General features: G+C 41.0%; 5 protein-coding genes across 11 annotated transcripts; 2 read left to right on the top strand and 3 right to left on the bottom strand.

Annotated features, from left to right (window-relative positions):
- Positions 1–3,747: 3,747 nt before the first annotated feature.
- On the bottom strand, positions 3,748–44,508 carry phldb2b (pleckstrin homology-like domain, family B, member 2b). 2 transcript variants are annotated; one of them, XM_069151507.1, is made up of 24 exons: positions 44,260–44,508; positions 36,537–36,593; positions 36,239–36,362; positions 34,406–34,504; positions 33,940–34,023; positions 26,473–26,592; positions 23,701–23,885; positions 22,107–23,315; positions 18,744–19,121; positions 17,604–17,765; positions 17,297–17,434; positions 15,835–15,963; positions 14,726–14,881; positions 13,849–13,959; positions 13,667–13,741; positions 12,872–13,024; positions 11,896–12,039; positions 11,620–11,719; positions 10,068–10,218; positions 7,476–7,566; positions 7,049–7,195; positions 6,329–6,548; positions 6,067–6,152; positions 3,748–5,879 (listed from the first exon to the last, which is right to left on the bottom strand). In XM_069151507.1, the coding sequence occupies exons 1-24, from the start codon at positions 44,290–44,292 to the stop codon at positions 5,739–5,741; spliced, it is 4,293 nt and encodes a 1,430-aa protein (XP_069007608.1). In that variant the 5' UTR covers positions 44,293–44,508; the 3' UTR covers positions 3,748–5,738. The 2 variants fall into 2 exon arrangements, with proteins under 2 accessions (XP_069007608.1, XP_069007609.1); XM_069151508.1 differs by lacking the exons at positions 3,748–5,879; positions 6,067–6,152; positions 6,329–6,548; ... (3 more) ...; positions 11,620–11,719; positions 11,896–12,039 and adding an exon at positions 12,048–12,720.
- Positions 44,509–47,926: 3,418 nt separating this feature from the next.
- plcxd2 (phosphatidylinositol-specific phospholipase C, X domain containing 2) lies at positions 47,927–56,594 on the bottom strand. Of its 2 annotated transcripts, XM_069151512.1 has the most exons (8): positions 56,022–56,594; positions 55,450–55,586; positions 55,184–55,303; positions 54,411–54,464; positions 54,138–54,293; positions 52,980–53,090; positions 51,537–51,667; positions 47,927–50,234 (listed from the first exon to the last, which is right to left on the bottom strand). In XM_069151512.1, exons 1-8 carry the CDS (start codon positions 56,122–56,124, stop codon positions 50,075–50,077), a joined length of 972 nt encoding a protein of 323 aa, XP_069007613.1. In that variant the 5' UTR covers positions 56,125–56,594; the 3' UTR covers positions 47,927–50,074. The 2 variants fall into 2 exon arrangements, with proteins under 2 accessions (XP_069007613.1, XP_069007614.1); XM_069151513.1 differs by lacking the exon at positions 55,450–55,586.
- Positions 56,086–71,788, top strand: mak (male germ cell-associated kinase). Of its 2 annotated transcripts, XM_069151509.1 has the most exons (16): positions 56,086–56,214; positions 59,502–59,860; positions 61,161–61,215; positions 62,074–62,195; positions 62,833–62,912; positions 64,353–64,485; positions 64,620–64,791; positions 65,389–65,556; positions 66,469–66,717; positions 66,923–67,128; positions 67,367–67,506; positions 67,653–67,799; positions 69,360–69,434; positions 70,235–70,354; positions 70,651–70,749; positions 70,972–71,788. In XM_069151509.1, the coding sequence occupies exons 2-16, from the start codon at positions 59,757–59,759 to the stop codon at positions 71,130–71,132; spliced, it is 2,031 nt and encodes a 676-aa protein (XP_069007610.1). In that variant the 5' UTR covers positions 56,086–56,214; positions 59,502–59,756; the 3' UTR covers positions 71,133–71,788. The 2 variants fall into 2 exon arrangements, with proteins under 2 accessions (XP_069007610.1, XP_069007611.1); XM_069151510.1 differs by lacking the exons at positions 56,086–56,214; positions 59,502–59,860; positions 61,161–61,215; positions 62,074–62,195; positions 62,833–62,912 and adding an exon at positions 63,499–63,555.
- Positions 71,789–71,829: 41 nt separating this feature from the next.
- On the bottom strand, positions 71,830–74,459 carry tmem14ca (transmembrane protein 14Ca). Of its 2 annotated transcripts, none has more exons than XM_069151515.1 (5): positions 74,407–74,459; positions 73,786–73,870; positions 73,059–73,160; positions 72,405–72,492; positions 71,830–72,030 (listed from the first exon to the last, which is right to left on the bottom strand). In XM_069151515.1, the coding sequence occupies exons 2-5, from the start codon at positions 73,859–73,861 to the stop codon at positions 71,973–71,975; spliced, it is 324 nt and encodes a 107-aa protein (XP_069007616.1). In that variant the 5' UTR covers positions 73,862–73,870; positions 74,407–74,459; the 3' UTR covers positions 71,830–71,972. The 2 variants fall into 2 exon arrangements, with proteins under 2 accessions (XP_069007616.1, XP_069007615.1); XM_069151514.1 differs by lacking the exon at positions 74,407–74,459 and adding an exon at positions 73,980–74,351.
- Positions 74,460–77,838: 3,379 nt separating this feature from the next.
- Positions 77,839–91,877, top strand: tfap2a (transcription factor AP-2 alpha). 3 transcript variants are annotated; one of them, XM_069151505.1, is made up of 7 exons: positions 77,839–77,933; positions 82,340–82,756; positions 83,943–83,994; positions 85,681–85,906; positions 86,833–86,951; positions 88,796–88,937; positions 90,267–91,877. In XM_069151505.1, the coding sequence occupies exons 1-7, from the start codon at positions 77,901–77,903 to the stop codon at positions 90,553–90,555; spliced, it is 1,278 nt and encodes a 425-aa protein (XP_069007606.1). In that variant the 5' UTR covers positions 77,839–77,900; the 3' UTR covers positions 90,556–91,877. The 3 variants fall into 3 exon arrangements, with proteins under 3 accessions (XP_069007606.1, XP_069007605.1, XP_069007607.1); XM_069151504.1 differs by lacking the exon at positions 77,839–77,933 and adding an exon at positions 79,589–79,745; XM_069151506.1 differs by lacking the exon at positions 77,839–77,933 and adding an exon at positions 81,236–81,801.
- The last annotated feature ends 18,282 nt before the right edge of the window (positions 91,878–110,159 follow it).

Raw genomic sequence — 110,159 nt, 5'->3', positions numbered from 1 at the left:
ATTAGATGTCAGATACACAGTCCATCCCCACACACTCGTGGAAAAAATATTCAGATACTTGAATAAAAATCACAATATAAATACTCCATTACTAGTAAAAGTACAGCCTGAAAAATCCTACTTTACATAAGCAGCTAAATGTTGTTAAAGTATTAAAATATTGGCCCTGGTTTGGTCCCTCTGACTGATATATTGTTATACATGACATCATTAAATTATTAATATTGCAGCAGGAGTGTTCAAGCAGCATGTTCCTGGAGGTGGAGCTATTTTAAACTACTTTATTTCCAGTTTTATACACAGGGACAGCAGATTAAATCTGAGCTGTCGTCAGATGATTATTGTTAAAGTTTTGGTAAGATATTGGATCATTTGAACATTTATTAAATTGAAAGCATGTGAGAAGTTAAGAGGGGGGAAATAAATATCTGTGTTTTATTTAGCTGTTAACAATTCCCATCTGAAATGTGACCACGACTAACGTTGACCTCAAAGGACAAACAGGTTTGAAAGCACTGGTTTAATCTTCAACAGTGTGCTCTATTTCAAAAGCTTGTCATGTTGTCATTGTGTCAAATCTTCGTCTTAACGGTAACCAAAGCTGTCAGATAAAAGTATTGGAGTAGAAAGTACAATATGAAGTAGCATCAAATGGAAGTAATCAAGTGAAGCACAAGAACCCCAAAACTATTGAAGTACAGTGCTCGAGTAAAGGTACTTAGTTACTTTCCGCCACTGGTCACAAACAGTTACAGCAAAGTTTGTAATATAAAATGACCCAATAAGTGTCCCGGAGGGAAAGGAGGGAGGATCAGAACGGGAGTTATAGAAAACATACAACAGTACTTGTAGTAAGTCTCTCCTGTGTACTCCATGTTCATTTTATTGAACGGTCCACCTATCCTCATAACCAAAGGGCAAAGGGCAAATGACAGATTTATGACCAGTGGGTGCAATCTAAAATTACATCCCGTATTAGCTGACCAAGACGGAGAAGCGTATTTGCAGGATGTGGCTGCAGGACTAAATCTTTGTGAGCTGAACCTGCAGCTGTGCAGACTAATGGTCATTCTTACGCGCAACGTATGATGCAGCTTGGTAAAAAGATTTGTCTCTTCCTCGTCTCAGATTAACCCGGAGAACATTAAATCTTGACATGTTGTGCTTAGTTAAGCATGTGACAACAAAAGTTTCAAATTACAGCATTCCAAACAGGATTAACACAAATATGCCGGCCTGTGTGTCACGACAGAACAAACACTGCTTCTTTCAACTTCTTCTTTCGAAATCATTTGTTGGCTTTTGTTTGGAGCAGACAGGTTTGTCAGGTCTTGCGGCTTGCAGTGAGTCACCCCACTGGGGTAAACATCAGCAAGAGGCCCAAAAACATTTACCACATCATAACTAGAATAATACACAAGCTTAATTCAAATCTAACTGTGATGGAAACTTCGTCTTTTAACGTGTGAAAAACCCCCCCGATAAAATTGGTAAACTTCTCAGTGCAATCTGAAGTTGTATTTTTGGATGAGTGTTGGACAATAAGAAAAGTGCTTAAAAGGAGGACTTTTGGGTTAGTGTCTACATTTCAAAAAACTAAATATTGTCATAATAAGTTTACCAATTTAAAGTGATACAGCTCAGATTTGGTCGGTGCACTCACTGTTCTGTATAATTTGCAAGGGACACTGTGAAACTGTGATTTAATGTTCTGCTGAACCATGGAAGAACAAGATGATCGGGACACTACGGAGCAGAGGAATCATTTGAAGTCGGATGGCTGGAGTACAATTTAACACACAGGAGCTGAAGTCACACGTTTCATTGAGGGCTGTAATTTAGAGGTCCACCTGGGTTCACTGCTGGAAGATAAACCTTTTCAACCCCTCATTATGTAGCCTGCTGATCAATTAAGAAGGAGCTCTTGCCTGCATACCGCTGATGATTGTATAAGACTTCGGCTGGACAGAAAAATAATAAAGTCTGACGACACCAAAAGGTTAGTCGAGGCCGACAGTGAGGGCGAGAGAGGAGGAACAGGAAATATGTAATTCACTGAAGCGTTCAGTTTGAAGTCCCGCTGTCATCGGACCAATCGGCTGACGAAGTTGTGTCAAGATTATATAAAGGACGCTTTGGACATACAAAGTTAGATATTGGTGTTTATTTATTCCTTTGTCTCAGACTATGTATACAGGATTAAATAAGTTACATGTCAACTAAAACAGAGGGAAAACTAGAGGGGAAAGCGCCGCTGCGCCCTGTCTCTCTAATTTATTTTTTTACTCGCAAGGAATCATGTTTTTTTTTTTCCCAGAACCAGCTGAAGCTCTTGTCATGATTGGTGGTCGCCTGGTGGAAGTTACAGTTCTATTATTTGTTGGTTAATGTGCATTAAAACGAACTTGTCTCATTTTTGTTTGAGCATCTTTGTTCACAAATATTTTTTGCTTCGTATTTTGTTGTTGTTGTTGTTGTTGTTGTGTGGATGTACCCTTTTTCTATTTTTTTTTTTTTTCAAATCAACGTCTTTATTAATTAAAATCGCAAAGCATGATGGGCTATCGCTGCCACAGTACGGGTCTTTCCAATTCAAGGGAGATCAAAACATTTTCAGCGATTTGTTTATGCATTCACCGCCTCTGCATGACACTGAAGCAACGCCCATCAGCTTGAACAGGATGACATGACTGTGTGTGGACTGCCGGTCTGACAGTACCGATCTCTGCCACACGGCGGTGCTCGACTTCCATGTTACTAATCCTGGATGGGCCTGGGAGGTTTGGGGTGTCCCCGTGTTTTTATTTTTAGTTATATTTATATTTTATTTTATTTTATTTTATTTTATTTTATTTTATTTTATTTTATTTTATTTATTATTATATTATATGATATTATATATATTTATTATTTATTTATTATATTTTATTCATATTCATATCAAGGTTTAGATCTTACAAGTAGGCTACTGCATTCCATATAATTATTATATCTCTTTAATCTCTTTAATTTACTTTTTCAATATATAGCCCACCAAACGTAATGAAACACAAAAGCATTTATTTTGATAACAAAGCAAGAATAAATCTGAGCAAACAGAATTAGCTGCAACTGCAGTCAGAAACAAACGGTAAAAGTCATTCCCACATCAAATGGTGAAAAGTACCATATTCATTTAGACATTAGCACCCATTAGATTAGACATATTGTCAGAGTATTACACTGCAATATTTTCTGGTGATAATGTGCGAGATGTGGTTCAGTCTGCTGGCAGAATCAGCATCAATAGGTCAAGGAGAAGTACAGTGTGATGTAAGACATACAATGTTACAACCATACAGTCCATGGTTACAACGGGACGGGAAGCATACGGCAACTGTATTCTATATTTTGATGATGGGTTTTTTTTTTTAATACATTTGTTGGTTAGTTGCTTTTTTTTTTTCCTTTTGAGAACTTTTTAGTGAATGGTTTGATGTTACTTTGAATGTTTGTCAATCAAGAAAGTTGAATGTTTATCTGATGCCGAAGAGATGTTTGCACATCTAACACAAGTCAAAAGGCAACGCCCTCTTCAAAAGCGCAAATCTCAGGTGTCACTGTGTGGAGTGATTTAGTGCTCAATAAGTACCAAGTTAGTGTTTTGTTGTGGGAAACTTGATCTTGTCAAAGTAGTCATTGTCGTTCTTTTGGGGGTGGGAGGCAGAGTTGCCTCATAAGAACAGACTTCTCGAGACGTTGACAATATAAAAGGTAAAATATATATATTTTTTATTATTCATACGGAAATACAAAATTAAGATGCATGTATTGATAATGGCATAAATACAGTAGGATCAACATTAAAACATCATTATAAAACAAAAAAACCTATAGGATGAAATAAACTCATGGAGGCTTCCAATGTGACAGCTCCTTTAGTTGGTAAAATACTTCTGATCTTATTGTACTTGAAGAGAAGTCAAAGCAGAGATATTACATATACATCAAATCATATAAACTTATACTTTGGTCAACAAAACAATAAAAAAAAAAGAAAAAAAAAAAAGAGGGAAGATAATAAATGCACTTGTCAGTGGACTGAAATGTTCAGATGTAGTGTGAAGTATGAAACACGATACAAAAGCAACTTTACTGATCAACACGGAAGAGTCATTTCAATCAAAACATTACGTTAGTGGTAATAAATGCAAAGTGATGAAAGCTAGTGGACTAAAGCAGCATAATAATGATTCACTTTTTATGACTAGTGAATGCATGTACCATATTTCTGTCTGCTTCTTCACAAAAAAAAACCCCGGACCTCATTTCCACACTCGTGTTTTCTCACCAAACCACAGACATTTTGTAAATAGATGCATGTAGCTCTCAAAAATATAGATATTATGCATGTCAAAAATACTGTCACGTAAAATATGATATTAAAAATAAAAAAGGCACAAAATAGGAGTCTTGAGTTGATAAAGGATCATATCTGTCATAACTACTTTAAAACTCACTACAGCTTAGAAACAAAATGTACAAATATCACAACTTTGTGCCTTATATAAAGCCATTCTTCCTCGTGCTCATGTAGCTTCTGTATTCAGAATAAGCCACCTGACGCTACATTTTAAGTCGTCTAAGCTTTGTGTGAAAGTCTGCGGTGATACTATCGTAGATCCATTTGAAAATCACTGAAGAACTAACAATACGCTCGACCATGCTGAGCGTATATTTATGCTTTAGTTGAAATGTTTAATGTGAGGCTGTCATTTGGAATATCGGTGTCATCACCATGTAAAAATAGCACCCTGGAGTGACACACAGCAAATACGGGCGTGCATAGAGTAAACACAAAAACAGGCGCTTTTCTTATTAATCACATGTATGGATATACACATGATTGTATGATTTATGCATGCACATCCATGCACACAGTTAAGACCTGAGAATGCCACAGTAATGATACAAAAAAATTAAAAAAACTAAATATATATTTGCTAAACGACCTTTACTGAATTGTTATGCATTATTAATTCTGTACACGGGATCTTGTTTTAAAAATGATTAAAACACTCTTGAAATTGTCTAAAACTTATTAAACCCTCTGGAAATTTGAGCTCTTCCATGATCCATGTTCAGATTGTTTAGACGTGGTAGAAGGTGTTGGACATACTAGGACACACTATAGAGCTCCAACAGGTTAATTAAACACCGATTTAAAAAGAAAAAGAACGGAAAAAAAGAGAGCAGCTGAGTCATAGTTTCTAAAGAAAATGAGTTATACGAAGCTAATAGAAAAGTTGAGCAAACAGTTTTCTAACTTTATTGTCCTTTATTGTTTCGCAAAAACCTCGATGGGATACTTCACTTCAAGGCAGAGTGCTGCACCAGAGTACATTTCAGATCTCCTGAACTTGATTTATTCTCTTTGATTGAACTAGAATGCATACAAATGTAAAAATGATGCTCCTGTGTCACAGCCCACAACTTCACATGAATGCTCCACACAGGATTGTAAACCCTGTCGTGTTAGAAATGTTGTGAATAAAGTGTTACAAAACGGTCTTGAGTAATTCAAGACTGCCGTCTCAACACAACAGAAACAGTTATTTCTTCGGATTAGATGACAATAACGTCCATTCAGACATTTAAAAAGTCAGAGGGGAAAAAAAAAGAAAATACAATTTTTTTTGTCTTTAAAGCCACAAAGATCCATAACATGTTGGACGTACGCTGCCACCACAACCCCTTCACTACACCATGAACTGGGTGTAGCCCTCCGCACCTGTGACGATCACATCCATCCAGATCCTCATGGCCTCTGGAGACGGAGCTACCATGTAGTAGACCCGGTCGTGGGTCTTCACACTGAAGGTCAGCGACGGGTTCGGGCTCTAAAGGAGAGACGGAAAAAGAATCGGAAGGGAAGGGGGAAGGCGATGGAGGAAAGAGGAAAGAAAAGAGGGAGAGGAATTTATGAGTGAGGATATAAAAGTGGGGGGATTTACGACTCGTACTGTCCGAGGCAGAAGTTCATTTGCACGCTTCACCCGTGTGTGGCGGACGTCCACGAGGGCTCACCTTGTGCGCGTTCTTCAAGTGATCGTAATAAACTTCTTCAATAGCTTGGAAGTAGATGACTCCCTTCAGCTTGGCTTCGTGCTTGTCTGCAGAAAATGTGACAGTGCATGACGGTCTGCGCACATCCAGCAGTCTCTGTTGTCTTGTGTATTTTCATCAGTGGACTTGTGTCTTGGTGTTGCTGCAGGTGTGTGTGTGTGTGTGTGTGTGTGTGTGTGTGTGTGTGTGTGTGTGTGTGTGTGTGTGTGTGTGTGTGTCCTACCGGAGTAGTAGGAGAGCGTGCGTCGGTTGCGGTCGAAGACGAACCAGCGCTTCTTCCAGGTTTTGATCTTGCCTCCCATCTTGACCAGGTAGCCCCGGCAGGTCTTTTCAGAGATGGACAAGTGGAAGCACGTGTCTGTGCTGTGGCCCGCGGACTCAATGTGACCCCGCAGGTCGAAATCGTCCTTCCTCACCGGCAGGTAGCGAGTGAGGGGTCGGGACTGGAGGGAAAAGCCGATTTGAAAAGGACGAGGAATCGGTTAAAGTAATGACAATCATGTCTCCGTAATTTCATTTTCGTTCATATAATTCGTTTAAATCCCGCAGATGCATATCATGTGTTAGGAAAGACTAAAAGAGAATGATGTCTTTCTTTCTGCTGCCAGCAGTTGACGGATCAGGGAAAAGAACTGCCGATGACAGATGAAGCTTATAATGAGACCTGTCGGCAGGGATGTGATTGAAACCACAGAAAGAGAGAAACATGCGGGAAAAGTAACAGAAACAAAAAAAAAAAAAAAGAGAACACGCTGTCAAAGAAGAAGTGAAAAGTTCAAAATGATCATCTTAACTCTCTTGCTGGTGAGAGAAAGCTTTATTCTTTCACTTCGACATCAAAGATGGGAGTTTACAGGTGATTAAAACACACGCTGTGCCAAACAGGGATCACGTATCAAGAGGCGCTGCCGCTGGTCTTTCAACTTGTTTTTTTCTTCCTCACCTGCGCCCGCTGTTTTTCTCTCAGCTTCACCTCGCGGTCGATGAGTTTCTGGCGTCTGCTCGTCTCTTCCTGTAACCTTTTCTCCAGGTCCTCCCTTCTTCTCCTCTCCTCGTCGAAGGCCTGCTTTCGCATTTCCATTTCTCGCTCCTGAAGAACATTTGAAGTTGTCACAAAGTATTATAACGCACAAAAAAAACCTCTCACATTCTGTAGATCTAAAGCAGTGTGCAGATTCCTGAAGTTCAAGTCGTATCTTTGTGATCAATTCCCAAACTTAAGAACACAAAGGCAAATAAAGGGACATTACTTTGTGAGAAATAGAAACTGAGTACATACATACTGATACAGATATTTGTCTCTCTACTGTAAAACAGTGAGACCGAAAAGGATTCAAATCCATGTTATTATACACGTTTCTCAGAATGACCTTGTGCTCCAGGAGGTGGTTCTTCTCGGCCTGCGCCTCTCTCAGCAGGCGCTCCATCTCCTCCAGCTTGGCCACATTGGACGTACTCGCACTGCAGCACACAATAAAACACACAACACAACACACCGTCAAAGCACGACACACACACAATCATGGGGAAGCAAAACACCAAATCAAATCTCACGTTGCTGAGCACGAAATAAATTCACTAAGACGCACTTTCAGGATCACACATAAACGCATACATACTTACAGAGGAATTCTGTTTAGTGTTCCACAATCTCCTGAGAATACTCCTGTTTATTCACGGTTCATGCACGAGTGTGTGTGTGTGTGTGTGTGTGTGTGTGTGTGTGTGTGTGTGTGTGTGTGTGTGTGTGTGTGTGTGTGTGTGTGTGTGTGTGTGTGTGTGTGTGTGTGTGTGTGTGTGTGCGTGCGTGCGTTGAATCAAAGAGGAAGTCCATTAGTAAAGGAAGCCAGGAAGTCAGAGCAATCTAAGGATTGGTCCATGTCCATTCTCTGTCTGTCTCTGTAGGTCTTTCAGGACTCGTCCTGCTTCGGGTGCAGATGGTCTAACATGACATGCATTCTTGACTGAAGGGATTTGTGTGTAAATGTGTCTGTGAGAGTTTGGCACATTAAACAGCATTTATCTCTCTCTGTCATTTCAGTTCTGGTTTCTCTCCTTCTGATGTGCAAACACACACAGGCATGTTTCCATTACTCCAGAGGACATTGCATTGATTTAAACTCGTTTTATATTGTAACCCTGAACATATCCACTTCTTTCCAAACCCTGATCCTAACCTTGAACCAAGTCTGAACCCTGAAATTTAAGCATTTATGATGCGGGGACTTTTTTTTTTAGCTCCTCGAAAAGAGAGGCGAGTCTCCACAATAAGACTGTCTGAACAGATTTATGTCCCCCATAACATAAGTAATACACACACACACACACACACACACACACACACACACACTTAAAACTCTCTCTTTTTTCTGGTGCCAGAAGGAAATTGATACCCAGTGTTCATATGTGATGATGTCATAACATTGTTAAGATGAATGGTACGCATTAGACTCAAGTATAAACAAATCAGGAAGCGAGACGGGAGGGAAGTGGGGCGGGGGCGGGGGGTGTACGACAAGATGAAGGAGAAACAATAGCAAGCGGAGAAAGTAAAATGCTTTTGTTTTTCCCCCGCTCTCTTTCCATTTCATCAGTTTCCAGTTTGGCGTCAAATCCACCCTGCAGCTCTCACTCAATACCACGGCTGGAAACCAGCAAACCATACAAGCAAATTTGAAATGGGAATTGTTAATCTGTTGATTTTGAAATGTTTCACTGTGTTTATTATCATTCATTGTACAAATGAAAATACTTATTAGGAGATGAAAATCAACATAACATCCAATTTAAATATGACTTGATCAAATCAGTACCATTGGCTGCATTATGTGCTAATCAAGTACTTGTATTTGCAACTAACGATTGTTCACCTGACATTACAAAGATAAACATGAATCCATCCTCCTTCCAACCTCACTATAACACTCAGTGTTTCCCCACGTCCTCCCTTCCGCTAGCCATTTTCTTACCTTAATCGATGCGAGGGAACTGCACTCATAATCATCGTAAACTGGCCCAGTTCAGATTTATTTCTCCAAGTGTCTGGATTACTTGAGAAGAACTTTATTTATCTCGCTCCAGCACAAACTGTGCACCTCCAAAAACGGGGCACATCACTGGCAAGATGACAAATAAAATCCAGCTCTATCGTAAAACTATTTTTTGGATCCACATTCTGCAACATGTCTTCCATTTTAATCCAAGTTGGAACAACCCAATCCAGCTGCAGCCGCACTGAGGATCACATGAGCAGCCTGTTCCAGGAAAACTTACAATGCAGAAAGGTCAATCTGCAAATGGTTTCAAATCGGCTGCAAGGAGACCATACCATTCAGAGAAACAAGAGGAGGGGAGACGAACCAGAGATGCAACCACTGTATAAAAAGGAGAGAAGGAAAGCAAGCACACATGGTTTCAGTCCAGACGGGGGGCTGAACCCCCAAATGTACCTCCACGCTCATGTTGGTTCACTCAGTTCATCTGAACCTTGAGGGGGTTGACTGGCAGCGCACACACAGACGCACACACACCTCTTCATGTTTTCTGTAACCTGATTCCTACAACGCTAATCAAGAGGTGCCTCTTAACTCGCGCACAGTTCTACACATCCTATTCTCCGACGAAGGACCATGAAAGGCGGCAAACCGCTGCACACACTTTTTACATTAACTCACTTTCCACTCTTTCTCTGTTCCGTCCCACAAAATGTTTCATATTATGAACACGAAGGGACATGTTTATTTTTTTGGGAGTTTTTATTCTTTCAACTTTTTCAACCTTTCTGCTACTCTTTCTTTGTCCGTTTCCTCCCTAACCTCTTTTTAAATTATCGTTAAGGGGTAGCGACAGTAACGAGTTTGCACATGCGTGACATAGAAACACACGCCAATGACAGGCTTCGTTTTTTGTTGCTTTTACCTCTAAGGTGCACACAAAACCCAACACATGCCGGCGGCACTTACCTGGACACATTGTCAGGTGAACAGGCGGAAATGCTGGTTTCAATGGAGTCACTACTGTCCACACTCATTGTGTCAAAGGCCTGGTTGTCACGGTACCCAAAGGCATCGAGGTAGACGTTGGTCTGGGAAGCTGCTCGGGAGCTTGGCTGACCTGGACACAAACACACGGTGAGAGAAAAGAAGAAGAAGAAGAAGAAGGTTTAGTAGTGACTAATGTAACTTCTCTACTTATGCATGCATGCACCCGTGTGCTGTACCCGTCTGTGTCACTTCTTCTGGGACAGACTGCCCGGATGGCTTCAACTTTGGATCACAATGCCCCGCCACTGTGACACGCGCTCTTACACGTCCCAGGAAAAATATATCAACACCTTAATGGTAAAATTACTTGAGGAGAAATTGTTCCCAAACATGTAACAAACAAACAAGAGACAAAAAAAAAAAAAAAAAAAAAAAAAAAAAAAAAAAAGAAGTGCGCAAAACAGGTAAGTGTAGTAAAATAAAAGTCCTGAAAGTAGTTGAAGCAGTCCAAAGATGTCTGGAGAGACAATGGGATATTCTCAGAAGTCAACAGAGGAATGATGACAAAACTACAGTGTTGATACTTTGAAGACTCGGCCTCTGAGTACAGGAAGAAACACACACACAAAAAAAACTGATACCATCTGCCCCATGTAGCAGACCCACCCATATGATGAGCCAGATCAAGGGACCGAAGGGACTGAGGGACCAGATACACCGGAAAATAAAAACAGCAGTATTATTAGATCACGCGGAACAAAATACTTAAAAAAATACCATTTTGTTATTTGAATATCTGTCTAATAAAGGGGCAGTGAAAAGGATCTGTGAAAGTTCACAACTGGTTCATGCTTGTGGTGAATATGTGCAAATTACATTTACTTCAAAAGACCTAAACATGAAACCTGCTATGGAAATAAGACCGTGTCCTTGAGGTGACCCTTTGTCTTTCAGCAGCTGAATCGGAGTCATTTCAGTGCACATCCAAAGAGAGAGTAAAAAAGATTCGACTCCGTGGCGACTGAACAGAAGATTTTCTAAATGACAGGAAATGACTAGTTGACAAGGAAGTAGACGGTGGAGATACAAGATATATACACTACTTCTAAGTGTCTTTTTTTTTTTTTTTAAATGAATTGATTGTGACTGGGCATAAAGAAACTGAATAATCATAGGCATACACAATACTCTGCACCAGCTGATGGAGCAGCTGAGCCCTCCTCCACTATCTCCACTAACAGATAAACAATTTAGAAACTTGTCAAAATGAAGTGCACACCCACAAACAAAATCTCTAACACTAGACATTGTCTCCATATAAAGTGTATTTTCAAAAAGTGAGCGTGTTTGTGTGACACGAGAGAAAAAAAAAATAAAATAATTTAAGACAAGTTACATGTATTCTCTTGTACTTATGTTCCCACATGCACTCTCTTTATCGGTTTATGTGTTTCTGACTCAGTTTGTTTATGGCTGTGTGTGTGTGTGTGTGTGTGTGTGTGTGTGTGTGTGTGTGTGTGTGTGTGTGTACCTTTATGCAGACCGCGAGATTCAGTTTCCTTGTTGGATAAGGAGAGAATTCTTGGAAGAATACTGCCACAACTTGTACTCTGTGCCAGAGGCTGATGACACTGTGACGGATGAAGAAGAGGCAGATTTTTTTCCATTACATAATATATTAAGTAAAATATATATTACAACTGAATGTCAAGAGTTGAGAAAATGAGCTATGAACCAAAAAAGTATGAAATCATACGATTGGTAGAGATTTGTGTTACTATGCATACATGACCATCTATGTATGTACCTTGGTATTGAAGGTGCGTCCGAGTGTTGCGCAGGTGAACTGGGGGTTCATGTGGGGTGTAGTTTTCTTCCTGGGTAATGTGTCACTTAGATGTGTCCCACCTTCTTTCTCAGACCGCTTCCTCTCCTCCAGCAAACGGAAATGCTAATCAAGCACACACAGAGGGAAGAGATGTACACTGTTAGCGATTATTCATCATTTGATTTAATCTCGATTGAAAATTTAAATGATCTATTTCATTTTAGGTCACACAGCATTGACGGGTAATGAGTTGAAGTTATTTGAAGTGTCATACTTCAGTGCCATCTAGTGGTTGTATTAAAAAGGCACAGTGGCAACAATACATGCTGCAATGCTTTATGACATATTTACTGATTTGCCTTTTCATATTGATTAATCATAAATGCTAGTTTCTTGTCATGGCTGATCAACATTTTAAATTGTGCACCATAATTACTGTTTACCTGAACAGTCACCAACCATTTATTAAAGTCAATATCAATCAAAGCAATACTGCCAGATGCGAATCTGGTTCCTAAATAATGTGCTCGTCATACAACAACAAACACACCATTGCTGGTATGCATACACAGACACACAGACACACAGACACACACACATTACCTGCCTGTGCCATTGATGATGCTTTTTGACAGGCAGGGGAGGTGGGGGAGAGTCAGGGAGAGGGGAGGGGTCTCGATATGTCACCATGTTCTCTGGCCAATGCACAGAGGGTGTTTTGGGAATGGGGCGGGGATTAAGATGGTAGGAGGAAGAAGAGGAGGAAGAAGAGTGACAGTCGGCAGGTGAGGAAGAATGACAGAGCTTTGAAAAAAAGGAAAGGAACATCGTCAGAAGACAAAGACGGAGGCAAGTTGGGAAGGAAAACAACGGCACTCGTACAACCACACACTTTGCACCATCTGCCTGTGTGCAATAAACTACGCGAGAAAACCCTTGTCAGCACTACACACACCTCATCCTCCGTTGGTTTGGGGTAGTCGTCGTCAGGGGAAAGGTTTACTTCGGACTCGGGAGAGGCTTTGGCCAGAGTGGGAGCAGGGGCAGGTTTAGGGTCCTGCCCAAGCTGTGAGTAAATCTCATTGATTTCTCTGACTGTGACATAGCCCTGGAAGGTATCGTGTGGAGAAATGGGGGAGAGAGAAGAGGTGAGGCAAAGCATGAGGTGAGTCAGCCAAATTAAGATGTTACGTCAAACTTGAGAATTAGTTAGAACGATGCAGAATTTGGTGGCAATGTTAGAAAACACGTTACTTGCACACTATGCTGTTAACATACACAAGACAGTAGACACTCTTACAAGGTCAGTATTAATATTCAGTATGTGAGTGAAAGTTGTGGATACAATTGATGAATTAAGTCTTGACTCAGATTCCTGTAGCTCCCTCTCTTCCTGCGTTACAGGGACTGGCAGTTACAACAAGAATCCAAAAGGGGCAAGCAGAAGACAAGGAGGAGTGAAGTGCAAGACGGAAGGATGAGATGGATTTCAATAGTCTATTTGGAGCGAGAGGAAAACAAAAGGGGGATGTATTAGTACAACAAGGCAAAAGTACCTCAGCGTTCTTGAGGAAAATAGAAGAAAGGAAGGATTGACAGACATCAGCCAAACAGGCTGTATCCTAGCAAGCACAGAAGGAAATCCCATTGATTAACATGATGAGGGTCCTGCCCACTGCGGGGGTCTCGAGGAGTTCAAAGAGGAGAATTGCTCTCAGTTTCTTGTCTGTCAGCTGCCAGTCAAACCTACCTCCCGTAGAGTGAAGCTCCGGCCACCAGTGAGGTCAGCATATTTTCTTTCCAGGGAAACAAGGCTTTCTTTCTCCTGACAGACCGGGAAAAATGTGAAATTGAACTCTTGTTTATTTTCTTTTTTGTCATTCATACACAGAGGTGACATGAATACACATGCAAACATGGATATCCTCATACTCTTTGCAGCATTGATTCGAGGTTGGTCCTCTCCTTCAAGAAGCTCTCCTTCTCTCGCTGAGCCTGCTGAGTAATCTGTGCTGCCTGCTTCTTCAGAGTTAGCAGTCGCTCCTGAGGGAAGAGTAAACAAGCTCATTATGTGCTTTTAGCTCACTTATAAAGAATGACTCAGACACTGCTGCTAATCCTACGAAACAAATCAATTCAGAGAATCAACTGGTTAGAAGATCAAAGAGCGTTTGTTTAACTGTGAGACAAGTGTCTCATAGAAAATGTCAAAATGCTGCATGTGACAAGACGAGGTCAAAACCTAGTATATGGCTGTATTGTGTAAGAGGACTTCTCACTTGAAAAAAGGGATTTTTATTTCATTAAGAAACAGCAGCAGTAATGTGGTTGCTGTACTGGACTGTAGAGGTGAATAGGTAGCTGAGCCACATGCCAAAGCTGTCTATTTACCGATCATCCCAAACCTCACCCATGGTCATGAACTCGGGGTGATGACCGAAAGAATAAAATCACAGAGCAGCTTGGGAACCCACAGACTGAGCTGGTGGGAGTTTCAGGGAACAGAGATGTGCGGGCTTCTCTGCTTTCTGTATTGTCACTGCGACCCTAATCACACTTACAGGTTAAGATGATGAGATGAGTTCATTTGAAATGTACACAGTCGAGTCTTTCGGCTGACCCGTGGTAAAACCTTGCTCACTCATTTAGTTCGTTTACAGGGCTAAGAAGTGTTGTGGTCCAGCTAAAAATATCATGATTATTTTTTTTATGAATTTTAGGTCATTCTTAATTCGAGATAAAAAAAAAATAACAAAATGGTTTTGCACAGATTTGACTCAGAAAAATCACACAAAAATAGAGGCGCTACCTTGCGAGTGACCGTGCTGCGCTGGTAGTCGGCGATCTCCCGGAGAAGCTGTTGCGTATTGGTCTCCTTCTCCTCGTCCTGCCGACTCTCTCTCTCTAGCTGCTGAAACTCCAGGTCCTCAAAACGCTTCGTCTCTGTCTCAAGCACCTCACAGTCCTGATGCACACAGTGGAAAAACAATGCAGAGGTAAAAATGGGCAAGACGAAGGGATGCGCTTTGTGCAGGACAAACGTAACCACACATGCTTTTATAGTACGCATATGAGAGAAAACAACGTTTTCATGCAAGCATTCATTTATCCAACTCATAGGTTTTAGTAATAAAAAAAAAAAAGCAATAGGGTGATAGATGTATGTATTGGCATCATTTATATGTATTGGAAAACTCTGAGATATAAAAAAATAAATAAAAGAAAAACTGTGAGCAAGTGTGTATCAACAAATGTTTCTCATCCCACAACAGATGGACACAGACAAGCAAACCAGACAAAGAGATCTCAAATGTGTCATGAACACCGAGCAGTCATGCAGACACCAACAAAACCACCAATGTTTGGGTAAACATGCAACACGTTACATACCGTGAGCATCAATTCAGAAGTGCTGTCTCTTTAAGAAGTCTTTTTAAATAACATATTGTGGTGTGTCAAACACAAAACTTGAATCCTTCGACACTATGCCCAAGTGTAATTCTATAAGAAGCAAACGGGTCTTTAAGCCCAACCCTAAAGACATTTGATCCTCCCATAAAGGCTCAACCCTTCTGATGGAACAAAGAGATGTGTAACCATAGAAACCTAAAGAGTTAGACAGCAAGAAGAGAGAGCATTAACCAGGTAAAGATTGAAGGTAGCCGTGGAGCAGTGGGGAGAATGTCAGCTCAGGAAATGTGTTCATATTCACCTGCAAGTTCATCATATAAGTCTACAGGAGTCCATCATACGGACACCAGTCCACATACAGTATGTCACGTTATCTGGTTTTTCTTCTATCGATGGACGTTGGCACAGCTGTTGTGGGTCTGTTGTGTCCGTAGACTCGCACACTTGCGTATATCTTTTCCTGTGAGTGTGTGTGTCTGCAGTATGAGGGTGTGTGTGTGTACTGACCCTGGCTAGCTGCTCCTGCAGGGGCTCCTTGGTGGCTTCAGGGCAGCTGTCCAGCTGGGAGCGCTGCTCACACACAATCTGAGCCAACCTCTCTACTCTGCCCCTTTCTGCCTGCAGCAACTCACACGCCTGGCACAAACACACACACACACACACACACACACACACACACACACACATATACACATATACACACACACACACACACACACACACACACACATATATACACACACACGCAGACGTATACGTACACATTTGTTTATGTGTACATATAAATACAAAGACAAGCACGCACGCACACAGGACAGAGAGAGGATGGTTGAGTTAGTGGGGACTGGGGAACCACAGTTAGTTACTACGGCGACCAGGTCAGTAATGCTAGTCTAGAGGAAGGGGAGGACGGGAAAGCTGTAGTGAAAAAAAATCTAAAAGAGCAATGGAGGACTGATTATAACTGGAGTAGAAATGATGGCATGGAGGTGATTGAAATGGTGTCAGTACTTGCGTCTCTCGCCTTTTTTTTTACAGTTTGTTTGAATGGAAATGATTGAAGGAACAGGTGAGAAGGGAGCGCGGGGATACAATGAATGATCAGCAGAAGGTTAAACTATCACATGAATGGTCCTTTATGTAGATAACACAACATACACAAGCACCCAAAATCTGTTCAAGCACTCAACTCCTTTTTCATTTACTCCTCAACTGCAGTTTTGAGCGCCGAGGTCAACACTAGTCTGTCTGATGGTTCTCGTCTTTCTCTCCGTCAGTATCATCTCCACTACCTACCAGCTGCGGGCACGTGGACAGTTCAGAGTAATGCCAGGACTCAGCCCAACAGAGGAGAACGTCCCGAGTATCAAAATGAACATACACAACAAATTCCATCCGTTTATCCACTTACACTTCCCGCCCTGTCAATGATACCAAATTGTGGTATTAAACGCAGAAAATAAACACACACAAACTTGCTTGCAAACACCCACAGCTGCCTTGGAGTAGTGTGTGTAAGATAGGATCCCTTGGTGACCGCTGCACCCTGGGCAGTATTAGCAGATATATATTTGGACCAGAGACAGCGTGAGAAGGATTAACACCTACCAGTTAGTCACATGACCCCTAAATATATGAGGCCCTGAGTTGCCTATGTGTTTTCAACACCATATGCATACATACACCTCGGAAAAGAAAATGCATGTCGCTGGTAAAAATCCATGTCAAGTGTTCATGTTTGATTTTACAACACCTATAAGACAGTTCCAGTATGTTTCTTCCTTTTACATGACGACCAATATCACTTACCAGCATCTCAGGGATGGAACACTATCGGTGTGACATATCCAAAGTGTGCTCCCATCTTTTATCCCAACTGGGTCTTGTCCTCTTGTCAGCCATTATACATTTTTGAAAAGTATTCTCTTCACTTTCACTGTATCACAGTTAAGCGTAGCCAATGAAATACCTTGTCTTTTTCCTGCTGCGACTTGGTCTCTAGGTCAGCCATCTTGTTGTGAAGCGCTTCCAAAGCATCTTTTTCCTGCTGGAGAGCAGCTACCTCCGACTCCTGCTCAGCTTCCACCAGAGCTCGCTCAACCTCCACCTATAAGAAACACGCAAATCTTTAGTACTGATTCAGAACAGAACTCCTTTCAATCATCTGGTATATTCTCACTTTAATTAAACTTAGAAAATATCTTTATTGTTTAACAAAGACTTCCAGGCTCGACATTAATCTCAGCGAACTGTTAAGAGGGGAATCCATCATCTACCTCTCGGGCAGATTCGTCCACTTGGTTGTCCAGCTCTTTGATCTTTTGCTCCAGCTCCTCCATGTTGTTCAGCACCTGGATCCTCTCCTCTTCCACATGCCTCACTTCTTCCTCTGAACGCATCATGTCCTGTGCACGACGGCGAGCCGAGTCATCTGGAGTCTGCTAACAACATCATCAATATTGTCATTTTTTTTTTTTTTTTTTAAACCTCTGTTAAGATGCAGTTGCAGCGACAGCTTTGCATGATCCAATTCTGGGTTTCATGGTAATTAGCTACAATAAGTGACATCACAAATTCAATAATGTGGCAAAATGAACTGGAATGGGTGCACCAACACGATTGTTATGTCACTGTCGTTATTACTTGTGAATATTTACAGAACATTTTTAAATCTTGTATAACAGCTAATTAATATTTGCCTGTGGAGTGCGGAAAACAATTTTTTAGTTTCAAGTTTTGTTGTGATGAAGCGGTACTTCCTCTGGGCAATGGGACTCTTCTGCTCTACAAAGACATGTAGGCGGACACAAGCACACACATACACAGACGCACACACACACACAAACACCAGCTGCCAGTTGTGAATGGTGACACTTAGCCTGCTCTAATCTAATAAATGGACTGTAAATATCTTCCATCTGTGTATGTGCAGGATGTTTATGTCAATACTTTCCAAGTATTAAATGGATTGATCCTCGTCACTCTCATGTTTTCCAGAATATAATGGAGAGCATAAACACTTCCCATATTAATACTTGGCGGTCTTGTACCCCTTTCATGCAGGAGCCGAACAGACATCTGTCATTTTAACTACTCAAAAGAAACAGATGTTAAAGAGCAATCTTTTGTAGTCAGTCTCTACAGTGACTCCACTCTTTCAATGGGTTGCATGACGCTGATGTAGAAGGGTTAATTAATACTTGAATAAACAGGGCTCTGTATGCTAGCACATTTTTATACATTTCTGTGATCCTGAAAATAACAAATCTGTGGCTGAATGAAGTTCCTGATGCTTCATAGCAATATAAAGATGTGATATCAATACGCCGTGTGTACATGTAGACCATGTCTGTAGTTGCACAAAGTAGAGATGCACTTTCTAAAAAGGAACCAAATAATGATCCTGTGTTTTATACCTCATTTGTCCTCTGTGCGCGTGGAGAAGGTGATGGGCCGAAGCTCCTCGGACTGACAGCAGGTGATTCTGCCCTGTTGTCTCTGTGACCACTGCTGCGCCGCCGTCGTACCTGTAGATCATCATCATAGTAGCCGTTCTCTGATCCAGGGGAGGTCGTGTGCCCGTTCCCCACCATTCCATTGAGAACCGAAGAGTCCGAAAACACAGACGGCGTGTCGTCATCGTCATCATTCAGTTGGAGCTTCTCGAGCTCCTGGTTGATCTTCTGAAGGTCTGCAACAGCGGAGGTGGGACTCGTCGCCGCGCCACTTCCATCCCTTTCAGCCCGGCCCAGCTCAGAACACAGAGACAAGATGGTCTCCAGCCGCTGTCGCTCCTGAAATGACAACACGTGAGTAGGCGTTAGTGTACGTGCACATACAGCGGTGTCACATCAGCTTTATTATTATCTTATTAATGTTCTGATGTTGCTACGCAGGTTCTTTAAAAGGTACAGCTACAACCAGTCACAGTCAGTCCACTGCCTCTTGCACAGCCACAATGCACATAGAGCTACAAAAATACGGTTCAACCCTTAAATTTAAGACCTTAAATAATTTTAAGTTACAAGAGTCAGATGTTAACAATCAAAACCAAACAGTCACAACAGCTCAGCGAGAGTATTATCATAAAATCCAGTTTCCAAGGCTCAGATTACCTGTGGAAGCATCGGAGAAGTCAGTCCCTTTACGTAAAATGTCCCTGTTTAGTCCAAAACACAGCGGTATTTACTTAGCACTCAGTATCAACCTTTCTTGTAGGTGATTTACATACTCTAGTATATCATTAGCATAAATTAAAAATGAAAATCCCTGCAGCAAGAGTTTCGCTTTCCACAGTCCAGCCTGCCCGAACAGCTATATGTAGAGAACTACGGAGGCTGCAGAGAGTCAAAATGCCCCCTTCATAGGTCCAGCAGTAACTTCTCTGGAGAGGGATGTATATGAGCCACACAGAAAGCCTGTGTAAGTAATATTAGCTTCAGAGAGAGGGAAAAAAGCAACAAGAGACAGACGTGTGTGTATATATGCGTGTGTATATGTGTGTGTGTGTGTGTGTGAGAGAGAGAGAGAGAGAGAGAGAGAGAGAGAGAGAGAGAGAGAGCTAATGAGAAAGTGGACAGCTGTCAACCATGATCGGAAGTGTGCATGAGAACAAGCCACGACTCCAGGAATGCATCTGTGTGGACTGCCACTGAGGAAACAAGACACTTTCCAGGGAATTGTGCTGTAGGAAGGAATCTGAACCAGGTGAAGTTTGGACTACGACAATCTTGAGATAGTCATCTGCCCGTTTAGAAAGGCTGAAGAGAGACATCCTATTGAGGGAATCATGAAACACGACACATACCGTGCTTATTATTGAAGCAATTATTTTTAGAAAGAAAATATAAAAAAGCATTTAAATCAAATGGGATAACGCTGTGTGAATGCACAAAAATAAACAAACACCCCCCCATTTATAATATGAACCAGGAGCTGATACAAAACAAGCCAGTGTCAGTTTGTCACCTTGTTCTATTCTAATGGACACAAGCCTCTGTGGAGCCCCTTCAGCAATCAGCTGTCAATCAGGAAGAGACGGAGACAGAGAAACTGAATGAACGAGGACAGTGTGGAGTAAAGAGATGAAACCAAAGACAGGAAAAAAGGAAGAGTGAAGAAATAAAAAGAGACAAAACTGATGCTTTGGCCTGACACGCTGTGGACAAAAAAAAGCACTGGAATAAATGTATTGTCTCTCTATATCATGCTATGAGGTGAAATAAAGAATATCAAGTCTTTCATAATATTATTACTTTCCTAGCTTCTGCTCTACCTCTCTTTCTCTGACTGTCTTCCTTTATTTCTCATGGTTATTTTTTAGTGTATATTATAGGTCTGCTCTCTTTTTAATTCTGTAAATTCCAAAATAATTGTACATATGGATTGCTGGACAATAATAATAATCAGAATTTAAGCACATCTCACCAAATGCTTATGTACTATACAATCTAAATGTCACAATTGGTAATTCTGTGTGTATTGTTTGTGGGTGTGTGTGCGTGTGCGTGTGTGTGCGTTATTGCTGATAACGCACACAACCAAATAACATTGCGGCTCATAAATAATGCAGTTTCCCAAGCTATCACTAGAGGGCAGACATAGCCCTCTAGTGATAGCTTGGGAATGAGCAATGCTTTCCAAAGCTTGAGCATTAAACTGAAAAGCTATAATTGGTGTGCAGGCAATGCCCAGCCCATATCTGATCATCAATTAACTATATATTATTCAAAATATATTAACTACTTTGATAAATATAGAAACTCCAATCACTGTTAGATCAAGCCAATTTGAATGGATCATTTCATGGTCTGTTACAGGGCACAAAGTAAAAAGATGTTGTAAATCAAACCACATCAAACACAATATATAATATATATTTGATTAAATGTTACATCTTAATATTGTGCAATGGGCAAACTGGCTCTCTAACCAGAACACTGGAGGCGGGTCTATCTTGCTCATAGCTCCACTGAAAATATGTAGAGGCTGGCTAAAAGCCACTGTCAGGCATGTGAGACAGAGTTGTGTCTGTACTGTATTCAGGAGAATATTTCTCACAGTGAGAGAGACCTCTAAAGAGAGGGGGAGAGTGGGATTATGTTCAGTTATCATTATATGTTGAGCATCTGTGAGTTTATCCACCTGCTACACTAGAACTCTGTAATCTTCTTGGTTTCTCTAACCCACATGTGACTGATGTGTTCTGTGGCTCCTCAGCAGAACAAACCACACTGGGCGGACCTCCAGATGACTGACATAAACATACACCCCGCATAAACACACACAAAACTCAAGCACAGGGTTAAGAATAGTCCTGTTAGTACGGGCCGACTGCCATAAGCATCTGTCGAATGGTGAAACTCACTCGGTGTGTGTGTGTGTGTGTGTGTGTGTGTGTGTGTTAAGCTCCCTGGGAGAGTATGTTTGAGAGGCCAATAAGTAGGTTACTCTAAAGGGAAGCATTCCTACGCTCACTCTATTTCTTGTGTTTGTTTGAATGTGCAAAATAATATCACTATCTTCTGGTGCAAATAATAACCCATTATTTTTCTTTCTTTTTTGTTAACTTTGGAGAAACACACTGCTCACCTGTTAACCGTTAATTTATCCATCTGTAAGCTTCGCTGATTTACACATTAATTGTTCAGTTTACATCTGTGTAGTGTCACTTGATATGAACAAATACAGCAATGGGTAAATGCTGGAGGAGATAGTGATGAATTAAATATTACCATTTAAATACAGGAACCTAAACGTTCAAACACATTGAAACTCACCAGTCTCTCCACCTCCTGCTCACGGAGTCTCTCCTCTTTTTGGCGATGGTGGTAGTCTGTCAATTCTTCCTTCCCACTCAGTGAGCTAATACTCCCCCTTCTTTCCCTGAAACCCCCTGGTGGGGTTACCCCTGCCTTTCCAAATGACTGCCTCCTCTCCCCCAGACCAATTCCAGGTTCCAGCCCTGCCTTCCCAAATGAAGTTCTCCTCTCTCCCAGCCCCGGGGCACCAGTGAGCTCCAGGCCTACCCCTCGTCTCTCCCTCTCCCCCAGAAATGCCTCCATTCCACAGGAGACTCCATGGCTGGCCAGTCGTTCTGGTTCTGGAGAGCTAGGACTGGTGGAGCTGACAGAAACCAGTGAGCTGGTGGAGGTCAGGCTGAGTTTTTTGGCGACACGAGGGGAAGAGGAGCCCCCTGCCCTGGATGGGATTGTCACATCTGGTGGGGCGGTTGTGGAAGACATGGAGTGGGTGGTGGAGGGTGAGGTCTTAGCGGAGTAGAGGGAGATGGACACAACACCTTCACCTTGAGTTGCAGTCTTTATTTGGTTCCTGTTTAAGGCTTGCTGGCTGGAGTTACTAGAGTTGCGGTTGAGGTCTGGGCTGGCATTCTGGCTGTTGTTATAATGGTCTTTGCTAAATTTGTAACCCCCAGCGTTATCAGACCGTCGCGGAGGAAGTGTCGACAAGGTCAGCACTCCGTTGTTGCTGTCACGGGGAGATTGCGAGGGGCAGAGGCGTGGCAGCGAGCGGCTGTGCCCTCCTCCCATCATCCCACTCAGTGAGCCTGCTGAGTATTTCCTGGTTCGACTGCTGGATGAAGGTTCCTGGTTCCCGTAGGTACGGCGGCCTAGACGGGGGCTGGAGGGCATGCTGACTGCCCCCCCTGCTGATGGCGTGCGGGATGCGGAGGAGGAAGGAGGAAGAGAGAGGAGGAAGCTATCAGCAACAGAAGTGGAAGAGCCTCCACCGTTCCACATGGACAGCGAAGAAGAGGAGCCTGCGTTGTGCATCCGTCGACTCTCACTGATGCCAACAGAAGTCCGGGAGGAGAGAGAAGAGGAAGGGTCGGACCGTCGTCCAGGGGAAAGAGGGGGAGGCGATTTTAAAGACATAGGTGGACGGTCTGAGCCATAAAAACGTCGAGCCTGTTCCTGATAGGCTGATGAAGATGTGACAGGACTTGAGACAGGCGTGGTGGGGGGTGACTGAGAGAAAGAAATGAGAAAACATTTTTTAACAATTGGTTGTAAATACTGAAAAGTTCTGTGTCACTGTAATAACACATTAAACAGAAATTGCTTCAATCTGACAAAAAGAAATGAACAGGCACAAGTACCTGCAAGATAATGGTGAGGCTTTAGAAGACTAATGGTATGTTAATAAGTAAATCTTATGTTGCCAGTTAAACACTGTAGTAGTCCAGGATGATGGGTAAATCCCCATTAGCCAACAAATGTAAAAAAAAACAACAACATAGCCCTGTTTAGCCCAAGGCAGAAAACCAGGCTAACCACACAGACTTCCCAGGCCCTGTTAGAGTGTGCTGTAAAAAGATAATAAATCCTGTAGTGGAGCTAAATGATGGCTGACCTGTGTCACGCTGAAGTAGGAGGGGTTAGCATTCCCGTTGGCTCTCAGGCTGTTCTCCAGGGCAATTTTCTTGCGTTGCAGAGTGTCCATCAAGTCCCGAAGCTCAGACGCTGATCGCATCCCCCGAGCACTGCTGGTGCCCCCCACAACTGCATGGCTATAGTCACTGCTGAACTTCAGGTAGTCTGGGGGAGGGAAACGAAAGTGCAGATAAATATGAGAAACCACAGGGCAGATAGTTTGTGGAAAACTGAGAAAGAAAAAAAAATCAAAAATGGGGAGAAAAAAAAAAGGTCGTAAAAAGAGAAAGAAGAGAGAGAGAGGAGGTTGTACGTGTACCTGAAGCTGCCGCTGTTCATAAATGGTGCTTTTGGCAGAAGAACTTCAACCCAAACAATCCACAACTGGCAGTGAATCTCCCAGAAGACAACAGACACACACACACACACACACACACACACGGCAAGCAAATACACACTCATACAAAACCCTCCATTAGATCCAAGACAAACAGTTTAACTTGAGTTCAGTTCCTCAGTATAGGATTTTGATAAATGAAAAAGACCACAAAATATTCAGAAATACCCTCCAGAGGCCCCCCGCCCTTCGTAGAGCCTTTTATTTAAAGCTGTTTCAGCAGTGAGAGGGTCTTTTTCCAAACCTCAACTGAGTCTGTTTTTACTTCCTTCCTTGTTAGTTTAATTTAGAAATCTCTACCGAATACTATTATTTACTTTATGAAATATTGCTAAGATCAGCAGAGGTGCATTTGATTGATGGCTCTAGTTCTATTTTCCATGCAGAAGTTTGCAGTAAATATCCCATCATTAGACACACAGTTGAAAATACTTAGGGTAAAGCAACATGTGAGAAACCTGCCAACTTTTGAAATTCATCTGCGGCTTTATGTGGAAAAGGAACTATTACAATGTTCAAGCTTTGACCACCCAGTGTTTAACCGCCACACACACACACACACACACACACACACACACACACACACACACACACACACACACACACACAAAAGCTTTCCTACAGCTGACAACTGTGGCTCCGCTGAAGAATAATAGAAATGTGTACGATCCACGTGTACAAATGCCGAGAGGTGTGGAGATGTGTTTACAGATTTAAGCACAGCAAGTGTGAATATTCAACCACTTCAGCTTAGCTGAGGAGGTTTGTAAGAGAAACTAGAAGTTCCCGTCACAGCTGAATGTAAGCCTGTGTGAGAAAATGCCAAACCTTACATGGTGGGGAGAAATGGGGCAGAAAATGAAAGACATCATAAGATCTAGAGAGGCGTGTACTAACACACACACACACACACACACACACACACACGCATGCGCACACACACACACACACACATTAGTATTTCTATTTTTTTGAGGACACTCATTGACATACTGCATTCTCTAGCATTACACTAACTCCAACCAAAACCTAATTGTAACCTTAACGTAAAACAACGTCTTAACTCTGACGTTACCCTTTAAATTTGTGAGGACCAGCCGGAACGACCTCACATCGTGTGTTTGTCCTCTTAAAAATGTTTTTAAACCAAACATGGCCCACCTCACAATAAGAAGACATGTACACACACACACACACACACACACACACACACACACACACACACACACACACACACACACACACACAGGGTGTTTGTGTCCATACATGGGCAGATTTATACTGGAGGCCTGGTGTGCATCAGCTCTCTCATATTGGTATTATTCTTTTCTGTGGCCAGCTACTTGCTTCGTGTGGGAGTCTTCCCTTCAGGTGTCAGAATGTGAGTCTTGGCAATTTGGAGGCTAACGATAAAGAGTATGGCTGCTTGTAATAACTGTAATTTTCCTAGGTGTGTGCTTGTGTGAGGGAGATATATGATAACATCGAAGAAGCTGAGGGAGAGAGGAGTACATTCCTTGTGTCTTGGGGATTTAAAGAGCAAGAATTCCTCTGAATATAGCACACACACACACACACACACACACACACACACACACACACACACACACACACACACACACACACACACACACACACACACACACACACACCTTGCTCACAGCCCGATCAATCACTAAGGAGGCAGCAAAGTCCAGCTGTATCACCATGGCAATGAAGGAGTACCAGATGACAAAAACATTCCAATATACTTTCAATGTTGAGTTTTAGCATATGTGTGACAGGTTGGGAGTTTAGGAAAGACATATGAGAGAACTGAAAGAGATACCAGCCCCCATTTTCATGAGTTTCAATGTTTAATATGTTTCATATGCATATCCTTCTTTCCTGATCAGTCACTTGTGAACATTTTCTATTTGTCTCTCCTTCTCTTTTTTTCCAGTTAGACATGACATTTAATGTTGGTATCTGGATTTATTTCCATTCCTGATGGAAAGAAGGGTCAACTAACTCTGGTTTAACCAGCGTCGTGGTCTGAACGGGATATAATACACGCACGTCCAACAGTTGCTTAAATGGCGTCTATCCATCACCCAACCCTGACATCACAGTCAAATGATTGGAAAAAAATTATTTGTGGTGACAGATGTTACAAAAGGAGAAGAACCTGAAGTTTGAAAAGAAGTGAAAGAATCCAAGCAAGCATGAACATTGAAATGGTGAACAAGTAAATAGTGGCAAAATAAATAAAGGCACAGAGGAGGACCAAGGGAAAAAAAAGAACAAGGATCAAGTACAGTTCAGGGTCAGAGAATGTGTTTCCTCCTCCACCACCACCCCTCCTCATGTGGGTACCTGTGTTGTAGGCTAAAGCCGACACAGGGCTCTTCTGCGGAAGCATGCTCTTCATTCTGCTGGCCTCTTCAGGATGGTTGAACCGGAAGAAATAGGATTTACCCAGACACAGGGAATAACCTGGAGGAAAGTCACAAACAAACAAGGTCAAACTTGAGACACTGTTAAGCAGCGTGGACAGAGAGTAGAGCATATATGCAGGGCTGGGTCAAAGGGTACACGTTGTTAGTGTGACAAACAAGAAAACTGAATTTCACAGCACAAAACAAACTACACCACTGTGACATCGATATTACAGTACATACTACATACTGTATAATACAAGTCTTTTCACACACAGATTATAAACAGATAGTCACAAGGGCAATTTTAAATAAGTAAGAGCCTGGGATATTTATTCACAGCCAGACACACACACTCGCACATGCTTGCGCGCTGCTAGCCATCCCAGACCACAGTGTTTGCTCTGGCCATCAATTAGGCCGAGAGGGCCAGGTATTAAACAAGATGTCAGGGTCACAACCTCTGTAATACACACAGCCAGCCACAGCTGTCCAAATACTGCAGACGGCAGCAGGGAGAGACAGCAGTGCTGACACACATGCAGGAGGTCTTACGCAGCATAAAAAGTTCAAAATCTTACATTATGAAAAGTAGACAGCAAGGAGGAGAGAAACTCACAAGACATGCTGACAAACAAACTCTATTTTCTCAAAGTACATTCTTAATTCAGTCAACATCAATCGCTGCGGATAGAAGGTTCAAATAAACCGTATAGTAAAACTCCCACAAAGTGAGCATACGTGCAAAAGGCTAAAAAAGCACCTCCTTAATAGCTCCATCACAGTTACATCAGATTCCTTGGACCTGAAGTCAGGCACAAGCAGTGAGGCAAGAGGGGGGGATAACGAGAGAGGGCGAATGGAAAAAGACTGAATGGAAAAATTTCCAAATTGTTTTTCTTTCTTTTCCTTTCTTTCATTCCCATCTTGTTTTTGCCCTTTTCTTTCTCACTCTTGATCTCATGGCCAGCTTCATGAACATCTCAAGCAAAAATCTGTATTAATAGTTTAATTTAAGATCAGGGTTTCGATAAAAAAGAGGTCATGTCCGTCCGGACGTTGCCTTAGAGTGCCTCCAGAGCACATTTTTTTTCTGCCATCAAAGCTGTAATTCTCAGCACAGGGGGAGACCTGACTGCGGCGGTGAGGTGGCGCAAACACCACACACACACACACACACACACACGCACACACGCACGCACACACACGCACGCACACACACACGCACGCACGCACGCACGCACGCACGCACGCACGCACGCACGCACACACACACACACAAACGGTGTAAGAAATGTTTAGTCTATGCAGCTGGATTGTGAACTTCTCAAATCCATACTTGTGTAAACACTATCTTGCAGGTTTGGGCAAAAACTGTGAGGAAGTGTCATCATGACAGAAAGATCAAAACATGTGTGTCTGCGAAGAAAAGGAGAGGAACACACAAATCACCATGTCAACCAGTGTGAGCAAGATCTAATAATATGTGTTTCCCACTGCCAGACATGAGTAATAAAACTGTACATCTTCAACATGTTTTGCATCTGTGTGTTTGGGAACATGTCTTGTAACAGTGTCTTCCTAATGAATCACAGTACCTCTCAGTATTTAGCGCAACAGGCAGGCAGGCGCGCACACACACACACACACACACACACACACACACACACACACTTAGACAGCAGTCAACTCTTGTAAAAGTCTAATTTCCTACCCTCAATAGCCTCGCCATGTGCCACCTTTAAAGTGGAGGGTAAAGTGTGACGCCCTGATTTGTTCACAGCCCCTCCCAACTCCCCCTTTCTAATTTCCTCTTAACTCCTTAGCTAACAAATAACCGCGAGCTAATCCTCTCCTCCTTTGTACCCACAGCATAAATGAATCACAGTATGTGTGTGACGAAGGTAAAAACACAAAGATGTTGTTGTTTTTTTTAAAGTGTTTTGAACCTGATGATTTAACTAATTCCTCCCTGACAGTCACACACACCTGAAATAATCTTTGCTCAACATTTACTCCTAAATTCCATCTGTGATCCAAATACAAGGCAACAAACAGCCAATTGTAATCTTTACTGCTTACACACAAACTAAATTTAAGTCTGCTGTCCTAAATAACACCTACTCTCCTGTACGCACGCACACACACACACACACACGCACACGCACACGCGCACACACAGACAGACACTATCGACAACAAAACACATCTAATCTCATTCACGTGTTCACCATCAAATTGAGTTTGCCTCCCACGTCAAAGCGAGCAGTCCCCAGCACACACACACAAACATATGCACGGATCCAACAACAACAAAACTTCAAATTAGTCTGTGTACACATTTACAGGATAGTTTGCAGTCTACAAAGTCAGACCTCAGACTCTTTGAGGACACAGATGTAGGGAGCTGTGTTACGTATGGAGCCAATTTCTGTCCCCGTCTCAATCTACACACTCTCACCACACTGTTATGGGAGGGGAAACTCAAAACTGTTTCTTTATTTGGTTAACATAAGTGGAGGAATTGCCCAATTGAGACCATTAGGCCAGAATGAAAAATAAACCAATTCCAAAGATCTCTTCCCATGTCAAACACGTGCCTGGAGGAAACTCGGCTAACTTTTAGTTGGTCAAGTTTGACAAGCAAAATAATCAAACTCAAACGTTTTTAAAGTGTAGACTGAAAAGCGATCGACCATTTCCATCAAACGGTGCAATAATTACTTGAAAAATGACGATCACACAAAGCTGCATGTTGCGGAAGCTAAAGCTAAAACTGGATTTATTCATCCTTGGAGTGACGCATTCAGACAGGGGTCCCAGTGGGAGTGTAAATTGGCCTCAAAACCACAAATTAACCCTCTCTGAGGCTCAAGGGTCCAGCAGCAACACCAAACCAGAGTGGTATTCCTCTGGGGAGACAGATTAGTTCAGTCACTCGCAGACACATATTCACAGACATAATCTGGCTGTTCACCCTCTCAGCTTCTAAATCTGCTTTATCTCAAATCTTATCCACACCGTATCAACCCACAACACTTTCTTCCGGCAAAGAATGTAGGCCTATAAGTAAACCTATTAACAACCTCTAGTCTGCCTAATCGGAAAGAAAGAAAATCCAAACACCAGACAAACTGATAGAAGTCCCATATGTGCCGGGGGCAGAGAGAAGAAAGCCTTGTGAAGACAATCACATCCATGACAATGGAGCAGGTTTTGTTTTCAGGTGTCAGGTATCCCAACCACGGGCTAGTTCTCTTTTTCATGTGCACTCGCAGCAGCCTGTGAACTTGCCAGCTAATGTATAACCCCGAGGCATCTGCACAGGGGTTATTTCCATTAAAGGTGCAGGTAATATAACGCCAACCATGAAGTTGCTTAAGAACACTGCCAGAATTGGGCCGCAAATTAAGAATTTAACTTTCACCACAAAGTGGCTTGGTTGTATTGAGTGATTCACACCTCCGATCCTGTCATAACAATGAGTCACATGAAGCAGTGCTTTACTGTCTTTTTACAACTTTCAATAAGCCAGAGTTAAAAAAAAAAAAATGAAAAAAAAAAGGCATCAAGTAAAATAATTACATTAAGTTAAAAAAAAAAAAAAGATGATTTCAATGATTTTAGCTTTGTGCACTGATGTTTTCATTGCTTTGTAGATTAATGGGGCATAATAATTTTTCAAGTGACTTTGCTTGCAGCCAATCAGAAGGGTTTTTGATTATGATCTTAGCTGTTGAGAAAATGCTGTTTACACTGGCTGATAAAAGTATCCTGCGCTGCTTATTAAGGCTCTGTTAAGTTAAACGATACACAGGTTGACTGATGATAACGTGAATATTTAAGACCGAGAACTGTAACCAGCAGGTTCAAGGAGCATATTAGGCTAATCTGACAGAAAAGTGTGTTCATAAAAGACATACCAAAGTGACCAAAGTCCAAAGTGACTTGGTCCAAAGTGACCAAAGTCATTGGTATGATGGTGAATCAGTGTTCATATGCAAACACACACATTACATACTTTGGCACACACACTATATGATTTGTGCTTTTTAATCCTCACTTAAAAAAAAAAAAAAAAAAAAAAAGACAAGTTAAGACAGGAAAAGATACGTCATAAAAGCTCGCCATTTGATTTCATGCAAATTTATCTCCAAACAGGGATATATATATATAGCGTCTTAAAAACGAATTATTTTTCTTCTGAGAAACAGTGTAGTAGTACAAAGTATTATAAATAAATAAAGTTCGGTAAAGTAGAAGAGAGTCAAAACAGGGGATGAGTAAAATGTAACGTTACTCTGTAAAAGATCAAACAAATCCGTTACTAACCTTTAGAGTCCCATTCTGTGAGCACTTATGACGACAAGAGTAACTACTTTCTCTGTTTACCTCTGACAAACTGTCATGACAAGGCCTCAAATGAACTTATTCCGGAAAGGTAAAACAAGGAAACACAACAATATATCTATACTACTGCCGGTGTCTGTGTTGTTGTTGTTTGCCACCCTCCTCCACAAAGATACGCCTCCTCCTCTGTCCTGACTCCGTGAGGAAGAAAGTTCACAGATTTACCATCCAAGAGCCGCACTGACTGGACTGTACCAAAGTTCAGTAAAAGGGGGAGGTTGTGTTCCAGGATTAACAAAAGGAAATAATTTAACTACTGATAATATCACTGCGGAATGGGTATAATATGAACACAATCCCACTGCTCTGAAGAAAGAAAACACGCATGTATGAGTAATTTTGAAACACGTGTAAATTAACAGTCTAATACGTAATCCCCCCTATTCCTAGTTGGTAGGTTCAAAGACTGTTCAACAGAGGTATTTGGGGGACGCCCCCTTTGCTTTCTTTGTCTGCATACCTATAGTTTCCTCTTTTCTTGAACTAGTGTAAGGCTAACGTAACCCTAAGCCAACTTGTCTTTCCTTACTGACTTTTAAACCTTTAGGATTGATTCTATTATAACAAAAAACGTATTAATTGATGAAGTGATTAATTTGACAACTACAGATAAAGGTTAAAAAAAGAGATTTGGTTGTCGCCTCAGACTATAGATAAACTGTACGATCTGAAAAGCAAGTAAGAATAGATAAAAAAAAAAAAAAAAAAAAAAAATCAGGTTGGACTTTGCTCTTTAGCCTTTGAGTTGTCTCTCCAAACTGTTTTGTTCAGATGCTTTCTTATTTTTTAGGTATTTCCAAGATATCATGAATCAATGGAGAGCTTCTCTGTCTTTTATTATGTATGCAGATGGTGCATAAACAAAACCAAGAGAGAAAAAGGGGAGTGAGTGGTTATTAGAACAGCTGTGTTTTGTACAGCAGCCTTGATTTGCATTTGCTTCAGACTGGTGCGAATGCTGGGAAATTGAGTTTAATGCTCAAACTGTTCACTGAAATGTGAACTAAAAGAAAACCATTGTGGACAAATGAAACAAGATGCAACTTTTACAATGTGTAGAAAAAGAAAATGTCCTGTTAATAGGTTTGATACATTACTTTAGAATTTTTTTTTTTTTTTAAGTTAAGTTATACTGCATGTTTTACAATGTCTTTCTTGCCACATAGGCTAATCATTTTCATTGTCATCATTTCTGTTACTATGAACATATTGTACAAGTGTCCTCCAGCTGTTCCAGTGAGTTAGCAGTGAAGCTGATGTGATTCCAGGTCAAGCTCTGAATTCCCAAATACAGAACAGATCATTTCCTAAACATAGCTAATCATCTCCAGACTGCCCTACCGTGTGCATGTGTGGTTAGACTAACTCAAGCCAGAGCATCTGAGGCCAGTGGATATTCCTGAAAGATGCTTTCCCTCTCGCTCCGCGTTCTCCATAATTTTCCTCTAACCATGTCCTTCTGACTTTTTTAACCTCCTTTTCTCTTTTTTAGTCCTTTTCTCCACCCCTTGGTACTTCACAATGCCCTCGCCTTGTGTGTGTGGACACACCAAGATGATGTCAATATTTGAATCAGCCAGGCACAACGGGAAGATAAATAAGCCTGTCAATATTTAACTTAAAATGGCCAGACCACACAGGACACAATGAAAAGGAGAAAAGTGTCGACAGAAAGGACAGCCAAGTCAGTGCGGTGCATGTTCTATGAAATAAGAGAGGGAAGGAAAAGGAAGGGAAAAAGAGTGAAAAGTAGTACAGAGGGCAAAAACTGTGAAACAGGAAGAGCCTGGCGACTGAGAAAATCGGGAGGAGTGAAAAGAAGAGAGATGGTAGACAGCAACAGATAAACAGATCAAGATACGGGCAGACAGAAAACAGACGCAGGCACGTGGGCAGGGATGAACAGTGAGATAAGAAAATAAGTCCATTTGAATGTGGGCGACTATGTTTGCGTCTTTTCAGAGTTTCTGCAGTTTGCAAGAACAGACTCTGAAGGACTGTATGTGCTCTGCAGTTGCTGGAAGCTGTGACTCATTGTGGAAGCTAGCTGTTCCAAACCACTACGAATTAAACCAAACCAGAGTTGCTCTCTCTCTCCGGCTCTCTCTCACACACACACATAAGACCATAGGCTTATGTAGAATTGCACACATCCAAACATACTGTACACCCTGTCGTTTCCATGCAGTAACGTCAGCAGAACGTTAACTGAGTCCACATGACTCATACACACACAGACAGGAATGTAAGTCAACCAAACCACAACTACCCCCTCTCTCTTTTTCACATACACACACATAGGAGTTATGAAATACTGAAAGTATGTACACCCTGAGCAATAACATCAACTTTCATTCAATATCTGTACTACTATTAACCAGTAGGGGGCAGTATCTCAAAGCGTGTAAACCAGGGGTGTCAAATTCATTTTAGTTAAGGGGCCACATACGGCCCACTTTGATCTCAAGTGGGCCAGACCAGTAAAATCATAGCATAATAACGCATACATAACGACAATATTTCTCTATGTTTAAATCTTTGGTGAAGGTTTTTGGATGATAAACCCTATTTTAAGGTCTTTTTACAATAAACTGGAAACATAAAGACCAAAAACTCAGACATCAGCCCACTGTTTATCTGCCTGGGCTCTCCTCTGCAGATTCCCTAGCAGCGAGCGCTTCTGCCTCCGGAGCAGACGTCGCATTTACGCTGTTTTTGAAGCAATTACTGGATCAATTAAAAAAAATTACAAAATGTTTGTACTCATAAACCTCCATATTCTCATAGGAATGCAATTTATGTCTTTCTGTAATTTTCACACTTGGCAAAGTCATCCAGCGGGCCGAGCTGGACCCCCTGGCGGGCTGGATCCGGCCCGCGGGCCATATGTTTGACACCCATTGGTGTAAACAGTATGCTTGTATATGCAAGCAAGAGAAACACCATGTGCAGCACATGCAACTTTTCTGAAAGCAGACTGAGCTACAGATCTTACCCTGTGTGAGTGGTGTAGGCACAGTGACCTGGACTCCATCCAGACTGCAGAGGTGACCACAGGGGTGCAGGGTCACAACCCCTCCTGTTACATCAATCATGAGGAGAGGGTAAGGGTTAAGCGCACTCTTAGATCATACCATTCACCAGTCACATTTGATTCTGCTGCAGTTTTGTTATAATAGTCCTCTAAAAAAGACTTGTATTTATTACTTACTGAGCTGAGATTTAATAGATTATCTCTTTATGAGTTTGATATGAGATTTTCTTTCATAAGATTCAGTAGTTTAAACAAAAGTAATATTTTATGATTACACACTAAACTAAGATTTAAAGTTTCTTAATAATGGAGGAGTCTTTGGTGCTTTCACACGCTGCAATGTAAGAAAACACACTTGCTCGTTCAGAAAAGATGATAGAACTTCAGGGTCCTACTAATATTACGAGGCCACCCAAAATGAACAAACCTTCATTGATGATGAGACAGTGCTCTGCCTCGATGCCAGACCCCTGGATCGTGATATCTTGAGGAATTGGAGCATCTTCTCTGCCAATACGGGTCACCCCTGAAACATCAAGAGATCCACTTTGACAATCAGTAGAATACAAAATATACATCAATGTAGAATTATAACTATAGGGTTGTCAATGTGTAAATCTACATGTGTCTGTGGAGTCATCTTCGATACCGTCTGCACAAGTGAAATTAAAACTGACACCCACAACTGTTTTATACAGTACGGTGGCCTGTGAGCCACACTTTGAAGGGGTGTTATGAATTTGAACTGGTTATTCTCAAGAAGACACATTGTGGTGAAAACTAGAACCCCAGTTTTTCCCCATTCATGTCTTTTCTTACTGACATGGAAGAGCTGGAAGAGCATGGAAGAGATGGTTTAAAAGTGTGTGCAACAATGACTAAAATCACACATATCCTATTAGAATCAACATTTGATTTTAGGCCAAAATAAATATTTTCTGATCCTGACTGCAGGTTTACAATTCCAAGATATATATAAAATACAGTACTGACATTATTTTTGACTGCACTGTTCCTACGGCATAAAAGAGGCATATCAAAAAGTGTCTCTGTCTCTCATTGGGAATATAACGAGAGCTTTGTAAATCATGCAAGATATATTAATGCTGCAATTAGAGTCACCACTGTGTAAGGACAGATATTCTTTGTACTTTTAAGATTTTAAGTCTACTGTCAGTCAGTCTGTATGAGTATTCAAAGTGCTATCTGTAGGCTACTAAATAATAATCAGATGTACAAGCTTGTCTCTCACTTTATCATGTTGTAGAGCTCTCTATCTTTGGTTTGATCTCTTCAGTATGGTGTATTTGGCCACCTACCTAGAATAATAATGAAGCAAAAGCGTAAAAGCATGTGTGTGTGTGTGTGTGTGTGTGTGTGTGTGTGTGTGTGTGTGTAGTGGACTGACTGAGGAATGAGAAGAAGGAGTGCAAGACACCTGTGCATGGCTGATGATAGACAGGCTATAAATAAAAACAACAACAACACACCACTATTATGTTGGAAACTTCATGCGGTGTGTACATTTGCACACACACAGTACATGATGTGTACCAATAATTGCAGGGTGCAGCTTGTCATGAATAAAAACCAACCTGAACTGATTTAAATGGCACATTCCAAAGGAATAATGTGGATTTCAGTCATGCAGTTTTATAGAGTAGCTGCTTTTACTCTATTGTATAAAACAGGGTCATGAAACAGTGCCGTGTGTGTCATCTGTTTTATTGTTGTTTGGGTTGTAGTTTGTTAGCTGTGTATTGTTCCAATATGTGTACGGTTAACTCTGGGTTCAGGCTGTGCATTAACTAAGAAGTGGGATAATTGTCACCCTTAATGACAATAAAAAGAAACAACCAGGGATGTGGATGGAGTAACTCGTGCAAACGTGTTTTCAGTCTGAACAAACCCCATGTAAGAAATTAGTTTTGGCTCTTGACTTTACTGCAGTGCAGCATAGAGTATCACTTTCACCCTGTCCCACAAGACCCCATCTCTCCAGTAACCATAGAAATTAAGCAATTGGTGCATAAGTGAAACAGGGAAAGGCAGGCAAGCAAAGCCTGCATGCTCCAAGGTAAGGAGGGGACTGTAAAGATCTGGTTTGACTACAGGTCACAGCTTTACATGCCGTGCAAGAAATTACTTTTGAAGATGTAATGAAATGTACTTCGATGGATGGCTACTGCATGACCTGGTAATCCAGAAGTATGTGTGTTTCTATACCGTGTGTGTGTGTGTGTGTGTGTGTGTGTGTTACCTTCTTTCAGTGGCAGCAGGGTGATGGCCACACTCAGCCTCCCGCTGCCTAGACTAACCAGATGAGGCAAAGCTGTCTGGACCTTTAGCCCCTTCCCCGTGTCAATCAGGTCCAGAGGTGGAGACTATACAAGCATCAGTCAGGGGGAAAAGGTCAACACACAATTCATTACTTTAATACATTCTTCATTCTTTCATACTTTAAAAAGCATTCTGCAAAAAAAAAAAAAAATCATTTAGGTGTTTATGTTGGTTTTGATATGCAAAAACATACAAAGTGTGTGTGTATATTCTCTCACCCGGGGTTCAACTGGAGACATCTGATCCGACTCCGGCTGCAGCATCATCTCAGATTCCTGCATACACACATTTGGACATACTAAATCTACTCTTTAAATGGAAACAAAAATTAAAACTGCAAGCAGTGATATGCGGGCCCTCGCACGCTGCACGTCGGGGATCCAGCGGGTCGGGGCCGCCGGCTCCTCGACGTGCAGCACACGAGTTTGAATTTTTTTTCCTAATAAGTGGACAAGTACACAACAGTTGTAAACATCTCCCTAGAATGACTCTACGTAGATAGAGTGCTTATGTGCTTATGGCATACTGAGCTGCAACATGAGAGGAACTCTCCCTCTGAAAGTGTTCCAAAGAGAAAATACCTTTTTTTTGCAGTGGGAAGAACTGGTTGTTCCATCAAAACAGACTTCCCACAACTTGTTGGTTACACTCTGCCATCACACTGCTCGGCACATTGAATGTGTCTGTGTGTAAGAGAGGACGTATGAGGCGTATGAGGTGAAAGTGGGTTTGTGTACATAGAGAAGGCAAACCGTGTGTGATAGAGACAGGGGGAGACCAGATGAGTTACAGGATAAATATTCAGTTTTGCTTTTGATATACCTTGTGGCACAACAACAGAATGGCAATATCCATTAGTTAGATGATATTTATTCAACGCTGGTCAAAGGCAAGATATCTGGACAACTTCACATCCAGATTGCAATGGAATTAATATTTATGGTTAGCAGATGACTCCTGCTAATTTTGATGCCCTTTACATTTTTGAAGATAAATTTCCAACAATAAAATATCAGAATGTGTTTCATGAAAATATAATGTCCATTAAATTTACCAAGCATATTCTTTCATCACAGAAAAGGACTCTTTACCACTTTGGACGCCTGTTCAGCGTTATCCTTTTGCTAAAGGTCAGAGGTTAAGGTATGTCACAGTCAAGGCATGTCCTAATCTTTGGGGCAGGTTATGTTAAACAGTCATGCTCCCCAGAGAGATAAACCTTTGATTTAACCATATTTCCTCAAGCATCCGTCTCAGGACAAAACTGCAGTTGTCCACAGCATTATTAAAACTACCAGCCTGATTTTTATGAAACTTGGAGGGTATAGCATGATCCAAGAAATTACAAATTTAATTTTGTAGCGAATCGAAATCAGGATTGGGCATATATGACCTCATATCACAATCCACATTTATAGGTATCAGTAATCTTCTCGGATACGTTTACTTTTTCAAACTTAATTCAGTGTAATGAAGCACCACAGATCATGGGAATAAGGACCCAAATGCTCGACAGAGACACAAGGATATAGGCAACAAAAGAACGTTACTTATCAGTGGGATTGTAACAAAGCACAAAGGCAATTGGGAAAAACATGATGGGAAATACAGAGTCCAGGACAAGCCGAAGCAGGTACTGGTACAAGCTAGACATAGAACTGACTTTGGGGTTGCCTTTATAATCCAGCAAAAGTGTAGTGGTTGACAAGGAGTACGTTTACAGTGACTGATTGAAGAGTGGCGACAGCCACATTGGAAGAGAGGGAGCCAGTGCGGTGGACGTGGCACGCAGGAGCCTAAGGCATGCAGACAGATAGACAGACTAAAAACCTCTAGTGGCTTCTGAGAGTGACACATGCAGGGAGTGACACATGCAGGGACTGACGAAGAGAGAGAGAGAGAGAGAGAGAGAGAGAGAGAGAGAGAGAGAGAGAGAGAGAGAGAGCGAGAGAGAAAGAGAGAGACAAACACTAGAGACCACAGGTAGTTAGAGGGAATGATAACGCTAAACAAAAGGTGAAGCAGACAGACCAAAACCATAACAGTAAGCAGTTGTTATGGAACATTTTGAGGACAGAGGATTTATGGGGCAGAACTCAAATCGTACAATTGTATTTCCAGACATATATATTGGTGGTGGTTGCAGGTTTACATATCATAAAGGAGTGGACCCGTGGCATTGGCGGTGGTCTGCGCTCTCTCTAGTAGTTTTGACTTTATTATTTTGTCTGAAACAAAGACAGCATCACCTCAAAATGTTTCAGGATGGGATGGGGATGGGGGGAGGGGGGTGTAGAAAGCACTGAGAAAACTAGGATTAGGTGACAAACTATACAAAGGAATGAAAACGGACTGAAATGAGAAGAAACAAAATCAAAAATGCGTGTGTGTGTGTGTGTGTGTGAGTGTGTACGTTCTGATCTTTGTAAACACACTCAAATCCCGTACCATGGCCAACCCCTGCAGCACCCTGCAATTCAATAAAGCAAAAATAGTCTTACTATCTGTGTGTCCACACACAATCAAAGACACAAACACATGTACACACACACACAGATGGATGAGTGAAATGCTTCTCACCAAAGCAGAGATGATTACAGCACATGGGAAACCACCACAACCACATCTCATTTTCCACCTCCTGTCATTTCCTTCCTCTCTTCCTCTTCTCTTGTTATCCCAGATTTTCTACTGCAATACTCCTTTAATAGTTGAAATTAGTCACCTCACAGTTGTCACAATTACTATTTTGCTTTTAAACGCTTTTTTCTTTTCCATTCACTTGAGTTCTACTTTATATTTCCTCATTTGTTTTCAAACTCTAGCATTCTTGTCTTCCCCTCTTCCTTTTCTGCACTTGTCCTGTCCTCCTGCCTTTTTAGTCTCACTCTCCTTGTCTCTTCTCCTTTAATTCCTCCAATCACCAGCAAAGGAAACACAAATCAAACTCAGCTCTGTGCCACTTCCTATAATTCAGCACAAGTTTCCTCCCACTTCCTTTGCTGCTTCGACACCCTCATTGCCTTTGAACGACCCCCTCATACATGCACGCACGCACGCACACGCACACACACACACACACACACACACACACACACACACACACACACACACACAATTCAGCCATTATAACCCCTATCCACACGCAAACGTCCACAAATAAAGTCACCCATCAGCTTCAATGTTATCGCACAAAGATATGGACTCCACATTCCACTGATTCTTTTCCTCACTAGTGTAGACAAAGCAAACACAATGTGTATGATGGCAACATCAGCTGGAAAAATTTTACCGAGACCAGCTAAAAATGGAGGCCAATCAAATTTAAAAGTTTAAGAAGGAATGTTTTGAGTGCAATGAGAAGACTTTTGTCTCTTCTTTCTCCCCCTCAGGCATAAAACCTTTATACCTCCCTGACTCTCCCCTCTTTCTTTACTCTATTCCACTGCCTTCATTGTCTCTGTTGTTCATTTTCTGCAGCACCCGTTCACCCTCTTTCAGCTCCAGGTGAGCTCCAGCCTAGGCAGGTCAAGACAAGTCTGTGGCCCTGTTTGCTCTGGTTGAAGCAGAGCAGTGAAGTGTGTCAACCCCCGTTCATATCCAGATTGAGAAACCAAAGCCAACGCTATCAGTGCACCTGGACTAGATACCTGAAGTATGAGATTTATAGATTTATAGATATTCATAGTATAATGAACCTTTGTTGTTACTTATCTCGCCATTAAAGCTAATCTGTTTAATGACTGTGTGTAATGTGAAGGGATGTATCATCTGACTGCAATTCCCCTCAACTCCAGCTTGCTAGCTCCTTTCACCTAATTTTTGGGGTTTTAAGGCAACTCTTCTTTATGATTCAGTTTCACCACTCTCATTAAGCTCATTTTCAACAGCAGGAAGTACTCTCGATGTTTTTGCAAAATAGGTCTGATGATCTGACTTTAAGCTACCTGGCCAGCAGACAGACATGTAGCAGCTCAAGGACCAGATATTTCCTTCAGACATTGGTAGAGACCAAAACAGAGATAATAGGAGACAGAAAAGTGGACATTCATCAGGTGGTCTGAAACAGGAGTCAATTATTCTCACCCTCATCATATTTTATTTCCTCACTTGGAGAAAAAAAGTGGTGGGGCATCTCCACATCTTATATCTCTATGGAGATATATCCATATCTCTCTATGGAGATATAAGAAGGTATTTAGTGTGAAGACCAAGATGTAGTGTAGCCACAAGACATGTTAAGCTTGAAATTATATTAACCAATACAATGTCTAACTTCATGAAAAACCTCTCTTCTGTTCTGAAGCCAGGACGTCTTCTGTCAGACCACAAGATGGAAAATATTGACATTGTTGGTATTGAATTAATCATAAACCCAGGCAAGCTAATTAAAAAATGTCCAATACAGTAAACCTCAACATTTCATTAAACGTGAGTTTAAGGGAAGGGAAGGGAATAATATGAAAAGCTGGAAAGCTTTCGAAGATATTTTTTTTAAGAGAAAGTTGAGGAATGGGAAAATATCCTACACACACAGTCCTGACCTACTTTTCACTCTAATCCTAAATCAAAAAAATTCACCCAAACTAGACCGTTGAATGTTTGAAGACTGGCTGAAATAACTCCATAAATACACAATGCTCTTAAAATCACAAGGACACACGTACAAGAAAGTGCATACACACACTATCTCTCTTTGATCCCATCTGTAGAACAGCTGAATCTCCCCAAAATGGTCCGTTAGCCCCGCATCTGGAGACAGATATGATGATAGAGAGAGAGAGAAATGGGGTGATGGAAAAAATAGTCTGTGATGGAGGATAGAGAGAGGACTCATACAACCAGAAGGGAAGAACTGGCATTCCCAAACTGTTTCATTTCATCCTTTTACTTTTTTCATCCCCTTATTTCATCCCCCTGTCAAGTTCTCCTCTTTTTTTTTTATGTTTCCTTTACATTCGTTTTGTCTTCATGTGTGTTTGATTTACCTTCTGCATCAGTGTTGCTGTCTTTTTCTGCATTCTTACAACCATATGAGGACACATCCAGCCGTTGTTAATGGTTCTGATTTGGTTCAGATTTTTTGTTGGAATAGTTCAGTCTTTTTTATTTGTCTTTTTTGATTGAACAACAACAAAGTAAGCTGCAGTTTTTCTTATCAAAATTAAAATAGGAAGTATAACATTTTTTGTCTGCATAACAAATCCTTGACATAATATTCAAGATATTGTGAGCATCTTAGCGTTGTGAACTGGGTTTGGCTATTAAAGCACCGGATTCAGCAACATGCAGCAGACGAAGCACCAGGATTGTTCTTTTCTACTTTAAATGCATATATTTGATGTTGCCCATGTGTTTCCTCTGTGCATGTGGCTGCTTGATTGAGGTATATTGGTTTTAGGCTAGACGGAGGCAGCTCCTCAAGATGATGGACTGAGGAACAAACTTGGCCAACACTGGAGATGAGGGTGGAAATAATGATCAACTCTCACACCGATCTCTGTCCATAAATATTTCTTTTAATATGATTAATATCTTGTTTTAAAATGTGTCTTTCAAAGCTATGCATATCTGTGTTTCTCTCTTCTGTCTCTTTCTCTCTTTCTCCATCTCCCTCACTAACATTCCCTCCCCTTTACATTCCAGTGTTACCCTCTCCTCCTCCCACCTGACAAAGCCAGCATTGTATCACAGATGCTGTTTAATATGGAGTCCCTCTCTCAGTGTCCCTCATGAAGCAACTCATAGGGCTAAAATTGGGTTATCTTCCCCTCTTCTCTTCACTACACAAGAATGTCTTCAGCAGGATTTTAATTAGGTAATATGTCCCTCATGCATGCATACATACACATTTGACCTTTGCAGAAATAAGATACTGTGCATCTCTGTAATTTCTCCATATAAGAAACTCTTAAATGTCACTGAAAGTGCTGATACACGTGTCTTTGATTTTGTGTTTCTCTGCATGCGTGTGTTTTGGTAAAGCCTCTGCAAGCTGATTAACCCAACTTGACCTTGATCCACAGCTAAAACACAACAAATATCCACCAAACTCTCTCGCACTGCTATTTTCTATCACGAAGCAAAGTGCAGGATCCTCACAGGAAAGAAAGTCCATTGTTATTGCAGCTGACTCAAAGGTGGAGGAAATCTAACTTGAGTTTCTAGAGAGGGTGTGTGTGTCTGTGGAAAAGCCCAGATTACTTCAACTGCCATATGCAGGGGATCAACTGATGTTTGGTTTGCAAGGGGCCGGATATGACAGAGAGTCAAGGAGGGACAGTGATTTGGTATAGACATAGAATAACTCGCATTGGTAATATAGCACATGAGAAGAAAGAAAAGAGGAGATGGGCTTCTTAAGAAAAGAAACAAACTGATCATGTGGAAGAGACAAAGAGACAACAAAAAGTGATGAATAAAAACACAGCGTGAAGAATCCAGAGAAAGGAAAAGAGATTAATGTTGTACCAAAAAAAAGAAAACCTTTCCTCAAGTTCCCCCACTGGCCTCCAAAAATAATACACTACACTAATGGCAATCCAAGCAATAACCTTCATAAATCAACATTACACATAGTCTCCAAGATGTTTGCGTTTTAAGCTATTTGGTTGTGACTGCACAGGCGGCACAGTTGTGCAGTGGTCGCCTCACAGCAAAAAGGGTCTGGGTTTGAATCCGGACCTGGACTGTATGGAGTTTGCATGTTCTCCCTGTGCCTGCGTGGGTTCTCTCCGGGTGCTCCGGCTTCGTCCTACCATCCAAAAACATGCGTCTCAGGTTAATTGGTGGTTCTACAAACTGCCCTTAGGTGTGAATGAGAGCATGAATGGTCTTTGTTTCTGTCTGTCTCTACGTGTTGGCTCTGTGATAGACTGGCGACGTGTCCAGGGTGAACCCTGCCTTTGCCCAAAGTGTACTATGCACTCCAAACCATCTTTTTCTTATACCTTTTCCAACTGACATATACTTGGTAAAAAATATAAATGATTTGTGTCACAAAGTGTAAATTATAAATAAGACGTTTCAGCATGAAGTTTAAGTAAACTAGCTGATAACAGTATCTTGCTTACTCAAGCCAGGACAGCAGTGTCCTCCTGGTTTATGCACCGTGACCAGAGCCAACCTCTTACAATGTTTTTAACATTGGCTTAGCCTTCTGATGGTTGTATTGTTTTTATGAAACCACATATGGAGATGAAATAATCTGGCCCATGTCATACACCCTTACACACACCTCAGACACTCTTCATCCATATCGCTGAGCTGTTAAAGATGTGAGAGGTGGTCAAATTTCTGATGCTGTACCTCGGTGTTCCTTAAAATTGTTTGTTGATTTCCAAGTTAGACCCAGTTAGAGTAAGCATTGTGTTGTGAACCCATAAAACAAAGTTAGATTTGCCAGCCTAATCGTATTAATATAGGTGAACCAGCTTGTGCCATGGATTAAGAGGCAAATATTAAAGGACACTATCCCACTCATAATCAGCCAAAACACAACTCTGATTTGTTCTCTATGAGACATAAACTCTCCACTGACAACTGTAGTATTTTTGCAATCATTGGCAATGGTATAAAAATACATTAAAATGGTATAATATAACTTAAGAGCTGAATGAAAACTTTGAATGTCATCAGCAGTCATGCCTTTATTTTGTATCCTCAGTGGAATCACACATGATCAAACTATATTGCTGGATATTTTTTCATCTGCAGCCCTGAAATAAACAAAACCTTCCCTGTATTTGATCTGCTGAGAACAGAACTTAATTAAAGCCGGATACGGTTACAGCTCACCTCAGAAGCAAACACTGTAAAGCTCCCTGAGCTGTGGATTAGACGAGACACGATAAACGATTTAAACTTCCTATTTTAGAAACACACGTTTGCAAAATAAGAAATATGGATTTTGTAATTTCCTCCAAGTGAAAACATGCTTACCATCATTGAAGTGGGACATGCCACTTCTGTCATCGTGCAGAAAAGGACGCAATTACACAGCTGCTCCAAAATCGAAAATTACGTCTCCAGACAAAACTCCCTCAAAATGTTGTCTCACTTCTCCCTTTGCTGTGATTACAGTCTCCGTCTGGACAGCGGATACATTCCCCGTGCAGCATGGGCAACCTGTGGATGTCGAGGAAAGACTTTTAATCCCGTGTCACATTCACACACACACCATGCACACACAGGCCAAACATACACAAACGTAAAAAGCCGGCGGTCTCAGCCAATTGCGACTTGTAGAGGAATGCAGTAACAGCTGGAAGTAGAGCTGGAGAGGGGAACAAGGAGAGGGAGGGTCTCTCTCTCTCTCTCTCTCTCTCTCTCTCGCTCTCTCTCTCTCTCTCTCTCTCTCTCTCTCTCTCTCTCTCTCAAACACACACACACACACACACACACACACACACCAGCTCACAGGCCATAATGTGCAGGTGTCAACAGATCTACACTTGACCTCTCATCATAAATGGTTCAAAGGGAAGAAGAGCCTTTACACTGACAAAGCAAAGGATACAAGGGCAGAGAAGGAGGAAAGAGAGAAAGAGACATTCTTTTAGACCTACTCAGCAACCTATGATAAAAAACTGATAAGAAAACATGTTTAGTTAATGATATTACAACAGGGATGTAGTCTAGTCTCCATTCATAGGACACTATCCAGCCCTGGGTTTGATTATAATCCAGACTGGTGACCAAACAAAGTCAAATCATGTTGCAGTCATGGGAAAGTTAAAAGGTTCCTAAAATTTAGCCAACTACTTTCTCTTGCAACACAAGACTATCATCATATTTGGAGAATAACAGGTCAATTACAATAGATTAAGTCATCATGTTAGAGTTAACCAATAGCTGTTACTACAAAAGCCAGGGAGCAACACCCACCTAATGTACTTCATTATCATCTTCTATAGCAAACTTGAGTACATGAATCTCATTTTAAAAAGCTCAAAAACAATTGGCTTTATTGGGCTTTATTTAATCGGGATCTGGGAATTAATTTAAAGGGCGTTGGGGGACATATTTTTCAGCCAAGTGAAGCTGATGGGGTTATTAATTTCATCACACAAAGAGGAGCAATTTTTTTTTTTTTTTTTTTTTTTTTTTTTTTGGTGTAACCAAAACTCCTGGCACAGCTCAGGGGCGCAGGTGCAAGACCGACTTAATGTGAATGCCCACCATGACAAGAACACACCAAACAGTCCGGGAGGATGTACAGTTAATGAGTCATCAACAGTTTTTCCAAACACATATTTGATTCTTCTGTGACAACACTTTACTTTATGTAAAATCTATCTGATGAGTAATATATCTTTGATTATTTGGTCCAGGGAACTTTACCTGTGAGCAGCGGTAGGCTGCTCTTTGCATAAGTTATATGCACTTTCTGATAAAATCTCATCTGCATGTCCAGTCATGCATCGGTCTGAAGACACCGTGAGGCACGAGTAGATGCCATCAGTTCTGTATCAGGAGGTAATTTCATTTGGCAGATTTTTCTGCATTCTTTACAGTTCACAACAGCAGCTTTATAAAGCCAACAACATGGTTTATGCAGAACTATAAAAGAAGTCATATGGAATTTTGTTTGCTCTGTGCACATGAACCAACAGAAGCGTAACGCACGGAGTGTTCTAGTCAGAAAATGATAGATGCAGTCCTGAAAATGGTCCTCTGGTCATGACTGAGGTCAAGAAGGGTTTGCCTGCACACACACAAACACACACATTCATGGAAGCAGCATTATCTTATCTCCCAGGCTCCGAGCGGATCCTTTTACGGATGAACAGGAAAAGAGCTTGTGCATCCCGCCCTGCTCCACTTTCTCCACTGCTCCTCAGCACTCCCTGACACCTGGTATGTGAAGATATCTTAACTTTCCCAGAGAAAATTCAGCAAGGTTTTCACAATTTAACTCATATCCTTCAAGGTGTAAATGTTTAAATTACATGAAGTTCACAAACTCAACTGCATGTCCTGGCAGTCCGGAGGATAAACACTCAAGCTTGGCTATCAGGAGACGAGACACAACAGGGGCAGGACCCAAAGTGTAAACTATGTATTGGAAAAGATTAATGTTGTTGCAAGTTTTTATCAGGTAATACAACCAACAGGATGTCCACTGAGGGAATTCCTGAAATGTGCTTGAGAAGATACCCATGGTAGCATATAATGGGGGCTTTTTGCTCATTTATGGTCTTAACTCTATATTTACTGAGGGTTCCTTGGAAAGTCTCAAAAAGGAAACCGCTAAATGTTATCAGGATAATACGGCCTAAAAATTTTCTTGCATTTCCTTTTAACTTTCTTTCTTTTCAAATGTTTCCAGAAGGTATTAAGCGATTATGTCTCCATGGTTGCTTGAGAGCAATGAGAGTTGCTAAGCTTTCCCAGTGATATCATCAGTGATATATCAGCCCGTGGGTTAGGAAGGGCCGCTAAATGTTTGACAGCATTCCCGAATGAATTCCACAATTCCCATGTGACCCCAAGAGACTGAGCAAGAACTCTGGACCTTTGTGGAAAAGAATTCCACTATGGGCGTTTGAAGAACCTGCCTCGAGGGACCAGTTTCATTCAGATGAATTCTGTCTTATTTTCTTAATGGGTTTGTAGTACCAATGACTTGTGTGGCCAAATTCCTTTTCTTTTGAACTCATGTAATTTTTCCAGTTTACTGGATCCTGTGTAACAGAATCTACTGGACCACTAACCAGCACTACTTTAAATTGAAACCACTCCAAATGGATTATTTTGGATTATGTGACAGGCCATTTAATCTCACTGGAATGCCTGTTGTCATCACTGATGTCTGGCTTTGATGATTTGTGTGGGTAGATCTGTTCATCCCACATGCCTTTGATGACACCTTAATGACCGATAATTGTATGAAACTGACTCTGATTGTTTGTGGCTTGCGGATCATTTTGTAGTCTGCTACAGTGCCTCTACACATGTTTAGTCAAGTCTTTCTTTATGCACCCCTCATTCAGTCAGAGGTAATGTGGTCATATGATACAGTGTCACTTGTTTTTACAGATGTTTCTATACAAGTCATCGTTGCCTAAAAGAGAACACTAACAAATCTGGTCGGCTCTGGTAACTGACATCACATCACTCACGGATACAGCAGAGGTTAAACGTATTGAAACCTGGTTTACTCATTGGTTCGGTGTTAAATCCCGACTTCAGGCTGAGATAAATGGCTTTCTTAGAATAGTTGCATGTCATAACACAAACGCACAAAGGGTTACGTGTCACAATATTTCTGCCATTTAATCTTCATGAATGAAGACTGTCAACGGTACCTTATTTGGCCATGATGACTTATCTATGAGGCAACATGTTCCCTCTGGACTGTTTGTTGGAACTTGTGGTGAGGACTGAAGTGTTGAATCTGGTAAGAGAGAAACGACATGATGATGTATGCTGGGATATAAATGTCAAAGGAACCCATGTCCAGTGTTGTGTGGTTGCAGTTCTACTATGACTGTCTTGCCCAACAGGAGCAAAACTAGTTTGGTTGGTTGGTGTCAATGTTTGCACCACTTTCAGAATAACTGAATCTCAATTGGAAAAACAAATGCAAACAGAGACAAAAGCAGTTTAATTTCTTTCGGACTTCATTCACATCTGAATGATCATGCTTGAGTTGTTTCTCCTTTGAAACCTGGGAAGCCAACTGGGATACAGTGAAGTTAGGGACAAACAGAGGGAGAGAGAGAGGGAGAAAATAAAGGAGAGGACCAATCCAAACAACAGAGGAATGCTCTCAGTCCGAGCTGCTGCTCTCCCACTTGCCTGCCTTGGTATGTGTAATTACTCCACAATTAAAGTGCCTGCACTTGTGTCTGAGTGGACCTCGTGGTGCTTGGTGACCACACTCAACCGTGTCAACAATGTGGCCTGGACAGAACAGGCAATTTCACACAAGTTAGTCAGAGGGTGTAAAAAGAGGGGTAAATTGTTATGAAAACATTTTATTAGAGGATGCTGATGATGGTGGAAGAAGCAGCTGCTCTGATAAATCTCTCTTACCTCATCCACTCAATGATTCCTACTGAACTTATCTCAGTCTGCCCTTTTTGTCTTTCATTTGTTGGTCATTGACTACACAGCTGGAGTTTGTCATCTTTCTTCATTTTTTCTTTGAAGTCTGTCTTTCCCTCATTTCCTCTGTGCTATGTGAATCACTTTCCCTGCTAGGCTGTCTCGCTCTCCTCCTCTCTTTCCCGACCCAGACCACAAGAATGCAGAGCGACTGTCACTGCATGCGCACACACACCCACCCACACACCCACACACACACATACTGATGCAGATCTACACATGCAAGACACACATGCAAAACATTTCAGACTTGAACACTTGGCCATTTTTTTCATCGTGATTTCAATTCAGGTACACATGTTCTGGTGTATTCAACCAAATGCTGATGTGACATACTGTGTATGGATTTTTTTATGCATTTCAACTTACCTTTAATTACAGACTTTCTATTTCCGTGTCTCTAAATAGTGGAAGTGAAAAATTCCAAGCAAAAATACAATTAACATAAACATTTATAGCTGTGTATTTGTCTAGGTGCACAAGTTCCATACATTTTTGGCTTTCCCCTCTGCAATTCCACCTATAGGTGCCACTGTCGGAATCTCTTGTTAAGTGCCATTAGTGGTGAGACAGCGTTGGCACAGTGGGCTCCACCTTTGCAATGAATTACTTTTCTTAACATAGAAACAAAAATATCCAGAAAAACTGCAGCCTGTTCATTCGTTTCATTATTGGAAAAACACTAAGGAGACATTTAAAAAGCCAACCTTAGCTCACTTGCAAATTTTACATTGGCTGAAATACAATATAAACAATTTTCATTGCCATCTTATTGAACATTTTCTTTCATAGACTTAGTTTTATTTGAATAAAATGTTTTGGTACCCCTTAAATTTGTCCCAATCCTTTCATCCAGATACAAAATGTAAATGCAAATGCTGATGCCTAAAATACCTACATACAGCATTTAGCATGTGATTCTCGCTCTTGCAATAATTGAAAAACAGCAAAATGTGATCAGAACCTTTGAAAATAAAAAAAATAAAAAAGCAACAACTGAAATATCAAAAGCTGGAAATAAAAGTCCAAAACTGTCACTGATGCACTTTAGATGTTAAATTTGAAAAGTTGAATTCCTGAGTTATATAATCATCAAGGTAACAGATACAGTAGCTTTACATCCAGTGACCTGTGTGTCAGTCTAATCTAAAAGTAGAAATGTGATGTTTCCTGTTTTCCCCCAACTGGAAATTTTGGAAAAGGAGCTGTGGTGTGACAGGAATTGATTTATCTTAAGAAGATTGTAAAAATAAAAAAAAACCACAAAAAAAAACGCTGTGCCTGCCTAGTTTTCTCTTTTCCTCTTTTGGACTGTTCATGGAGATGAGAGTCAGCTACAACCAAAATTGTGAACAGAAGTTGGCTGATAAGTTCCCGGAAGGTTGAAAAGCTGTATGTCGGAGGGTCCTGGCTCATACAGTATCCCTGGATATGTTAATGTTAAGAGTAAGACCGTGAAGTGCTATCAGCTTAAGGAAGAGCTGTTTACGAACAATTACAAAAATATATTATTAGTGTCATTAATGAAATGTAATACATAATTATGAAGGTAACGTCATCCAAAAGAGGTGGACAAATCAGATTTCTAACCACCACCACCACACTGAGGGTCAGCACACCTTTGTCCTGTTGTGAAAAACATGTGTCATCTTGGTTTGTGGTCCTGCTCCGACAGCAGCAGGTTATTTAGTTTGATGACAATATTTGCAAAGTCAGTGAGATCCACAAAGTCTGAGGTGATGATGTTGACTCCGTCCACCCCTGGTCTCTGAGCCTCAACCCAGGATATGATGGTTGGCAGGTTTCTAGAGCCACAAAAGAAGGAAGTTTGTATGAGAAGGCAAACAGTTAGACCGATTTGAGTCACATCGAACATCCTGCCATTTGAATTTGAATATAAACTGATTGCCTGACCTTGCAATCACACTACCTAGTGTCACATTTCTGTCTCTGTGGGCTTTATAGTTATGGCCCAAACATTGCCAAAGTCCAATCAGTTGTTGGCTGAATGGTTATCTGTCTGTCCATCAAGTTTCATTAAAAACTGATGTTGTATTTTTTTTTTTTTTGATGTGTCACTATGTGGGACAGAGTAGACCTGATGGAAAAAACTAAGTTGAAGACAGTGATGCTTGTGTCTGTCTGTCAGTGAGAGATTCGGTTGCCACTATTGTCTCAGAATCACTGCTCTGCATTCAAACACGGTCTGTTGTGGTTCTTGGCATACAGACCAACACACCCACACCCATACTGTCGCTGTATCACTTCGAACACCCTTAAAGTCTCCATTCTGCTGCAGCCACCAGCAGAACAAAACCAGGAAGCCAGAATGTTTATCCAGCAGTGATAAACAATCCCATTTCCTCGGAAGTGAAAAATTAGGCCACCTCCTGTCTCGCCGGAGTGTCCGTTCAGGAGTTTTATACCATGGCATTGGTGGCATGACCTTAAGTCAGGATTTCCACTGTAATTTCCATTTAAATCTTGGGCTCACGGAGCCAGATTCAGCCCTTGCTTAGGAAAGGTAAAATCTCTAATCTGAGTTATAAAATGTGTTTCTATTTGACACTGTCAATTTGGATTGGGTTTACACCTGATCCTTAGTGAAAATAAACCATTATTGCAACAGATAAGCCAGAAATAAAGATACATGCAGAAAAAGGTTTTAAAAAGGATATTGATATACAGTATATGTTGTTTAAGTAGACAAAACACTAATACATAGTTTTGTTCTTATTACTTAACATTGTTTTATAAACTGTGGTTTAAGTTAATCATAACTGGTAATTAAAGCATTTCTTCCAGTGGTTTTGATTATTGTCCCCCCCCCCCCTTTTTTCTTTGTACAAAACCAACAATCATCTTTGCCCGATGCACTACATTACCAGCGTTTACTGTACTGCCCTCTACTGGCCTTAAACTAAATTACATAAATGAAGCTGAGCAGTAAAGAGGACGAAAAGATTTCTTAACATTTAAACGTGATCCCTGCAAACAAGAGAAGTCCTCTGTTATTTTAAAACAGGCTACACGTTATAACCAACAAATGTGTTTTAATGCTTCACAAGTCGTCACTCACTGTGGCTCACCCAAACCCAGTCACTGACCTCTCCACCAGGTACTTCCGGAGCCCCCACAGCAGGCCCTTGGCCACAGTGTTAACCCTGGGTGTGAGGATGGCCTGGGACACATGGAAGGACCCCTGCTTGGCTCTTTCCTTCAGTGTTGTTTCCAGGAACTAGACGGGGGAGAGTTAAATAGAGAAAATCTTATCTAAAGAGCTCTTTAGTGTGAGGAATGTGGTCAAATAATGCAAAGAATGCGGCATTGTTTTTTGTTGAGGTTAGTGGATAAGAAGCTTTGGGGATAAGGAGGCAAAAAAAAAAGGGAAGGAAGAAATGAAGAGGATAGGTGAACATGATGACAACTTTGGAGATGGATATGGAAAAAATAAGGGGTCGCTTCCTCTTTTTTTTTTTTTTTTTTTAGCTTGAACCTACAAAATAATGCTAAATAAACTTCGTATATTTGATTTTCCCTCGAAGAACTTGAAAAAATGCAGCCTCTATCTAGGAGCCGAATACGGAGCTGGAGTAACCATCATCCAACTGTTCACTATGTGTACACTAGGCGTCGCTGTGCTAATACCTGGAGCTCAGGTACAGATAGGAAGGGCACTATTGTTGTCATGTGCTTAAACCCGGAAGTGCTAAGGGATTTTGGCGCCAAAATTTTGTATGTCGCGCTGTAGGCTGTGTGGACTCATCGTTGGAAACGTTTATCCACTGTGCAAACAATAAAATCTTGATTGTCACTCTGCAGTCGAAGTAAAACGCCCAGTAACTATTAATTCATGGTAACAACAAACAGGAGCGGAGCTCCTCAGACAGGTCACTCCATGGATTCAATTCAAGGGTTGGAGGAAGGTTGAGCAGAGGAGCAACGCCTCACACCGGAGTCTGGACCATGTTGGGTGGACTCCCAAACTGTCCATGCATCACCAATAGACCTTTTTCACTGCAGATATTTTCACTTGTCCTTTTGTAGGAAAGGCGCATGTATATTAATGATGGCTGCATTTCGCTTAGGGGAGGTCCTGCTTAGGTGCGTGCAGGTTCACTGTCATGGCTTACTGTGGACACTTAATTGAACTGAGCCATCATTAATTCCACCTGTGTTTTCCCCACAATCACAAGTCCAAATGTCTGCTCTGAAAAAGTCCGCAGCAATCAGCAATTATCCGCCATAATCGCTGAACGCTGCTTCTGTAGACGCTAAAATGGAAGAAGATAAAAGATCTTCCAAAGGTGAGAATCCTTCCTGATCTTTTACCATTTACCAACATGGGAGGAGATTATTTGCGTCGGTCAGAGTAAGAAAGGGAAGATTAACCTTTTAAGCTCTATTTTGAGTTCTATTTACCTGTGAAGGCGAGCAGAGCTGTCCATCAGTAGTAGTCTCAGCAGCTTGAGGTAATAGATTTAGCTCCTACAATATGTATGAGGACTTGATTCTTACGCATATTAAAAGGGTAAATGTGGATTTCGGACCTGTGTAAGCTTGTTGGGTTCAGTTGTGTTTGCCCAGGGTGCAGGGATCTTGTTGCCAGGCCACATGACGGGGATGCCCCGGGCTGACGGATGATGGTAGAACACGATCACCTGTGGAGAGAAGAAAACGAAATATGGTGAGTTTGAAAGACTTGCAGGTCAATTTTGTGCTCGACTTAACAGTTGGAAATATAAAATACCCCAAAATGTACATTTAAAAACAAGGAACATGACACAATGTAACGCCTGATCCAAATTTTAAAGGACAATCACGCATAACCTAGCATTTACAGTCATATCTGCACATATTTACCCTGTTGTCTAAGTGGAAATGTTTTAGTTTTACATTATAGACACTTAATCATAAAAAAAAAAAGACTATGAGAATAGGTAGGGTTAAAGTGTCTCTAACGGTGATGAAGTGAGGAGGAAGGCTGCCCTCTGCCGCTGCTAACTGCACCTCCTCTTCTACTCTGCTCGTCTCCTCTGTCTGCTCTACACTCTCTCTCCTTCACCAACTAAGCCAGTTGCAGATTAGGGTCATGAGAACAGGAATGATAGAATCTGAATGTCCATAGTATTCACACCTAAGACGAGGAGCCCGAATACACAGATGCAGGCAGACGAGTGTGTTCCTGGTTAGCTGGTGAGCTCTCATCTTCATGTATCTGTACAGTAAAAGGAAGCCAAATGTAGGGTGAAGCACAAAATTAGATGTGTGTGTGTGTGTGTGTGAGAGGAATACAAATTATGGCAGATTTAAAGTTTGTCAGAGACAGGTGGTGTTTAGCAGGAGGTAAGTATAAGAAAGAAAAATGTATGAAAGATCAAAAGAGAAACGGAGACGGCTTAAGGCTGAATTCTCTGAACGTATTGGGTTGGATGGTGGGACAAGTGTTAATGGGATGATGCTCACAACTAATTCCTTGAGAGTCACAGATGGCAGGGATTACCTGAGCACAGAGGTTAAGTGAACCATCCGCTACTCGCACACACCTTTTGCGTGTATATGTATATATGCAGCAGACGGTATGTTCTCATGCATTCACTCGCATGCAAAGGCACAATCAATAGAGATCCTTTCATTCCTGCGACGGGAAGATTCGGGTGGTGAGAAAAATATGTTGGAAGTGTTTCACTGCTGCCTTCTGATCTCACCTGGTATTTCTTCTCCCAGAGGTAATCCAGAGTGACGCCCTCCACTGCACAGTTGTTGCACAGCTTGCTGCCAAACACTTCCTGGAGCATGTTAATGAGGTACACATGGTGCTCCGCCTCCATCGCATAGTGATGGTTGAAGTCCAGAAGTACTACCTAAATTAAATTTAACCTGTTAGTTGTCTAAATTAGCAACACATTAAAGTATTTTATATTTTGTTTGATTTAAAAAAATATATATATATATTTCATACTATTTAATATGCTTCTTACCTCATTCCTGTGTCTGCTCAGGAAAGAGTTGACTTGTAACAGGCCGTCCCTCACCTTTAGGGGAAAAAGCAGACTGGAGGGTTAAAGATCAGTTCAGGTCTCTCAGTCTTTATACAAATTCAAAAAGGACAGGGCTGGTCTTAGTCATAATTTTAGAGCTCCAAAGCTCCACTTGAATGCCTTGTGGACTAGTGAAATGGAAAGTACTGCCACATTGCATCATAAAATAAACAATAATGGAGTCAAGTACCAACTGCACAAATTTAAATAATTGCAAACTCATAATGGTGTTAAATGTTGCTGTCCCTGCCATCAGCCAAGCTGTATTTATGTTCTATTTTGTGGTCATGAGTTCATCTCATGACACAGTCAAAGCTGTGTGTCACACACGGAGCAGGCACATGTCAGAAACACCTATTTTTAGAAGAGGGATAAATCATGCTGTAACCTTTGAACCCCGTTCAAGGTCGTCTGCTGCACTAACAGCATTAAAACAGAGCACGATAGTAGATGAAGCTATTCACTTTTCATCCAAAATGAGAGGCAGACTAGCTGGCAAAATGTTTAACTCGGTTCAAATGCTATTTTAATATAGATTTACAAACCCAATAATATTCAATGCTGAGGGAAATACCCGCCTGTGACAGTTTACAAAATTAAATAAAGTAATACAGTAAATTATAAAACACAAGTAAGAAAAGGGAGACCGGCACAGTAGTCACAATGACATCTTTTTTTAAAAAATGCCAATAATTGTTTCCTCTTCCACTCACCTTGTGTCCAAAGAGGCCATGAATGAAATAGAGTTCATGTCCAGGCTCGCCTGGTTTCGCGGAAACCCTGAGATCAAAGTAGCGAATTCCTGCATCCAACTGCTCCACAAAATTCAGGTTCTGGGAACACCGATTGCAGCACATCATATATCACAGCTGGCTGAAAAAAAACCTGTTAAACAGACTTTCTAATAATCTGCCCGATATATGTCACCCGGCTCCCCACACGGCTGGCTTAGTGGACTGCAGTGATTTGAGAGCAGTACCTGTGTCATGGACCACTTCACCATGACTTTCTTGGCTAAGACGCTGAACATGGTGGCCAGATACTGGACAAAAACCTTCTGATCGGGGCCCACTGGCGCATGTACATCCACCCAGAAAGTGAAAGAATCATGAGACCCTGAAAGAAAGAGCGACAGCTGCTGCTGATGTGAAATTTAAACCGAACAGGAAAAACAGACATTCAGACAAAACCAAAGAATGGAAATGAGACTTGGGAGGAACGCCTGAAGGAAGAACCAATATTTCTGCATTTGCAGTCAACATTCAGTTCTGAAGGAGTCCACATTGTTGTTCTTATGAAGTTGGCTATGGACATTTGACCATAATGCACAATCATTATTCGTTTTGTCCTTTTTCAGGTGCACTCCGTAAGATTCACGCGTTCACCTGGAAGAGGCAAGCGAACCAACTGTTTTCTCCATTGTAAACTATTTTTAAAATCATGTACAGCTTGCTTGTATCACAATCACACCCCTATCAGGCTTGCAGCTTTGTTGTCATCCTGCCAAAGTGTTCTGGGGAAACCAAACCTCTTTATGCGCAGCTGGCTCACCTGGCACGGCGAGGTGTTTGAGGGGCATGGCACTGAGTTTGGACGGGAGCGAACCCATCCAGTCGGCGTTGACATTGCCAATCCCAGCAGGTCTCGTCTTCATGTCAAGAACTGCCGGCCAACAACCACCTCAGGAAACCGCTCTCTGGTACAAATTCAGTCCGGGTGACGGATTCCGGTGCGCTCCCAACAGGTAAAATCTACCGCGGGTCATCTTGGAATGTCACAATTATTTCAGTAAAAACAACTCTACGTAAACAAAACGCACTAACAAAGGCATCAGTTCAAGTGGGACCCGTTTCCACACCCGATTTTCGGAAGGCCATTACATGGCGTCGCGGTGCGTTGTTGGCCAATTCCAACCGGCACACCGGGCATCCTGACAAGGCCAGCGGGGAGCTAACGACCGCGATAATCCTCTTAGAGTGCAATTCCACTTGTTACCTTCTCGCCCCTTCTCTGCTTCTTGGTTTAACCTGAACCGGAGCGCTTCGTGTGTGTGTGTGTGTGTGTGTGTACAAAGATCACCCCCTTATACACACAGAGAAATGTGAGGTGCGTGCATTGGTTGGATTGTCTGTTGGTCCAGAGTCAGCAAATTCTGACGTGTTGCCTGATAAAATGAAGCCTATAAATCATTAATCAGCTCATCTGGACCATTTTATCCGAGGCCGCCAAGCTGATGGTGGATGACGTAATTAACTCAAATACTTTTACATCAAAACCTCTGTCTGTGTTCTGGTGTCGCATTCTTTATCTAATCTATTTTATTCTTAAATTAGCAGATTTTAATTGGATCGGTTGGTCATGTGATGTATTAGGAATGTCAAAGCTATTGGTCTACAAATACAAATAAGAATATTTAAATAGTTATTTAACATTTTAAGCCAATAGAAGATGTATTTGTGGCTCATCAGCTTTTCATTAGCGCCATCTGTTGGTGCATTGGACGAACTGCTACTGCTCAGAGAGGTTGGTTGAGGTAAAAGAGCGTCTCTCGTTTTCTTGTGTTGTTAATGCTCTGGAAGAGCGAAGCATGCCTACTTTGGCAGACACCTTTCCGTTTTAAGCAGCTGTGTTTGGGTCTAAAGTAGCAGGCTAAATAATTTGCGTGGCGTTTATATAAAAAACAAGAAAAAAAAAAGATCACATTTATTTATTATTAATTTTGTCATGTTTGGGGTTGTAATATTGTAGTAATACTCAAAATAGTGTCCACTGGGAACCCAAACTTCAAACTAATTACATTAATGTCGACCTTTTTTTAATTTCCGAAACGAACACTTCTCCAAGGACTACATCCCCCACAAAGCATTGCGGCAGTTGTCGCCTGGCAGCTGAACAAGCGTCGCGTTTGTGTGTACGTTTCCATGGGGAGAAGTCACGCGCACACACACACACACACACACACACACACACACACCTTACCGTAAGAGCTCAGTTTAGACGGGATACTACGACTATTTAATCTGGAGCTATCAGTACGCCCAAACAACGGACGAGGAAAGGAACAACAACTCTAAATGGTGAGTTTAAAACTGAGAGAAAGAAGAAAACAGCGCGAAATAGTCCTGTTCAAAGAAGTTGAGGAACTGAGCTGACAAAGCTGTCAACAACAAATGTCATCTCCGGTTTTGTTCTGATAAACTACTATGCTTATTTTAACGTCCATCAAAAACCTGTTATTTTTTGTAAGAGTAGGACTAATGTTTTGTTTTATTGATGGCCTGCTGTGGTTGAAAGTGTTTGACAGCTCAGTTATTTATAGTAGTTTATAGGATCAAGTAATCAGTCTTGATTAAATGTAATTTACTCTATTTCCTCTCCACTTAGTGTCCACGTGTGTTTTCAATATAATTGACCTTGAATAGCTTCCTAATGTCATGTGGCCTGGATATATCTTAATTCCCTTTAAATCCCTCCACAACAGATTGCCATCTGTGAAAGCTGAGTGCAGACCAGCAATCGGCTGGCCGGCCTCTTTACTTATCTTCTCGTCTTAGTTAGTGAGACTTGGACATCAAGTGTTGTTTATAGAAAGCATTTCTGTTTTGCAGTGGAAAAATCAAAAGATGAATGTAAATGCAGTGTGCAGAAGGCATGGCAAATCTTTAAACATTTACGTTTTGTTAATTTCTGGGGGGTTTAGAGATAAACCTGGTCTTTTTTTTCCCTGGTCCCAAAGAAATAACATCACTCTCCTTTTGTTTAGTTGCCCTTGGCTTGCCTGCAACTGCATTTCCTTTAACCTGCATACAGCAGGTCAGTACTCCGAGGCGAGTTCTGCTCGCTCACACAGCTTCGCTAAAGTTTCATTAAAATAGTTTACAGATGGAAAACAAATCCCTACTCCCTAATGCTCAAAATGATGTGGCTTATATTGCTTAAAATGTTTATTTGCATTTCATTATTATTTGCAACCAATATATCTGTTAACCATCGTTAATCCAAGAAATACAATATTTTCCTCGACACTTCTTTACTCGTATTACGTGAGATTATTTTTTTCGGTCAAATCCTTTGGTTGCACATTTGGTAAATGCTTATAAACTAGCACCACTTGTTTCTTTTTGAGCCGATAGAAACGAAAAAAAATAATTAGCAAGTAATACGTTAGTAATTCTTGCCACATTTTAGTCACAATCTTGTCTTTATAATGTAGCAATAATATCTCGTAATAGTATGAGTAAACATTCCTTGAGGAAAAGTCAAACAGACAAAGGAATTATATCCCAGTAAAATTGATTATGGAGCCCTTGTCGCATATGAATATCTGCGAAAAGCAATGTTATCCTGATTGTTTTGGCCCATAATTTATGTTTAAGTTCTGGCTCGTTTTTCACCAACGTTGTGCGCTCACCGTAGGTCTTCATTTGAAGACAATCAAACATGAGTCATCCAAGCAAACAGAGAATCTGCTTAAAAAGTTTCCGGGAAACTACTCACAAACCATATTCTCCAAGTTCTGGATATTAGAATACGTGTGTGGATATGGTCCAGTTTTTAATCAATTTTTTTCTTTCGAAATTTCATCCAAGTATGATAAGTGTTTATTTACTCGTATTTGTCGCTGTAATTGTGGAAAAACAAGGTTTATTTTGCCGAACATACAACATAACATCGTGATCAGTATTCCCTATAGCGTCATTCAAATCCTCTTGCCAGGCAGGGTGCTCGGAAAGGTAGTGGATGCCGGTAAGCATGACGGTGATGGAACATCCTATTTACATCCCTGCTGTTGGCCTAATCTGCTTTAGGGCTGTCTGTGTCATCTCCCTCAGGTGTTCACGTTGGATCCTCCTTCCGTACTACTGTGACACACACCTGAGCCTCCTCACTAAGGAACAGATAAGAAGTGGTCCGAGCATCGCTTTGTCCTCATTTCTCTTAGGAATCCTGTCTCGTGGAGATTTTTGAGATTGTACTCTATTGGCATGTCCGCTGTTGACCATATTTCATTTCTTTGTGTTTCTTGACTAGACCCGGCCTTTCTAACAATGGACCAGTCACTGCAAGATGAGCTGTGAACTCTCAGAATCGCTGGACATCGTGACACATTGGCCACCTGAAGCTCCTTCCGTCTGGGGAAGAACAAGTTCTGGAGAAGAGGCTGGTGATACAAAGACTGAGCATTACTTCGGCGGAAGAACACGGGAGAAGACATTTGATCAATGAATCAATCAACTCATCGCACACGTAAGGAAAGATAAGAAGCGGATGAAATCGTCTTGAGAGATGATGAATCGCTACACCACCCTGAGGCAGCTGGGTGATGGCACCTACGGCAGCGTGCTGATGGGGAGAAGCAACGAGTCTGGAGAACTCGTAGCTATCAAGAGGTGAGGATGTTGATCGTTTGTTAAAAGTTGAACTATCATCTCTCCTTGTTAGACTTTACAACATGTTGATATAGAACCAATATCGTGGTCTTAAACTTCTTATAATCAGCGTAATACTATGATATAGTTTGACGTTGTCATGACATGCAACCGTATTACACATTAAATAGCTTTGAGCAGTATTGAACATTAATCTCTGAAATAGCCTCACATTATCGATTGCAAGAAGTCAAATTAAAAAATATTCTGATCTTTAAATCTGACATTATTGCTCAACCTGCTCAATCTGTAAAACATAGTGCTAAATCTAATGTATATAAAGTGTTTGTGTTTCTATTTTTACATCCAAATATATTTCAGATTTTGCATGCATAAAGTCAAATTATTATATTAATACCTGAATGTAAATTTGACTATTCTCACCTCATATTCTCTCCTCCTCTTCGTGTGATCAAGATTTTCTATCAATAACTTTGAGGCACAACTTTTTTCTCACCATTATTTGCTGCCACACTAAACGGCTTTACTTGCACATGCACTTATGAAACTTATGTCTCGGATAATCTGACTCATTCAAGTTTCCTGCCATCACCAGGGCAAACAAACTAGCTTCCAGTGCTTTGTCTCAGCAACATGGCAGCAGTGCTCAATAATAGATGAGAAACCGCGGAGACTTGTCCACTGGTTGATCATTTGGTTACCATGCAAGACAATACATGTGGTGACGGTGAAAGGGAGTGAAAGTAGAGGGGGGGTGTGTCAGGTTGCTGACACTGTGAAAAGAGATGACTGAAACTGGCTGGTGCCCAGCGAGGAGAAAAAGATATCTGCACATTCTGCAACTCTTACGTAATTCCAGAGGGAGTTAGCGGTAACGTTGATTAGAGAAGATAAGCGTATACCAGCTGATGTGTTATCTTGACATACATAGGAACACACAACTACAATAAAACGGACACATTATACCATCAGCTGAGTTCAGGTGTGCTTTTATTTTGACTTAATTCAAGTAGAGAGAAATCAAACCGTTGAATCATAGTTTAAAATAACAGTTTCTATAATTTGACAATCTACGGCTTTTGCAGCTTTTCCTCCTGTACTGATATGAGCTGAAATTGGAGCCGCGTCAAAAGAGCTGAATTATTGATGGAGGCCCACGAAGGAATTTTGTGAAGACAGTAACCATATTGTGTATAGGTTATAATTTATGCAATCATGATATCTTCCATTCCTTTAACACAAACTCTATGCATATCTGACTTATTTTTTTCCTCATTGTTTTTTTCCATTTGTTTTATAGGATGAAGAGGAAGTTTTATTCATGGGAGGAATGTATGAACCTACGAGAGGTGAAGGTAAGGATACTTATTGTTTGCAGCAATACTCCCAGTAAATGGCAACATCCATGAGGGGAAAATGGTTTTGTGTGTTTGATTTAGACAATAATACTACACCTCTTTGGATGCTATTGACAGTCACAATTGTCCAAAAAACATCCTGTGTGTGCTTGCAGGTTTTCAAATATAACACACTGAAATGAGGACCAGGAAGGGAACTTCATTCATGCTCTACATGAAGGCCTTAACGTAAATTATTTGAGCATAATGTCATTATTTTGCATAATGGTCAAAATACATTGATGTGTATTGAAACATCTGGATTAAAATAAGACAAATGTCACGGTTTTTTTTGTTTTTTTTGTTTTTTTTTCATCATTTCCACATAATGTTCCACCATTTGTCGTTTAACTGATGCTCTTTTCATGGCGTCATGTTGTCTCACCTTCTTCTGCTGTGGGTTAATGTCACTTGAGTGGAGACTTGGCGCCACCCACTGTTTGTCTCCAGGTCCAATGTTCAACTGACCACTTAATGTGAATCTATTGACATAAACATTATGGATTAAATGGCAAAGCCAAAAACCAGAGCCAATAAAAGGCCCTCGTTTTTAATAAGGGGTATTATTAAACTATAATCAGGCTTAAACTACAATGGTGGCATAAAATACACCAAAGATTGTTAATTACAATCATTTGCACAACAATTCATATTTAACAAAAATGTCATAATAATGCACTTTACAATGACCCTTCTACATAACTACTTTACCAGTTCCTATATTAACTATTCTGATATCTGTATTACGTTAACATACATGTTATTGCATTACGTGAATCAAATGTTTCTTCCCTTCCCAATCACATGTCCCTCCAGTCACTGAAGAAGCTGAACCATGCCAATGTGGTGAAACTAAAAGAGGTTATCAGAGAGAACGATCACCTCTACTTTGTCTTTGAGTACATGAAAGAGAACCTCTACCAGCTTATGAAGGACAGGTAAGAAGAGAAATGCCGTAATTCATACGACCAAAGTTTGCACACGTTGTAAAACACAGTGGTGTCGTCTTATACCAGTATCATAACATGGAATTCTGAAATGCAAGTCAGCCCCCACTGGATTACATGCCCATCGTGGTCAACATGTCACCAAAAGATTTCATGAATTTTATTTTTTGCACACTAGTAAGGGTTTGTGATGCAATTTGAAAAATCTGTTGGGATCCAATTCTTTCCTCGTGGAAAATTTGGTATTTCTGTCACATCACCATGCTCTCAAAAGTTTGCACGGCCACTGCATTAGGCTTCCTTTTGCAAACAGCTGCTGCCAGACTCAACACCCTCTCTGGTGGGAGCCCCTGATGTTTTTGCTCGTTTGGAAACCCCAGGTGTGTACACGTGAAACCTACACCTGGGGTTTGGCAGCTTCCCCCACCTGTCTGCTATTTTTTTCTGTTTGACAACAATGTTTTGACGAGCGGTTAAACATAATTTTTTATTTTATATTCTACATTTTTTCAGCACATTTTTACAAGTTAGCTTATGTGTGCAAAGATGAACCGAATGCTGTTTATGTAATGCTTTTATTGTTTTTATTAGTTGGCTCATGAGAATGATATCGATTCTATGTTTACAGAAAAAAATTGTTCCCAGAATCAGTGATAAGAAACATAAGCTTTCAGATTTTACAAGGCCTGTCGTTTATTCACAAACATGGTAGGTGTCCCGTGTTTCCTTCATGACGTATGAGAGTGGTTTCATACTACAAGATTCACTGAACACTTACAGTCTCAAAGTAAATTCATTATTCAAGATCAGAATTCCACAAGCAAACTGTAAAGCCATAATGCGTGAAATATTTCAATCAAATATCAGAATGACTCAATTGGTTATGTATCAAATTCTTGTAATATGTGAACCCTCCATTACTGCCTTGTTTTAACACTTGTCTAACTCTCTGGTCTGCTTTACTACTGTTTAATGACTGGATGTATGGATGCCTTGTTATCTAAAAAGCACGCAAATTGTCTGACGCAGAGTTAATTTAATCAGTCAAGGTTATGTTTGATCAAAAGAAACTACATCACTAAAGGATAGATTAAAAAAAAAAAAAAAAAAAGGTTGCTCATAGATTCTCGGTTATACACACTCGGTATTCATGGCCCCGGCTTCCACACATCTAAAATGCATGAAATCTTCTCGACTCTTAACACTTTTCTTTGATTTCTCTTTTATCCCTCCTTCCTTCCCTCTCTATCTCTTCCATGTGTTGTTAGAGAGAATAAGATGTTCTCAGAGAATGAACTTAGGAACATCATGTTCCAAGTGCTTTCTGGGTTGGTTTTTGTACATAAGCATGGTAAGAGGCTTTTCTGTCATTATTTACTCGTTCAAAATGTAGCGTAACCTTTAGCATGCTAGTGTGGGTGGACGTGATATTGTAAAAAGTCGTGTCAGTGTGACCCTCCGGTACGCCAATGGTAACATATTGCACATGCAGATATGTTTGTTTTATCCTTTAATGGCTACTAGGGATGTTGATGTATTTTTTTTTTTTTTTTTTTTTTTTTTTTTTTTTATATATTGTTATAGAGACCTGGTCCAAAATTGATTTGTTCATGACATCAAACATTGTAGCTCCTATACTTGCTTTATCAAGAGAAATTTACTTTTGTTTTACTTGAGAGTGATGAAGCAAATGTTTTCTGCATGATGCAAGCTAAGCTGTTTTCTCGGGTACAACGAATTTAGATTTCATGGCATTGTTCCACTAACAATTCTCCTTGTGCAAAAACTTTTCATCAGAAAAAAATCCTTTTTATATCTTGTGATCTGCACTACCGTAGTCTTCGACATTTTACAAACAATTTTAATATTTAATGTGACTGCAAATTGCACTGCCAATGTGTGCCAGCTGAATCACTGTACACTCAAGGACTTTGGCCCTGCTGTAAATAATGAACGTGTTGACGTGAAAAACTTTGTCCTTGAACGCACCGACCCATCACTGCTGCAGGGAAGATAAATATATTCATCAGCAGTTCTGTCTGAATTATACACGGTGTTTGTGGTTCATGAGAGATACTGGTGCAGTGTATTTATGTATGATTTTAATCTGAGGAGTCCATTAAAAGCTCAACATAAATCTTTGTGCAGGTTTCTTCCATCGAGACATGAAGCCAGAGAATCTGTTGTGCATGGGTCCAGAGCTGGTCAAAATAGCCGATTTTGGACTGGCCAGAGAGATCCGCTCCAAACCTCCTTACACCGACTATGTTTCAACTAGATGGTGAGAGGACTTTCTATCATGCACATCTACAATTAGAAGAAGAATGCTTAAAGCATCACTTTCAGTCTGCTAAACCACACAATAGAGGGGAAGAAATTGACTTTATTGAAGTGCTTCATATGATTTCCATCAAGGTACCGAGCTCCAGAGGTCCTGCTCAGATCATCCACCTACAGCTCTCCTATTGACCTGTGGGCTGTGGGCTGCATCATGGCTGAACTTTACACACTCAGACCTCTTTTCCCCGGGAACAGTGAAGTGGATGAGATCTTTAAGATTTGCCAAGTCCTGGGAACTGTCAAAAAGGTGAGAAGAGAGTGAATGGAGAGAGGTGGGAAAACCTCGACCTCAGTTCAGGTGTTTAATCGTCAATACTCTAATCTGATTAGGTGCTTATATTAATTGAAATAACATTCTTAAAGAAAAATAAATAATGTATTTGTGAGTAAGTGATTACTTTTTTTTTTTTTTTTTTTTTTCATATAAGAATAAATAGGAGCAGTGTTGTTGTTTCTATGGTGTAAAGCAGCTGAAGTGTGCTTCATCCAGAACAGGATGCCACTTCATCACAAAAGCTTTCCAGATACATCACTGTTAACTCTTTCCTCAACAGAAAGCCTTTTTTTGTATCACCTGATCAGGAAATGAGTCTGTAACATTTATTGCCACAGATGTGATCTTTACATTCACCATGCGTGAATAGGTTGTGAGATTTGGGGTTTATTATGGGCTTTTTTTTACTGAAACAATATTCACTTACAGGCTCGATTGTTTTTATATATAACTATGGTTATGATATATTTTAAATGTAAACTTCAAAACTAAAATATACATGTCTCGATGTGTAAACTCCTGATTAATGAACATAAACTGATGAAATCATTTGATCGTCTCTTCCCTTAGACTGATTGGCCGGAGGGCTACCAACTAGCAACTGCTATGAACTTTCGCTTCCCCCAATGCGTGCCGACTCACCTGAAGACCCTTATCCCTAATGCCAGTAACGAGGCTATTGCCCTGATGAAGGACCTGCTGCAGTGGGACCCCAAAAAAAGGCCCACTGCTGTCCAGGTACGCAAGACCAGAGTCAACAAAAAGTCTTAAGGTTGGGTCAAAGCTCAAGGCTTTATTTACCATGTCTGACCAATACATAATACTTTTCATCGGGAGTGAAAGAATTTGATGTGCATTAGTATAACATTGAATGTCAAGCTCCGTCTATACGTCTAGAGATAATAAAGTCTGCACTTGGAGGAGGGAACGCTGGGTGTTAATGGGTGTCTGCGAGTGCCCCAGGTTTTATAACTTGTGCATCATGAAGAGTACTTTGGCTTTTCTGGACCAGATTATACCTTATTATAGTATATTTATACTTAACCCCAAAAGGACATACCTGTCCGCAGAAAGGAAGTTTCCATCCCAGTGAAACATTTGCCATTACATGCAGATTATCTGAGCCAATACGGAGACTGAGTCAGCATCCTAATCCAAGTCAGTTTAAATAGTGTCTAAACCATACTTCGTTCCTGCTGTCCCTGCAAAATGTGTCATGCTCAATTAATGGCTGTTATATCATTAGTTGTAATGTATGCTCCACTGAGACGGGTGAATTGCTCTGTGGGCCTCTAGTAGGAAACACCCTGACAGAGTGTTTGATGATGTTTTTCCATTTTCTGCTCCCAGGTGTTTTGGATCTGTCAGGATGCACATTTAATTTGATCTAATCTAAGAAACCATTTCTGATTCACACAGCAAACCTCAAGAATTATTGAATAGAATAAAGTCTTTGCTATGGATGTTGTTTGCAGATGAATTTATCAGGACATCTTGTGCATTAAGAAAAAAAAATCCCTGCAGGTTTGAGAGAATAGTGATCTAATTCATTGATCCTTTTCCTCTAGTGTTATGCAAGTACATAATGTTGAAGACATTGTGCTGGAAGACACAAAATAGCAATCTGGTTTCATTCTTCTTCCTTGCCAGGCCTTGCGTTATCCCTACTTCCAGGTAGGCCAAGTCTTAGGGCCTCGTCCTCAAAGCCAGGAGGTGAAGAAGGTCCAGATGAGGCCGTTGGCCCAGAAACAGGCCTCGGAGTCCAAGACTGAGCCCCGTGAGGCCGAGTCTGAGTCCAAAGCCTCCACCTCCTCTTCCAGAAACAATCCGCAGCACCAGCCTCTTCAGCAGATCCCGCTGCCTCAAGCTGACAGTAAATCAGGAGGCCTCAGCCATGCAGTGAGTAGGTTTATGAAATCGGAGCCTTATTTCATGATTAATAAAGTAAAATAATGAAAGGGTTTCGGATTATATGGATTTGCCAGATTAACTGTGTCCTCTTTAAGGATCCGGAGTTTAATAACAGTGACTGTAGCAGAAAGTAGCAGTTAAATCAGTAAGACAGATTTTATAAATCCAAACATGACAGTAGTCTTGTCTGCAGAAGCGGGCATCGCTGGGCAGCGAGAACAGTGTTGGCGGCGGGATGGGAGCACTGAAGAGCGGTCGTCGTCGCTGGGGCCAGACGGTGGCCAAGACCTCCGACAGCTGGGAGGAATCGGACCCATCGGAAACAGCCGCCTCCAACTCCAAGAAACCCAGCCTGGGGAATGCAAAGGAGGAGAGGAGCCAAAAGGAGCACTGCCCACAGTAAGTGCTGTAATGTTTGAAGAGGACGGACGCTTCTGAGATGTGAAGCATGTTGTCATTTTATAAACTACTGCATGTGACAATGATATATGTACACGCAACGTTTTCTGTCACAAATATTTAACAATATGATAAATTGTAAAACTGCCATACTCTAATTCAAGACCTAATGTGACGCACTTAAAAATGAGGTGCTTTGGAGGCACAGACATTTGAAGTGTTTGGATTGTGTTTTCAGGCCCAAGGAGCAGAAACCTCTATATTCCTTCAGCACAGTTACAAAGTTACCGAGCAACGTTAAAATCAGCCAAATGGACTCCAATCTCCCAGGGTCTGCAGCGCGGCAGCACTATCTCAGTCAGTCACGATACTTACCAGGTAAGACTAATCGGGAGTGCCGTCTTTATTGTGGCAAACGGGTCACTGCAACTTAAAAAAAAATAGAAGCATTGTTGCATTTCTCGAACTTGCATTATTGTGAAGTCTGATGAAAGGCTTGATTGTAGTATTTCTGGTGTTTTAAGGCTTGATCGGCAAGAATCAGTCGTCCTCTGGAGACAAGGAGTTGAGTGGTATGACGCTGCGGGACCTGTGGGAGACCTCCTCAAACACTGTAAATAAACCACTCGGTCCTATCGGAGGAGGATTATCTGTCACCAGAGCCAACGCGGGTAAGGACTGCAGATGTTTAATGCAGAGGTGTTGAGAGGCGCACGGCGCAGAGTACAGTGGAGAGGTCTCGGGTTTCCAGATTTCATTGACATGTTAAAGAAATTATACCTAACAAGCAGCCCAACAGTTTGCAGATTACATTATAGAGAAGGTGCTTGAATGACTTGTGTTAGAGACGGGGGTGTAGTGTTATTCGGGACACCCGTGACACACACACACACACACACAAGCGTACACACTGCACTGTGACATTCAGTTCCTGTTTCTGATGTGTAACCTCGGTTTCTAAGGTGGCAAGTTTATATACAAAAGTTAACAACATTTTAATATTTCTTTATTTGATAAGGTCAACAATATAATCCTGCAAAATCTAAATGGTTGTTCTTAATTACTCACCTGAACTCTAAAACACTAGACGGCTTTTAACTTTGAATGAATACAGGAACTTTAACCAAAAGCTCGTGGATCAAAATGTTGCTTTAAGGTGACGTCGCGAATCAATCAATACACCTTAAATGTCAATATTCCATCTCTGACCAAATCTTTGTTTTTATTAGCTCTCTTGCATGACATATACTTTAGAGATGACCTTCAAGCAGTTAAAACATGTCAATGCATTTTTACTGGCTCATGAGAACTGAGAACATTTTGATTTCTTTACTTGGAGAAAAAAGGTGGCTCAGCATAGTTCCAGCAGCATTACACCCATGATTGTGTTTTAATCCATTATGTCTGTTAAAGTTACCATTTTTGGTGTCTTAATGGTTTAGTTTAGTGAGTTCAGAGTTTATTTGACCCCTCACCTGAATGAAAATGTTTGCAATAGCACATTTGATCCAGTTTGGGTAACATAAAGTATGCACACTTGCACCGTCCAAAGGAAAACAGACCGTCTTCCAGCAAAAAATAACAATCTTTGTTATTATCTGTGACTGAGCTAACGCATCAGGTTTTGCGTTTTGGCAGCAAAATTAGGCAAAGAACCTGCTCAGTCAGCAGATCAGATAAAGAAACGACTACACCGTTACATTTGCAGTGGAAACCTGGCGACTGTCTGTGTTACATAATATGTCCTCCATGTGACACAAAGGCTCTAAATGCTAATGATGCAGCTAATGTCTCCTGATCAGTAGTTACGGGTGCTGGGGGTGAGCCCGAAGTGTCATCGGCTTTCATGATATGAGACATCTATAAATCATTTGTCATGTAGACAGACACACAATATGGGTCCCCTCCTTGTGCTCTTCTGTCTCCTCTCTGCTCTCCTGTCTCTTTCTTTCACCTCTTCATTGCTTATTCATGAGATCAAGACTGTCGGTGTTAGATCAAGTGTTCCTTAAATGGCCCTCAACTGCCCCCTCCCCCCTCTCATTTGTCCCACCTCTCAGCACTTACTTAGCAATGTTTGTTTTAATAGTTCTCCCCTATTACTTATGAATCTAATATTTCATTTAGTGCTGAAAAGTATTTTTGGTTTTTAACCCGTGTTGTTGTTCTGTTTTCCCTCTGATTGCATGCACATTTCCTCCAACTCTACTTTTTACTTGCTGTGCGATTAGAGGAGTCTGTGGAGAGCCCACCGGAGAAAGCTGTTGTTAAAGAAAGAATACTGGAGAAAATTGATCTCTCCAAAGGTATCGAAATGAGATGACTTCACCTTCACTGATTTGCTGTATTTTTCAAGTTGGAAGCAATGGTACAGATTTAGATATCTCGGGCTTCCTTATTATATAGAACATTTATAGTTGTAGTACGTAGAACGGCTGCAGGGTAAAATGAGATAAACCAACAATCAGCGTGGTGGCTGATGCAACAAGCTTCAGGCATTCAAACAGCAGCTTAACATGTGAAAGAAAGCTGCTGCTAAAAGCTCTGCAGGAGACAAAGGTGCAAATACACAGTTTAACCTGGGAACTAAGAGCTCCAGTTGTTATATAGAAGGTAAATTACACCACATCTTCACAAGGAAACAATGGGGCATTTCACTAATTGTTGATTGATTCTTGTTGTTCTGGGTTTTGTACCCTCATGGTTGAAATGCACTTATTGTAAGTCGCTTTGGATAAAAGCGTCAGCTAAATGAAATGAAATGTAATAATGTAATGTAATTGTACTGATGACCATGTCTGACTGCCGGTTAAGCAGCTCGCCGGCGTTGCTTGAAAAGTTGAATGACTACACTTGCTCTCTGTAGCGTTTGCATATGCAGCAGCTACTTCACACATGTTCACACAAATACTTAAGTGTCAGTAAAGCAATTTACTGTAGCTTCCTTCATTTGTATGTCTTTTCGTGATTTTAAATGCTGAATGCTATTTTATCTAATATGATGCTGACTGGGAACCTGTGCTGGGTGGATACCTGGCGAATGTAATTGTAAAATACGCAGAAAAAAGAGTGCAGACGTTTGAACTATGTCCTTCTTTCCTTCCAGGGAACTTCGTAAGCACCAAGTACAACCTCTCCGGTGGTTACATCCCTTCATTTCAGAAGAAAGAGGTCGGCTCAGTGGGACAGAGAATCCAGCTTGCTCCTTTGGCGGGCCAGCACCCAAGTAAGGACTCATTTCACCTGCACACAGCCAACAAAATGATTTCTGATAGTTAACAAGGTAACTGCTTAAAAATTTTTTTTTTTTTAAACTTCTATCTTGCCACACTTATTTGATTCAAGTGTTTGCTCTGCTCCTCCTATCTTAATCAAGTTTCTGTAGTCTGTAACTATATTTTTTTCTCACGTATGATCAGCCTGTACTCTCATCTCTCCGGTTTCCATTGTTTCACTTACAATATTTCCTTCCAAACAGTCACTCACTTCAACTGTATTTCTCCTCTTTCTTGACTCTTTCAGTCAATCTTTCTTCCTCTTCTCCTGATAATAAAAAAGAAAAGTCAAAATCTGCAAAGCTCAAGCCCATATCCAACTCCTCATTGAGTGAAACTAGTGAAGGTATTGTCTTTTTCTAATAGTTGCTGTTAGTTTCTATTTTCTTTTTTGCTTAAATCATTATATCTTTAAAAGACAAAAGCTTTGGTTTTTATTGATTTTCTACTTTTGATGCTATTGTGCATTACATATAGAGTCTGTTAATTAAGACAGACACTTGTCTCACTGTATAGCTATACTGTATATTGGAGTTGGAGAAATGAACTTGCTGTCATGCTCCTCTAGATTACGAGGGCTGGAGGAGGAGGACAGACAGGATTCAGATGAAGGGGAGCAGCTACTCGGCATTGGGGAAAACCTCTGGAAATGTCCTGACGAGAGCTCCTGCTGTGCAGCCGGTCCACGGCAGGGTCGACTGGACATCCAAGTACGGAGGAAATCGGTAGTTCGAGGCAGCAGATGCAACAAGTTCTCCTTGTTGGGCTGCGTGTCTTATTGGTACGTATCTTCTGCTGAGAAAATTAATCCAGAGTGGCGCTTTACCCACATTAAAACTCAAAACTCTTGGAAATATATCGGTCCATATGCTTCCTGAATGACATTGAAGATGGGTTCGACACCTCTTACATTCTTTGTGAAGTCATTTTTCATGTTCATACAAGTAGGATCAAGTGTATGAGCGTGGAATCTCTGTTATGGAGATGATGGTTGCCATGATGCTGAACAAAGACTGGTACTCTCTGCAAGACAATCCCACTGTGTTCCCGAAGGATCCAGTGAGCCAATTCTACTGTTAGTGCTCGGGTATTTTAAATAGAATTTAAATGTAGAATAGTGTTCCACCTTTTTTTTTTTTTTTTTACTAGTTTTTATTGTCGAGTATTGTTTCACTACCCACGACAAATTGGAAACCGTCTTTTTGTTAGCGATTCCTGCACTGTTATATTTTCTCTGCTTTAATTCACCATGATGCATAACCAGATCTTTAGTGGCTACAGATACAAATCACTCTGCATATTGTCAGGCAACTGCAAACCTCTTTGTATTATGCAACAAATAAATGGAACATTTTGTAATGATTTTATACAAATAAATGTATGAAAGCTCAAAGTGCATTCATTCAAAAACGACAGCACATCAGGCTCAATATAAACAAGCTAATATATTTCATCCTCAAGTATACATTTTTCACAAAATGACAAATGCTGAGAAGCTCCTCCTGGAAAAACGAGATCTACATGAGCGGATGGGAAATTTTTTGTCCATGATACGACATCTTCACTTGCTCAGGACTCTGTGGGTTTCTGGAGCATCGCCAAACTGAGCTTCCCCACCATCACAAGACTGAAACAAGAGGATTACATTAGACTTCATTCACAGAGCATGAATTTACCTTCACCCTGCTAGCAGTATTGTTTTATGGACTCAGAAATAAGCTAAAATGATATACAGGATAAACATTACATCAGTGTTATTAACTTTTAGCTTGGGGATATTTTCTAAGTTTCTCCAGAGTAGTTATGATCATCTAGAATCAGTTATTGAGGTCCACTTCATGTCACCCCCAGAACTGCTTTGAAAATGTGTCACTAATCTATCGTCGGATTTGGTCATCCTGACGGCAATACACAAATACATTTAGTGCTTTTGACATGCAATAAGTTAACATCCTTTAGAGTTCATCCTGGACTATAGAGGAAAGGAGATGAATACCAGACCTTGTAGCAGCCATCAAACCAGCTGGCATGAACTTCCTGGATCCGTAGAACCTCTTTCCCATGATGCCGCTCAGAGCTCCTGATGTAGCTGGCAGATAGCAAATAGTGGTAAAAAATAGTAAAGGGACAGAAACTCTTTACACAGTTCACCCACATGCAGGACATACAGTACAGTTGCAATCAAAGTTATTTTTCCCTGTTTAATAGGAGTTTACAAATTAAATGTTTTCTGATGATTTAGATTTTTTTTTTTTTATAAATTGCATTTATATGAATAAGTGGATAAAATCTAATCTTTTAGTTACAAGATTTATTTTTCCTCATCCGATACTGCTTTTTTTTTTGTGCAACAGCAGGGTCAGCCTTATCAACACAAATTTCCATCAGCGACTTGAGTGATAAAATTGCATAATTGGTACCTATTGGCGCCCATCCATTTTCATTAAAAACCCCATTAAAAAGACAATGTCATGTCTGGCCAATGGTAATAGTAGGATCAATCAATCAATCCGATTTTTGAATATTAAACTTTCTTGGACTGTTTATCAAAACTTTAGTTGACATCATTCACATTTCTAGAATGTTTTGCACATTAAGGAGGCTCCGTTAGCTCGACTGCAACTGTACATACCAAAACATCTGAATTATACCAACCGAGGGACACCCAAATATTTTTAGGGTCATTGGAGATCTGGTAGGCACCGAAACCTGCGAGGCCTCCAAAGAGAACACCAGCAGCCAGGGAGGGAACACTGCCTGAAAGAAGACACACAGGAGGTCAACACCAGGTGATATCCACGGGACCAGTACGAGGGAGGGCTTCGTGTGTTTAGATAGCAACACGTTTCACTTTTCTAATGTATAAAGATAACTGAGTGCACATGACAACTTTACGGGAACACAAATGTCTGCTGGCAGGACAGCGGCTCCCATCAGAACTGTTACTAAGTGATGACGTCAGAAGGGGGTGAAAGGTGCTGTGGCTGGGGGATGCACGATAACGTCACGTCATCGGTATCGGCAGACAGACGTGAAATATCAGCAAACAACTGAGCCGTTAAAATGCCATTTTAATTATGACCTTAATGCTTCACGCTATGTCCCCACTACAATGGCATCACATCTCTTGCCTCTACAGCAGGAGAGACGGATATCCGGGTTTGCTATCTGCAGTGACAGAGCATCATCCCGAGCCTGCGTACATTTCGAAAGGCATTGTTTTTGTTGTCTGCATCTGCATGGAGGCCGTCACAGACAGAGTAAATATAGTAATAATCGGCATAAACAGATGGAAAGTAAAGGCAAAAAGGCATCCAACATGGCGCGTGCCTAATTGTAACCACCAGAGAGGAAGGTGTCCCTAATTAAACGCAACACTTACCTGCTTTCACGTAACCGATGACTCCCCCGGACGCGATCAGGGTTGCGTATCCATATCCGACCCAATCCACAGACATGTTGGACACCTGTCAGGGTCACGGCGCGTTCAGTAAGGCAACAAAAACACATGGAAGATAGCGCACAGTTAACAATTCAATTCGGACGACCTCCTGTTGGAAATCTAATATCACTTACAGATTCAAAAATATTGAAAAGCTTGTCTGAGTCCTGGGAAATAGAGCTGTTACAGCAAACTAGCTGAACCAAAAGAAGATGAGGAAACATCGGGGCAGCCGAAAAGTTACGCAGCAGCACTTGGGTGTTTTTTGTTTTGTTTTGTTTGTTTTTTATCAGACATCGTTACACAGAGAGGGGACATGTGCGCGTCTGGCTTCGTAGATAAGACAAACTGCTGTAGACATGGAACATGCGCACCAGAAGCGTAAACTAGCGTCGCTGTTAAAACGCACAAGCGGAGTCCACACGGGCATTTACAGAATATCCTGAACCTACGCACCAAGGCACCTTATAAAATATACACTCGTGTTTTAATCTCGATTAAAGCTTTAAACGTCTGAGACTATCAAGTACTGAGAGCTAACAGCAACATACAACCTCCCACCTTCAGTTTGTCCTCCACTGGAAGCAAATGCAGCCTGTTCTCCACCGGGCACTGATTATTGGTACACACAGCACAGGGACGGGTGGCTGATGGGAAATGTAGGCCAGAGTACTTGGGTGCGAGGTGCGAGGTGCTGCGTTCATTAGGGGAAATACCTACTGCTACTCATCAAAGTATGTATTTATATGTATGGGCACAACTCGTAAATATATCCTAACACCATAACTATCTTGTGTTAAAATTCCGACTGTATCTGAACGCATCAGCAATTACAAGCAGACCTCTAACTCCAAAAACATAAATCATTTTTTTGTGTGTAAAATGAATTGCTCCAAAAGTAGAAGTTATTTTTAATATTATGTAGGCAAATATTTTACGTTTAAAAAGATAAACTACATTAATAAGTGCTTACAGTTTTTTGTCATGTTTGCATGCCGGCAGAAAATAACAGGGGCAATTTAAACTAGTTACCAAATTGATTTGCAATAAACAACAGGCCATTATTTTTTAAAGTAATTTGCTCCTAAGCCTCTCCTCTATAAGGGCTTTTGTATTTTGATATTTCTATAATGTAATTCGCCAGACATAGAAGAACAAAAAATGGGACGACTTAATTGTTTGCAAAAAGTCACTCCTTCATCTCATTTGCTTACTCATAAGTCACGGCAGTAATATCAAACTAAAGGCCTTAATTCATTTCGGGCCTCCAGCACCACCTCCCTCAGGGACCACTGATGATCCCAGACACCAGACGAAATTGATTTTCTTTTGCCGACCACAAGATGGCAGCACAGGATTAGATTATGTTGTGTTTTAAACCATAACATCACAACCCCGAGCTTGCGTTGACATTTTTACAGTGCTTTTTCAAATATGTTTTGATTTGCAATTAATATAGAATAAATGTCAGCAAATTGATATGATAAAACAACAATATCACCACTTATTGCATCGGACTCTTATATTTGACTTTGAAAATGGGCACGTTTGGTCTCGGGATATGGACTTAAGTTTATGGAGAAGGACAGGTACACCTAAGTAAACAAGAGCGCTTATTCAGGTGCATTACAAGTTAAACTTCCAGCATTTCCCAGAATTTGGACCAGTGAACGTTTATTTCACTTCAACTGTACATGTTCCTTTAGACCACCTGCTTTTTTTTTTTTTTTTTGACTGGCATCGTCTTGGCAGTTTTTCTTACTGGAATGCTCCCTGCGCACACATTCTCATTTGGTTTCAATTACCTGCAATATTGTCTTGAATCCGCTGGCGGCGCGTCCTCGCTCTTCTCCCGAAGCAAGGTGGCGCTAGAACACAATTTATCCCCCTTGGAGATCAACCTTTCATACAATGGGCCTGAAACCTTCTCTTCAACTATTACCAATTTTATGTAGATCACAAAGCTGCGTGGGGCTTTTGTACCTTGAGAGCTGGTGATGGGATAGCTACTGTCTTCAGCAGGCAGATACGTCCGGCTGGACCGAGTCTGTATCCAGAGATCGTTGCTACAAGCTAAACATTTTGTCCAAGATGATTTCTCAAAGCACGGGCCAAGAATTAGTCATAAGTATCACCGATCAATATTTAAAAACACCAAGGAAGCACCTTCCCTCTCTGTGCGTAAAATACGCATTAAAATGTTTTTTTTTTTTTTTTTTTTTTTTTTTTTTAAATGACAACACCAAACAACAACAACAATAATAATTATAATAATAATGTGATTGTTGTGTAATTTGTTCAAGTGTGATTGGCTGTATAAAGTGCCAGAGGTGCAGCCGTTGCCGACGCCTATTCAACACAGCTCGCGGTTTAAGAACGTTGCCGGAGGCCCGGTGCTACGGTGGAAGTGGTTGAAACCAAGCCTTAGACAAACAGGCTAGATATTCAAAAGGCACCCCGTTCTAGTCTGAGAGTAACCTACTCTCAGACTGCTCTGCTTTAAAACTTACTCCTCCCTTGCGCAGAGCCCCAAACAATATTTCTGATCCCCCACACCTCCCTCTCCTTTGTCCAGACCTGGTATAAGGTCTATATAGCTGCAGGTATTGTGTGTGCAGTTAAAATGTGTTCGCCTTTGAAGTCAAACATGAAGGCTTGTTTTAAATATTAACACCACAAAAAATCTATAGACTCCGTGTGGAATTATGCAATTGAAAAAAAAAAAAAAAAAAAAAAAAAATCTTTTACTGGGGAAAAGCAAAATGAAGTGTATTTTTCCCTAAAAAGTTTGTCCATTGTTGACAGTGCATTCATTCAATATGTTCAGTTTATGTGTCTGATATAGTGACAGAAGCATCAACGCTGCTATCTGCCAGCGACGGGCACCGCAGCTCTGTGCGTCCCGTTTGCAGCGAGTCTACCCTGTGTGTGTGTGCGCGTGCGTGCGTGCGTGCGTGCGTACGCACTTCTTCAGGAACTTCAAAGAGGAGAAAGGGAGTTTTGGACTAAAGCTTTGGCCATTATCACCTATGTGAGCGCACGTGTTGCTCTACTCTCTCTCTCTCTCTCTCTCTCTCTCTCTCTCTCTCTCTCTCTCTCTCTCTCTCTCTCTCTGTGTGTGTGTGTGTGTGTGTGTGTGTGTTCGTGTGCTGAGACAGTGAGAGCTTATTCGCTCTTGGCCCGAGGGGTCTACATAAGTATGTATTAGAAATAAACAGTGGATAAATAAATTATGACCCTCACAATAGTGGGGTTGCTTTTTGTGCAGAAGTAATGATGTTGGCGGTTAACCTTCAAGTTTTTAATTTGACACAGTTTCATTTGCAGTGACAATTCATGTTTTCTACTAAGACAAATCAGAAGAAGGGAAAATAATAGAAAGGTTAATTGACTCCAACAACCAACAGATGTCCTTTTTTTAGTTTTAAGTCAGTTGAAAGCAAATATAATTTACATAATGTATTTGCTTTGCTCTATATATTCAGACTGTTTTTTTTTGTTGTTGTTGTTTTTTACTAAGCAACGGGTAAGAAAGAGCATGTCACAGATTCACTCGCTGTCCAAGCCAGAAACAAAATTATTCTTCAATGAAAATGTACCTTTTGATTATATTTTTAAACATCTGTGATTGACACTCTCCTGCAAATGTAATACAGGATTATTATTTTTAATTTATGGCACTGGCAGTATTTATGTAGCCTCAATATTTTTCCTTAAATGATCAATATTAATAGTTTTAGTTATGGTCTTCAACGTCATTATTTTTTTTTTTTTAAATATTCTCATTGTCATTAGAGACAAAAGTATGACAGCTCAGGCCTATCCAGCACTGACAACTACTATTTCCGTTTTTCTCAGGTACCTAACGCTTTCTTGCCCACACCCGAAGCAGTGCGCATGCGTCACCAGGTGGCCCCGCACCGTTTTTATGGCCAGGTGAAGCAATCCGGTCCAGGTAAAAAGTAAAGGTTTACTTTGGGACCGAAGGCTTAATGAGATAGACACGGCACCGGAGCAGCCAAAAACAAACCACCAAAGGCGGGAGAAGACAAAGAATGTCAATTATGGGCAAAATGGGGGAATGGCAGGTATGTGCTGCTTACTTTGAGACAAAGAGACTGCTGCGAAAATCCATGAAAACTGTCAAAGTGTCGACTTGTTGTAGGATGAGGCTGCATGGGCGCTGTATAATCTTTTGTGAAGAGAGTTGGTAGACTTCTTTTAAACTAGAACATTAGACAGGAGATCCCACGCAGAAGTTTGAAGATATTTTATTTTGGAAGCTTTTTTTGCGGTGAGTTAGCCTTATATGTCAAATTGTTCATCTCATTTGATTTTGCTCTGAAAATCTCAGGATGTAAATCGTTTGCTGTAAGGACTCCGAGCGCATTTGAGATAAAATGTAATACAGATATGTTTGATCATAAATTGAAAACGTGTGGAAACAAACATGAGATTCTGTGAAAAGTGGAGTCGAAACGCAGCCCTTATTCTAATCCGTGACGTTACGTCTTTGAAGTAAAAATGCAACTTTTCATAAATATACTTCTCACTTATCCATAGCTGTTCGTATTTCGGATTGCACGAGTTTACAAAGCATCCCATAATTGACTTTCTATCAAGTCTTATTATCCAGATTGCCTGGGTTTCACTGAAAATCGGGCCTTGCTTTGGGAGGTGTGGAGGATTTAAGAGACGACCTGAGATCTCTCCTGAAACAAAACACTATAGTTTCACTCGTTAACGCACGACAGACAGCCAGGTCAGATCTCTGGGAAGAAGCTGCGCATGCATTGCTGTCATTGTCAGCCACTTTCATCGCTCCAGATTCATTAATAACAACTGCTTTTTGTAAGGGCAGTTCACCAAAAATGGTAATCCAGGTTTTAAGTAAGAGCGGCCAACGCCTTAAAGAGCTGGCGACCTGTCTGCTGACCCACGACCTGCTGAGGTGAGGACTCGGTCGGCGACAGGGCAGAAATAGGCTCCCCTAGCCGCTCATTCAAATGAAACAAGGCCATGTTGTTGTGTTAATTATTTACATTCCCCACAAACCCTGCGCCTTTACAGGTAGTCAATGGACCTGTGGAGCTGCTTCAAATAGCTCACCTTTTTAACATAACACTGAAAGAATAGTCTCTCAAAGGCTCTTCTCTCAATGGGATTAAAATAACATGGGAGTTAAAAAAAGAATCAAAGTTTGCAACAAAGTGTGTGACATGGTGGTATTTGCATAGGAATGCTGTTGTCTTATCCAATCTAAGAAAACTAATACATGAGACACTTGCCATGAATTGCGCACACTTTACCAAAAAAAAAAAAAAAAGTGAATTCACAGTAAATTTGCGTAAATAATAAATTTAAATAACACATTTAAAATATAGTTAAAATAAAATTTCATCCCAGCATCCTGGTGTGCTCTTTTCTAGTCTAAGAAAGACACAAATTATAGTCAAACCGTCCCAGGTGCACGCAGGTCCCCATGCATGACTCTACCCTCCCCTCCCCTCGACAAACACACACACACACACACGTCGCTGAACAGTGGAAATAATAAGCATGTGTAGCGTCTTGCTGCTTTAGTTTTTACCTGTGCGCTGTCCATTGGTGTTGTGTGAGCAGATGGGGGGAATCAAACGGCTGTTGATATGCTAATGAGGCCCTGTGCCAGTGTTATTACAGTGCTGCTCCAGCCCTTCACTTCCACCATTAGAGGGAGACCTCAGAGCGCAAGACAGACAGCAACCCACAGCTTCAATAAAAGTAGTTTTTCTGAGCGGGGAGCACAATTCACTGAGTGAAAACAAGACTAAGGCGATACCTATACTCAATATCCACCTCAACAACCCATGAAAATGCTTTGGAAATTAACTGATAACATTAAATATGAAGACTGCGAGGTAAGAGGATCCTTTTTAATTTGTTTCATTGCTTTTTTTTTTTTTAGATTTAAGCAGATCATATATTTTAGGGATGTGTTGTCATGTTTTGATCCAGATACATATTTTTTGACAGCTGTTAAAGTGAACACAGTCAACTACAGGATGGATAGGCTTCATCTTCTGGCTTTAATTAATTATCCTATTCTGACATTGAGTAATAACAATATTATTATTATTATTATTATTATTCATAATAATAATATTAATGATAATAACATTGTATTTTTTCAGTATAAGCTGTATTTAATATAGCCTATTATTTGCATGGATAAATTCACAGCAGTGATTTATTTTCCCTTTTTAAATTCACTTTAAAAATATGTCCAAATATTAAACGCCATGTGGAAACATTAAAATAATAATATGCACTTACCATGCATTTAATTAAAATAGATATTTTTTACCAAATGGTGAATGTAAGAGTTGACACAGCCTTCTTTATTTAGTGCTTAAATGACACGCACATGTACTCCTCAGATTTAATATCTGTGCAATTTGAGCCGTTAAATTTTACCTGTAAACTGCTTGCGTGAATGTAGTCTATGTGTGTCGTGCATACACTGAGTGACTCTTGTTGTGGACATAGAAAAAGTTTGACAGGGATATCAGTGGCTTGTTTAGGAGTGGAGAAGCCAGTCGGACGTGTTTTTACCCGCGTCCTGTGAGGATAGGGACGGACGCGAGCAGGAAAACAAAAGCTGGGAACCTCCGCGTTTGTGTTATGTTAAGTCTTGTAATTTGCAGGCAAATGTTTTCCCGCTGGTATGGATGCAAAATTATAAAATTTGCAATCGAAATCTGATCAAGGCCCAGTGTTTCGTAATTTTAAAATAGATAATTGGGTAAGAAGGTGTGTGGAGCTTTTTAAAACCGTGCGTAAAAGTTAGTTGGAGAGCCAGATCCAGCGGCCCGATCTGAGACTGAGGGAATTTATTTTTCTCCATCTTTCCGGGTCAAATGTAAAGTTAGCTGGTGTGGCTCTGGGTTTGGAGTCGAGGATGAATCGGTGGATTAATTCGGCGGAGACCGAGCAGAGAGAGGAGACCCATGGAGGATAGCTCGCTGTCGGAGTCTGAGGTGGAAAACAAAGGGACAAGCGGTAGAAATGAGCCGGTCGGAATGCCCATAGCGTCGTCTGCTGGATTTTCACTCACTTCAGAGGTGCACATTGTTTCCTTCCCTGGCTTCTTCATCCCATAACTGTGGTCCACCTCCCTTCATTCCTATGTCTTTCTTTCACTTTTACGCTTTGGCCCTGGGACTCTTTTAAAATCCCCCCCCCCCCCCCGCTCCCCCGCTCCCTCTCTCTCTCTCTGATTCGTCAGACGAGAGTGAATGTCCCTCTTTTTGTCTCTCTCTCTCTCCACTCCCTCCACACTCTCTCACTCCCTCTTTCTCTCTCGCTCCCCCTCTCTCTCTCCCCATCTCTGATTAGATATACTGATTCCTCCTTTCAATGGACGTCATTTAAGCGCAGACTCCTGCCTTGAGTTGCGTCCTCCGCTTCACGCCAGATTTCTGACTATTCTTTCCTTATTATTAAGTATTCTTGTAATATTAATAGTCATGAATGCGTTCTATTAGGAGTCCAAGAGGGAGATGAAGAAGCGGCTCTTTTGCTAATATGAGCTCAAGCGAGGGGACGGTAGCAGTGTGATAGAAGCCCGGAGAACAGGGAGAAAGAGGGTTTACCGAGAGAAACTTTTCAACCCTAACCCGCCAGCACCGCCGAATATCTGCATTTTTAGACCCAAATGAAGGGCAGTCGGGATCTAACCATTCATTTCTGATGGATTATCGTCCTGCTGTTGAGGCACATATCTGATCGCCGGGGCCATCGTGATCTTGCAGGAGAGAAGAGTCTTTTCGGGGGCTATTTTTTTGCTGGTTAATTCCCTTTGCTCGCCCCCCCCCCCACCCCCCAAACACTCACGGTGTTTTTTGAACTGATTATTCTTTTCGTGAGTCAAACCAAAAATCCGTACAGATGTTAGTGCACAGTTTTTCCGCGATGGTAAGTTCCTGGAGCCTCACCGTGTCAGATACTTTTTCTTTGCTTGTTTACACGCCAGATTCCGTGTGTTTATTGCTTCGTTTTTTTTCGCTAAATAGTATTTTGCGGAGCTGCATGTTTAAAACCAGTGGAACATCCTGCAAAACTGATTAAAAATATCAACACTCGGCTTCATATTTGAGGGCATTTCTACATCTGGAATGTATATATATTTTGTTTTATTATTTTCCTCTGGCAATTTATTCTCATGTTATTTAAAAAAAAAAAAAAAAAAAACACTTTATGGGCAAGTGAGGTGGGTGGGATCGATGTATTTATTGTTTTAAACTCCTTTTTAGAATTAACTAATAGAACATAGATTCCACACTTGGTCAAATTTCTTAAATCCACTCAGGCAATATTTGATAATGCCTCAGCAGAAGCCCGCAGAGCATTCAGTCGTTAGCATACGGAGGGATTTTCATTAATTTATGACTGTGTCGTTATAAAAAATGTATTTAGTCTGATCCATACTTTTCTCCGTGTCCTTCCCTGCCAGGATCGCCACGACGGCACCAGCAATGGGACAGCCAGGCTACCTCAGCTGGGCGGCGTGGGCCAGAGTCCCTACACGAGCGCGCCTCCGCTCTCCCACACGCCGAACTCGGACTTCCAGCCCCCGTACTTCCCCCCACCTTACCAGCCCATCTACCCGCAGTCTCAGGACCCTTACTCGCACGTCAACGACCCGTACTCCCTCAACTCCCTGCACGCCCAACCGCAGCCGCAGCACCCGGGCTGGCCGGGCCAGAGGCAGGCTCAGGAGAGCGGCCTGCTGCACCAGCACCGCAGCCTGCCCCACCAGTTGTGCCGGGAGTATCGCAGGGAAGTGCTCCTACCCGGCCACGGCCTCGATACGGGACTGTCGGACTCTATCCCTATCCATGGAATACCTCACTCTTTAGAAGACGTTCAGGTGAGGCAGCGTTTACCTGCGTTTCTCTTTTTCTGGGATTATTCGCTTTAAAAATAGAGCTATGGTTGTCATTAACAGACCGTGCTCTTGGGTAGCCTGTCACTACTAAATTAATATTATAATTAATAATAAGGAAAGTGGTATTATTTTTTATTTTCATATTTCCCATTTGTTCAGCCACCCTTTCTAAATTACTATTAATATTATTACTATTAGTGTATTCGTATATACGTGCCTTTCTCATTAATAGTATTTGATAAAAGTCAGAAGGATGACACGCATTAAATTGGATTCAGGGACCTCACTGTGGCGCTTAAAATTGCCCTTTATATTGAACAAATAGTCTGGAAAATATTTGCTGTACTGTCAAGATTATTTCAGATAAAGCAACATAATTTAGCATTATTCCTCTTTTGAAATATATTTTCAAAATTAATTTGTTTAATGCTGCTTGCTGCCAAATTCGACGTGGTCTTTATTTGATACTGTAACTTAAATCAAATTGAATTAAATAGATAAAAACTGTTCGTCTGTTTTTTCACATGGTTTCCTTGATGGCTTTTGACTTTTATTGGATTTTTTTCTGATAAAAAAAAAGAGATCAGGCTCGTAGTTCTTTGGGAACAATAACAACCATAATGCATTGCATGCACACTAACAAGAGAATTGAGTTTGTTGTATTGAGTTTAGGTATACGATTTACTAAAGATGCGTAAAGAATGAGCTCTAAAATTGTCAATAACCCTCATTCTTATTGAGATGATTCTTCCCAGTTTTTAATCAGAAACAAACACCAATAATCCTCTAATTAGTTCATAGGCCTTTAATAGGCTGCGCTGCCGTAATTACTATCCAATCTAGATTAGAAGTTTCCTTGTGAGTAGAGCCAATCTGAGGGCGAAATTGGGTCAGGATTATGGGGCGACATAGCTTCGTTATTTAAGTCTGAGTTTGAGATCTAATGTAACGCGTCCATCAGTGGAACCCGTTGAAAACACTCATGGACAATAATAACAGGTATGGGCCTCGTGGACCTCCATGTTGGCTGATTGTGGCTGTTAATTGTGTCAAGGCTTTTGTTCGCGCACAGCATCCTGAGGTGCATTTACTTTACACTGGACTGAGGCTGACATTTGTCTGCCTTTGTGCTAAAACTAAATTTTTTTTTTTTGCATTTGTGTCATAGTCTGTTGAGGATCAAGGAATTCACATTCCCGACCAGACTGTAATTAAAAAAGGTAAGCAATTTCCTTCGAGATATCATGCATGTTTCTTCAAACTGCACTCTACTGGCTACACACGCGCACACAAACACACACACACGCACACGCGCACACGCACACACACACACACACACACCATTCACCATTCTGCTCGAGAGAACTCGATGCAATGCGGTAATGCCTGACTGATCCTAATACGCAGTAGCCTATTTTTCATTACATGGTTTCCAAGTGCATCAAACTGGCTGCACCTTTTTCTCGCTGATGGAATTTACTGTCAGCGTTTCGGCGCAGCGGGAAGATGAGTGGAGCTGGTGGGCTTTGTAGGCCCCGTGCTATTGATGGTCAAAGATGCAGGCCCATAGACGATCCTGGCACTTCAGCGGAGGGAGCCAATAGCTGCAATCACGCAGCATGGTCACATCTAAAATGGAAGTTGGTACCGCTGGATGGAGCGCAGGCCTAGTGTGCGCAGGATGGGATAATCTGTCACTTAGAGAGGGAATCAAATATAGGCTGGGGGAAAAAAAAATCACTTGCTGGTGTCTAATATCTGGACATGTAATTTTCATATTTAGAGTACTTTGGTGACGGTTGTTGGATTATACTGCTACAATACATTTTTTTTTTAATTTATTTGCTGTCAAAAATTCAATGATTTGTATCGTTGATCATACAACGCGCGGAGGCCTTTTTCAGGGCCATGTTTTAAAATGTTCGGTCAGGTCGAATTAGAACTCACTAGATAAGAAATGGAGAATCATTTTTTTTCTTCCTTCCTTTCTCTGTTTTTATTTCTATCTTTTCTCCATTTTTTTTAATTTATTTTTTAATTTTTTGAGTCTGTCTATCTGCACATCAACATGATAATTGGCTTCGTATATTAGTAATCTCAAGAGTTCGTTTAACTCCTATTGTCTCTATTAGGCTCCCTTGAGCCATTAATGTCACAAGTGATCTATCCAAAGGCGCACAGTCCCCTTTGTCTCCGGTTACTGCACACCAAAACGGTGTAAAGCCCAGCAGTGCTGAGCCTCTCCCCCCTCGCCCCCACACACCACCCCTCCCCGGTGTGAAATCACACACGGGCGACGGTGTTTTGCTGGATACCGAGGATATGTCAAAATAGGTAGACTTTAGCGAGTCTCTCGGCTGGTGTGTGGTTGCTTTGTGCGGAGTCGATCCACGGTGATCCGCGAAAATACGCTGCTTGAGCGCGGAGATCCCGTTGGTCCTCGTTCTATGCTGCAAAAAGATGTGCACATAAAAATGTAGACCGGTGGTGTTTGAATAAAGAACACATGAATGGAAATATACTGGACTGTGTAAAGCTGTGGCTGAACGAGCATTATGTCTCAGAGTCCTGTTGTTAATGATTCTAAGCAGACAATCATTTTTATTATTATTATTGATATTATTATTATTAGTGCCATGTATAGGCCTCTATTAGTCATTTTCCTTGCATGTCCTTGTTACTGAACGTGCACACATGTGGTGCTAAACTTTAAATCCGGGGCCTAAATCCCCCCCTTCTCATTTAGTTAAGGCTCTGCATTGCATGAAATTCACTGAGCACGGTCTCTCTCTGTCTCACCCCTCAATCCCCACCCTCCTTCTCTCCATCCCACCATCCCTCTCTTTCTCTCACCCCCCCCAACCTCCCCTCCTCTTCCTCTTCCTCTCATTCCCTGACTATTATAGGTCCAGTGTCTTTATCCAAGAACAACAACATCTCCGCCATCCCCGTAAATAAGGACGGTCTTTTCGGAGGGGTGGTTAACCCCAACGAGGTGTTCTGCTCAGTTCCGGGTCGCCTGTCCCTCCTCAGCTCCACATCAAAGTACAAGGTCACGGTGGCGGAGGTGCAGAGACGCCTCTCGCCGCCCGAGTGCCTCAACGCCTCTCTGCTGGGCGGGGTGCTGAGGAGGTGAGTTTGACTGGAAGCCTGCAACAACAACAAAAAAAATCTCTCTCTCTCTTTCCATACTCTCGCTTCACCTGTGTATGTGTGTGTTTGTGCGCGTGCGTCTGAACTCTCTCACTCTCCTCCAATCATCCCTCTGTGTGAGCGTGCATCTCTCTCTCTCTTCCTCTCTTGCTCACCCCCCCCCCTCTCTCTCTCTCCTCTGTACCAAGAATAATTAAAATCGACCAACCATGACACCTAGCTCCTGCATTTAAAGCAGGAGGGGTCTGTTAAATTCCATATTAACTTCCCTCGCGCACTGGAGCTCTCTCTCTCACACACACTCTCTCTCAAATTAATGTAGGCCTAGTCTGTTTCAACCTCAGCTCTATAGGCCCAGTGAAGGCATTACACATGAAAACATTGGTCTCCTGTGAACTGTCTACTGAAGTGCTGCAGACACACAGCCAGTAATAGCACCGCCTATTAAGTAGGACTTTATTTATTCAGTTTGTACAGTATTTGTCTGCTGCTGAAAAGGCTGGGGCTCTTTTAAGAGTATTTATTGTTTGTATCAGAGATGTGGAGGAGGATAAAAATCACCTTCACGTTTAAATTCCGTCACATTTTAATCCACAAGAGAAGAGCTCAACCGCCTTAACTGGGTAACATATGCTTAACATATGTTTATATGATGTAAATATCAGAGTGTACAGTGCAGAAAAAAATAGGACATTAATATTAAGTGACTTGTGTAAACCATACAGTTGACCTGCATTTCATTACAGTATTACACATATTACATATTTGAATAGCCATATTTGATGTGCGCCATCTTCCTGTCCATTTCAAAGAAAAGGATCCTCTTCATAGATTAGCCCCCTCATAGACATTCCTCCACACGAGCAACACTACAGTGAGTTTTTTGCTTTGTTTTGCTGTCACAGGGCCAAATCTAAGAACGGAGGAAGATCCTTAAGGGAGAAGCTGGATAAAATCGGCTTGAATCTACCTGCAGGCAGACGCAAGGCAGCCAACGTCACCTTGCTGACGTCACTAGTCGAAGGTAAATGGGGTGCCGTAAATCACGTTCTCACTCTTGTTGCTCCCGCGATATCAGATGCTTGCAAACTGGATTTCTCTCTCTCTCTCTCTCTCTCTCTCTCTCTCTCTCTCTCTCTCCCCCCCTCTCTCTTTCTTTCACTGTGTTGGAAATCAGCATATGCGCTCATCCGTGTAATGTGGACCGACTTTGCCTCGCAAGTAATAAAGCATGAAGGATGTGTGTGTGTGTGTGTGTGTGTGTGTGTGTGTGTGTGTGTGTGTGTGTGTGTGTGTGTGTGTCTGTGTGTGTCTGTGTGTGTGTGTGTGTGTGTGTGTGTGTGTGTGTGTGTGTGTGTGAAGAGACACACACACACACACACACACACACAGACACACACACATAGAGAATGGTGCTGGTAATTCTAGTGGCTTTGCAGCGTTGGCCTTCGCTTTCAGGAGCACACTTGCAGGTCCACGGCTGGCCTAGTTTATACACTGGATTAATTTGTGTTGAAGTCCAGTTAATTATTGAGTGCTCCTTGTTTATTGGGCACCGCTGAGCTGTTTCACCTCATGGATGAGAAGTTGATTGATTTATTAACCCTGCATTGTTTCAAACGTTAATACAGTCTGGATACAGCGGCACAGGGCTGACTTTTTAATGGTGACTTAATTCTTTCGTTAATAGCTTCCCATGCTTTGGTTTTCAGTGAAGATTTTTTATTGCATGCAAATGGCGTGGCGCTGACCTATTGGGAGCTATATGTTTTGGGCCTATTAAAGAATAAATTAGTCATTTACTGTGCGCAGAAAAGATGCCTTTTTTGCGCGACTGGATAAATCCATTTCGCTTGCAGAGTTGAACCTTATTATTCAGTGCAGTGGTATTTGGTGTGCTGTTGGTTTCCAAAGGTGAAAGCCTGCGATGGTTCATTGGTCCCCGTTAATCATTATTGCAGATGAGGACCGAATGCAATATTCATTGTGTTTCGTAGAAATTTGGTCCTGTATTGTAATGAGCCTGGAGAAATGTTTGATTGTGGGTAATAAGGGGGTGGTGGCACGTGAAGAGGGGAGGGGGGGGGTGGATGGCAGAGAGGGGAGGGGGGATGCGCGGAGGCAGCCGGTTATTTAGTGAAGGGACACTGCGTTTTCTGTGCTGTCATTGTTTATGATCCGCTCCATTTTATGGAAAACAGTTTACTGGACTCAAGCTTTGATGCTAATTGGCGCATGCGTTCTTCCGGAGCAGAGGCTTATGGGCAGGAAGCCCCGCAGTAAAAACTCAACTGCTTCAGGAAATTAAAACCAAAGACTTGGGGAAAAAAAAAAAAAATCAACCAACAAGAGAGGCGAGCTGAGACTCGGACGGAATGAAACCTGTAATTCTCACAGCTGAAGTACGTAAAAGCAACGTGAGATTTAGGTATAGCCCTCTAAAATTGCTTCCCCATGCCTCTGTGATCTGCTGGACTTTCAATAATGTGCAGCCATTGGTAATCAATGACATGGTGTTAAGCATGACGCGCCGTCTATATTTCACATCCACTTATAGTTTCTCCTCCATATTTAACCGTTCTCACGGTATGAAGGAAAGAGCTGCTTTATTGACAGCTCGCGTGGCTGTTTTATTATTATTTCCAGGCTATTATTGGTGTTATCATCATTATTGTTGTTGGGAATGCACAGGTGCCATAACCCTGCTGTCTGAGCGCATAAACAGCGTGGACGCTCAGTTCACATCAGATTAATCATGTGCTGGTCCAAGCAGGGAGTGTGAACTTCGCTGTATTTCATGCAACCACATTTAATAAGCAAACATATTCAACCTCATATATATATATATATATTTTTTTCCTTTCTCAGGCGAAGCGGTGCATCTTGCCAGGGATTTTGGTTATGTATGCGAGACCGAGTTTCCAGCCAAGGCAGTAGCTGAATATGTAAACCGTCAGCATTCCGACCCAAACGAACAAGTCCAAAGAAAAAACATGTTATTGGCCACAAAGTAAGTGCTATTATCACATTTCACTGTGTCACACCAAATGCATCCCACTCTGTGCCAATGTGTGTGTTTATTTTTGAGTTGCACACACACACACACACACACACACACACACACACACACACACACACACACACACACACACACACACACACACACACACACACACACAACTTTATTAAATGGCTGTTTCCACACTTAGAGTTTGGTGTTTTAAAAATGTAGACACGATGTCATGCCTACTGACGTAACTGTCGTCTAATATTAATTAATTAATAATTAAACTTTTTAATATAGCCTCACACTCCTCATCTCTATTAATTGTGGATTTCGTTGAGACACCAATTTATTTTTATTTAAACAGGTGCTCGGATGTGATATTATAAATTATGAGGACAATAGTGCAGTTAAATATACTGCTGTTGCTGTGTTGACTGAGCCTTTTCTTCGTGCACTCTCGCAGCAGCATTCTGTTTACCGTGTGATTTCAGTGACACTGACACATAGCTGGTTTCCGTCCAGCGCTACCATTGGTGTTTACTATGCATTAACTAAAACATGGGAATTCCTTTCAAGGCGCGGAGAGGCAGAGGCCAGCTTTTAATATTGATGATGGGCTGCGATAATCAAACAGCTGTCAGCCATAACCGCTTATTACAGGCTCTTCGAGTGTTGTTAAGATACCAACACCATGAAATGGGTAGTTAACTCACCTTTTAATACCGCAGTGCATTTTTTTTCACGTTTTAAAGATATGGAATTAATTTTATATGCTTCATATAAGGTGTCAGTCATGACGTTAAAGGGATAAATGCATGGATTCATGTTTCTTTTTTTTTTATTAGTTGTGCTTTGTTGTGATATTCAGCAACTAAAGTTCAAAATTGACAAATTTCGTCACATATTAAGAAGTGTTTTAGACTCGTGTTTTCTTTTAAATTTAAATTTTTTATATTTATCTATTTTTAAAAATAAAAGTTAAATATCGTGCCACTGAGCTGAGAGTAATTTCCACCTGTTTGTAGCTCCAGGACAATTTCTGTAAATTGTTGGAAACAAAGCAGACACAGGTTCAGTCCTGGAATATGTTGTGTATAAGAATATATAAGTTGATTTTTACAGGAAAATCAGAGAAACGTATCTTACTTTAGTGGCTGGACACTTTTAACTTGCTTTAAGCAAATTCTAATTTTACAACCCGTGTGCCTGGTTATTTTGGCAGCCTGTCATGGATTTATTTATTTTTTTTATCATTAGAATACAAGTAGACATTTTTTGGTTTGGTCATTAACACCTCGCTCTGTTTTTTTTTTTTTGTTGTTTTTTTTTTAGACAAGTTTGCAAAGAGTTCACAGACCTGCTGTCCCAGGACCGCTCGCCGCTGGGAAACTCACGGCCACAGCCCATTCTTGAACCGGGAATCCAGAGCTGTTTGACCCACTTCAGTCTAATCTCGCACGGTTTCGGGACCCCGGCACTGTGCGCGGCCGTCACGGCCCTACAGAACTATCTGACCGAGGCTATCAAAGCCATGGACAAAATGTACCTCAACAACAACCCCAACAGTCACTCAGATAACGGCACTAAAGGCGGGGACAAAGACGAGAAGCACAGAAAGTGATGTTTCCATCCCACCTTCACCGAGGGCGACACCCCGGGGCCCTTTCTTCTGCACCGACCCACACCCGATCCAACTCGCCCCGGCCCCCACCCATCCAATATAAATATTATAAATACCTTATAAATATTATTGATAAAGTTAAACGTGCCACTTCCTGATCTTGCGCGGTTTTACATGTTTTGTTTTTACATCCCACTTTGGATTCAAGGGGAAACGACGCAAGAATCTTCTTCTTCTTCTTCTTCTTCCAACACGTGAACCGAAATGTTATTTTAAAAAAAAAGAAAAGAAAAGAAAAAAAGCTGCAGAGGAACAGCTCCAGGGCGAGGAAAAGGTGTATTTCCTCACCCAGAGGACTTTTTATGTACTCCCCTTATTTTTTATGAGCTGCAACGAATGGACTGAAATCCAGCGACCCCTATATCTCAATTTTACGATTGTGACAAAAAAAAAAAACGAAGCTAAAAGAGGATGAATTCTTATCAGTATTGTGAATAATAAACTTGAAACACAAAGAGAAAATCCGCAGCTCTCCATGTCATGACTTCAGTTGTAGACTCTCTCTCCAAGCGACCAACTTGAACTTTTTGAATTTCAACACGATTCGCGGTTATATGAGGGAATCAGTGTTCATGTATGTATATATTTATTTATGTGTAATTTAATGGGAATTGTAAATATGGTGCGTCTGTTGAAACTTCTTTTTTTTTATTTATCTGGTGCCTCCTGTTATAGTGGGTTTGAATATTCGGTTAGTTCTTCATGTGATTTTATGGTTCTTAGAAAACAGAAGTTTGGGGTATTTTATTTCTCTGGGATATTTCAATTCAGCCCTCTTGTAGCATGTTGAGGCGACATTGAAGCAAGTGAACAAATTTAATAGAAATAAACTTCCATTTCTCTCTATATATCATCCTTATTCAGTTCTTTTTTTTTTTTTTTTTTTTTTTTTTTAATTTCAGACAGAGCATACGTGAGACCCCGAGGAGATTTTTTTTTTTTTTTCTATTTTCGTTTTTATACAAGCTTTTATGTGTTGTGCCAATCAGAATACGTTTCACCTCTTGTTCTCTCCTTGAAGCACCATAAAAGCAATAAATGGAATACTGTCTTTTTTTCAATGTTCGAAGACATACAGAAACTTTTTTTTTTTTTTTTTTTTTTTTTGGGACCACCTGATATCTTGTTATGTCCGATAATGTCCAAAATTGGAGGCGGTTTTAGCTGTATTGTATAGACATGTGCTGGCAATAGTTCCGATGCCTGTCAATGTATTATAGTCCTTTGTTGCCCAGAAAAAAATAAATATTTGATACGCTTCATCTCGATTTTTATTCATATCTTTTAATTTTTTATCCACTGCTTGATACACGCGGGTGTTTTTTCTCTCTGTTTTTTTTTTCTTGGTATTTTTTTTTCCCATTCTGAACGACTACAGTAATTGAGTTTAAGTATCCCCTGACGATTGCTCCTTGCAATAAGCAGCTGAACTCATTGTTTCCCTCAAGTATAATAAAAAAAAAAAAAAAAAAAAAAAAAATCTTACTTTAAACTCCCTAGTTCAGAGCACAGGATCTTATACAAGCCAAATGGCTCACAACAATGGATATATTCGCGTTTGAAGTGTGCAGCGCCACCCCTCCAGCTAAAACCCTCTGAGATGTATATAGGCCTGGTGCGCAGCGTTTGGTTGTTGCAGCCTATATTTGGCTCTCCCCTCCCGTTTATTCTGTGCTGGAGCCTTATTCAAAGACATGCATCAAATATTTGTTATGTTGTTTGCCTCTCAGTGTAATCAATGAGCAATCAGTGCTCAGTGTGCTGGATTTTTTTTTTTTTTTTTTTTTTTTTTATGCACACAACCACAACACTCTCATCACGAATCTCCTTCTCCTAACTGGTATATAGTCGTGTTTCGTTGTGTTTGGCTGACTGAGTCTATACATGTGGCTATTACGCTGGCTGGAATGACAAATCTGATGCTGGCCTTTGCTTTATTTCGCGTGCAGAGCTGCAGAGAGCATGCAGGCCGTTGCATAACGTTGGAGTTGAGTGTGCTTGTATTTTGGTGGTGTGGCACCTTATAGCTCGGAATCAATCTCGTCTGGAGCATGAATCAGTCTGGTGATATATATATGCATCTTGGTATTGTTTCTTGCTTTCTCCATTTCACTGTCTGGTAACCATGCAGTTTCAAATATTGTAACACTGGGAGATGGAGCACTTGGCGAACCCCCCCCCCCCCCCTTCTCCTTTTCTCCGTCCAATCTCCTCAGCAGCCGTATTTATTATCTGCATGATTTTCGGGCCTTGGTTTAATTCTGAAGCAGTTGTTTTGCAGGAGGGTGAATGAAGCCTAACTGTACATGTCCTTGGCATAATTGCGATGCACAGTGCTGGAGCAGGTGAAGCGAGGCATTGTCTGTCAGGCCCTGTTTTTGTTGGCTCAGTCCTCAGATTGTGTGTGGGATCCTGTCCTCAGGCACAATAGCTCACTCATAAAGGGGAGCGACTACCCGGCTGCTCCTGCTATGGTGGATGGGGAGGGGGGGGGGGGCAAGGGGAAGGGGATGGATGGGTGGGTGGGTGGGTGGGTGGGGGGCAGCATAAATAGTCACTTTAAGGGAAAACAATCGTATTAAAAGTGCATTCATTGGTATTAGCGAAAAAGGAAGCTCTTCGCGTGTGTCATTAATGCTAATGTTATTTAATAAATTTATCGGGGTTTGCTTGAATGAAAACAGATTTTTGAGGGTGAAACAAACGCATTAGAAATAGTTGTATGTGTGACAATGGTGGATATCTTGGCTCATTATTAATATAAGATCAGGAGGATGGCAAGGCCTATAATTATGCATTTCTGTGTAATGGAATTGGAGTGTTAAAGAAACTCCAAATCCCATTGTTTGCCGTTTGTTTACACTGATACCAGCCTTCAATTTGTATACACCAAATTGTAATTTTTGTTTTGTTTTACTTTAATTCGATCTGAAACAGGTAGAACTAGTTTAGGTAGAAATGCCTCACGTCAAGAGTCATTTGCGAAAAAGAAAAAAAAAAAAAAAGTCCGAAATTTGAAGAGCCAGTCAGCAATACCCAGCTGAATTTGGATAATTCAATCCATAAGTGCTGCTTGTCTCAACTAAACCAATTACAGCTGATTCCCGTATTGTAATTAATAAGTGTGAAGCCTGTTGTTATCAAATATTGTGGAGAATATGTGAAACAAAATAGCACACATACTGGGGGTTTTCTGCAAGCACAGGGGAGATTCTCTATCTATATATTTAGAGTATTTGCCTTCTGGTGGAGACAGGTTCAGTGGGCTGGCGCTCTGTTGATATATTTATAGTTTGGAGCAGAGTTGTAATGAAGGACAGACAGTCGGTGAAACCACCACTGTGGCTGGGACTAACTATGTGCTCGCTAAAACAAAAGCTGCAGCGCCAAATTTAAATAAATGATCTATATATGGAGGAAGAATTTTGAGCAGAAATTAATGCCTTTGTGCAAATACTCCAAACATATTTATTTTTATGCTTGTCGCCTTCTATTGATCACTGTCTGCCGGGCTTGTAACTTTTCATCTGCAACCAGCTGCACATCACTGCTGCGCTCATCAGTCCTGGACAAATGTGTCCCATCCACTTCACACGCTAGGAGCCATTTCTTTTTCTTTTTTTTTTGTGGTCAGAAAGTATTTAGTTGATACTGCTGAGATCATAGACATGGTGAAGGGACTGTCTGCATGGCCTAATTACCCTGTAGCAGCATCACTACAACAGTCTGCACTGTAAAGCTCGGAGGCAATGCTTTGGAGCTGCTTGCCTGCATGGGAAGATGTAGGGCAACAGTCTATAAGGCCCAGATTTGTTCACTGCACTGACAGAAATGTAATATTGGTATGAGTGGAATTTGATTCAGGCACAGCTGTCTCCCTGACATTTAAACAGAGGGATCTGAATCTGATGGAGATTGAAATTGTTGAAGGATTTTATTGCGCAATACTTTGGAAAAAAAAAAGAAAAAAAGAAAAAAAGAAAAAGAGTCCGCCTTTGCAAAAGGATTAGTGTCCACATAGTGCTGGAAAGTTTTTCCTTATTGATAGAACAGAGATGTTTTGATAGGGGCTTTTGATGGACTAAATATGTTGATGTTCTAGAACTACTAAGATGGGGCAAAGTCTAAAATAATAGAAAACAGATGGGCATTTCATCGATAGAATTTCTGCAAAAGCAGAGCTACTTGTATCATATTTTTTACTATGGGCGCATTTCAAACTGCCGGCTTAATAATAATTGGCTTGGACAAGACGCAGGGTTCCTCTAAATGACATTCGATACGGTTATTGGTGCAATCGAATTATGTGACTTTAAAGTTTGCAATGAAGCGCAAAATGGCTAATTGTCCTCAACTCTGACATCAGCCGTCATTTGGGGCTTGCCCCCCCCCCCCCCCCCCCCCTCCACCCCCTCCCGCCTGGCGCTGACCCCCTATACGGGCCCCCCTGCCCACTCAGCTAGCCAGGGCTCAGAAGCCAAGAGAGGTCAATGACTTCACCAAATCGCCCTTGATTACTTGAGACATTAGGTAATCGATTAGAAAACATTAAGTGACTTTGAATAAACAAAGGGACTCTTGATAGGCCCAATAATTCGACCGCAATGTGGCTCATTCACAAAAATGAGAGGTGTGTGAACGGTTCTCTTGGCTTGTTTACACGCACGCGCCCACACACACTTCTACCCACACTTACACCATATATGTATCTTTGTGTGTGTGTGTGTATATATATATATATATATTTAGATAGCCTAAATACATCTATAGATATAGAGATACGATTTAGGCTATATTATTGCGTATATATTCGTTTCTTTATTTTAGTTTCTTTTTGCCACTTTGAACCTGGCATGGCTTTATAAACAACAAACAATGTTTGTGTGCTGTGACAGCACTTATCAGGAATCATTGTTTTCCTCCAGTCACCCATCAAGCACTGAGATCTGAGGAAAATGGGCTTGTGTATCCTCCAAATATATGAAAAATGAGCGGATTAAAATTGTGTTAATGTTTCCCCACTCGGTTAATGCAGTTTATATTCTAGTTTTAGTCATTCTCTCTCTCTGCCTCTCTCTCGGTGTCTCTCCCTGTATCCTCTGCAGTCAGCCAGGGGGGGAGTGTCGCCCCGGGCCAAACATATGCTTCTTTCCATTGCACTAATCCAAATGCAGCGTGGAGGAATAATTGCTCGAGTGGCCGTGGCTTCGCAGGGGCTTTGTCCCTCACTGGCTCCCGTCAGCCAGGCACACGCCATTTCAATCAACTCTCTCTCTCTCTCCCCCTCTCTCTCTCTCTCTCTCTCTCTCTCTCTCTCTCTCTCTCTGTATATCAACCATCAGACCTTTTATCAAACCAGACCCTCGCGCTTCTTAAGCACAGAGCCACATCCTTTAAAATGCCTTTTCTATGTTCCTCCTCGTGTTGCTGTTGCTGTCAGGTCATCATATTTGGAGCGTCATCTTCATTAATATTGACAGTGCGCCACATTGGCAGGCTTTATTGGCAAAACGGTCGCATGAGCAATGAATACAAATGCTTGTGACTTTTTTGATGCCTTTTTTTTTTTTTTTTATTATTATTACAGATTTCAAACACCAAGCATTATCCAGCCATGGATAAAGTTGATATGGTTGATTCTAAATTATTATGAAATCTGGACAGAAATGACTGTTATAAAAAAAGACTCAATGAAATGACAAATGACCTGATCTGAAGAGTTTCAAAGCAGTTTAAACATCTAAAAGGCAGGGCCAACATAAGGCAAGCTTATAGTCAATTATGATTCGTCACTAATATTAATATTATTATTGGTATTATTATTATTATTAATAATAATACCAATAATAATGATAATGATAATTATTCTGAAAGTATGAGTATATTATAGTAAATATAACTTTACTTTGTATACACTTAAAATAATAACTTAAGTAAATGAAAGTTGGAAATTCGGGATAAAATAATGGAACACAAAACCCACCAACTCGTCCCACAGTGCCAAGCTTTTCCATCTGACTCTATTATTCAAATTCGATCAGGACACAAAAATGTAGTTTTTTTCCCCTCCTTTTCTAATAACAACACGTTTTTCCTGTAAGTGGAGAAAGTAAATCAAAGTGCACACCGACCTCCATTGTGTCCTTAACTCACACACACACACACACACACTCTCTCACACACACTCTCACATACACTTAGTGCTTTTACACCCCATGTGATTATTTTCTGTGAATCAACGATGAAAAATCACTCCAGTAAAATGGAGCATTTGCTAGGAAATCACATATTTCCACGGATAAGGGATGGAATAAGACAGAGAGAGAGAGGTGGGTGGGGGGTAGCAGCGGAAAGCCGTGGATGTCTGACTGAATTAATAGACATGATAATTTCACACTATTTCATAGTGAGCTATCTGTTCCATCACAGCAAAATAAAAGGGTCACTACGCAGCTGTGGCAAACCCCAAGCGTTATTATGAAGTTTGATGAAACCCCCCTCCCTCTTTCTTTTTTCCCTCTCCCTCTCTTTTTTTCCTTCTCCCTGGTACTTTGCTTCGGGCCAGCAATAGCTCGGGGCCACGCCGGTGCCTCCCCATGATAAAGGACTTATACTCTGTCTGTGCGCAAAGAAAGCCGCAGCAGCTTCTCTCTCTCCCGAACCTAATCAACTCACTGGCTTGGCCCTTTAACGATTGGTACACACACCCCCTCCCCTCCCGCCCCTCTCTCTCTCCTTCTCCATCCCTCTCTTTCCCCCTTCTCTGTCTCTCTTTATGGTGCTGCACATTTTGTTGAACATTTATTTAGACCTCAAATATTTACACCGAAACACCTTTATCAACCTGGAAGAAATAATAAAATGTAATAATAATAACAATAATAATAACAACAACACCAACAACAATGATAATAATAATAATAATAATAATAATACCCAATGGCAATATGTAATATTAAGACGCCAAGCCCTATCAAATAGCAAAAATAGGAATATAATGAATATAATATGAGAGGAAACAGCTAGGCGACAGAACACCGCAGAATGTTCAGGTCACTTTAATCTCACCTAAAGTTATAATGGTAACCATAATTTTTTCCTGAAGTTGCTCATACTTTTTTTTTACTACCTATGGATACTGCTGTTCAAAAACCACACAGATCGCAGGTGTTGTCATTGCATCCAAAGTCCTGCTGGCAAGTTATTCAAGAAGAAATTTCTTCATAAATTTGTCTAGGCCCATTTTTTTCCCTTCAAATTTATCACTTTCATCTATCGACACATTATGAGGCTTTATTCTGAATTGTTTCAACCTGATACAGACTTAAAACTTAGATGCGAGGCATCTGTATTTGGGACTGCTTCTGCCTCCAGGTCAGACAGTTTTAACTTCATCCAGGAGGTGAAAACTCTTGTGCACTGACTTCAATGTTTATTTCAAGATTTTAACCCTTTAAAAACACATCTATTTTTTAGGCTTCTGCTCGAAAATTGCAAAAAGAGTATATCTCTGCAACCACAATAAAAAAATAAATATATATATATATATATATTTTTTTTTTATTAATAAAGGGAACACTTGTGAGATTTGTTCAGATGTGTAAATATCAGTATATATGTCCATATTTTAATAATAGTTTAGTCCTTGGTCCCCAATTGGGGGCCTCTAGGGCTTAAAGGGTTAAGAGAGAGGCAAATTCCTTTAAATACCCTTATTTATTAATTTAGAAATATTGTTTGATGTTTTTGGGGAAATCGTATGTAATTATTTTAATGAAAATTAACATGGTGGCAAAATCTATGTCTACTTCAATCTACTTGAAGAATAAAGGGGATCCAGCTCTGCCAAGGTCTCTAGGAAAATCCAAAAGTTTTGGGGTGCACACCTGGCATCCTCATTATTGTCTTCCTCTTCCACCATCATCATGATCATCACCAAATAATGACAAACCTACTTTATAATGGATTTTTATTCTCTTTGTAGATTTAATATTTTTTTTAGCTCTAATCTCCATCACATGAAGAGAAGTATACAGTGATGACTGACAGCGAGAGATGGAGAAAGAGAGGCGTCAGTGACATGTCACAAAGGTCACGAGCCAGTTTCAGGCCAGGACTCCTGACAGCACATGATGTGTGTGTCTTAGAAGCTCACAGGAGGTTGTGGTCAGTGCTCTCTGTAGCATTTTATTTGTATGACAAGGACTGACAATTATTTGTATATGTATGAAGAAGTATGGACTGTTGGACTGAACCATAACCATGATCAAATTATTATGCTAACCCTCATAAAATAAACATGCACCATCTGTGCGAGGCTGAAACTCTTTACTTGAAATAAAAAAATAAAAAAAGAGAATTTACTCTTTAGGGTTTGGACTTTTGAAATACCTTGAAAGCTGTCTAATGTATTGATCGCAGTAATTTTGCTGCTGAGCTTTATTTCTTCTGCCTCTACTCAGCATCATTCGGCTTTCTGTCATGTTAAAGAATCTCAAGGTTTCACTGTTTCTTGTAGAATTTCACACATAACACAGTGGAAAACCCTGCAAAACAGCATTTAGGCTATTGTTTAAAAGTAAAAGTTTTTACTGAAGCCAGAAATAATGAAACTCTTAGTTATTGTAGTTTAACAGCATGTTAAGCCAGGATGACCCTTCTGCCCTTATTCAGTGGCAGAGGAAAGCTTTAATTAATTTAGAACAAATCAGGATTATCAAAAAGAAAACTAAATGTTTTTAAAAAATTGATAATTGTAGGCTGCACATGACACATTGACAGTTTGCTGCTGTTATCTTCACATTTGTGCTATTGCACAATGTTCTACAAAGACAGTCCTGCAAACAGGACACATTTGGTTGTACTTTGGTGCAATATTTAGGGAAATCAAGATCAGGTACAATATCTTTGCTTGTTTAATTAGAGTTAAATAGTTTTTATATGGCAGTTAAAATGTATAAAAATCTTTAAAATGATATAGTTTCGAACAGAAAGTAATACTTTTCACATGATATGCGTGGATTCATTATCATTTTACCCTCATTCTGTGAATACTTTTTTCACAGTGGTCATGCTTTGCTTTTAATCTCCCTTAGATGATGTCAATATTTGCACAGAAATGCGCATTGGAATTAGTTGCAAAATCAACGTAAGCATGGCTGATTATTGTTTTTCTCACTAACGAAACAACCACGTGATCTGACTTCATCATCTCCTTTTTTTCTTTCAGCTGCGTGTAACCACCCATGAATGAATATGAAGAAGAAAGAATATTTTGCACTGTGTTCATCTTCATTGTTTCGTGGAGACAAAAAAAAGTACTCCCATAATAATTGTTCCTGATGGGGCAGAGGTCCAATTAAGTATTTCTGTCATTTTCAGTAGATCCTTTGAGCCGCTGATAATAACGTAATAACTTTATGATAAACAGCCACGTTATTAGCTTAAAGGAGAGTCTTGTATGGCTGGAAGAGTTAGAGAGCTTGGTCTGGCCTCTTGGAGCCTGTGAAGAAATGGTTTTGATCTTACCACAGGCTAAACACTGCCAACAGGACTTGACATTGCAGAACAATTTCCCAATTACCTTTTGACATGCATATTGACACAAACGCACAAAACTGTAATTTTCTCTCTGAATTTGTTAGCTTGAGGGCCTCACTTTCATGCCAGTGGATTGTCAGATGTGCTGCTCTCTCTCTCTCTCTTTCTCTCCCTCTCTTCCATTATACTTATATGTGAGTGTCCAGAAAAAGGATTCCCTCCTGACAGCTGCAAAATGTAAAATACCATTTTCAAAATGGAGGGAAAAATGTGCCCTTCCACGAGGCTTCATTCATAAGAAATACATTTTCTGCCAATATTTAAATGTACTGGAACGTTTAGGATGTTTTGTGTGCATACTTTTTGTGGATGATCATGTTCAAGAAAAGAATCTGTCAAAAAATTGTTTTGTATTTTCATGTTTTTCTGGAAGCTTCCTGGATGTAAATGTGATCTGATCGTTTGCTCCCACAAACAAGTTATATTTAATACTGTTGAACACTTGTGTGCCAAAAACCTCAACCTTTCCTAGTAAACTTTGCGAAGCTCACAAACATGTTGTCTCTCCATTGTCAATCTCAAGGTTCTGGCCAAACTCAACATGCCAGTTGACACTGAAATGCCATAATCACTGGGATGTTTTCTTGCTTTTGAGATGTCCAGGCAGCAAAGAGAGGAGAGTGGACGATGGCCGTGTCATCATGAGCTTGTCATCGTGCTCGGCTTGATTGGCACATGCTAGGCCGGATTACAGCGGCTGGTGTTGATGGAGGGTTACCCTGAGACTCCTGGCCGCCTGCTATCAGAGACCCCCGAAAACTGGGTCACACTTGGGCTTGGCTCTGCCTCGAGCCCCTTTGCCCCAGCACGGGTCCCAATGCAAGTGCTAGTGGAAGAGAAGGATCAAGCCTCAGGCCTCGGATGAAGGCCAAAACCCAGGCCCCTCTCACGACACTCATTTCTAAAATCCAAATCATATACACAGCATTTATAGCCTTCTTAATTCTAACTAAAAATACTCTATTTAAGTAATGCTTCATAATGCTTTTAATTATGAGTGATGAGCTCTTTTTTTCATGTTTCTTTATCCTTTTAATAATTATTCCAAATGCATTTATTGATTCTCCAATAAACAAACCAAGAAGCTGTTGGTAAATTGGTGATAGAAGACCACATTTCAGAAAAAAAGCCAATTTGAAATCGATTGTGCTCTTAAAATATAAAGAGAAAATAAACAGCAAATAAACAGACAATGCTAATTTACTTTGAACTCAATATTCAAAGCACAAAGCAAGTCTGGCAACATGTTGGACCCATATGACAACTAGTTCTTGACCCGGAGAGATGTTTATAGACACCTTAAAAAAGAAAAGAAAACGTATTTTGACACTGTGGGGTAAATGAATGGGTCAAATCTAAACTAGAGTTTGGCGAAGAAATCAAATGACATATCATAAAGTTCACAATGGTCTTACTGGGAAACCACATTAATGACTGTGGTGACAGCTGGTGGAGTTTGACATTAGTGACATTCAACCACAAGTCATTTAAAACAGTGTGGCTCCACTGCTGTGGCTTAAGACTTAAAATGTGGAAGTACTTGTACAATAATTTGATGTGCTTCATTTTCTTTCGTACAAAAGTATAGTTAAGACCGAATTAACCTCTTGTGAATGAATCATTTTCCAAAAGAAGTAGCGAAGCAGATGCAAATGAGAAAATGTAAAAACAGCCTATGTGAATTCACCATCAGTATCCTCTTTATCTCCTTCCATGGTCCTGGTGCACACTTACAAAGTGCGTAACCCAAATGTGCTCTGTCTTCTTTCAGTAGTCACCTAAATTAAAGCAGCCACAACTAAGGGCTGGGGCTGAACGCCAAAGCTTTGCAGTGGCAGCACCGTGTTTAACACAAGTTCCATTAAAAAGAGCCCATTACTACTACTGAAGGAAACGATGCCCGGGGCCTCTCTAAAGTGTTGCGAAAACCTCATTGATAATTAAATGTTGGTTACCCCCGGTATGCATCGCTCCCGCACTTTGCTTACCAATCAAACCTCCGCCCACCACCGCTGCCAGTGCAGCTCTCTCTCCTCTGTGTTTATCAAGAAATCATGCAGCCCTCTAATAGGTGCCAATTAGAACCAATGGGGGCTCTGGGGTTAATTATTCCGAACACATTATTTGATTGAGCGCCTTTAGAGCGGTACAGTGCTGGGGAAGAACAGCGACAGGGGCAGTGGTAGATAACGCCTCAGTCTTTGTTGATGTACACTCACAGTCGCAGGCAGACAGTAACAGACACACATGCATGCTGATGTTAATGTGCATGTGCAGACACATCAACACACACAGGTTTGTGCAGCTATCCTTGTGCAGACATAGCATTGACTTTGATTCACTGTGGACAGCCTCTAACTCTAAAAATAACCCTAACTCTAATCTAAACCATAACTAATTAATGCCTAACCTTAAACCTAAACTAACCTGAATCACACTTTAACTCTGACCTGAACCAATACTTCGGAAATAACCATTTTCCTCAGTAGGACTGAGATTTATCCCTCATCAGAACTACTTGCGCGCGCGCGCACACACACACACACACACACACACACACACACACACCCACACACACACACACACACACACACACACACACACACACACACACACACACACGACTTCACATTGACCTCCTCCATTCATTTCCTGTAGACTTTACCAACCCCTAATCACAAACTTTTCTAACACTAACCGTGACCTAAGCATAAACTCATCCTAATCTTAAACCAAGTCTTAATATTATGACATTTAAAGATTTTCATCATATATTGCAGCCCGGTATGACACCAAAGTGTGATACACCCATTAGTCCACTTGAGGATACTGTGTCAGTGTCACGTTTTGCCACGACTGAGCGTAAAAAATTTAAACATGAATGACCAGGGGCGAAGAAGGAGGTCATGTGAGGACGAACACAGTACTTTAAGGGTAACAACCAAGTCCACGAGAAAGCAAAAGTCAACATGAATTGCTTTTAAGTGACAAAATAATTAACTTACTTGATGTATTTAACATACAATGTCACGTACAATAAGTAAGATACGTCACACATGCAGAGTTACTTTTGTAAAATGACTTATTTTAGTCCAAATGATAAACCGTTCATAACCCCAACCAACTACTTTAGATGGATAAACTGTTGGGTGTACTACATGCTTTGGCGTGAAGTTGAGTTGTACAGGGACTGCTGGGAGAACTTCTGTCCTCGTCCTACAGTTTTAAGTGTACCTAATTTGGATCTAGAGGAAAAGGTCTCCTGTTGCAAAACAGCGATGGATTTGATTAGGATCTTCACATCGTGATATTCAAAGTCCTTGCTTTGCATGCTTACTCATAACGGCTTGTGTTGATCTCTCAAGGTAGTGTGAGAATACAGACTGTGTGATAAAAGAGGCAACTCTTTAATAATTTGTATTGTTGAATGATCTCACTCACACAAATCAGAACTGCCCCTAATGTATTAGACGGAGCCAAAATGCTCACTACTGAAGCAAACAAACACAAACAACAACCAGTGAAAAATCTTTATCTCTTTCGCAGGTTCTTTCAAGTGCAACGTACAGTGTATCGCCATCTATAATACAATAATATGTGAAGAGAGAGGAACAAATGTTGATTCAAGCAGCTCTCCTTGAACAGTAAACACTGGCAGGGGAAGAAAGTAAAGACAAAAAACATCTACACAATGAGCAGTAGGTATCTGATTTATGCTGGGCAAATAGATAATAATCATTATGCCTACATAGGGCCTCTCCTCAGTCACACTGCAAAGAAGCAGAGACATAAAAGTAAGTTGAGAATGAAGCTTTTGACAGGTTGCTAATGGATAGCTTTAGGCCCATCTGTTTCACTGCAAATAGAGAAATGGTGGGGTTTTGATTTCGGTGTTGAAACTGTTACCACTGTCACTGTAAACAATAATTGTCAAACATATTTACCCCGCAATCGCTTTAGCAGATGTTCCGCTTTTTGTTTCAAGCAGCTTTTTTGTGTGTTGTATCTCCCTTCTGCAGACACACCACATGCCCCACCACCACCACTGCTGCTGCTGCACCCCCAACTAGAATATTGAGCAGGTATTTGCAAAAGGTGCTCCAGGGCACAGAGTGCAAGGGATTGGGTGGGGTGGCTGTGAGAGGGGAGGTGAAGTGAGAGGGGAGGGTGGAGGGTGGAGGGAGGAGGGTAGAGGGTGAAGGGAGGAGGGCGGAGGGAGAGGGAGAGAGAGAAAGAAGGAGGGTGGAAGAGATTATCTGGGCCCTTCATCAGCCGTTCAGCCTCCCTCCTCCTCCTCCTCCTCCTCCTCCTCCTCCTCCTGCTCCTGCCCATCGTGGAGCCCTGAGGGCCCGGGGAGGCGGCCCCGTGCCTCGCAGCCATGCAACCTCTTTATCACTCTAATCTGTTAATTGTAGGCGCTCAATTGGCACATGGTGGCTTTTTATTAGAGCCCCCCAACATTAACTAGACCGAGAATGTAGAAAAGCTGGTGTGGCCCTTATCTTTTCTCTTTTACTCCTTCTGTCCTCCATTGAAAACACAAGTGGGCAATGCTCCATACTTAGAATTCTTCATTTAGCAGGACATGTAATGCATTCAAGCTTTCTTTAGTCTCAGCCCTTTAAAATCAGATTCATAGTTAATAAAATGAACATTTAAACAAACCCTATTCATAATAAGAAAAAAACACCTGAACAATAACGCATCAGCTCTTCCTCATGTTTCCAGTTGATGAGGAAGTATTCAAAAGTATATCATTCCTTTTCCAAGTGAGAGACAATGTATCTCTTTCTTTCTTCTTCTTTTTTTTTTTTTTTTTTAACCCGTTGATGTTTTCCCTTCAAAATATGGAGGCTTGGCTCTTTAATGGGAGAATGAATGAATGAGTGAAGCTGAGATGACCCTTTACTGCAGGCAAGTGATCAGCAGATCTGATCTCAGGTGTTCAGGTCTCTTCCCTCTGCTCCTCCCGCTGTCTTCGTGCAGCTTGTTACAGTGATCTGATCCCTACTCTGAGGGATGGCTGGTGTCCCTCCGGTCCCGTACAGATTTGTCTGTAGCGACTGCTCTTTTTTTTCCTTCTTTTTTTGTCCAACTCCCCCCCCCCCCCCGACAGCAATTTCTCTGCCACTTTCTTTGTTTGTGAGACTTGTATCAATGAGGTGGAGATGTCCACAGGTTAAAAATAAAAGGGGTGGGGGGATTCCACAGTTTGTCCAGGTGACATTCACACACAGACATGAATGGACTTTTCACACACCTTCAATGCTTTCTGTGGCCCAAACAGCTCCTGTTTGTTGTCAAAAGACTGATTAGGAAAAAGAGCCCTCTCAGCTGGCTCTCCCAAACCCTCACAAAAGGTCAACAGCAGCTAAGTTCTGATAAATTAGCCTGTTTTTTTCGGCACACATTAATCTCAATATCAGCATTCCACCAAAAAGCGTCTGTTAAAGGGCCGTGACTGATTTACAGTATAGTCAAATTACATGCCACAAAAGAGGACAGCAATTTTTTTTAATTCAAAATTGTGAAATGTTTTTTATGTAGATTATTAGAAGAGAGCCAAATTACTTGCAAAGAAGTTGAAATTCAAAGGGGCGGTTTGCATGTTTGTGTCGGGTTACAGCTCAGAAGTTGCAGGTTCACATGGAGCGCCTGGCGATTGATGCTTTAAAATGTTTGATGCCAAAGTAGCAAAGGAGGAGGAGGAGGAGGGGGGTGAGGTGTGTGGTGTGTTATACTTTCAACAAAGTTTTACCTCATGAATCCCACAGAGAAATGCAGGCCTGCAACTTGGTGACAGAACAATGGAGTGAGCGATTTATGGCCGGCTATTAACAACTCGTGCTTTCAGGCCCCACACTGAAAACAGGTGTTTTACGAGTCCGCCCCCACACTGACACAAGTCCTGCTGTTTATTTCTACCAACTTTCAGAGTTTCCATTTCCACCCCTGACTAAGGGTTAAAAAAATCACACCGCTCAGGAGATGACAGCTTCTAATCACATGGTTTACAAGTTTTTTTCCTGTTTGGTCTCATAGTTACCAAAAAAAAAGTAAGTCCTGTGAAGAAACATTGGCCCCTTTGCAGTTAAATGATATTTGCCATATTATGACTGATCACTTTTTAGTGGTTCTTGAACACAGCAGGTACAGAGCCTGAGAGTCAGCGAGAACATTAAAACAACAATAAAGGATGGAAAAGGCTTGACACTGCCTCAATTGCAACAGTACAAATTGATTTAAGTAGAAACATGTCAGGCTCACAATCATCAGTTCACCAGCTCTGCCACCAACAAAGCTGCCCAATGTCCTGGACTGCTTTTTTTTCTTGTGTTATCATTCGTGTCAGATTTACAAATTCACTTGTGGCAAGAAACAAGAAATAAAAGCATCATGATAGCAAATTTAATTTGGATGGACAGAGATTCAATTTGTTTAACATGTTTAATTTTTCACAGGCAGGACTGATTTTTTGGTTGCTGCTTCAATGGAGTTTTTGTTCAAAGAAGAACTTTTGGGAGAGTGTTTGTGAATGAGCATGAGTACATTATATCTGAGTGTATGCTCACAAATTGAGTATTTAAATGTTTGTTTCAATTTGTGCATGTTTAATGTATCTGTGTGTCTGTGCGCCTCAAAGTGGAAAAATTTGTGTCTTTCCGCCGTTACATTTTTATCTTGATTCTGTGGCCTAGTCACAAGGAATCCATGCGGCAGACAACACTGGGTATGATACACAACTAAACACGGCATGAATACGTCTATTTTGGGTCAATAGCTCAATAGAAACATTTTGGGCTCTGAACTCTTCCTCAGTCACATTTGCTGTGCAGAGTGTGGCAATTACTTCAAGGATTTACTAGATTCAATTTTCATTTACAATTTTCATTTACATTTTAGGTAACTGCATTTGACTCCAGTGACCAAGTGAAGCAGATAATGGGAGGAGCAAGTGTAAAAAAAAACAACAATGAAATTCCTCAGTCCAAAACCTAGTCATGTACTTTTAAACATAGAAGTTTCTTAAGTTTTTTTTCTTTTTGTAAAATGGAGGAGAAATGTGAGGGAAAGAAGAGGGAGGATGTGAAGCGTTTCCTGAATGGATACATTTTCAGGTTATGGCAGAAGACAGGGAGTAACTCTGCCATCCAGCATGGAGTGAAACTAATCTAATTCACTTTGAGGAATGTACGTGGGCCAATGCATACAAGGTGTGAGGCGACGGCCTGTAAACAAAGCTCTCCAAGGGTTTAATTAGAAACTGACACATGTACAATATTCCTTTTGAAAAGCTAAATATAACCTAAAATTGTTACTTTGGTGATTTTAGCAAATTGCTGTAATTTTGCTGTGATGTCTATGTAGGCCTTTAGAAAGGTTTTCAGAAGGCAATATATCTTAAAATCTCAAACAAGTCTCAGTGAATGATCAACCGAAGCAATAGAGAACAATTTTGCAAAGTTGAATTGCTTCAAAAATGTCTGTGCTTAATCTCGTATGGTGATCTTTGTTACAGTTTATAATGAGGAGAAACAGCAAAACTTGCCTACCATTGAAAAGAAAAAGAAAAGCTAAAGTTGAAACAGTGTAGTCAAATGTGATTCTCCTGTTCATACCTCTTTGCGGGGGACAAACAGTGCTGCAGCACGATGAAAGTGCAAAGTGGGACTTAACCGATGTCTATGTGTGTGACTTCACCGGTGGCTTAAACTAATTGTCTGTGCAGTGAGGCATTAGCTGTTTCCGGTTGTGCTGACAGCTTTGTCAGTGGCGGTCAAACTTTGCAGTGTGCTCGACATGCCACGCTCCAGACCGCACTCCAGTTAAAAAGCTTTTATTGGGTGACTTTTCGCCAGACTAAATGGGGATACATTTTATTCGCTGTGTTTGGGGAGAGCCTGAGGTGTGTACGGCCAACATAAGTGGAAAGGCTTTGCAACTTAAAGGAGCCCTTACCTTCCGGCACTTTTTTATTACAACTACTGTTTACATCTCCCAATACATCCTAAGTATTTCCATTATTAAGTTTGGACAAATCATTTGCCTGGGGTTCAAGGTAGTATGCCATTGAAACATGATCCTACTGTTGATCTTATTACTGCCAAACCAAACAAGCAGAAATCAATTTCAGCAGGAAAGGTAAAGGAAGAGGAAAAAAAAAGAGGAAATTAGATCAAAACGATCGGGGGTGGTGGTTGCAGCTGTGTGTGCAGGAGAGAGGTGGGGCTAGGAGCTGTATATGCCATCAGTGTTTGTTCGCGGCCCAAACAAGTCGACGAACAGTGAGCGATAATTTTTTAGGCATTAAAATATGGTACCTTCCTCCGAAGCCGCTCACCCCCACCTCCTTGCCCTGGAGGTGAAATCAGACACCTTGGATTTTTTCATATTCATCACATACTGTGCTTGGATTTAAAGACTCAGTCCACACTGTGAGAAAGTATGTCCCAGCTGCTTTGGTACTAACAACGCCTCAAGTCTGATTATTTGACAGTTTAAAGGTTTTTATACACTGGTTTTTCATTTCATAGATCAGCTTAATAGAGTGTTAGGAAAAATACAGATGCTGTTGCTCTAGACTGGACATCCTGTATTTATTATTTACTGCTGGGAAGAACTTTCATAAAATTTGTTGTATTAGTTATGAGTTAATTAAACACCAAATTAGTGGCCTGTAAGCAAATACTGCAGATTAAACTGTAGGCACTGAGTCCAGCTTTTCAAGGAGGTAAGATTGGAGCTTAACATCTTGCTTTTTCTGCCGTTATTCAAAAATCTGCCTAAAATGTGAGGACAGGGTACAGTGCAGCACTGTGTCCCACTGGATAGTACCACACCAGAGGCCTATCCCAAGAGAACTTGCACCCTTGAGGAAGAAAGAGTGAGAGAAGGACGTGATAAATTAGCCCTGGGAGGAAACGCAAAGCAGAGGTTCTGGCAGCAGGCCACATGGAGCCCCTATAAAACTGCAACATGCATCATCTCTCTGCTCTATTCCTCTCATTTGGGTGGCACTGGAGAGCACAGGAAGCATTAATACTGTTAATACCAGATGAGTGATGTCATGGAAAAGTTACCATGTTTGGCAGCTTTTACCACCACCATCTCTCCCCCTTCCTCACACCCTCCACCTCCTTGTTTGTCCACAGAGGGGGATGACAGTCCACAAAGCTACTAATTGCACACACTAAATATGTTTGTGTGCAAATATACAGGCTACACGAATGCAAAGATTCCCTTGTGTTTTTGTCCTGAAATAGGTTTCTCTTTTCGAGAAAGCTGCCAGTGATTGCTGCATCAGGACTTTTATTTACAATCCACGTGTGTTTGTGTGTGGAAATTTTGGCACTGAATATTGTTCTGGATCTTATTTGCCTATGATGAACACGATCAGACAAGTCACTGCGAGAACTCCAATGTAATTTCTACTTCTGAGCTTATTATGTTTAATATTACGAAACAAACGGGGTCATTTGCATTCTGCTTTCACATGGTTAAACCCACAGTGCAGAGCCTACTTGTAACATATGGCATATTCCTTAAAGATCATACATATTTCAAATATGGTAATATGGCACGCAATCAGTGTGAGGAAACAAAATGTATTTTAGAAAGCCATGACTTAAGCTCATGAAAAATGCAAACCTGTCTAATTATTCGTAGGGACAATTATCAATTGTAAAACAGCTTCTTGCATTCAAAAAGAGAGAACAGTCAAGTGGAAAATGCTTGCTCCCCTTCTGTACAAGGCATTTTGTGTGAAGCAGCGTTTTTCAACACCGGTCAGTCATCCAGGCTGATTGAAACCAATCAGAATTCCCAGGGACTTTCGTCCTCTTACATCACACAGCCCAAACAGTAATGAGCGAAGAAGCTCTTCCTCTCTTTGTGCAAATCCTGGGGAATGTGCAAGGGCCCTGCATGTTAACACACAGTGGATT

The sequence above is a fragment of the Embiotoca jacksoni genome, unplaced genomic scaffold (assembly GCF_022577435.1).
Source record: "Embiotoca jacksoni isolate LCO1_2020_lvr unplaced genomic scaffold, fEmbJac1.0.p SCAF_17, whole genome shotgun sequence".
In the NCBI taxonomy this organism is placed as follows: Eukaryota; Metazoa; Chordata; class Actinopteri; family Embiotocidae; genus Embiotoca; species Embiotoca jacksoni.
The sequence above is the reverse complement of the archived record's forward strand: the minus strand, read 5'-3'. Positions and strand labels throughout refer to the sequence as shown.

Excerpts from the sequence above, each read along its gene's own strand:
- phldb2b (XM_069151507.1), bottom strand. The coding sequence starts at position 44,292 with ATGACAGAAGTGGCATGTCCCACTTCAATGATG. Across the intron at positions 36,594-44,259 it reads CATGTCCCACTTCAATGATG|GAATCTGAGATGATGCTGCA; the intron begins GTAAGCATGTTT and ends GTGTGTATGCAG. Across the intron at positions 23,316-23,700 it reads CCTACTTCAGCGTGACACAG|TCACCCCCCACCACGCCTGT; the intron begins GTCAGCCATCAT and ends TCTTTCTCTCAG.
- plcxd2 (XM_069151512.1), bottom strand. The coding sequence starts at position 56,124 with ATGAAGACGAGACCTGCTGGGATTGGCAATGTCAACGCCGACTGGATG. Across the intron at positions 55,587-56,021 it reads CAAACACCTCGCCGTGCCAG|GGTCTCATGATTCTTTCACT; the intron begins GTGAGCCAGCTG and ends TCTTTCTTTCAG. Across the intron at positions 55,304-55,449 it reads TGAAGTGGTCCATGACACAG|AACCTGAATTTTGTGGAGCA; the intron begins GTACTGCTCTCA and ends CGGTGTTCCCAG.
- mak (XM_069151509.1), top strand. The coding sequence starts at position 59,757 with ATGATGAATCGCTACACCACCCTGAGGCAGCTGGGTGATGGCACCTAC. Across the intron at positions 62,196-62,832 it reads TACCAGCTTATGAAGGACAG|AAAAAAATTGTTCCCAGAAT; the intron begins GTAAGAAGAGAA and ends CTATGTTTACAG. Across the intron at positions 65,557-66,468 it reads AAAGGCCCACTGCTGTCCAG|GCCTTGCGTTATCCCTACTT; the intron begins GTACGCAAGACC and ends CTTCCTTGCCAG.
- tmem14ca (XM_069151514.1), bottom strand. The coding sequence starts at position 74,069 with ATGTTTCCTCATCTTCTTTTGGTTCAGCTAGTTTGCTGTAACAGCTCT. Across the intron at positions 73,161-73,785 it reads CATCGGTTACGTGAAAGCAG|GCAGTGTTCCCTCCCTGGCT; the intron begins GTAAGTGTTGCG and ends GTCTTCTTTCAG. Across the intron at positions 72,493-73,058 it reads AAATATTTGGGTGTCCCTCG|CTACATCAGGAGCTCTGAGC; the intron begins GTTGGTATAATT and ends GCTATCTGCCAG.
- tfap2a (XM_069151504.1), top strand. The coding sequence starts at position 79,695 with ATGAAAATGCTTTGGAAATTAACTGATAACATTAAATATGAAGACTGC. Across the intron at positions 83,995-85,680 it reads CCAGACTGTAATTAAAAAAG|GTCCAGTGTCTTTATCCAAG; the intron begins GTAAGCAATTTC and ends TGACTATTATAG. Across the intron at positions 85,907-86,832 it reads CTGGGCGGGGTGCTGAGGAG|GGCCAAATCTAAGAACGGAG; the intron begins GTGAGTTTGACT and ends TTGCTGTCACAG.